This window comes from Dipodomys merriami, unplaced genomic scaffold, assembly GCF_024711535.1.
Source record: "Dipodomys merriami isolate MVZ:Mamm:240054 unplaced genomic scaffold, mDipMer1.0.p SCAF_14, whole genome shotgun sequence".
NCBI lineage: Eukaryota > Metazoa > Chordata > Mammalia > Rodentia > Heteromyidae > Dipodomys > Dipodomys merriami.
In genome coordinates, this window is record NW_027202715.1 from 35,005,785 (window position 1) to 35,149,963 (window position 144,179).

Here is a 144,179-nt window from a genome sequence, read left to right on the forward strand (position 1 = left end):
GGGACAGAGCCCAGATTCAGAGTTCAGTCCCCACGACTGACAAAAAAATTCAAATTATATACCAATTGTTAATAAAGTAATAAATAGTGCCCAATGCACCCTCATAAACTACTCTTCCTCTTCAGAGACAGCTACAATTTTGAATTTGATGCATTTTTCTATTTTTATGCATTTGCTTCTTTTTTCCTCTGCTCTTCTTTCTACACCTCCTCTTCTAGTTCTTCTTCCTCTTCCTCCCTCTCCTCTTCCCTTTATTCTTCCTCCTCCCTCCTCCCACTCCTTTTTCTCTTCCTCCTCCTCTTCCTCCTCTCTTCAAATAACAAAAAAGCAGAAGTGGAGTTGTGGCTCAAGGGGCAGAGTGCCAGCTTTGAGTAAAATAGCTAAGGGACAGTGCTGAGCCCTTGAGTTCAAGTCCCAGTACCAGTGCATGTGTGTGTGTGTGTGTGTGTGTGTGTGTGTGCGCGCGCGCGCGTGCACGCGCACGCACACTCACGCACGTGCACGCATGCATGTGCACACACACACATATCGCCAAATCTATTCCTGGAATGCTTATTCATCTTGGTTGCATTTCCACAAAATGTGGATAGCTTGGTTTTAAGTCCCATCAAAGTAAGGACAATGTGTATTTTGCTAACCTCTAGAACTCTAATCCTGGCAAATAATGGGCACCATTTTTCCTAACAATACTGGTGGGGTGACCCCACTGTCTTGGGTTTCCCTGACATAGCACATTCAGTGACAGTCCAGGACAGTCCTGAACAAACTAAGGCAATAAAATTCAAATAAAGCGGAAAATCTTAGTGTTGATAGCTCACCAAAGAAGTTAGTGCTTTTAAGATTGAAAAAAAAGAAAAGTGAGCCCAGCATGGTGGTGTATGCCTATAATTCCAATACTTGGGAAGCTGAGGCATGAAGAACTTGAGTTTGAGGCCAATAAATAAATAAATAAAATTTTACTGCTCTTGTTTTGATTCATTAAGTAAATCAGACTCAAATGATGGGATGGAGTAGAGAAACAGTATCTCTCTGTAATAAAACTTGTACCTGGGAATCTATGCTACCTTAGAATCTAAGATAACATTAAAAACACCAAGATTACATAAGCCTTAAATATAAGATTCTTCCTACAGTCTTCCTAGCACAGTCTGACATCATTCCAAACTGAGAAGCCATAAAAGAATTTTCCTTTATTAAACTGCAAGTAGCTGTAATATCTTCTCTCCCAAAAGCAACCTAAAAAAATTTAAAAGGCCCTATATGCCAGAAATACTAGTAAAAGAATACTCCTTTGATGAAACAACTTCTTCTGATGAGAAATACAATTAATTTGCATTAAATTCAGTGCTTGACATTAATTTTTCTAAAATACCCTGAAAAGCAGCACAGATTTGTTTCAAAATAATATTCAGTACATTCAAAGTGCAGGGAAGGAGAACAAGAGCCACAGATTATCTGATAAATACATAAATATCTGCTACAGTGTGGATGTATATGTTCCTCCAAACCCCACTGTTGGAACTGAAACTCCAAGAGGTGGCATCAGGTTTGCAAATGGAATGACTATTCATGAGACCTAAGCTTCTTTATGTGGTGATGAAAACATTCTAAAAATGACTGTGCTATTTGTTATACAACTCTTTAAAAATCATTGAATTGTACATTTTAAATAAGCAACTTATGTGACATGTGAAGGATAGCTTAATAAAGTTCATAGGGAAGAAAAAGCACAGCTAATGATTGTATGTACAAATGGCCTCAATTCTTCAGCCATCTGCACCCCTGACCTTTGCCAGGTAGCTTCCCATTGTCTCTCACTAAGGAGGTGGAGTCATTTTCCACCCACTGCATCTGGGGTGAACTTTTGCCTTTTTTTTTTTCAATAGGAAGTAGGGAAGTGATCTGGTGCCTGGGACCCAAGCCTAGTAGACTCAAGAATTTTGCATGTTTCCACTTGACCTTTGTTCCTCTGCCATTGCCATAAGAAGCCTGATTAGCATGACAGAGCATGAGAAATATGTGGCACGGGGAAGGTTCTCTTCATCCAGTCAGAGATTAACAGGTCATCCTAGTTCCACCAATAACCAGTTCTCAGACGTGAATGAACCCAGTTTTGACCAGAAAAAATGACCATTCAAACCCATCCCTGTCAATCTTTAGACGAAAGAATTATATATTTGTTGTCTAAGTCTCTATGTTTTGAGGTTATTTGCAGTATTGATCCACACACCCAGACCGTTTTACTTTCATTATTTGGGGTATGTTTTTGCTCAGATTAGCTGGGACTATATTTTCATTTGTGCGTACACGTGTATGTGTGCACATGCACACATGTATTCATGCTTGCACATATAATAAACATAGATAGAATAAGATAACACAGCATTCAATTGTATGTAGGTACTGGAAGGAAAAGATGAGAGAATAAAACATTGAAGGTTAGAGTCTCTTAGCCAAAAAGATTAAGAGTTATATATACACATATTCAATTGTGTGTGCATATATACATAAAATCCTGATTAAAAAATAATAAAAAGTAGTGGCTGGACATGGTGAGTTATATCTATAATCCCAGCTACTCATTTTGAGGAGCTTAGAATAATTATGGTTTGAGGACAGCCTGGGAAAAAAGTTACCAAGAGTCCATCTCAACTAACAGCTGGGTATGATGGCATGTACCTACCATACAAGCTATATGAAAAGCATAAATAGAAAGATCATGGTTCAGGCTAATCTTGGGAAAAAAAAAAAAAACATGAGACACTATTCCCAAAATAAGTAAAGCAAGAATGTCCAGGGCCATGGCTCAAGTGACAAGAGTACCCAGCGATCGAGTATGAGGCTCCGGCTTCAATCCTTAAAACCCCCAAAGGAGGAAGAGGAAGAGGAGGAGGAGGAACAACTACTACTACTACTACTACTAATGGGTTGCAAGTTTAACCAGTTCAATGTTATTTTTTAAATACAGCATATATTATTTGGTATCTAGAAGCAATTGCACTGAAAATTTTACTTTTTTGCAATTTGAAAATTCAATCAAGTAATATGTCCATAGTAATCTTGGAAAAAAATATGTGATCTCAATCTATTCCTAAGAAAGTGTTAGAAAAATCATCTTCATAGGATGAACGTTAGGAATAACGTAAAGTACTGAAAACATTCTTGTAAGAAGGGCAATGCAAGTGTTAGCTGTTACTACGAAGGTGATCTTCTTATAGGACTACCAGCTTCTGAAAATAGTGATGAATTCTAATAAAAATAACTTGCCAGGAGCCTCAAAAATGTCAAGATTTTGAAAGAAAGACTGGAGCAGGTAAAACATGGTAGTTAAATGAGATGTAGAATTAAATGAGATATAGAATCTTTGTGTTTTAGAAAAGACATTAGTAGAAGTTCTAGGACTTTTTGAATAAATTCTGTTGAGTACTTGATAGTAACAAGAATTAAGTCGATGTTAATTTTCTGGTTCCAAGAACTGTCTTTAGTCAACCTTAGGCAAAGCAAGGTCAAGTGTTATACAAATACTTTGTGTACTATTTTTAAACTCTGAAATTAGTTCAAAATAGTTTAAATAAGCTAAGTGTGATGTGATTGTATTTATAATTTTTAAGAGAAAAATTTGAAAACTTTTAAGAGCATTTATTTTCCAAAAATAATTTGTTGGCAAGCCAGACACTATTTTGATTTAGGAGCAATAGTCTGCAAGAGAGAAAAATCCTTACTCTTATAGGCTCTCTTAAAAGGTAGACAGAAAATATTCACAATATCATCTGGTACTAAGAAGTATTGGCAAATAAAACTGGATAAGAATGTAAAAGCAGACTGGGTGGACTACTCTACATTAGCGGATTCACAAAACATCTTTCAGGAAGTGTTATTTGAATGAAACTAGAACAATGCAAGGAGTCAACATTATAAAGAGAATAGACAATTTAGGCAAGGAAAATCAAAGCAAAGGCTCTGGGGCAGAAGCAAGCATGAAGTGTGCCAAAGGGAAAAAAAGCCAGCCTAGTAGAGTGTGGAATATTACCTGGTCAGACTGGAGCATCAGGCAGAATAGGTCAGCACAAAAAGTTTATGTTTTGTGTACAAAGGAAAGCAGTTGAATGGCTTTAAGAGGGATAGATGGGAAATAAGGCTCAAAAATGTTACTTCATGTTTGGTGAGAAATGACATGAAGAATTACAATGGTGACAGGTGGTCTGTGAGGTATATACCTACAGGAGGGATGGTGTTTGATTAGGGTGGCCAATAAAGATAGAAAGCAGAGAATGAGTCTGGATACTGTTTGCTGGAGAAGCAATTGAATTCTATGGATGGACTGAATGTGGGAGCTGAGGGAAAGAAAAGGAATCAGAGTAATTCTATGTTTTCTTGTCCAACATGGGTGGATTTTGGCTCTCTTTTCCAGGTAACAGTGAAAAAGAAATCATTATCTTGGGGGACAATAAAGAATTCTATTCCAAATATATTAAATTTGAGACTTTTAGAATTTTGTTTCTTCTTGTTTTTTCCAATGATTATATAATATTCAGGTTATTTTTTAGAATTGTACATTTTAAAAATGTATACCAAAAGGTACCTGAATTACTCAAATAAAAACTAGTAGCATACCTTACCTGCAAAAGTTACTGAGATGAAATATATATATATATATATATATATATATATATATATATATATATGACAAATGGTTATATCCTAAATACAAGTAGTGGTAGAATACACAAGGAAGGAGTAGTATTGATCCTGAGCATGGACAACTATGAACAATGTGCCCTCCTTATAGAGCCTTAGCAATGAATGGCCATACATAAAATACTGAAAAATTGCTCACACATAGGGAGAGTAATATAAGCATTATTACCGAGGTGATCTTCATATCCTGAGTCTTTTTTGTGTGTGATAGTCCCGGGGCTTGAACTTGGGGCCTGAGTGCTGTTCCTGAGCTTTTTTCCCTCAGGCTAGTGTTCTACCACTTGAGTCACACTTCCACTTCTGTCTTTTTGGTGGTTAATTGGAGTGATGGTCTTTCCTGTCTGGGATGGCTTCAGACTGAAATTCTTAAGAGCTCAGCTTCCTGAGTAGCTAGGATTATAGGAGTGAGCCACCAACACCTAGCTCCCAATAGTCTTTTTTCCCCTAAGCCACAATGGGTCACTGTGGTAGTTTGTTATTTTTTCCATGTGTTATAAGTAAAATTAACTGGCTTGTTTTAGGTAATAAGAAAAAAACATTTGGAGCCTGTCTGTTGCTATTGGAATCCCATCATTCTTGGCATCAGAGGGCAACCTGACATCTCCGCATTAGCAATTTTCTCTATTTGGACTTTTGGTTATTATTATTATTATTATTATTATTATTAAAAAGTAGGAATGAATAACATTTAGTAATCTGCCTTTGGGGCACCTTTTTTTCTGAGATAAGGAGGAACCAATGTCCTGATTTAGTCCATTCTCTTCAGACAGAAACAGTTCTGATAAACAGAAGACCAGCTTATTTTATTGCTGTATATATTTTTTTTTTGGTCTGGCTAATAGTTGATCTTTATGGACTAAAAATAGAGATGGAAGGTTTCTCATAAAGCTGAAGGTACTAAAAGTGAGACTAGCCAGATAGCTTCTTTGCTCACAGGGTAACAAATAGAAAAACTACCTAAGGCTAAATTTGAAAAACAAATGTAACCCCCAAATTCAGATTTTTATGTTGGAGGAGGTCTCATTGCAAGTTGTCAGAACTGACTAATGCGAATTGGATGAGAAATAGTGGCATAAGAATAACATCTGTTTTACCCACAATTAACTGTTTAAATTGTTCTAAACCATGTATACGACATATACAATATGTGATGATATTCTTTAATTGGAAAGCCAAAACGTTTGTGACCCCATTCTTCCATATTTGTCTAATATTCTTCATTGATAACCAAGGTTTCATACTGTGCACAGTTTGAGAGCTGTTTAGCAGAGGTTCTAAACTATTTTTTTTTAATCCACCCTGGTTCATTTGGCTTCCATGACACTCCAAGATCTATCTCTGATGCCCAAGGTAGCGCTCCTCCTTCCAGTGGGCACCTCGCTTCTCAGCCACGAATTGAATAAATTGCCAATGGCTGGCGTAAAGCTTGAGTGTGTCAAAAATGTCTACCCACTTCGCCTCCTTGGCGTCATCGCCAGCCTTGAGGGGAAGATGGCACGTTATTTCACCTGTTTCATCGTGGTAGTTCACCGCCTCCGTCTCCATCCACGCGTTGTCCGTGTTCCGAGGATCATCCACGTAGCCTTTATAGATTACAAACTGTTCCTGGCTGAAGAGTCTGTGTAACTGTTTCTCCAGCATCTGCCTCTCCGCCTTCGACTTGCGTAGAGAGTTCGTGGCTTCGACGCCGAATTCTCTCCTCAGGGTGACGCTGGTGCTCTCTCCTGGATCCATCATCCCCCCCGGAATTGCCCATTTCCCACAGTCCTTCCTTTTAATGGCCACGAACTGCAGAATATTTTTCCTCGACACAGGATGGGTCACTGTGTTTCCCATGCTATCCCTTTTCCACCTGGTGACAATGGGCTCAACGGCATGGTTGGGACCCCAGCGCCCCAAAATCCCTCGGCCAGACATCCCTGTCCTGCCTACGGGATTTTTCGGTCTACCATTTCTAACCTCATAAAAGCCTTCCTGGCTCCTTCTCTCCACATTGCCATCCCTTTCGTTAAATCTCGGACAGAAGTTTCTTTCGCCCAGCTGTGGATCTGCCCACTGGGGCCTGGCCAAGACCAAGCTGGCCGTGTACTCCACCGGGTTGTACTCTCTCCACTCAACCAGCCAGCTCACTTTCTCGTTGGGGACATGGCATCGCACCACCTTAGAGCCAGGGTACGGAGACATCCGGGCATTCCTGTGCGAGTTCTCAGCAGCAATATTTGGCCCCCACATGATGATGTTTAGAGGAAACCCATGTGAGGAAAACAAGGTCCCGCTGGCCTGGGCGCTGGGGCGGCTGCTGGGCCTGACTGCCGCGGAGGCCAAGGTCACAGAGAGAGATACCGTTGCCAAAGTCCTTCCCAGGCAGCATCCAGCCAACCACGACCCAGCAACTCACAGGGATTTTGGTCATTCTTGGCTGGGGGACTGGGGCATAGCCTCCACTATAGATCCAAGAGCCCCCGGCGGGGAGGCGGTCACATTTATCTCATAAATGCCCTTTGATAGCCTAAAAGACTGACTGGCGCTCATAACCGACTTGCTCGCTGGGCGCTGGAGACGCGCACGTGAGGTCACAGACGTCGCATGGCAACCAGGGGGGCAGGGAGACCCCCAGCTCCGCTTGACCCCCCATCCACTGCGGCTATGTGACTTTTTTGTTTTAGTTTGCTTGTTGCATTTTTGTTTTATATTGAAAGATCTTAAGGGCTGAAAGGGTTCCCAAAGGTCAAGAGTCTGTCCAACTAGTGCCAACAAAACTAGCAAAGACAACAACAGTGCTTTCTAAAGCATTTGCTATTTACAGGTAAATTCGGTTGCCAGGGCCAGGGCCAGGACCATTGTCTGTTTGGATGAATGAAGAATGGACAAGATTACTTATTTAGGATGCTCAAAAGCCAGTGAGGGGTGATTTGCAAGAGGAAGGAGCTTGAACTCACCTGGCACATCGATGAAAATTCCATGTGTTTGATGGAGGTAGGTTCAAAACTTGCATGGTTTGGACTCTTTTAAATGAGCATTGGTAAAAGTGCACCAGGTTCGAGGCCAAACTATTGAAGGTTGGACCCAGAGGCCTTTGTTCTTACAGGATGCTGGTTGAGGAGGGAGAAAAACAGAACCAACACTGAAATAGCAGTGCTAGGTAATCGTTAAAGGTTAAACATAGGTTCTGGTACCAGCTCCAATCCTGCCACTACTACCCCATTACCCCTTCATGTGGAACCTTCTTGGGCACAATTACTTAAATTCTAAAGTTTCCTTGTATGGAACATGGGAATATTAATAATGCCTGCCACATAGAGTTGTAGTGAGAGCGGCATAGGATATTACATGTAAAGCTGTTAACACAATATATTGTCCCCAGTGCACACTCAACAACAGTTAGTTTGTATTGCTATAATTAAGTTTTTTTTTTACTCTATACCTTGAAAACTTTATGATTAGGTCAGCTGAAATGATTATGGGAATTCAGCAGCTCACATATGAAGTCAGATGTAACCAATGATTTTTCTGTCTGAACAAATTCAGGCTAAGAAGGAACAGCACCTAAGTCTTGAAAGGATATGAAAGGGAAACATATTTAGCAATTACACTAGTGTGTGTAAGGGGGGGGGGATTCTGCCCTAGGAAAAGGTATTTTATCATTTGAAAAGACAAGTTTAGAGTTATTGAGTATGTACTTTACCTAATTGAAACCCAAATTATATTGAGCATTTCTCAAAGTTAGTTCCATGTTATACCAATCCTAATTCTATTAGAAAGGTGACCAACTAATAGCTGATTTTATGGTCAAATATGTTTAGAGAAGTCTTTATATTTTATCACCTTTCTCCCTTAGAAATTTAGAATTCGCATTATTGTTGAAAAAATCCTGAACGTTCTTATTTTTTTAAAAAATAAAGCAACAAGAAAATCACCACTTAATTTTCTTTCATCCAGTATTTTCCAAACTACCTAGCTAAAATATGCTTCATTTATACAATAACTGCTTAAATTTTAGGAATACACTTCCTCAAGTTTAGAAAGGTTTAAAAATATGTCTATGTGCTCAGGAGGGGATCTGCAACCATTCAGAGTTATCACCATTGTCATTACCAGAAAAGACAGCTGTTGAATACCCACCCATGCCCTCATAAAGAACTCTACACTTGATGTGTCAGGGTTCTAGAAGACTTGAAACTCTGAAACAGCACTGTGATTATAGAGAACAAAATAATAGGAAAAGATTGAGAGCAGAATAGTATGAGGCCCCAATCATCATTTACCATCATTGTCATAAACATTGTTGAGAATTTACTGTGCACCAGGCACTGTTCATAGTACCACTGGAACAGAACAACGGTCATTAAAGAATATAGTCACATCTCTATAATGGATATCTCATTGTGCTTGAATTTTTTCAGTCATGGAATTCTTACTCCTCTTTGCCTCCTACAAATGTACTAGGAATAGTACTAGTATGAAAACTTATAGAAGACACTTCGTAAATTCCTCACATGAATATTTCCAAGCATCCCGATCTAACTCAAGAAACAAATGAAACAGAAGTGTTGGGTATGGTTCTAGCTTCCTCTTACCAAAGATTAGCTGTCAGAAATTTGCTTCTGACATTTGGCTTCTCTGGATCATGGATCCTCACTATAAAAGGAATCTGTTGGCCTCTGTTATCTACAAACGTCCTTCCGGCATTAACATTTTATGATTCTAGGATCTATAAAAATCTCATTATTAAGAAGGTCAAGGTCAATTTCTGCCATGAATCACAAAGACCAGATGTTCAAACATAAATAACCAGATGCTTGGGGAGAAATACACACACATACTTGAGGAAAACAGGAGCAGAGAAGGCATGCGTGTCATATACAATACAGAAATAAAGTGGGCTAAGGAAGAACTCATGGAACTCTTGAAAAAGGGAATTCAAAACCAGGAAATGGGTATTTTGTTTTATTTTTTCTCATCATCAAAGGACAGAAGACAGTTAAACCAGAGGATTTTTGATGATTGTGGTGCAAAACATGCCTAAGGGAAGGAAATAGAACACTGTAGTAAAGACCAAAGAACTATTTGCTGGGAAGCCACTGGAGAGATTTCCTTTCCTAAATTTGTCTTTTGAGGTTGAAAAGTCTGTGGTTAAAAAAACAAACATCCAAAACAAGGCCTGCCTGCCAGGGCAGAAAAGTTCATAAGACTCTTATCTCCAAGTAACCAGCAAAAAGTCAGAAGTAGAGGTATGGCTTGAGGAGGTATGGCATCAGCCTTGAATGTAGAAGCCAAGCAAGAGTGAGAGGCCCTGAGTTCAAGCCCCAGTACTGATACACACACACACACACACACACACACACACACACACACACACACATGTCAGTATAATAATACCAATACAGTATATAATTTTGAGCACTTCACATTAATTATATCATTTAATTAAACTATTTTGAGGTAGACACATGTACATTACTATCACCAGTTCATACTGAGGACATTCTAGTTCATGAAAAATGTGCCCAAGGTCACACAGCCAGCTACAACTATATATTTCAGAACTGAAAAGGCTTGACAATCATAAACTCATATTTTATTGATAGTCTAAAAGTATGTTAGATTTGATTTTTATATAGCAAAATGGCACTGTTTTATTATAACTATAAAAAGTTGAGTTGCGTTAAGATGGTTCTGCTAAGTTCATTTTATATGGTGGGGGTTGGAGACAGTGAAACCATTAACAACCTATTGTAGCAACAGAGTTGTAAAGAGAAACTGCTCTGAATTATGATCTAGTTCAGATTTAAAAGACAAGTAAGGGAGGAAAAACTGAACTGTAAGTGAAAGTCTAAAGAGAAGGAAGAATAAAAGATTATCAATTTTAACCCAAAATGATCCCAACAGAATGGAGATGACAGGCAGAAATTGAGAAGTCAGAGAGTTGGGAATGGGGCTCCACTTTTAGGTATGTTTTTGAGACAAATGAGATAAGTAGATGGAACATTGAATAAGTTACTTCAGAACTCTACCCCTAACATTTCTTAGCTAATGCCACTGTTTCCTCATTCACAAATCAAAAAGATAATCTAGAATTAATCCTAAGGATTAATTTGGAAGGTAGAGTTTTAGAGATTAAGGGATTGGATTATAAATTTGGCTTTGAGGTAGAAGAAGAAAAATGGGACAATCGTTGTGTTTTTAAAAGAAGTTTAGTAAAATTGTGCCTTTTATAGGAATGGCCTGGGCAAGATAATTAATACAGCTATATGTAGAAGCAAGGCTGTCTAAAAATTAGCCTAAGAAATCTAAAGCAAAATGTATAATGATGACAGTCAAATAGACTTTGTTGGAGCAGAAAGCTTGGGATTATGTGGTGCAAAGGTGAAGATTTAGGAAAGTGTAATAACTGCTCAAACAAACAAAAAGTCTTCCTGACCTCTTAAATGCTGTTTCGATTTGTACCACTAAAGCAAACTTCTTTGATTGTGCTTTTTTATTGTAAATTGCATTTATTCTACATTCAGCTGTTGTCATGATCTCTGGTGAATAAACATAGGATGAAAACTATCTATGGTCATTCAATTGAGGAGATAAAAGATTTGAATGGGCAGGAACAAGGGATGCCTTCCAATTCACAGCATTGCTCAAGTCAGTCATTTTGACACCTGGGAACCTGTCTTAGATACGGGTTTTTGAGATCAAAGTTCCATTTAGGTTCATTGTCTTAAGATGCTTATAGTACAGAAAGAATAGGCTGTGTGAAGATCATGGAATTGGGGGAGTTTGAATGGTGATTCAACTGGCAGAGCACCAGAAAACAAGGGCAGAGGGAAAAACGTTGTTGTCTTCCACCACAATTTTGTGGATGGATTAGGCACCCTAAATTTAAGAAGGCTTTTTCTTGGTACCCTTTTGAGTCCACCAAGGATCTACTGAAAATTTAGGTTGAACCTGGGCTGAGTAACAATGGATAATTCAGATCCTCTTACATCAATGATATTTGGCCCTCTGAAATTCAAATTAGCAAAATTGTACTATATTAGAATTTTTAAGCTGGATGGTTGACAATGAAATACATGTCTATGGCTATTTTTTCATGTTCCCTGCCTCCCTCTGGAACTTCATAGTATGCCATGGCTGCTGAGACTGGTGAGGGAAAACAGCTGGTAGGAGTAGACATCAGGAAATGTAAAGGCATTCGAAGATAGTAGAGAACTTTAAAGAGCAAAGTAGAGGAGCACCATATTTTCACAAATGGTAAAATGATGTGGGGGGGGATGCATCAGGGTGGGCATAGGTATATATTATTATTCATTTCTGTTGATTGAGTACTGACTATATACTAGGCACTGTGCTTTTATATTGAATAATGAACTGAATGTCTGTGAAACTTCAATTTCACCTTTAGGAATCCTAATCCCCAATGTGAGGGTATAGGAGGGTGGGACCTTTAGTAGGTGATTATGTCTAAAGAATGGAGCCCTTGTAAATGGGATTAGTGCTCTTCTACTTGCCCTCTTTCTGCCTTGTGAATGGATAGGAGAAACTGGTAGGCTGTATGCCAGTAAGTAAGAACGATCTCACCAGAACTCTGGTAAGAGAGAAGACAAAAAGGAAATGTAAAGAAGTCATGAAGAAGAAAAAAAGAATAGAAGGAGAAAAGGCGCCAGGGGAAAAGACAAAGGAAGTTCCGGTTCAGGAAGAAAAGGCTGTATTGCAGAACGTGACTTTGAGTAGTCCCAGAAGCAACCAAGTGCTACACCCAAGACCAGGATGCCAGCCACTTGATACTATGCATTCAAATGATTTCTCCTTTCTCTGGTCTAACTCTTATTGCTTCTCTTGCTTCCTGGGACGAGATAGCCCTGGAGGGTGGAAGGAAGGAGGCAGCCAAGAACCTCTCCCCCAGCCACTAATTCAAAAGGAGTCTCCAGGAAAAGCTATGCTTCCTTCATCTTTTCAGCTCCCCACTGGACAAGCCTTTTTGGATTCTGGCAGCTTCCTCTCTTTGTCCCTCCAGCCCCTGGGGGAGGAGATGATTCCAGCAGTTGCTAATCTCAAGATTGCCTCACTCTGACCTGCACTTCCAGTTCTTTCAACACATTTGTAACTAATTGGTGGCATTAAATAATCACTGTTGGATTATCTGCTAAAGAAAACTTTACTTTCACTTGGATTCACCTCCCTAGGTCAAAGACACTTTCCCAGTGGGGGAACAGGCAGACATTTATACATAGAAACAAATTCAGCCATCTCATGAGTTAAGGGCCCATAAGAAATTGTGTTTGATCAAACAAATCCACACTAGCTACTAGGACTTGGAAGATCTTATCCTAGATAATATCTGTAAAATAACTGAATTCATATCTATTCCTTCATGATTTACTGTATTCACTTTGATCATTTTGAGCCACAAGGAACATGGCGAATTTTATTCCTCTAAGCCAGGGCTAAGTGCCCATTATGAGGCACATAGTAAGGTGTGGCAGGGGGTAGAAAGAAAAGGAAAAGTGGAGGGGATGGCCTGCTTTTCGGAAATGCTTCCTTTGGGCAAGATGAGGTTTATGGTCTATATCAATCAGGACAGACACCTAACAGAGATTCTTGTATTCCGCCAGTCCCAGCAGAGCTTCAGACTCTGAGAGACAAAACAGTATTGTTCTGAAGCAGCTTTCCTTTTTCCCATCTGTGGCTTAAGCTAGGTTAAAACCCAAGCCCCTCTTCTTAACAGATCTTCAGGTTAGTGAAGCACATAGTAGTCACATCACTGACGCCCAAATCAGATTGATGGCAGCAACACGGGGGGGGGGGGGTAATAGAGGGAGGGGGGAGATTCTACTCCGGAGTCCTGAAGAAATGGTGGAAGATGGTATAGGAGCTGAGTCTAGTGAGAGTTTCAGGTGCAGGGAGGGCTGTGTTCTGAGTTTTCTAGCAAAGAACAGAGCTGGGCTCCAACTGGAAGAGTGTGAAAAGCCACAGACTTGTGAGGGAAGTGTTGTTTGTAGACAGGAGCTTTGAGGTGACTGTTAGGCAGTTGGCAGAAGGATGAAAAGCAAGCGAAGGCCCAGCTGGTGGGGGGGGAGGGGTGGTCTCTGAAACTTAAGGCATTGGAGCTTGAGGCCATGGAGACTCAGGGGAGGAGATTCAGCATCAGAGTGGCAAAAGTTGGAAGTGGAGTTACGACACTAGTTGTAAAACACTAGCCTTGAGCGAAAAAGCTGAGAGGCAGCTCCCAGACCTCGAGTTCAAGCCCCAGTACGGGACAAAAATAAAACAGTGGTCAGGTCACTTCTGGGAAGGCAACTTTGAGTGCTGTGAAGACCGATTAGAAGCAGAGAAGCATGAGGTAGGGAAGGATTGGCAAACTCTCCATGGCAGGGTATATAGAAAGCCTCGACTTCACCAAAGGAGAATATTCATCTTTGAACTGCTTTTTCTTTTTAACCTATTGATGGTCAAGCTGTGTGTGTGTGTGTGTGTTGGGCGGGAAATGGCTTTTGCAGTTCGATAGTGGGAAGCCTGAGAAGTTTCGAGTTTCTCCTTGCCAAGGTCGGACCACTACAGGTGGGCGAGTGCGAACCCAGCGCGAATGCTTGGCTCCGTGCCGGGCCCCGGACGGGGCGCCGCGCTCGTCCCCTCCAGGCCTAGCTTATCACCAGGGGCCCGTGCCCGGCAGGCGCTCCCGGGAGCGGCGCGGCGGCGGCTCGAGGAGGCCTGGCCGACGGCGGCGGCGAGAGGCTGTGCCCCAGTTTGTGTCCAATCAGGGAGTGCGGGCTGTGCCCCGAGCCGGGCAGCAATGCGTAAACAAACCCACGGCAACTCCTCCGCCCACTTGGCGCGCTCGCCCCGCGCCCGTCGCCGCCGCCACCGCCGCCGCCGCTGCCGCCACCACCACCATCACCGCCGGCTCCGCTCTCCTCGCGCCCGCCCGCCCGCTCGCCGGGGCCGGCCCTGCCCTGCACCCCGCTCCGCTCGCACCCCGCCGCCCCGCCCCGCCCCCGGCGGCACGGCCTCCCTCACCTACCGCCCCACGCGCGCGCGCTCACGCACCACGCGCCCCGCGCGGCCCGCCCGGATCGTGGCCTCTCGAGAGCTAGGTAAGGGCGATGCGCGCGGGGACCAAGGCGGCGGCTCGGCCCCGCGAGGCCGGAGGAAGTTTCTGGCATGACTGTTTGCCGCTGGCCTGTGGGTGGAAGGGAGCCGGGGAGGCCCCGGACGCCCGGCGAGCCTGGCGGGCTGGAGGGGGGCCGCGCCGCGCTGGAGGCTTGGAGGGGGGTCCCAAGTTGCCGGACCTGACATTGGCGCGGGCCGGCGGCGCGCGGAGATCGGGGACTAGAGGCGCTGGCAGGGCCGGGCGCTGTGGCGGGCGAGGGGAGGGCCCCGGAGGAACTTTCTCCTCCCTAGAGGGGCGCCTCCCAGCTCGGGCCGCGGCCCCGGCACGGGAGCGGTGGATCCCGGGGCTGGAGGGAGACGGTGCACTGTGTTTGAAGGAGCTGACGCAGTTTGTGACGCTCGCGGCTTCCTGGTGGGGACCGGCCACAGCCAGCGCCTCGGCGGGTGGAAGGGACGAGTCGAGAAGGCGCTCGGGCCCTTCCCCCTCTCGGGAGCCGCGCGTCCCGGAGCCTAGTTCGTTTTTGGAGGGGTGGCCGGGTTGGGGGGGGGGGTCTCGCAGGCTTGGGGCGTGAGCATCGGTTCTTGGCCGGCAGATCGGCTCTGGCAGCGCGCGTCGCTTCCGTTTTGATTAGCTCGGGTTATTATATAAGATGTCAACGGAGAGGAAAGGGGAGAGCGGGAGGCGCGTCGGCGAGGGCGCGTTGGCCTTCCGTGAGCGGCAGGGAGCCCGCAGGAGGCAGGCGGGGCGGCGGGGGGGGGGGACCCACCTGTGCGCCCCGGCGGGCCCCGCCGGCGAGCGTGCCCCGGGTGGGGTGGGGTGGAGTGGGGTAGGGGCCGCCGCGAACCTCGCCACCCCCCCTTTACCCCCAACCGCCCCAACCCTGAGAACACTCCAGCGGCGGCCAAATCCTGCCGTTTCCCCTCTGCCATCTCGCTTGGGTCTATAGGTTTCTGACTCCAGGCGATTGTACTTTGAAACATTTGTTTAATATTAAGGAAGCAGCCAGCGGCCGTTCGTAGTACACCCGGAACGTGTGGCGGGTGAGCTCCAGGGCGGTGAATGAATCATCATCGCCCCGCGGACGGAGCTCGGGTGATTCATGCGGGGTTACACACACCCGCGCCTACCCGCCCTGTGCCTCCGACCCCGGCTGAGCGGCCCTTCGCCTGCAGTGATGACGCCTGGAGGGGTGGGGAAGAGTTCCTGGCAAAAGGGCCCTGGGAGTTGGTCTCCCCTTCTTCATACTGTAACTTTGACTGGGTCAGGTTCTCCACCTTAGCCCCCCTTCCCCCGTTTGTTGGGTTGGTTGTTTTGTTTTAGAAGGGCTACAGAATTCCACCTGGCTGGGTTAATGAGTTGGTGGAAGGAGCGCTGATTGGCTGCAAGGCTGGGTCCAGTCTCATTCAGAATTTGGATGGAGTCTAGTGAGGGAGGTGTCAGACTTTTGAAGGAATCTTTCTGGTGAACGTGTCTACTTAAATGGCAGGGAAGTAATTAACAAAGTGTGAAAATCACGTGGATATTAAAAAAATAAGTGGCTCCTTAAATAGACAAAAGTCTTAAAAGACTAGGTTTAGGGTTTTGCTGTTTTTTAAAAAATTGTTTAAAGCACAGATTCTAAAGGGAATCTAGATTTCCATTCATGAATGCTCAATTCTTTCCTCCCAGTGATCTTTTTTTATTGTTATTGTAAAAGCTGATGTACAGAGCGTTTGCAGTTACATAAGTCAGGTAATGAGAACATTTCTTTTGGGGCAATGTCACTCTTTCCCTCGCTCTCTTCCAGTTTTTCCTACCGTACCCACCCACAAGTTGCCTGTGATGGTTCTTCAACATGAACTTGACTCATTCCCATCTCACCCCACAGTTGCAGGATTAAGGGTAAAGTTTTCTCATCACTTAGGGCTAACCTCAAATGGCATCGACCCACAGAGGCCCTTGTGATCACTTTACCTCCTGACTTTTCCTATCTGAAGCCAATCCACAGTCCTACTTTATTTTCTTCATAGCATTCCATCACAGTTTAATATTATCTCTTCCTATTAGAAAGTAGGGTTGGGGCTGCCCCATCTGCTCAATGCTATAAAACCTACCTTCTGGAATAGTGTTTGGCATTTTCTAGGCACTCTACTTGTTAAGTAGTGAATGAATAACTTTTTCCTGTTGGATAGGACTGTCTTTGACAGTTGAAATGTCATGCCTTTTGTGGGCAAGTTACCAAGGTAGTACAGTTCTAATTTTCTTTTGGTTGATTTCTTTTCTCTTCTGTGCTATTATGTTTTAGCACAAAGTGGGTTCAAGTAACCTATGCTAGTATAAAGAAGCCTAAGGCACTTAGAGTCTGGTCAAAATACAGTTCATTGCTGTGTCAGAGGATTTTTTTTTAAATCTGCTAGTTTAAAAAAAGGTAAAATATTGAAGTAAAATCAGCAAAGTGAAATTCTTCAAATTAATATGAGATATTGATATTTCTATGATTCTTCAACCTACCACATCTAGACCAACTTCAGATTTAACTGTAATATGGAAAACTCCATAGTAGGTAGCACTTAATATGAAATATTAATTCAAATGAATATGAGATTTCTATAGAGGCTATTACTCTTAATTGTTAATGCTGTTAACCACAGAACAGTAGATAAAATTATTTAAATACTGTATTTTAAATTTCTATTGTTATCTTGAAACAAGTCTTGCTACATAGCCCAGTCTGGCTGGAAGCTCACTGTACAGCTCAGGTTTGCCTGTAACTCCTCAACTACTAAATGCTGCGATTACAGGCATACACTGCCACACTTGGAAAATATTTCAAACATCTTAAACTACAAAGAATTAAAGTTATAAGGTAGTAACAATGGAAGAAGGACTTGAATGTAGTGTTAGACACCCTTTTAGAAGCTCAACTTTGATACTTTGATCATTATAAATTGTAAATTTTATAGGCATATTGATCAGCTTCAATCTTATGGTAATACTTACAGATCTCAATACTGACAAAGTTATTGCTAAAGAAGAGCAGGCATTCTCCAGCTCCCGCCCCCTCTGGTCTTGCTAACACACCTGGGACTTCAGCTCCAGGCTCCACCTTCTCCTTCAGCTGACTCTCAACCACTTGAGCTGTCTTCACTTCAGCTTTTAGCTGTCTAATTGGATATAAGAGTGTTGGGTTTAGCTGGGAAGGTGGCTCAGTGGTAGAGTGCTTGCCTTGCATGCATGAAGCCCTGGGTTCAATTCCTCAGCACCATCCTGAGTTCAAGCCCCAAGACTAGCAAAAAAAAAAAAAAGAGTGTTGGGTTTGTCTACCCAGGCTGGCTCTGAATGGTGATTCTCAGATCTCAGCTTACTGAGTAGCTAGGATTATAGGCATGAGCCACTGACTACTGGCTCCAGTTTTGGTGTTTTGTTTGTTTGTTTTTTGTTTTCTGTAATCATAGTTGGAGTCACTCAAGTGAGCTCAGAGAGGAATTCATAATACTTTTCTTTTTCCCATTCCCTTTTCTGAGGAAACTGAGGCTCAGTGAAATTGTTCAAGATTGAGGCTTGGCAGTAGAACTAAGAAGTTTGACTTCCACTCTGGAATTTATCTTTTTGGAAGCTCTAAATTAGCCAGAACACTCAGAGGTGGGAAGAAATAGATTCTGTCATTAGTGAATGAACTCTCAAAGAGTAAAATCCTATCTAGTTTGTACCTCACATGTCCCTTGGACATCTAGAAACTCAAGAAACAGTTGTTGAATTCAAGGCTTTTCTGTTTAACTAGAAATAAGTGTTTAACCAGAAATTTGAAATTAGCAATACAGTAAGATTTGCATTAATACCTAAAAAGAAATTACTCAGATACAAAATAAATATAAAAAAATTTAAAAAAGAAATTATTTAGGTATAAATGCAATAAAATACACATAAGATCTATTAGGTGAAAACTGTAAAATGGATGAAAAATCAAAGTGAAAATAAAAGGAAAGGGATTTCATGGCTAGGAACACTCAATATTGTCACAACGTCCCAACTTGATTTATAAAGTTAATGCAATGTCAGAGAGACTTCCAGAGAGCTATTTTGTAGAAATTTACTAATTTAAAATTTTATACAGTACTGTCACAGACTTAGGGTAGCTAACACTTAGTTGTTGTTGTTGTTTTGAGATGGGATCTAGCCCAGACTTCCATGGAACTTACTATATAGCCCAAGTGGCCTTCATGATCCTCCACCCCCTCTATGACTCCTAAGTAGTGAATTGCAGGTGTGAGCCACTTTAGCTGGCAAACACATTATTGAAGAACAAAGTTAGAAGACTGATATTACCTAATTTTACAACTTACTATAAAGGTAAACTCATCAAAGCAATGTTGTATTGGCAAAGGATTAAGCAGATAGATCAATGGAATACAATAGAAATCCTAAAACTCTAGAGATCCCATCCAAAGATAGTCAACTGATCTTTGACAAAGGAACAAAGGCATGTGTTGGAGAAAAGAGTCTTTTCAGCAAAAGGTGTGAGAACAACTACATATTGTGTGAAAAAAAATTCTAGATACAAACCTTATACTACTCCCCCAAAACTAACTTAAAATAAACCAGGCATCTGAATGTAAAACTATAAAAATTCCTAGGACACAGCACAAGAGAATATATAGACAACTTAGAGTTTCATGATGACTTTTTAAATAGAACAACTGAGGCATGATTCAATCTTTGCTTGGCTTATTATTTTTTTTAAATATTCCCTGCAAAAGATATGAGCCACAACCTGGGAGACAGTGTCCACAAAAGATACAAATATTTGTAAAATATAGGAATATTTTACAGTTTTACAACAAATACTTTAGAATCTCACAACTCAGTTAAAAACAACTTGGTTAAAAACTGGGTCAAACACCTGAACAGATACTTCACCAAAGACGACATACATGTGGCAAAGAAACATCAGAAAACAATACAATCAAAGCAATGGTCATATACTGCTACTGTAATATCCAAAATCTAGAACACAGATAGTACCGAGTGCTGGGGAAGATACAGAGCAACAGGAACTCTTCATTAATTACTGGTAGGAATGTCAAATGGCACAGACATTTTGAAAGACAGTTGAGTGGTTTCTTACAAGAGGAAACAAACTTTCTTACAAAAATAAGCATATTTATATCATGCAATTCAACAAGTGCATTCGTTGGTATTTTCCCAAAGGAGTTAGAAACATCTTCACAATAAAACTTGAGTGGTGGTATTTATGACAGCTTTATTCCTCACTACCAAAACTTAGAAGCAACTAAGATATCCTCAGAATCAGTGAACTGTGGTGTATGTAGACAGTGGAATGTTATTCAATGCTAAAGTGTAATTGAACGGAGAATGGACTTGGAGAACAGGGAGGGGATGTGGGATTAGAATGTGTAATGGCTGATACTGCTGCAAGAATGAAAGGAAAGGAGAAATAGAAATGTTGGGGAGGAAGCATTCTGAGAGTAATGATAAAGGACATGAGGAAATTTCAGAGTGTTTACAATTCTGGAAGGCTTAGTTCTGAGTGCTGATGAAAATACAAGGTGTAGTTGAATTTGAGGATGGGGAAGTGACCCAAGCCATTGGAGGCTTACGGTCATTGGTCTTTAGGAACCATGATGCCAATGTATTAAAATGATTATGTACCAATGTCAGCATCTGGTTTCTTTTTAAAATTGTGGCATATACATACTAAAAGCTTTCTGAGCATTTAATCCATGGAACTGGAATGGTAAAAGATAGTGAAAAGATAAGGAAATTAAGTTCTTCATTTAAAAGATGAGGAAGCTGTAAAGTTTTTTCAACATTTTGTAGAAATGTGTGAGATGCACAAGTTCACCGACAGGTGTGGTAGCACTGGCACTGTCCAGAACTGGGATCCTGGACCCCAGCTGATAAGGCTGACTAGGGCAGGAGAAGTAAAGTATGTATGCAGTGAACAAAACCTTGAAAAGCTTCCTTGACAGGTAACTTCCCCACATCAGTGTATGTGACACAAAAGTCAGCTGAGGAGAGTCAGTGTGCTCTGACTTGTAACTAAAAGACATCAATATTGAGGAGGACCCATAAAAAACACCAACTAAAAACCAGATAAGAATCAGTGGATAAACAAAGTAGACGTACTAATGAAAGTTAGATCGGAAAACACAGGTTGATATAATGCCCCAAATGATCTTATACATTTCGCCTCTTCACCCTACTCCAAAGTTTAGAAGTTTGAAATACGTTGATATTGTCTTTCCTGCCTCATGTTTAACTACTTGAACTATGGCCCCAGCCTTTGGTTTAGGCTTTTTAAATGAATAATAGCAACTTTTCTCCTTTGTCCATATCAGACCACATTATAGTTCTGGCTGAGCAAGGTTTAGGTAGTATGTCTCTGGGCTATAGAAATTTGTCTCATCTATTTCTCTTTTTAAACTTTTTCTTGTAAAGTTCTTTTATTGTAAAGTATTAAGCACACATTATTCACAATACTTCTGAAATATATCTACCTGTGTATTGTAAAAAACAAAAACAAAAAAACCACCGTCCAGCTCAAGAACTAGACCAGTTTATTTTTTCCCCATGAGGAATAATTTCTCCTGTTAGATACTTGGTTTTATTTATTTTTTTCAAGTTAGTCATGAGTAAGCAGGAAGCAGTTCTTAAGTTTTGGCAGGCCCAGAATGTGTGTTCCTTTCAACTGGAATTATCAAAGGTACAATGTTAGTCTTTGCAGTCATTCTTAAAATTTGTTCTCATAGCTGGGAATTTAGTGTTTAGGTCTGGGTTTTCATCCTTAAAACTTGAAATCTTCAGGCCAAGTATTTTCAGTTTGTGTCCTTTGGATGAAAGTGAAAAGGTTCTGATCCTGTGGATGTGAGAAAAGTCCTCATGCTTGATCATTTTATTTTAACAGTTCTTATCTTCTCTCCTCTACCAGGCTTCAGAAGCAAAGTAGCCAACAATCCAGGACTTTGTGCAGTAGATACAGGTCTTTTTGGAAATACCTGAGCTTTCAGCTCAAGGCACCGTAGAGTATATAGGAAGAAAGATAGGAAGAAGTGTGCATGTTAAACCCTGTTTCCTTTAGTTTTAATCTGGCGTGATAAATTCTACCATGTATTATGAATAAAGTATTAGAGATAAAATGTTTTTATTTTATTTTAGTAAAGGATTCTCTTCAGTAATATTTCTATGATTAAAAAAGAAAAGGCTGCTGGGGTAAGGGAACAATCAATCAGTCCTGGAGCCTGGTCTGTGGCGGTACATTGGCGGGGGGGGGGGAGGGGGGGCAGCTGCAGTAACCACAGTGGCCACAGTAGCCACAGAAGCCACAGTAGCCGTGAGGCTGACAAGAAACTGCTAAAGTTCCCGTGGAAGCAATGTAGAATTGGATATGAACATAATGAACAAAGAGGAGAAAAACATATGTGGCTATTAAGGCCCTAATGCCATGTGTGTCAAATTGATATCATCTGATAGTCATGAATGTATTGTAAAAAGAGTGACCAAGGGGCTAGGACGTAGCTCAGTAGCAAAGCGCTTGCCTAGCAAGTGCAGCATCCTGGGTTTGATCCCAGTGCCAAAAAAGAAAAGACAAAAAAAAAAAAAAAACGAATTAAAAAACCAGGGGCTGGGAAGGTGGCTCAGTGGTAGAGCGCTTGCCTTGCATGCCTGAGGCCCTGGGTTCGATTCCTCAGCACCACATAAGCAAAAAGAAAAAAGCCGGAAGTGGCGCTGTGGCTCAAGAATACTAACCTTGAGCTGAAAAGCTGAGGGACAGCACCCAGGCCCAGAGTTCAGGCCCCACGACCAGACCTCCCCCCCAAAAAAACAAACGAACCAAACAACAATAATAATAAAGCCCTGGCTGGGCGTCAGTGGCTCACACCTGTAATCCTAGCTACTCAAGAGGCTGAGATCTGAGGATTACAGTTCGAGATCTGAGGATTACAGTTCAAAGCCAGCCTGGGCAGGAAAGTCTGTGAGACCCTTTTCTCCAATAAACCACTAGAAAACCAGAAGTGGCGCTGTGGCTTAAATGGTAGAGCATTGGCCTTGAGCTGAAGAGCTGAGGAACAGCACCCAAGCCCAGAGTTGAAGCCCCATGACTGACAAAAAAAAATGAGGCCCTAGGTTTGATTCCTCAGCACCACATAAGCAGAAAAGGCTTGAAGTGGTGCTGTGGTTCAAGTGTTAGAGCACTTACCTTGAGCCTATAATCCCAGCTACTCTGGAGGCTAAAATCTAAAGTTTGTACAGTTCAAAGCCAGCAGGAGCAGCAAAGTCTGTGAGACTGCTATTAACCAGTGGAAAGCCAGGAGTAGAGCTGTGGCTGAAGTGGTAGAATATTAACCATCAGCAAAAGAGCTAAGGGACAGTGCCCAGAGTTGTACCTACTACTGGCACAAAATAAAAATGAGGGAAAAAAGTATGCATGGTATTTTGCGTGTAAGGTTTGTTACACTATCAGGTTCACCAAGATTTCCCAATTCCCAATTGTACCTGAAATAGCACTGGAACATCTGATGATTATTAAGTAAAATAAATTGTTTCTACATTTTAAAATACAGGAACATTTAAACTTCCTACTGTTAAGTGAAATAAATGACAATAAGTAAGGAAATTACATTCCTTACATCAGATGTAAGCAAATAAGGTAAGTGGGCACAATCAGATATGTCTACAGATCCCAAAAGCAATGAATGCTAAAGGGCTTAGAAAGATTCGTGTTTTTTTTTTGTTTTTTGTTTTTGTAGTAGTTTCTATGGTTATGAGATTTGGTTAATGGGGCTTCAGATTCAGTTTGGTAGATTGAGGGCTTAGGGATGTGGCTCAGCAGTAAAGAATCTACCTAGCCTAGCATATGTATAGCCCTGGGTTTGATTTCACAGTGCAAAAAATAATTGTTTTGGTAGCTTAAGCCAGTATCTCCTGAAACACTGTGGGTCAGTTTTGCATCAGGATGACAGATACCTATAATAAACAACTTGAAAACTTATTTTGGCTTTCTACTTCAGAGGTTTTAGTTCAGGGTCACTTAACGCCTGTTACTTTTGGGCCCGTGGCAAGGCAGAACATTGTGGCAAGATGTGTTGGCAAGATGTGTGTGGCTGAGAAAAAAAGCCCCTAGCCTTATGGTGTTAAGGAAGCAGACAGAAAAGAGGGGCATATATCCCATTATACCATTGAAGGACACTCAATTGATGACTTAATTACCTTCTGCTGGCTCCATATCCTAAAGTTTCTACCACCTCCCAATAATGCCACAGATGGCAGCCAAGCATGTGAGACTTTTGGGGGACACTCTAGACCGACAGTATAACACATGCCATGTAATAATGGTGAACATGAGAAGAGGAAACAGCTAAGTGAACAATGTCAGCAATGTTTTAGAGGATGAAAACCAACTAGGGAAAACTGCCTTATAGTGGTCTTTAATTGGGTCTAGGGTGAAAACTGGGAAGAATTAGAGAGTTTATCCCTCAGAATCCCCCAGAAAGGCTCCACATTAGAGGCTTTGAGCAGAGAATAAGCTTCAAAATGAAGGACAGGTTGAAAGTCTGAAAAAGAAACTAGAACTTCACTCCTAAGTAGCCAGATTAAATCCTTTCCAGAGACTAGAATTTTTTTCCCTCTGGAGAAATTGAAATAAATGACAGGTTCTGGCTTTGGAAATGCCCGAGAAAATAGAAAAGTGTGAAATGATCGAATGAAAGGAAAGGAATTTAGTGAAATTCTGCATACAAAAGAGTGGAGCCCTGTATTCTTCACCACTGTTTCAAGGATAGCCAGGAAAATATAACAGGCAGGACATCAAAGGCCTATTCTGTGGGTAAGATGAGCAGCCTTAAAGGAAAGACCTATGGATACTGACATTGGATGTGCTATCATGGGGGGTAAAAGACTAACTGCTATTCCTTCCTAAATTGAAACCATTAGTCAACAAACCAACCTCCATACTTCTCTCTTCCCTCATGAAGTTGAAAGTTGAAACAGAATTTGTGTCTTGTTTGTAAAATAGAAATAAATAGCAAATGGTTAGGAAACATGAAGGAAGCCTTCAACAAGAAAGACAGAGTAAAAAGAAGAAGAAGAGAGAAAAGAAATTGTGGAGAAAGCAAAAGTGCAAAAAGGGGAAAATGATAAAACAGCCAACATGCCTACAACTAATATGTAAATAGATGCGAAAATATTCCTTCTATAAAATAGTAACAGAGACCACAATATCATAATAAGGGAATACAAAACAGATCATAGCAATTAAAATTAAAAAGGTAGCTTATACCTTTCATAGGAGCAGAATCAGGAAGGTCGTGAGTTCAGTGCCAGCCCAGGCAAAGTTAGTAAAATCCTACCTCAGATAAGTAAATAGTTTCTTGTAATGTCTGGAGCCATACCTCAAATGGTAGAATTCTTGCCTAGCAAAGTGGAGGCCCTGGGCTCAATCCCCAGTACTGTTAAATATAAAATGAAAAAGGGAGGAAGGGAGGAAAATAATTCATTGTACAGGCTAGGAAATAAAGTAAAAATAAGAAACAAAAGAGATGGAAAATAGGACAAAAAATAGAACTAAAGGATTAACAGGTTTATTATCATAATAGTAAAAATTCCAAAGACTGCAGAGGAAAGGGGGAGAAATTATCAAAGAAACAATACTCGAAAATTTCCAAGAACTCTGACATTAATTTGAGGATTAGTCACAAAAGACAAGCAATGTAGAAAGCTTGTCCTATAAAATTTCATATGCTAAGGAAAACGTAAATGTGCTAAATCTTACAGAAAAGGTGGGTCACATGCAAAAAGATTGGAAAGTAGAATGTTATTAAATTTCTAAGCAACATTGGAATTCTAAGATTAATGGATTCATTCCTTCAGAATACAGAGGGCATTTTTTAAAATCTTTAATATTGAACTATTGTGTGGGAGAAGGAACAAAGACATTATAAAGGCATGAAAGATCTAAAACTTTATTCTCTATGCATCATTTCACATGAAGCTATTGTATGCCATTAAAAAAAAAATCACAACGTGGGCATAAACCAACAAAGAACAGTACATGGAATTCCAGAAACAGGTAGTCAGACCCAGGAAAAATGAAACAAAATTCTAGAATAACAATAAATAGAAACTTGTGTAATAGTCCCAGAGAGAAGTCAGTCCAGATAAGAATAGGAGGCAGGATGACTTCAGGAAGGGTAACTTAAAAGAAGTTTCCAAGTATAAAAAAATAGAAGAGATAATTCCATACCTTTAACAAATAGTCTCTTCCTGGCAAGCTCAAGGCCCTGACTTCAACCCCTCATACAGCCAGCCCCCAAAAAGAAAAAAAAAATACTTCCTCAAAGGGATTTTCTAGTCCATTTGAGATGAATTATGAATTCATAAAAACCTGGCAAATGGGGAAAAGAAATTGCCCAAGAAAAGAAACAGAATGCAAGTTTCTCAGCAGCTGATATATACATAGGTCATAACCACATTAGTGTGCCAGTTAGCTTGTAAAAAAATCTATGCTGTTGTAATAAACAGTTCCCTTCCTCCAACCCCCAGGTTGTGACTTAAGAAAGTAATGTATTTTTTTTTATCTCGTGTCAGTTCATAGTAAAGGACTCACATATGTTAGGATGTCTGTTCTACATAGCTATTCAGGAGCTAAGATTTCTTCATCTTACTTCCCTGCTATCCTTACTTAAGTCATTGACTTAAATGCCTATACTTAAAACCTGGTCAGTAAGCTCATAAGAACAGAAAAGAAAAAATGGGGTAAAGATTTGAGATCTAAGCTTGGAAATAACATATATCACTTTCCTGCATTCAGATGGCAAACATGTAATCACGTGATCACACCTAGGGGAAGTATTCAGAACATTTAACAACTGGTAGCCCAGCCATTGACAAGTCAGAACACAGGTCTTCTGCCCTGGGAAGCAAGTCCTGAAGGCTCTTGCAGTATCAGATGTTAACCATTTCTTTTCTGGATTATATGGATTGGTAAATTGGAAGATCTAGAAGAGGAATTGGGAAAGGCTTACTGTAAGTTACTTATCAGCTGCTTTGGAAATATTTTAATAACAATTGGTATATTACTACCAAAAACTTCACAGTAAATATTGACCCTGGCTTATACCTGATTGCAATGGAGACTGGAAAAAAATTAATATGATTATTTTAGATTAATAAGCTGGTTTATAATGATACATTTATAAACATATTAATTTCTAAAATTAACTCAGAACATATTTATGGATATAAAATTAAATGTCAGAGAAATAGTTAAAATGTTTCTGTGTTATTTGTTTTTGAAGTGAGTGGAGAGTGAGGCACAAGGTGTTACTATTTAAAAAATTTAAGCCTAGTAGTACACTTCGGATTTTTTAATAATTTTGATCTGTTATTTAGGTAAAAATAAAATTAGGGAGAGAAAATAGTTCAGTGTAATAAATGAGCCAGAGAAGATTTACATGTCTCAGATCCTCAGAACTATGCATATTAAAAGAAACCTTATAGCTTTGAAGTTAGAATTCTCCCTCCCAACTGTGATTCCAGCACTCATTCTGTCTCAGAATCTTTGGAGGAGCTTTTTGCAACTTCAAATTACTGCCTTGTCCCAAAGCTCTGACTTACTTGGCTTTGGTAGGTCCCAAGGAATCAGTCATTTTAAAAAGTTCCTAGATGCTCCTGATACAGTACAGGCTAGCTCTTCTGGCTAAGTAGTATTTAAACATCTTTGTTTCTGCTTCCTAAATATCTTTTGCATTCTTCCCACCTTGTCCTTACTGTTTCTGTATCTAGTCAGATCTTCTCCACCCTCAGGTGTGAACTGATGCGTCTTTCAGGTCAGGAGAATAGGAGGAAAGAAGGGAGAAGTCATTTAAATGACCATGAAATAATGTTAATGCTTGTCAGAGAGCTAGTTTTTCTTTTTGTTTTGCAGAAACCACTTAAATTTGATGACCTTATCATGAATTTCCTATGGGGTAATTTTAAAGCTCAAGTTCAAGTGAATTTGAACTTAATAACATTTTGTTTTATTGCTGCCTCTTCAGGCACATCATCTGTACCATCAGATTCCCCTCCAGTTATTCTGTCTCTCTTTGGTTTTCCTCCTGACTTTCCCAGTTAGTAGTATTCACCTCTAGCAGCATTTGCAGTTTTTAACTAAGATCACCAGCAGTTTTTATAGCTCATTAGTTTCTCTGTTAAAGAATTCTTAGACAAGTGGATAGCAAGCAAGAGATGGGAAAATATAAGAACTATAGTGGATCCTTGGTATCTATAGGTATATATTTCTAAGGGGACTGCAATGGAGGAAAATCTACAAATACCCAGGAAGTATATGTTTGGTTCTATACCAAAATGTCTTATTTTTCCCTTAATACAGCCAACTTCTGCTAAAGATATACTTCCTATCAAAATAATCTAAAATTTTCATTTTATCATTTAAGTTTAGGCATATTAAGTTTTACCATTCTTTGAGGGAGGCTTATTTTCACAAAATCAAGGGCAAGGAACACCCAGCTAATCACACAGCAATCTAAACATGACTAAATGCACATGGGCATTTAAATTTTTGGTTTTGAACTGGGCACCAGTGACTCACGCCTGTAATCCTAGCTACTGACGGAGGCTGAGATCTGAGGATCGAGGGCCAAAGCCAGTCCTAGCAAGAAAGTCCGTAACTCTCTTTTTCTCCAATTAACCACCAGAAAACCAGAAGTAGTGGTGTGGCTCAAGTGGTAGAGTGCTAACCTTGAGCTGCAGGCCCCAGAGTTCAAGACCCACGACCAAAAAAAAATTTTTTTTGTTTTTTGTTTTGGAAACCTCTTGATTTTTTAAAGATTACTATTGCTATTGTTTTTACCACACTTGGTCAAAATCATGTGAGTTAAATCTATGAGTAAGGAGGGGGCTTACTGTATATTTCCCTAGATTATTGGACTTCGAACCTCAGAGATTTTATATACAAGAAAGAAGGAAAGTTGGTTGCATAAATGAGATAAATACTTCAGGTATCAGAGGAAACCTTCTTTAAATAAAAAAATTGAACTAGACTTTTTTCAAAACAAGTTTCAGATAAAATGTCCTTACTAACTTTCCAAAGTTCTATTCTCTGCTTCTGTAGAGTCATCTGCCCTCAGGAATCAGATATTTAAGTGATCTGCTCAAAGTCAGTTCACCTTGAGCCAGGACCTTGCTTCACGTAGTGCTAAGACTGGACTCTAGCATTCTGGCTGGTTTTTGGAGGCTTGCTATATATATATATATATATATATATATATATATATACATATTAGCAATTTTATTTATTGTGATAAGTGATTACATAAATTTCACAAATTTCAAAGTATTGTGAGATAGTGATACTTAAATCACAAACACATTCTAAACTTCATGAGGCAAATTGTCTTTATCATGGTCTATAAAGTTTATGAGTTCTATAAGCTTTGACAGTTATTTCTTCCACATTGGGTGAGGTGATATGTACATTTCTTTTCTTTTGCTTAGTGTCAGCTTTTCCCTCTTTCCTACTCATTCCCTCCTTCCCATTGCTGTCATTGAGTTGCTTAGTTCGCTTTTATCAATGACCAGTGCAGCTGATGGGTCCTGCTGTTGTATGTTTTCCCGTTTCTGTGTCCTCCTCCTAGTTTCCCTTTGATGTGCACATATAACATATATACCATATATGTGGTCAGCAGCATGGGGTCATTTAGTAATGATTAGACCAGATGAGTGGAGGTCCTTTGTTTCTCGAGTCTTGTTTACTTTGTCATGTATATTTATAAATGTATATATTTATATACATTTAAACAACTGAGCCCAGGGTGTGATCTGTTTTTGAGACAGTCTGGACTCAAACTTGGATTTTCGCTCCCTCAGCCCCCCAAGTATGGACTATTGGTATGTGCTACCATGTTCAGCATAGAGTATGAATGATCTTTACAGTGAGAGATTGGTCTATCTCATTAAGTCTTAGAGTTTGCTCAGTTGATTTAAGACCTTAGTGCTTCACACACATGATGATGCACATAGCATTACTTTGCAGGTTCTGATTCAGTTGTTCTCAAAAAGAGCTGCCATGTTCCTAGGGGCCACTGCTAGCCTGCAGACTACACTTAGAGAAACAAAGTCTGACTAATAGTTGGTTCTCAATGGTTGCATGTTAGAATCATTTGAGAGCTTAAAAAAATACTGGTGTATGAAATCAATATATAATGATGGTGATTTAATTGTTCTAGGGTAGGGCTAAGTAATAATGTGTATATAGACAGATATGATTGACACGTTGATATATCAGATTTGATCTTAGCTTGCAAATAAGGTTAAGAACCATGGCTACAAGCCAGGCACACTTTCATTGTGACTCATAGGTAAACATCTTCATGTGTTGATTTTGTAGCAATCTAGGAAGCACTTTTCTGATGTTAGTATACCTGTTTAGTAGATATAGCCCATGGAGAAAGGGTTTCTTTTTATTTCTAGATTCCCAGAGATGAGATACAGGTGACTATCAGGAGAACACAGGAAGAAAAAGTATCTTTTCATAAAGAATTTAGGTATCATCCGATAGAGGAAGTGATGACTGAATGAGAATTTGATCGCTTTTTATTCTTCTGGTTTTTTTTTTTTTTTTTTTTTTGGTCGGTAGTGGGACTTGAACTCTGGGCCTGGGCGCTGTCCCTCAGCTCTTCAGCTCAAGGCGAGCGCTCTACCACTTGAGCTACAGCGCCACTTCCGGTTTTCTTGTGGTTTATTGGAGATAGGAGTCTCACGGTCTTTCCTGCCTGGGCTGGCTTTGAACCGCGATCCTCAGATCTCAGCCTCCTGAGTAGCTAGGATTACAGGCGTGAGCCACCAGCGCCCGGCTTCTGGCTTTTTTTTTGAATGAGAGATCAATGTGGATTCTTTCTGGATTATCAAGAAGTTCTATACATTTATTCTTTAATATTCTGTATATAATTATATAGAAAGATATTACAAAGTTTCTGTGTAGCTTTTCCTTTGCCAATAATCTAGAAAAATTTAGTGTCTTTAAAAAATAACTTGAATAACTTAGCATTAATCTTATGATTAATTATTTGATCTGCTCAGAAAACATAGGTCTGACCAAATGTTATTTTAATATTATTACAAAGGTGATTTTAGAAGCAGAGAAAAATGTTTCATATGTGTTAGAATTACATTAACAACTTCTTAGAGACAATAAACTATGAAGTCAGAAGATTGAGTAAATTCTCCCCTCTATCTTCCCACTATTGTCTTAAAATAGGCCTTTGATTTTATTTCCTTAAGATCATTTTGTCTACTTCATAGCCACTGATTTGAATCAGAGGCTCATTATTTGTTATTTATGTTAATTTCCACAGGGACCCTTCCTACCACCATCTTGCCCCTTAGAATTCTTGTGTCAGGTCCTATCTTGTGAAAATAAGTCTATGGCCTCTCCATGCCCTCCTTTTCAGAAAGAAAAGTCCAAATTACAGAGTGTCATTTAGAGCCTTTGGCCCTGGCCTTACTCCTTCTCTATCCTCATCACTGGTCATGTGTTGAGTAGCACTTTGTTCATTTCTGAGCTGAAACTGAGGATTGGGCAAATGATATTGGAGAGTTGAAAGAGAAAGATGATGAGACATGGAAGAACAGGGTAGGAGTGGAGGAAGGGTAGATGACTCCACAGAAGTACTGGGCATTCAGTCTCTGAGTTGAGTGATCACAGGTTTACAGTTTGAGCAGCTGACCTGTGACTGCAGAGGGACAGGTATGAGGGAGGTGGAACCTTGTATTCTTCCATCACTTCACTAGGACATCCTACGTGTCATATATGCTGGGACCTCCACCTGAAGTACTTTATCGATAATCTTCTTTACCTTTTAAGACCCCACATGGCACTGTTTTCTTCTCATTTTTCTCTTATAGTATTTGGTCTTCTCCCTCCACTGTCTCCACTGTTCCAATAAACAGTTACAATTAGTGCACTTACTGTTCTGCAGCAAGTATCTCTCCTAGATTGTATACTCAGTCAGGTTAAGGATATGATCTTTTGAAATCTCAATTTATATTAGGAAGCCTGATACATAGTAAATACATTCGAGAAATATGGAGTACAGGAATAAGCAATTTATCAGTGTATTGTTGTGAATCTGCACTTGCTGGGTTGGAGCGTTCAAAATGAATTCTGTGTAGTAATAAATAACAAAAAAATTAGGTTGTTTCCATTTTTATACTGATATACTCTTAACCAAATGTCAAGTTAATAATAAGATTGTTTCAGCTATGCACGTATATGTATGTATACAGATACATAGACATGTATCTGTACATATATTATATATCCATCCATGCATGTATATGAATATATATATATATATATATATATATATATATATATATAGTTACCCATCTACATAAAAAATGGAATGGAGCTGGGAACTGATGGCTCAGGCCTGTAATCCTAGCTACTCACTGCTCAGGGAACTGAGATCTGAGGATCACGGTTCAAAGGTATGGCCCAAATGGTAGAGCACTAGCCTTGAATAAAAAAGCTTAGGGGACAGGCCCTGAGTTCAAGCCCTAGGACCAGAAAAAAAAAGGAAGGTAAAATGATCAAAGACTCTTCATAATCCTTAATTATTTATAGTAACAAACTTCATAGAGGCATGCAGAATGCATATGATTTATAATCTCTCAGATGGGCCTACCTGACTAGGAGGCCACAGATGAAAGCCTGAAGAAACACACAGACCAGTAGAGAATACATTCTCAAGTTGCGTTGAATGTACACCTTAACTATAAAAGTGTCATTTGAAAGCTTTCCTTCCGTCATATGGAAGCACATGGAAATTTTAACTGATGAAACATGTCATATAGTTTAAAAAATGTGATAGCCTATTCAGGCTACTATAACCAAATGTCATAACTGGAGAGACTATATGCAACAGAAATTTATTTCTCATACTTCTGGAGACTGACAAGGCCAAGACTGTGGCATGGTCAAATTGGTCTGATAAGCACTTTCTGGTTTCTGGAATTCACAAGAAGGAACTAGTTGCCTCTTCTGGTTCTCTTCCATAAAAGGAACCAAAGGCTTCTTCTCCTGATAACATCATGTTGAAAGTGAAGATTCTACTGTATGAGGCAGGGCACAGTGGTTCATACTTGTTATTTGGGAGGCAGAGGTCAGTATGATTGTAGTTTGGGCCAGACTGGGCAAAAAGACAAATTGCATCTCAGCAAATAATCCTAGTGTGATGATTCATTACTCATAATTCCAGCTACACAGGATGCCATAGATAGGAGCATTGCAGTCCAAGGCCAGCCTTAAACAAAAATATGAGAACTTATCCAAAGAATAACTGAAGCAAAACAAAACAAAACAAAAATACAAGGTATGGCTCATATAGTAAGTAGATTGTCTGCCTACCAAGCATAAAGCCCGAGTTCACACCCCAGCTGTAAAAATAAATTTAAAAAATAATTTTACATTATTCTTTAGGAATGAGGAGACGTGTGACTTGTGTCCTGGTTGTGATGTTTTACTAAAGGTTTGTGATGTCAGACTGTCTGCCCCACATCTCTAAGCTTTCCATTCCCTGTGTATAAAATGTGAGATTTGTTCTAAATTACTACCAAGGTCATTCTGAATCATCTCTGATTCTAGAAAGTTATGAGACATAGCCTGTAACCATGGTGAGGGAAGTTGATTGGTAGCCCTAAAAATAGACTTATTTTGTCCTTCTGTGTAACAGTGATGCTTTCTCATTGAGAAAGCCACTGTGTGTATATTGCCTTAATAAACCAATTTTGTGATTTTTTTTGAGATACCAGCTGCTCACAAGTGAATAGAAGACTGTCTTAAGAAATACCTAACACATGTTTTAAATGTGAATCTGAATTATTGTGCTGTTTTTCATTCCTGTTGTAGGTATTTCAAAAAAAAAAACCCAGAAGGTGGTGATTTGGTAAATTTAGAAAGTATTTCACTTCAGGTCCTGCTGTCTTTTGTGTTTGTGTGAGAGCCTCATTCAAAATAACTTATTTATCTTCTCTTAAAATATGCTTCCCTTTATTTTTGCCTTTCTGCTGGCAACAAATCCGTATCTGCAAATACAGGTTTTTGTCAAGATCCTTGTGTCGGTAGTTATTGTTTTCCATCCAGACACCCTCACATTTTACCCATTAAGCCTTTTGATTTCATGATGTATTGTGTCATAAACTTGTCTATTGTGCAGCTATGTCCTAAACAACCCTCTGAAGTCACTCTGAGGATACAAGATGTATGGCATTGCTGTTTGGTGATTGTTCCCTACCCAGAATGTTCCATCTGAAGTGAAACATCTTGCTGTAGTTGAGACAAGCCTTGCGGCTGGTAAGCAATGTTTCCCGGTGTGTGAGCATTTGCACTAGATCCAGCCCTTTGAAGTAGAGAATCATCTCATTAAACAAACATTTAATGCCTACAGAAGTAGCAGAAATACAGTTTTCACTCTCTTTATTGTGCAATAATTGATAGCTAGAATGTCACATCACTGGGAGGTTAGATAGTTGCTTACTGTCGCCGAGCTTCAGTTTTCTCCATAAATTTGGATTTTCTTTCTAAAATAGTTTTATTTATGGATTTTATTTCTAAAATAAAATTTTGGCTCCAGAATACACTCATATTTCTTCTTTCCTCCATCTCTCTATTGCTTATTTCCTTTTTTGTCTCTTCTTTCTCTCCCTTTTTCTCCCTCCTCTCCCCTTTAATTCCTTTCTTTCTCTAGCCTTAAATCTGTTGATATCAATCAGTGTGTCTTAAGCTTAAATTTATAATTAGTCTAATTTCTTATGGTACTTCCTTAAATTAATATGTGTAGAATAGTGTGTGTGATGTTTGTTGTATTTGTGAGAGAGAAAAAAAAGGAAGAGACAGACAGACAGACAGACAGACACAGAGAGAGGTCAAAGATGATTTACAGCGTCAGGCCTGATAACTGAAAGGATGAGTTGCTAATCAGCTAAGATACAGAAGGCTACAAATGGAGATACCTGTGGTGGAAGAGTTAGAGGTCAGTTTGGAAATATTGTGTATAAGATGTGTTTTATGGTAGATATCACCTGTAGATGCAGAATGTAGTAGGCAGGCCTGGCACTAGTGGCTCATGCCTGTAATCCTAGGTACTCAGGAGTCTGAGATCTGAGAATCATCATTCCAAGCCAATCTGGGCTTGAGACTCTTATCTCTAATTAACCACTTAAAAACTGGAAGTGGCACTATAACTCAAGTAGTAGGGTGCTAGCCTTGAGCATAGAGAGGCTTAAGGACAATGCCCAGGTTCAAGTCCCACAGCTGAAAGAAAAAAAAGGATGTAGTTGGCAGAAGAGTGGCCTCCAAAGATGTCCGCATCCTAGTCCCCATAACCTATCAGCTTAGCTGGCCCGAGGGACTTGACAAATGAGGTGATGTTAACCTTGAGGTGGCAAAAATTTCCCCAATTACCTGAATGACCTTAGTCTATTTGCATGAATCCCTACAACTAGAGTATCTTTCCTATGGTGGTCTGAGCAGACTGTGACCATGGAAAGAATGGCCAGAGAGATGTAACATTGTGATTTTGAAGATGGAAGAAGGATTTCATGGGCCAAGGAATGTGGATAGGCATGGCAAGGACATGATTTTTCTCCTAAAGCCTCAAGAATAGGATACAGTCCTCCCAGGAGCACCTTGATTTTTAGCCCAAGGAAATTTATATCTAACTTACAGAACTATAAGATAATAAATTTGTGTTATCTTAAGCCACTGAGTCTGTGGTAATTTGTTACAGCAGACTTGGGAGGGGGGAATATAGAGAGCAAACAATGGTATAAAATAGTCTGGAGGTAAGGAGAGAGAGTTCTGGAATTTGAAAACATTGAGGCAGCATTTAAATGCAGGGACTAAATGAGATCACCAGTAGCATGAGTAGAAATAAGAGCCAGAAGAGAACCAGGGATGGGGCCCTTGGCACCCAACATCAAGAGGCCAGGTGGAAAGAAGGAAACATTAAAGCATTTGGAACATTATAAATCAAAGGATGGAAGGAAATGAAGAGGGGGAGAAATTGATTCTGGTGGCACATAAAGCTTATCAAGGGAGAGAGGGTGGTTGCATGTGAAGATATCATGAAAAGTAAGATGATGCTAAGGAAAATAATTTGCTGCTATCAGAAAAGCAAAGTCCTTTATTTTTAAGACAGAATTAGGATATGTGTGTAAGCTAATGGGAATTATCCACTAGAGAGCATAAGTTGATAAAAGACAAAGTAGAGATTTTCTTGGGAAATATCTTTGGAGATGTGTGGAGCATGAGTAGGGTCATCTGACAGGAGAGTACATAGTTTATTATGACAGCCATTGAGAGAGCTGAGAGGATAATGTGGGTAGGTGGAGTGGAAGGAGATGGGGATGAATCACTGGAAGACAAGCTACAGCCTCTCTCCTAAAGAGACACAATCTGTTCTGGAAGTGGAAATTTCCAGGTACTTTATACCCGATCCAGGAAATAGAAACACATATTTTATTTTTTTAATGATACTAAGGGTTGAATTCATCATATTCGAAGAACTCTTCAGCTTTCACTCAAGGACCCCTCCCCCCTTCCCCAGTCCTTTTGCTTTTAGTTTGTTTCAGATAGTATGTCATGTTAAATTTTCCTGGGACATTTTTGCCAGGATTACAGGTGTGCACCACCATTCCTGGCTTCACTTCTTCTTTTAAATAAGAGAAATTAGGTATGTTTCTTTTATAAGTTGGAGTATCAATGATCTGATTGTCTGATTCTGAGTGACAAGTCATCCTATAATTTAGTAACTTACAAAATGATCATTTGTTATCTCCTACAGTTTGAGTTGAGAATTTGGCATCCTCTGGATTGTGTGGCCATTCTTGATTAAGCATCCACAGTGTAGGCTCAGAGCTGGGAGCTGGGATCATCTGAAGATTGGTGCTAATCTGAGACATCCAGGTTTCTGGCCATGGCCCTCTCCATGAGTATTACTTCACAAGGATGGCTGCAGCAGTATAAAGCTGTAGACAATGAGAGCTCCACGGGCAGTGTCTTTATGACAGTGAGTGCTGAGGTTCACGGAGGGCTCATCATATATAGGCATCATGCAAAGGCAGTGTGGATAGTCTAGTCTTTAACCTCTGGAAGGTGTGATTTGTAAGATAGCCTGTTTTTACAATGAACTAATGGAGATTCAGGGAGATTAAAGACTGCATAAGTTCACAAGGGCTTCTGAATTTACTAATGAAAGGACTAATGTGTATCAGGTGATAGAGAACATGGCACACAGAGAAGTAGAACCATAGTTCTCTACTGCTCCTCTGCCATGCATACTGGGGCAGCTTACACCCACACCCACACCCCCCCCACACACACACAGCTTCCTTTCCCCTCACTCCAGTATCAACATATTCAGTTTGTTTAATTATATTTCAATGATGTCTTTCCTACTTCTTTTTTTGGGGAGGGCAGTCGTGGGACCTGAATTCTGGGCGTGGGCGCTATCCCTCAGCTCTTCAGCTCAGGCTAGCGCTCTACCACTTGAGCCACAGTGCCACTTCCAGCTTTTTTCTTTTTGCTTATGTGGTGCTGAGGAATCAAACCCACGGCCTCATGCATGCAAGGCAAGTGCTCTACCACTGAGCCACCTTCCCAGCCCCTCCTTCTTCTTTTTTGAGCTGAAAGCATAAATAATTTTAGTTCTGCTTTCAGTGTGTGGATTAATCTGGAAACTGTTAGGAAAAGCCACCTAAGCTGACTTTTAAGACTTTTGAGATAATAAACTACTGGTTTTTTAGAAACTTTGATATAAAAGGACCCATGTAGCTGGGTGCTGGTGTCTCTTGCCTAGTCCTAGCTACTCAGGAGGCTGAGATCTGAGGATCATGGTTCAAAGCCAGCCCAGGCAGGAAAGTCCATGAAATTATTATCTCCAGTAAATTACTTAGCAAAAGCTGGAAGTGGTGCTGTGGCGCAAGTGGTAGAACGCTAGCTTTGAGCACAAAGAGGCTAAGGGACAACACCCTGGTCTTGAGTTCAAGCCCCAGGACTGGCAATACATAAATAAACAAAATGCCATATTTATTTTTACTGGTGAATCCAATTTTTTTTGTAGCCAGATGTAGAAACATTATTCTCTTTGCCTAGATTCATAATTCCATTTAGGAAAGAGTTCTAGGTACTTCTGCATATTAACAATGGATTCATTCAATAAATGTTTATTCACTAAGTTTTAGACACTGAGGGAATGACTCTATGTCAGTGAACATATAGACAGAAACTATCTGCTCTCACGGAGCTTACACCCTCAGGGGTCAATAGTAAATAAACAGCATATATAACTTAACATATAAATACTGTGGGAAGATATCTATCCTGAGGATGGGAAACAGGAATGTTAGATCATGTCATTCTACTCAGTCATGTTCCCATGGCTTCTCCTCTACTACTAGTGGAAACCTTGAAGGTCCTATATAATCTAGTCCCTCTCTCATCCTCAGCCACACCTCCTCCTAGCTGGAAAAACCTTGGGCATCAGCCTTTTTCCTGCTCATGGTATTCCCCTTTCTCCTTACATATTCTTCAGATCTCTGAAAGACTGGCTTCTGATCCCTCCTTGCAGAGCCCTATAACCCTTTTTGGTCTTTCTCAGATGCATCTTCTCTCTAGTGCCTCTTCTGATGAGCTTATCTTAAATTTCAGTCACCCTACTTACCTTACTCTCAGCACCCCTATTCTCAGGGAAGTGACAGCTTAGCCGAAGAGTAACTGGAAGCTCTGTTGGGAAGAACTTTGGGCAGAGCAGAATATTACTAGCTTCTCACCAGGAAGCAGGGCGGTGTGCTGCCTCTGGCTTTCATTTGCTGGGAAAGTTCTCTATAAAGGTTCTGCCCAGTGGAAATGCCATGGGAATCTCCCTGACTTCTGCATTAGCATTGATTCAACCTTGAGCTTACTTTGTGGGAATTCCCAGCATGGTATTTGTTTGTCCTTGTCATACTGCAGGCTTGCTTGTGTGGATTGGATGTAGTTTCTTGGTATAGTAGACCCTCTTTCAGATGGCTGAGTCTGCTCCATGATTTTGGGTTGGGTATTGTTTAGGCTGTTCAGTCTGCTTCTCTCCTTTAGGAAGGCCACTCTTGTTTTCTTCCTAAGATGTTTCTCTCTTTCCTCATCTTCTGTAGTTACCTCATCTGTCTTCTCAGCTTTCAGTTTCACTGGCTGTGCTGACCTTTTATGTATTTTTTTGTTTTGTTCAGAAACAGAAACTGCATCTCATACATAATTGGCTGGTATCTGCCTCATTCCCCCCCCCCTTTTTTTTGGCTGGTCGTGGGGCCTGAACTCTGGGTGCTGTCCCTCAGCTCTTCAGCTCAAGGCTAGTGCTCTACCACTTGAACCACAGTGCCACTTCCAGCTTTTTCTGCTTATGTGGTGCTGAGGAATCGAACCCAGGGCCTCTGGCATGCAAGGCAAGCACTCTACCACTGAGCTACCTTCCAAGGCCCCTCAGTCCCATTTTATTGGATCCTTAACTTCTTTTTCTGGCTATCACTTCTTGGTCTTGCAACATCAAAAGAAAGCCCCTGCTTCCACAGGTAAAGTTCCACAGTATGTTGACTTTGCAGCATTAATAAACGAAATGTAAAATATGCTTGTCATAGGTTGGGTTTCCTGGGGAAACGATTCTGAGATAATATTCTATGTGCAAGAAGGATGTCAGGGAAACCTAGGGGGGCACAAGAGAAGTTGAGCGGTGGGGTCAGCCCCATGAGAAGCTCTGGAGCCTGAGCAGTCCTTTAGAATTGTCTTAACATTAGCTGAGATAGTCAGGTCTTTATTCCCCAGCCTTTCAGTCATTGCATGCTGACTGCCTTGAAAAAATGACCTCAGGCAAAGAGGATTTCTGTAGCTGACATTATTACTGCAGAGGCCAGAGTTATCCTAGCAAGGACAAGAAAGTATTGCTGGAGGTATGTCTAGGCAATGCCTTCAGCATCTTATGTGTATGTAGTTGTTAATTCAGCACTTATTCCAAGAATTAATGTGGAAGAACCTTGGAGAGTTTGGGATTTTATTGAAAGGAGGGATGGAGAGAGGAAAGGAAAAGGAAGAGTACTACATTTCTATGCACTATTACTGGAGGTTTTGTGAATAGAGCTCAGTCTTTCAGGAACTCCAGCCACATTGCTACACACTTTAGGGATGTCCTACCCAACTAGGACCTCATCTCATCCTCTGCTCATTTACATGTTCACCTCACTCTGCTCCCAGAGTTCAGGTAAAAATCACAAGTGGCTAAGAAAGCTGCCTCTCAGCATTGAGAGGTGAGCCATTGAAGGAACACAGAGAGGGGAATGCCAGCATCTGCTTCAAGGGACTGCCCCAAATTAAACCTGGGTATCCTGAGTTTACTGGCTTAGGGTTTTCTGGCCAAGGTTCTTTATATCAGTTATTGAACCTCACCCTATTCTTAGCCCCAAACATTTCTACTTAGAGTAGAGGTCAGACAGAGTAGAAGAGGTGGTCCTTTTGTGGAAAGGGCCATGCATACATATATACCTGGAAGAACAAGAGATTTAGTGGGCATTGGCCACAGCAAGCTCAGATGATGCCACTAAGAGCTATACACCACGTATGTCAATGTGGAGGCGCTGCTGTAAAGGGTTGGTACGGAAGAAAAAGTGTTTCTTGTGTCTGTTTTTCTTCTCCATTGAGTCTTGCTAGGCACCTATGGCTCATGCCTGTAATACTAGCCACTGGGGAGGCTGAGATTAGGAGGATCATAGCTTGAGGTTAACCAAGTAAGATTCCTCAACCAGTAGCTGGACATAGTAGCCGGCACCTGTCATCCCATTTCCATAGGAGCTAAGACTAAGAGGATCACAATTCCAGTCCAGCCTAGGCGGAAAAGGTTACAAGATTTTTCTCAACAGAGCCAATGTAAAATAAGATGAGATGTAGCTTAGCAGTAGAGCACCTGGCTAGCAATTGGGAAAATTTAAATTCGAACCCCAGTAATACCAATTAAAAATTATTAACTTACATTAGTTTCATAGGGGTAAAGGTTTCACTGTTACATCTCTGCATATGTTCACACTGTATTCCCATCAGCCTTTCTCCCTCTATCATGTTAAAAAAAATTTTAAGAGATTGAATTTTGAAGCTGAGAATAGTGGAACATATCTAGAATCCCAGCTACTGGAGAAGTAGAAAGAGGAGATAAAGTGGGTTGCAATCTGAGGCTAACCTGGGCAAAAAAATGACAGACCTTACCTGAAAATGTTTTTAAAACACAAAGGGCTAGGGGTATAGCTCAAGTGATTAAGAACCAAACTAGCAAGGACAAGACCCTAAGTTCAAACCCCAGTTTTGCCAAACATAAGAGATTGTGTCTAGAATAGATTCTTGGTGGAAATTGAAACAAGATTGGCATCGGCTGACTAGTTTTTCATCCTATTTCCACCACCTACTGATCATTGAACAGTGGGCAAATTAAAACTTGTGTTTCTCCTCCATGGAATGGGTAGGTAGTAAAACCTAATTCAGCAGAGTTTCAGAACACTTTCTGAAGTCATTGATGTAAAAACATTTAATCCAGAGCTTCCATGTAGGAGTTTGATACACAGTTATCGTGGGGATTATTGTTGACAGAGGAGAATGGAGGTGGTTAGACAAGGAAATGAGCAGGAGATTCATGAAGAAAAAGAAATGCTTGAAGAGCAGCTTCTCAGAGACTGAGAAGTGATGGGGAAGGCATATACAGTTGTAAAGGGCTGCCCACCCAGATCAAATTCTCATGGGAGCCTGACTCCCATCAAGCAGACATGTATGGGGAATCCCAATATGTAAAATGTACAGCTAGACCTACTGATTGAAAGTGAGGTGGGCAGCCACGTTCCTTTCCTCTCCTTTAACCACCTACAGTCTCAGAGAACTCTGAGAAACCCCAGATTGCAAGAACCAAAACAATTTCTATAGAAGGATGTTTTTAAAAGACTACTGTAACACCTCATTTGTTCTGAATTGAGTTAGCTTTCCAGAAGACAGTTGTTTTGTGGTTGGTTTTTTTTTTTTTTAAAGAAAATTCATCTCGGCTAAAATGTTGCTTAAGTATAAATTTTTGTTTAAGTTTACTTTTTTGCCTTCTTAACAAGGCTGAGTGAAAACTTTTAATCTATTCTTGTTGATTTTTTATTATACTACTGAGCATTTAGTTATGGTTATATGCTTTAATGTGGTGTTTTCTAACCCGAGAGGTTCTGGAGAATTAGAATGGTCGATACTCACTGTACTTAAGGACTTGTTAGGTATAACATGGGGCACTTTCTAGATATAGGAGCCAGGCCATTCATGCTGTATCCTTGCATCTTACTAGCATCATGACATTGGGCAAGAGTACTTACCCTCTCTGTTTCAACTTCTGTTCTGTATATTGAGAATAGTCATATTTTTTTTAAAGTAATGACATATAGTCATTACTTAGAATAATACCTGCATATAAAAATGGTAAATATATTGATGATGGTGTAATTAATGGTGGTGGCAGTTAATGGTAATGTATCTGTTTGTTATAGGTTAGTTTTTCTGTCTTCCTTAATATAATGATTAAACTTGTGAGCTGTGAAGCAAAACAATCTGGATTTAATACCCACTACCATGTATCTGACTCCTTGGAATTCTTTGAAAAGTTCCTTTTTTGTTACTTTCAGTTGATAGAGGTTATTAACTTATTGATTCTAAATATGATGTGTTTCCATGGGCTTCTTAATGTTGAGACAAAGCATGGAGAGATTAGCCATGTCTGCTATATCATGTAATACTTAATATCAAACTGTGATTCAAAACCTCTAGATGCGTATATGTTGAAGGAATTATGTCATTCTTTGCTGAAAGGTTGACATGATTAGTGTTCATACAAGCAGATTATTTTCAAAGGGAGAAAAACAGTAAGGAAATCTGTTGGTGGAAATGACTAAACACAGATTAGGCAGCAGATTTTCTGGTGCAGGAGAATAGAGACCAACCATGTTTTAAAAAAGTAGGCAAGAAAGCAAACAACAACAAAAATCCAAAACCCAGTGATTTCACAGAATTGTGGGGAAGAGAGGATGGATATTCAGCCTACAAGCTAGCACTAAAGCAAGCATTTTAAGGGTAATTTATAGCCTACTATGAGAGTTTTGTGTAGCCTGGGTTTTGTTGCATATTTAAATGTTTAGGAAATTTATCTGTCCCTGGGAATGAGGCACAAGGATGATTGTTATCTTGGAACCTTTTTAGACAGGACTAGCCAACGATCACATAATTCTTTAGGGCAGTATGCCTTTGTATAACTCACTATTGTCTGTTCACTGAGACCTACTTCTGTAATTTGTAGGTATGAAATTTGGAAATGATTCATCTGTGATGGAGAAGATACTCCCCAAAAGTTATAGTTTTATTGCCTGATAGGACACTAACTGATTTTATAGCTAAATTAGCAATATAATTTCACTATTTTGGCTTTCATCGATAGTATGCTTGTCATTGCTGTGCACCACTGAACCAAATGAGTCATCTTTCTAGATTCTTCATTAATTAACCAAATAAAATTTTAACATATATTTGTGTAAAAGTCATTTTTTTATTTTGTAAAACTATTGCTTACTTATTGTTTCCTACTTTCTCTAACATGCTTTGTCTGCATTGTTTGATTTTGAAATTGAAATAAGTCTTATTAATGTAGGCATTCTGTAAACATCAGTATAGGTAGCTAAAAGTTTTAACCTGATTATTTTAGGTTGCTTAGTTTTTGAGAACATAATGATTTCAGTAAGATACACATTTCTGAAAGAGTGTTATGTCAGTGTTAGCTAGTGTAACTCTTTTGTTTGGTTCTCATAATGTGCTTGTACAATTATGTGGCGGTTACTTTTGTGCTAGTCAACTGGATTGAATTTGAAGGTACTTAGTGGATTAGTAAAGCATACCTGTGATTGTGTCTATGGGGGCATTTCCAGAGATTATTAACTAAGGGGGAAGACCCACCCAGAATGTGTATGTACCATCCAATAGACTATGAGCCAAGATAGAAAAAAAGAAAGCCAACAGGAATCAGCATTTTTCTGCTTCCTGGCCACCATGTTAACCACTTTCCAAAATGAGTCCTTTCTCCTTTAAGTTGCTTATGTGAAATATTTCATCACAGCAACTGCCCAAAAGTCTTAATAGCAAAAATTAGTACAGAGCAGTGGAGGCACTGTTGTGAGTAGACCTGACCATGTGGTTGATAAGCCTTAGGAACTGATTTTCATTTCAGGTGACATGTGGAAAAGTTAGGGAAGCAGGCTAGAAAGCCCTTGATGCTGTAAGTAGAGCTTATTGGGCAATTCCTGTAGATGACATTGCCTGCAGGAATTCAGAGACTAAGTGCTTGGCTCATGAGGTTTCACTTGGGAACAAGGACTTTATTAGGAACTGGACTAACAGTCTTTCATGTTACATTCTGACAAAGAGTTTGCCTATGTTTTGACTGTGTCTTCAAACTTTGAGGGATGCTGAATTCAAAAGCAATGGAAGAATTAACTTGGCAGAGAAAACTTGAAGACCACATAGTATTCAGGCTGTGGTATTTGATATTTCTAACTGCTTTAAGCCAGGTTTATAATGAAATTCAGGAGCAAAAAGAATTTTTTTTAAGTAAAAATCAGAGTAGAATGACTTGCAAAACGTGCAGTTTAGCCAGAAAAGTAGCAAGGTGGAAATTGTGGGTGTGGAGTTGTTAAAAAGCTTAACACCTTAAAAAGAAGCTGAGAACCATGCTTTAGGACCCAGAAAAGAAATCTTGAGAGCATCTTGGGAATTGGCCAGACTCTTCCTATCCGGGGCTCCAGAATATAACATTGTAAACTCTTCTGAAAGGCCTTCCTGGATGTGGTGCTGTGGCTCAAGTGGTAGAGGGTTAGCCTTGAGCTGAAGAGCTGAGGGACAGAGCCCAGGCCCAGAGTTCAAGCCCCACGACTGACAAAAAAAAATAAAAAATAAAAAAAGGCCTTCCTTTGAGAAGAAGGAGTTGCTGAGAGATTCTGCTTCCTTACAGCCATCTTAAGGAACTATTTTCTGGGTTTAATTGCTCAGGTGCTCACAGGCCACTGCAGCCATGATCCAAGTGGGCCTGGATTCCACTTGAGCTGGTGTCAGAATTTGGTGTCATTCATTTGGTGCTGGTTTTGCTGATAGGCAGAATTTAGGAGTTAAAGGGCCATGGAGGGTTCCACCAAGAGTTCAAAGGAAGACGTGGGATGCCACACAATGTGTAGCAAGGTCAAATTCTTTGCAAAGAGCCTCCAAGAAGGCAATGTATAAAAAACAGAGAGTGAAGCCTAAGATGCAGTGAGACCCCAGCATGTTGGGAGATGGCAGGAATGTGAAATACCTGCTTAGGGGAAAAACACAGTCAATGAGTAAAGCCATTGAGCCTCTTGGGAGCTGTAAACAGCAAGATCATTGGGGCAGTGCTTCCCTGGATAGTTGGAGCTCACATCATGTCACCACCACAGTGTGCCCTTGGATGCTGGATATAGAATTACAGGATTTAACATTTGGGTTTCAGTTGTGCTTTGATTTGATCCTCCCTTGCTGTTCTCCCATCTCTTCTTTTGGAATGGAATGTTTACTCCCTGTCATTGTATCTTATGTTACTTTCTTGTTTTATTTTATAAAAACTCACAGCTAAGAGTTTGCTGTGAGTCCCAAAAAAAACTGTGGACTGAGACTAAACAGTGTTGGAACTACTAGGACTATCTTGAGTCTTGGCAAGGGGGCCAACACATTTTGCATTTGGAAATGGACGTAACTCTTTGTGGGGAGTGTTGCTGAAATGTTACAGTTTAAGAACTCATGTTATATTGTCAAATTGATAAAGAGTGGGCTTCTGGTTAATTTTTATTTCCAGCTTGTAAAGAAGCTGAGTATATGGGCTCAAACCAATAATTCTAGATACCTTCAAAAGCAGAGAACAGGGGTTCATAGTTCGAGGCTAGCCCAGGCATGAACATTCACAAGACTCCTTCTTAAACAATTGCTGAGCTCTGTGTTCCTCACACTGTTAGCTTAGATACAGGGGAAATACACTGTCTGGATACAGTGTCATGCTCCTGTCATCCCCAGTGACATAGAGAAGCACAAGTAGGAGGATCACAGCCAAGCCAGCTTGAACACAAAAGCAAGACTCTATCTGGAAAATAACCAGTACAAAAAGGTACTGGAAGTCATATCCCAAGTGGTAGAGTGCCTGCTTAGCAAATATGATGCCCTGAGCTCAATCCCCAGGATTTTTACAAAAATGAAAAGAAAGAGAAAAAATATAAAAGGAAACATGAGATTAGTAAAATGCACTTCCAGGATATATATATACATATACGTATACATATATGTATATATATTTGGGTATATATATGTGTGTGTAAATACACACACACACACACACAAAAACATTTCTAGGGACTGTTAGATCATGCAGTCTCTGATCTGTTGGGTTAGTACCTTGATAGATTATTTTTGGAAGGTAGTGAAAGGTAAAAGTGGGGCATAGCTAGAGGAGGTAGATTTTTCAGGGGTGTGTCCTTGGGACTACACTTTTCTCTGGCACCTTCCTATATGTAACTTTATCTGCTTCCTGTCTGCCATTATATGAACAGCTCTACTACCTACTACCTGCCAGGTTGGATAGGAAAAAAAAGTGTGTATGAGGAAGGCACCTATCATCCAAGGTGACTGGGGGACATTGGAATGGAATGTCTCTATGGAGTAAACTTGGCTGCATTTCCCCTGGGTGGTCCTCTCGTTATGGAACTGCTTATCTGTCTGGAGAAATGATGTTGAATAGATAGAAAAGATAGACCCACTGATCAGCTTGTATGAGTAAACGGTGAAGTCTCAATAATGGCCCAGGAATGGCTTCATGATCTTGCATTCCATCCCTTATGTTCATCCCCTTATTTTGTCCACTGTAGCCCATAACATTCTGCTTCAGTGCCTTTACACATGCTTTGCATTTGTTGGTATACTTTTGTATTAGTTACCTACCTGTACAGTTGAGTCCCTTGCTTCATTCAGGCCTTTGCTAAATGTCACCAGACTAGAGTCTTTCTCTAACCTCCTTGTTTTAAATACCATTGCCCTGAAGTTTCTCTGAGTTTTTTTCCCCCTTGATAGCTGTTGTTACTATCTGACTTACTTATTTTGATTACTGCATGGTTCCTTCTGTTAGAATGTAAGTTCAAAGAGAATAATGACTCTGTCTTGTTCCCTGCCTTATTTCAGGGCTAGAACATGGCCTATCATGCTGTAAAAGAACTTAGGTGGTTTATTTTCAAAAAAAAAAAGAGAGAAAGCTTTTAGGGGGAAAAAAAGGTTTCTTTTTTCCTAAAATCATCTTTATATTAGAGATATCTCAAGACCACTTTAGTGAAAGGTGGAGTTGCTGAGAAGATACTTCTACAGTTCAGTTATAGGATGAGGAACATTTGTTATTGTGTTGCTTTTCCATCTCTGACTTTCTTATATCTAATTTTACATTTGACAGATTCAAAGCCCATGGAAAAGTTGTGGAAGTGTTTTAATGAACAACCATAAATCCCTTAGAGTTGCCACATTGTCTTTAATTCTTTGTATGTGTACACATTATTCTAATTTTCACTGAACCATTTAAGAATAAGTTCTAGATAGGATACTTCTAAATACTTGAATATGTATCACCCAAGGGGATACAATTGACACATTCAGGAAATGTAATATTGATAGAGTAGTATTATCTGATGTGCAGATCTGTCTCAATGATATCTACCTTTTATACCAGTAATAGTAATAGTAATAGTACAATGAAGTCCCCATCAGGGAAACAGTCCAGGATCACACATTATATTTAGTTGTCATGTTTCTTTAATATTAATTTTCTCAGTCTTTCATTGATGTTAATACTTCTGAAAAATATAGATCATTTGTTTTCTAAAATGACTCTCAATATAAGCTTGTTTTATATTCTCCATGATTAGAGAATCAGAATAGAGAATCTGGGAAGAAATGTCACACAGATGACGTTGTGTCTTCATAAGTATACCACCCAGCAAGTACATGATGTCAGAAGTGCCATCACTACTGTGGTTAATGTTGAGCACTCAATCTGGATGGTGTTCATTAGATTTCCCTGTAAAACTATCTTTTTTTCTCATTATAACTCATAAATTTGTAACATAAAATTTACTTATATAAGTTATAGTTTCTCTGTGAAGAATACTGTAAAACTATGTAAATATCCTATTCCCAAGAACTTTTTAACCGCATAGTTTTAGGATCCCTGGAAATTGTTGCCTGAATCAATTAAATAATATCCTTGTGAAATGATGTATTATATAACTCATTCCTTATACAAGTTGGCATTCTGTTGAAAAGAAGAGGCTTTTCTTTCCCATTTGTTTGTTTGCTTGATTGACTACTTGCTTGTAAATATTGACTGAGTGACCATGTAATTGTAACCCCTCTGTACAGTATTTTCACAATAAAAAATAAAAATTAAAAAAATATTAAAAAAATTGACTGAGGATTATTTTCTTTAAGTGTATCATATAATCAGTTGCTATCATTCATTGTAATGCTCATATTATCATACAATTGGCCTATGTAACTTCATTGATCCCTAAGATTTCTCTCCAAACTAGGGAGACAAATCCTTGGTGCAGAGAGGAGTAGCATTTTTAGCCTATTCAGAGTGTTTCTCAGATTTTAATTGCATATGAAGATCCTTGGGCCCCAGATTCTTCATTCCTGTCAAGTTCCCTCATAACGATGATAGTCCATGGACTGCAGTTGAAAGTATCAAAGCCATTTCATTCTGGAGGCTGGCCTTAAAGAGTTAAAAAAAACATTTTTGCTTTTTGTATTCCTATAAGAATTACCTCATTAGCAAGGTAGAAAATGACCTTTTGTAAATTCATGAGCTCTGGTTGCACAGGGGAGGGAAGAGATACCTTGCCTGCTTGATTCCCAGAAAGTAGGATTACTAGGATCACTGTGATCACCACATTTATGCTTGACTTTGCATTTGTCTTAAAATGTTGACTTTTCAGAGAGGTGGCTTCAGTTTTTGGTATCTGGGATTGTGAAAATAGTGACATTTTCAGTAATGGATGTGAATCTACCACTCTTCTTCATTAGTTATTATTATTTATTGATATTAAACTCTCCTCAAATTTGGGAATGAGAACATGGTTCATGTGATAAAAGCAATTGCCTAGTCATTTTGAGGCCTTTAGTTCAAACCCCAGTACTTCCAAAGGATCGGGAAGACCAAGGCGGAGAAGAGAGAAGGGGGAGTAGTAGGGGAGGTTGTTCTTTTTGTTCTGAGAATATGAGATAACTGCCACTGGCAGATTTCAGTATCTCTTGGTTGAATAATTTCTCTTTAAAACTCATTTTAGACAGATTATTGTCAATACTGTAGTCATTTGTAATTTGTAAACATTACATTAATAAAAATTCCAAATATACATGGTATTTTTTAATTGCTCAATAACCTTGTTTAGCTTATTTTCTTGACATAATTTTATTTGCCCATCTGTTATTGGACATATATTTTCTCCTTGGTTCATTCTGTTAAGAATTGACGGTGTTGGGGCTGGGAAGGTGGCTCAGTGGTAGAGTATGCTTGCCTTGCATGCCTGAGGCCCTGGGTTCGATTCCTCAGCACCACATAAGAAAAAAGAAAAAAGCCGGAAGTGGCACTGTGGCTCAAGTGGTAGAGTGCTAGCCTTGAGCTGAAGAGCTGAGGGACAGTGCCCAGGCCCAGAGTTGAGGCCCCACAACCAGATCCCCCCCCAAAAAAAAATTGATGGTGTTTTTTTCTTATAGAAGAAGAAAACTTTACAACTGAGGGACTCCCCTAGAAAAGGTCTTAAAGGATACTTTAGAAATCAGAGGAAAGCTGCTGATATAAAATAATGACTACGTAGTTTATTAGTCACAAGTAGGAATTGGGGAAATGAATGAATGTGGAAGGCATTTATGTCAATTCAATTAACAGAATCTGAAAGATTTCCAAAATGAGTGCTTTCACTTTTTCTTTCCCTCCTTTAATCTCTACCATTCGTTCTTTGCTTTTCTGGCATTTAAATAAGATAGCTGATCATAACATCAGATTTCTGTAAAGCTTCATCAAGTTCTGATATAAATGACTCATAATTTCTTAGGTCTCAGTGCTCTCTCTTAGCTTCCCATTCTTTGCATCCCTGGAGAGCTAGGCTAGATTTGTTTCCCTTATTGAAAGAACCTACCTGCTGCTATAGCCCTTGTCTGTACGAGAGAGGACTACAGCTTTGGTGATTTGTCCCATGATCACATTACAATACTTAGAAAGTTCATTCGATAATAAAACAGTAGTTAGAATTTCATTCTCCCTCCCTCAATAACATATTTCTAATAGAATGGTGTTTAATATAGCCACACTAGGAAAATACCTCCTCTCAAACCTACCTAAAATCTAATAAGCTACTTTAGTAGATATCTTTAAGTCCTCTTTGTTGGATGATGTCACCTGAAGGTTTCTAGTCTCCAGCTGTATAACTGGCTTAAACTTGTAAGAGATCATTGTCCCAGGGGCCCAGTTGTTGCTGTAGAAGCACGGACCACAGAACTTCTGGTCTACACAGGCCACCATCACAGTATTCTAGGGTTTGTCCATGGCTGAGTGCCCAGCCCTGTGGAGAGAAGAAAGGCTGTTCAGTGCCTCTAGTGCTAGACACCTGGTACCAATTAGATCACACCTGCTTTCTGCTGTTTGGTTTCTCCCTCTCTTCTATGAGCTACCCTTTAAAAAATCATTGAAACCTAAAAATATTTCATAGTCTAGCTCACATTTCCATATATCTCTTTATAATCTATGAAAAGGACATGGATTCTTTAGCTAATGGGAAACAAGAGGAAAAGTTTTACCTATTCATTCATTAAAATGTAGAATATCTTATTCTTTCTGACACTGAAGAATTCTCAGAAGACCTGCTTCCAAAAACCTAGGACTGTCAACATCCTTCACAGTGCCCAAAACAGTGTTTAACATGTGTTAGGGAATGGGAATTCTTTATTGAATACATGATCCAAAACAAGAAAGGATGGCAACTGAGTACATTGTGTTTTCACATCTCATTTATCAGCTATTTAAATAAATGCCCAAGTACTCCAGCATGACCTCAACTTAACTTCATTACACCTTTAAAGACTGTATTTCCAAATAAAATCACATTCACCCGTACCAGATTTTAGAACTTCAGCATTTCTTTTAGGAGCACACAGTTCAACTCATAACAGGCATTTAGAATGGATTTATGCAGTACTTAATGGGAGATACTTAACATTTAATGTGGCACATTAAAATGATGACATTACTAAACAAAATATAAAAAACATGAATTGTTTACATGGTTGTCAAGTATGGATATTATAAATGTCAACTTTTAAAAACAATTCTACTAGTTGGTTTTGTTAATGGCTAATTTATTGTTGGATGCTTTTAACATGAGATGTCTTAGTTGACATAAAGACTTCATTTAGGCTGGAGGGGTGTATTAAATGATAGAACACTTGTAGCGAGTGTGAGGCTGAGTTCCAATCCCAGTACCACCATAAAAAAAAAAAGACTTCATGCAAGAACTTATGCTTGTGCTTATAAGTTTAGTTTATGACTACAGAAAGTCATTTCTAGTAGAAATCAGTGTTCAACTTAAAACCTCTGACTTCATGGGTTAAAAAGGATTAAAGAATATTTAAGAAAATACTGTGACCTACCAACTTATAATAAGCAAATTTTGCAGTAAACTTCCTGGCAGTACTTGTGATAAGCACCATCCTTTTAACATTTTTAGAAAGTGAAGTATCATTGTAAGTTCACATCAGCATCAACAGTCCTTAAAACTTATGAGAGTACATGTATTTACTTTTTTTAATTCCTTTGGCAGTTCTTTTAATATTTAATATTTAAATGATCTGATGCCAAAGTCTCCTCTTTTACCATTCAACAAACATATAGGTAATAAATGAACCTCAGTCTTGGTGACTTAGCACAGCTAAGTGCCTTGAAATCCTTTCCCCTATTCACAGATTCTTTTTGATTTGCATATTATAGCCACCTTAATAAAAAAAAAAAAAAGAAAGAAAAAAAAAAAAGAGAATGAGCTAGGCTTCAATGGCTCTGGCCTGTAATCCTAGCTACTCAGGAGGCTGAGATCTGAGGCTCAGCAAGCCAATGCAGGAAAGTCAGTGACTCTCTTACCTCCAATTGAGCACCAAAAGAAAAAACAAAACAAAACTGGAAGTAGAGCTGTGGCTCAAGTGGTAGAGCACTAGACTTGAGGGGGAAAACAAAACAAAACTCAAGGACAGCGCTCAGCCCAGAGTTCAAGCCCCAAGACACAGACACACACAGACACACACAGACACACACACACACACACACACACACACACACAGACACACACACAGACACACACACACAGACACACACACACACAGACACAGACAGACACACAGACACACACACACACAGACACACACACACACACACACACAGACACACACACACACACACACACACACACACACACACACACACACCGAAAGGGAGAATATTGCAAGTATCTATCTACATTTTAAATTTTTTTGTTTAACATCATTGAAATAAAAGCATACCTCCTTTGCCTTAAGCTAATCAAACCAGAGCTGGTTGCCACAGCTGCAGTGTTCTTATTTTCAAATGTGCCCTCTCTTGTTGCAGCTGCTGTGTTTCAAAGGTGATGGGATGGTGGGCTCTCACCACCCTGTTCTTCAGGGCCTCCTCTCGGCCCAGGATCCAGGCTGCTGAAGCTGGCCATGGTGAGGCTGGAGTTCACAGATAACACACACTCCAGCATGACTTCCTGAGGTCAGGCCAGCTTACAGCACTCTCCGTAAGTATGCCAGCAGATAGCTAGCTGACTGCTTGAAGCCTGCTTTCTCTTAGGTCAATACCTGGGAATTCTAGACAGAATGGGAAATTACATTCTCTTTAAATATCACCAGGAATTTTTAGTGTTTGGAAGCCACAAGTGTGTGGCCGTGCCTGCTCTTCGACAAAAGTTTTTCCTTTTCTCTCTCATAAAAGACTTCCACCATTGTGACATAGGAGAAAGGTTGAATTACTGCAAACTTTTATAAAACAGAATTAAAGAATATTTTCTAGCCAAGTGTCATAGTACATGCCTATAGCTAGCACTTTGGGTTACACTGAGCAAGGAAGATCATGAATTTGATACCAAACCTGAGCTACATAGTGAACCCCTGTCTCAAAAACACAAAATGTTTCTAAGTCCCTGGAGTGTTTGATGATGATGATGATGATATAATTTGATAGTTAAGCTATGGAACTTCTTAGAAACTCTTTCAATGAAGTTTTATTGGACTATGGCTATATCCATTAATGTGCATATTCTTTTAGGTAGTTTTATCCCTCCTTGATCAGAGTTAAGTAGTTGCCATAGAAACTATTTGACACTCAAATCATAAAATATTTACTGTATTTTTTTTTCAGATAAAATTTGCCAGCACCTGCTCTGGGTAGTACTTTTCTTCTTTTTTTTGTGTGTGGGGGGGTCCGGTCGTGGGGCCTGAATTCTGGGCCTGGGTCCTGTCCCTCAGCTCTTCAGCTCAAGGCTAGCGCTCCACCACTTGAGCCACAGCGCCACTTCCGGCTTTTTTCTTTTTGCTTATGTGGTGCTGAGGAATTAACCCCAGGGCCTCAGGCATGCAAGGTAAGCGCTCTACCACTGAGCCACCTTCCCAGCTCCTGGGTAGTACTTCTTGATTACACAATAATCTGTTTGAGTATGTGAAAGGACCCTTAGGGATTTTGTATCCCAAATCTAAAGCAATTTTATATTTCAAGTCACTTCATAAAGTGACTTGCCAAGGCGTCTACTATTGGCTAGAGATTTTCTTTTATCTATTTTTAAAAGGAGAAATTTTTAATGCATAGTGAAATATAGTCATAGAATAATAATTTTTCAGTTCAGAGTATTTGCTTCCAATATTTATGTATAGAGAAGGCAAATTGTAACCCAGAAAGTAACTTTGTAGAATCAGAGTTAAAAATGGTGGCTGGTAATTTTGTCTAATAAGCTGCCCTTGAGTTGCATCAAAACACACACTTCTTGGAGAAGTAGAGGAGGGAAGAGATAGTAGGAAAAAAACAAAGGAGGGGTAACAATATTTGACAAGAAATGTACTCATTACCTTATTCATGCAAGGTACATACAGCATCATTATAATAAAATAAAATTTAAAAACACACACACATCTCTGGTTCCTGGCACACATCATTGTCTCCTAGTGCTAGGCAGGGTTGTTAACACATATTGCTCTTTACATTGCTCTTTTTGTACTCCATACTAATCATTCTTTTTCTGTTTACATAAACTTTTTCCAGACAGAGTAGATATAATTGATTATGGCTAGGTTTACTAAGTATACCATGTTTCTGCCACTCCTGCCTACCTAAACTAAACCCAAGTCATTCCATTGGAGTTTTGAATGTTTGTAAAACTCTTTGAGTTCTGTGAACAACTATTCTCTAATTTCACCTTGACATCACTAACTTAATCCATTGCTTTCATATTTCACTCATTTGCCTCATAGAAAACAACCTTATTTTCAAATTCCTATAGGGTAAAAAAGAGATACCTTGAAGCAGAGTTAGATAATTAGCTTTTGTCTAAGGCATAAAGCAAACAAGTAGTTGTATGAAGGTATTTGATGTAATTATTTGTTTATCATGAGGCCTTAAGTTATGTCCTAATGTTTCATTGTCATTTTTGTCTAAATACTATGGAACAGTATAGATAAGAGATTCTTAACGTTAATTCAGCAAGCATCTGTTGCTCTAATATGCAGTGAATATTAGTTAGGTTATCTCATTTAATCATCATTAAACATGTTGATGTGATATGTACTTTTACTATAGCCATGTTGAGAAACCCAAGGTAGAGTTTGGTTGCTTGCACCAGAACATGAAGCCAGTAGGGATTATGTCCATATTTGAATATGAGCAGCCTTGAGTAGAAAGACAGACATCATATATTTACGTGTTCACTCGCTCCTTCATCCATTCAACAAAAATTGAACCAGAATCTGTTATGTTTTAGATTCAATTCTAGTAGTTAACAGTGAGGACCAAAGTTGTCCCTTGTGTACTTTATGCTGTTAATGCTTTTCTGTACATCCATCTTATATTTTCTTCTGTTATCTAACTTAAGATGCTTTAATGATAGTACTTTTATCGCTTTCTCATCCATCAGGTGTCAGATATTTTATAATTGGAAGGATCTTTTCCAGTCAGCTGAGATAACCCCTTTCCAACAGAAGTAAGCTTGAATACAGATGCAGTTTCTTTCCACTTGAAGTGTGGAGGGCCAGTTATCACAGCTTCTGAGACTTGTGTAAAGCTTATTACCCTCAAGGTCAAGAATTAGTATTTCTAGTTAATGTCTCCTGGCTTTCATTGAAGCCAGTTTTCTCTTCGGTTTGCCACAAACCTGGGAAAAAGTCAGATTACCTCTTTAAATAGTTGAAGATAGAATGAGTTCAGTAGTTTACCTTTTTATTTTCAATTTTTTTCTTTTGTGAGGAGGCTCAAATTAGAATTGAGAATAGAAGGGAAAAGGTCTTATCCTCTCCTAGTGCTCTGTCAGCTTCCTCCCTTTATTTCTCCACCTGTCAGCCAGCAAGGAATTACCGTAATTACACTACTACAGTGTCAACTCATAACTAAAACCTTATGTCCTTCCTTGTTCTTTCTTCCTAAGGACTAAGGAAGATGCAATTCCTGGTAGATCTGGGAACAGATAACTCAACTGAAGGCTCATTAATTATGATCCAGCATGGAGAACTTATATTTTAATGAAAAAAATTCTGTTACCCCCTCATTAAAGGGGATTTAATAGTCATTATATACTACTTCAATTTCACTACTCCTACTTAATTTTTTAATATAAGAACTAGTTTTCTTTGGATTTAGCAAAATATCTAGGTTTCCCCCTTTATTTTGAAATTTGGGGTATGCTAAATATGGACATCAGAGGAAAAAGAATTTCTGACCATTGCATTTTTAGTTTGTATTGATTTCATTACTTTAGTTCCAAGTATTCATTCCACAAACATTCTTTGACTATATTGCATCATCCAAACATTTGTTGAACCTTTGTAATAGCATTGCTAGGTACTACTATTCAATGTCTGGTATTTTCAAAATTACTACTATACTTTAACATTTCTTACAGTGCTTCATAGCTTACAATTTGAAAGACATTTCTTGTATTAGGAGTAGAAATGCCAGCTACCAAGGAGTTGGAAACAGAATGATCATGTTTTGAGGCCCTTTTTATTCAATCCTCAATCTCAAATTTAAAAAAGAAAATTCTCACCTGTTATCTCACTACATGATTATTATAACATGTAAGTATATAGAAAAGGGGCTGGGAAGGTGGCTCAGTGGTAGAGCACTTGCCTTGCATGCATGAGGCCCTGGGTTTGATTCTCCAGCACCACATAAGCAAAAAGGAAAAAAGCCGGAAGTGGCGCTGTGGCTCAAGTGGTAGAGCGCTAGCCTTGAGCTGAAGAGCTGAGGGACAGCGCCCAGGCCCAGAGTTCAGGCCCACGACCAGACCCCCCCTCCCCCCAAAAAAAAGTATATAGAAAAAATTTCCCTGTAGACTCCTGGTTAAGATGACAATATAATGTCCATTTTTATTGGAGAAAAACAAATCTGAGGGAGATGTAATTATTTGCCCTGCCAAAACCAGTTTTTTTTTTAAATATGTTTTTTATTATAAAAAATGCTGTACAGAGGAGTTACAGTTACATGAGCAAGGTAATGAGTATATTTCCTATCAAGCATTGTTACCTCCTCCTATGTTTTTCCCCTATCCTTCTGGCTCTAGACCTGATACCTTTTCTTCTGAAACTCAACTATCTATAAAATCAGGACATTTTCTCCAATTTTTTTCCTCTGGTATTTAGTTTTTTATGTCTTTAAAGTTTCACAATGGCTCCTAACTTAGAGTGATTTACATTCAGATTTGATGGATTCTTCTTGGTTTTTGCCTTGAAGCCATTTGCTTAATGTATGATCCTTGAGAATTTAATCTGACCCTCCAAAACAAGTTATAGTTTTGTAAATATGTTTTGAAATATCATAGTCTTATAATTGAAATATATCCAGCTCTCCCTTATACTTTGTGCCTGTTGGAATTCCATTCTTTTGTTATTCTAGTATGGTGGGAATTGGCTCCAGCTAGCCAGTAGCATGATAGTAAAGAAAACCTGGTTAGTTTCTTCTGCTATTTAAAGGAGAAATAAGTTGTTTCTTCTTTTTAGCATAATACGTTGTATAAAGCACTTAGAAATATTTATCTAGTTCCATCTTACTCAGACTAACCTGTCCCTATACTTAATCTCTTTTTCTGTCTTCATTGGTAGTATATTGACTTAATGTCTCCCTCATTCTGGCTTTCTAGTTTGGAGATTGTGTCTTGTAGTCTTTGTAACTGGCAGGGAAGGTACATAGGCCTAATTTCTTTTTTTTTGTTTGCTGCCTATAATGCTTCTTTCAATTGGAGTTCTAGCCACTTAACCATGCTCTATTTAATAGTTTATTAATAAAGTTGGCATATTTCTCTAAAATTGTTTCTTGTGGATAAGTCTCTACTCCCTGGAGTGATTTTAATTAATAGTCCTAGAGGACCGGAGATTATACTTTTACATATCTTTTGTAAAGATGCTTCCAAAAAGAAATACAAGAAAGAATATTCCGGATCTGTCTTGTGCAGTTATTCAGTAAATATTTATTCATACGTTTACCGTTTGCTGTCAGCTTCACTAGGGGTGCATAGTCAGATGGTAGATCCACTGGGTTTACATTCTAGAAGGAAGTTCAGACTATTAAATCAGAGACTCTTAAGATACAGATGCTCTAGAGAACAAGAACTTGTTATGTACGTATGTGGTTTGTAGCTAAAGAGAATGCTCCTTAGCAAGTTTGACGTATCTAAGGAGCTGACCTTTGAGTCAGCTGATACCAGAGAATAATAAAGGTTGACTAGATTTAGCCTGAATAGGGAAGTATGAGAGTATTTGACCTGGATATCCATTTGAAAGAAGACACTTCTATCTCTCTAGAGGGTAGTGAGGTGTTTTTTGGATTGTTGTTGTTGTTGTTTTAATAACTAGATTGTGGAGTTCAAATAAGTAGCTATATAGAATTGACAGGATCTGTAATGGCCTTATTAAGTTTTTGGGCTTTATCTTAAGAACAATAGTTTTCCTTTAAAAATCAGACAAACAAACTAATAAACAGCATAATCAACCAGGAAACCAAACCTGGAAAACAGCATGGTCCAAATTATAGTTGGAAAGAGTCCTCGTATTGTGCTATGGGGGATGGTTTGGCAGAAAAGAGACTACTTAACAGTCCAGTGAGTAATGAAGAGTAGAGATGATAGTGATCTGAACACTCAAGAAACATGTAGAAGAGGAAGTCCTTGAATTACCAGATTGTAGGAGATGGGTACAGTCAGAGAAATAGAGATACAGATCGAAGGTAATGGAACCTTCAGTTCTCTACTCCCTCCTCAATCCCACCATCTTTGAGCTCAGGCAGGCACTGATTTTGAGTTATAATATATATGCTTATAAAGAAATGATAAGAAATGTACTCATTACCTTGCCCATGTACTTGTAGCCCCTCTGTACGGTATTTTCACAATAAAAAATAAATAAAAACACAAGTATAGTAGGACACATATGTTAAATTCAACTATTTTTCTGTTATCTTTGTAAGGAGACTTTTCCATTATGGAGGATAGTTTATCTGATAAAGCTCTTCCATGTGAGGGATTTATGCCTGTCTTCCTAGCTACTCAGGATATGATGATTCAAAGCCAGCCTAGACAGAAAAATCCGTGGGACCATCTTCAAGATAAGCAGCAAAATCTTAGGCTGGCAGTGAGATCAACTGATAAAGTCACAGCCAAGCAAGGTAATCAAGGCTCTGGGTTCAAACCCAGCTACTGGCAAAAAAGAAAAGATACTCCATTTTAAAGGATTAATCGGCATATTTTGGTATATAAAATTATTTATCATACAAAACCGTCTTATTCAACATTTCTTGGAAATATAAACACACCCTATTTTACAAGTAAGTTATACCATTAAAGCCAATTAATCGATGATACATTTATTAAGGAAGGAAAGTGAACTTTTCAATATAAGAATTACCCATCAAGGGCTGGGAAGGTGGCTCAGTGGTAGAGTACCTGCCTTGCATGCTCAAGGCCCTGGGTTCGATTCCTCAGCACCACATTAAAAAAAAAAAAAGAATTACCCATCAATTGTCCAGCCTTGACTGAAATAAAAAATCTAGACTAAAACATAAAATAATGAAAGCATTGGCTAGATATGCAGATAACTCTGAATAGTTCCCATTAAGAACTATTTCTAGTTCCTTGGAAGAGTATCTGGGCTAACAATCAAATGAAAGGGAAATCACTAGTGACTATCACATCTAAGTACCATCCAGTCATCCCCTACCTTCATCTATTCTCTCCCTTTTCTCCCCTTCTCAGTTTGTTTTTGTTTAAAAGCTACCCTGTTTTGTTTCATTTTACTAGACCTCTCTTAAATGTGCACACTTGAGTTATCATGACAGGTGTAAATTAAACTGAACTGAAATGTTTGCTTTGATGTTGGTTCTGCCAAATTCAGCTCTGATTAGGAATTTGCTATTCACAGAGTCTTGGTTTCTGCATCTGTAAATGCAAAGGCTAAGACAGGTAATTGCTAATGGGACTCCAGCTATGTTTCTTTCACCCTGCCTTTTCCTTTTACCTGGTCTTCTACATCTAGTTATTCAAGATTTTGCTTGCTTCAAAGTGCCACTATACTTGAGGTATGTTTTCAGAGCCACCCTTCATATTGAGACTTCTGAGGTTTATTTCTTGCCCTAATTAGCAGAAACAAGGGATAGAGGAGCAACCTCCATAAAGGGAGGAAGATTGGGGGAGGGGAGAAGAGAGGAAGAGGGAGAGAGAAGGAGTAGCTGAAAGTTCCATGCCTGAATACTTAAGACAGAGACATAACTCAGGGAAGTTGTCCTGTATTTCCTCCCTCTTGCTTTTGTTATTTTCTTTTTTAAAATGTTTTTTAATTTTTATTTATTGTAAAGATGCTGTACAGAGAGGTTACAGTTATATCAGTAAGGTAATGAATACATTTCTCGTCGAGCATTTTTTTCTTAATTGAACAAATGTTTGAGGTTTTTATGAATTATCTTTTATGTGTACGCACATGCATTTTTATTTTTGAAGTAGAAGAAGTAAAGTGGTGGCTGAAGAGGAAATGTCACAGAACATTTCATGACAAACTACACTGCCTGTAGTCAACAACACAAAGGACATGTACATACACATGTATGTCTGTACATACATGCGTACATACGTACATATGTATATACACACAGTTCATTTCGGCAACAACACCTTCATCTTCAGTCTCAGGTACTGCTCTATAGCATATTTATGCTCCTTCTCTCCATAAAAACTTATGTCCTAATATCTGCTCTCCTGTCATTCCTACACCTACCATTGATTACCAATAACATTCATTCCCTCTTCAATTTCATGAACTGTTATTCTTTAAAAATGCAGTTCAAATGGGTTCAGACACTAAATAGAAACATACTGAGTCATTTTATTTTGTATGTGTTGCAGTGTATAAAATAAGATCTCCATTGCATGTTTTAAGTACACCAGAAATTGGCTCTCGTCACATGTAAAATAACTCTTAATGTCTTTTCATGTAGATAGTGAAAAAACATGATATCTCCTTCTACTATAAAAGTTATTTAACTTGTTTCCTTTTACTTATCGTGATTGCTGTCTTATGGAAGTTAATCCCAGCTTGAAAATTAACATATATAATAATATTGCAAAATGGTTCTTAAAGGGGCTATAAAATATGATCATTTAAAGCTGTTTTAGAAAATGTGATGTTAAATTGATATGTTTTACTATGTCTACTTTACATAAGCTTAATTATAAAATGGATAGTTTTTAAAACTTTTGATCTACTTTTGGTACCTTTTAATTTTGTAATATATCCCTGGATACCACTGCAGATGCAGCCACCATGAATGCAATGGTAGTTAGTTTTGTTAACTTACCACTAGACTTATCTTCACAATCTGTCACTAGCAAGAAGGTGACTTCTATCAGTATGAGGAAAAGCAAATACTTTGTATTAACTGAATTCTATAGCCACCCTTAGCAACTTTTTTTTTGAATGCTCCTTTTGTGTTTCATTAGCAAAGACTACATTGATTACTAGATTGCGATCTTCTAAGAAGTAAAAACCAGGTCTAATTTGTTATTTTGCAAAGTCATGGTAGTAGTAGAAATTTGTTTGTAGAACATAGTAGTCTAGGATTAAATGTGAACTCCTTGATGCAGGTCTTTAAATTGAGTCTTTTTGCAGTGTGTGGTCCCTTGTCAAACTCACAGTCCACTAGAAAGAGTACGTTGGTGTTGCTTTGTTTTGAGCCTCTCCCCATCAACCCTATCCCCACAATATTCCTATTTAATTTTAGTTGGCAATGATCTTGATCACCGGACCCACCCTACAGCAACAAGTTAGCTAGTGGTTTGGGGGTGTTTTGTTTTTAATTCAGTATAATTCAAGGGATATTTGCTGCTGGGTGGGGACTGATTGGAGAAAGATGCAGAAGAAAAGTTTATAGGGTGACTCAGTCTCCACACTGACCATTGCCTGGAAAAACATACCGGTTATTGTGATGAAAAAAATGAGGAGGAGGAGGAGACTTGGATAAGAACTGAGATAAAATTTGACCAAACGTACAAGTCTCAGAGAAGTAGCAACTGGGTGGCCAGGGCACCTGCGAGAAGCTGGGGGGGCGGGGCGAGGCGGGGCGGGGCGCGGCCTGCGGGCGGGGCCTGTGGGTGTGGCCTGCGCTGGGCGGGGCCTCCCTTCCTCAGGGCTGGCCGTTTTGAAGGGGGTGGAGTTGCCCTTGGAGGCGGCACCGGCCCTGGGCCCCGAGGCCCGGCGCGCCCTATCGGGCCGAGCCCAGTGGCCCTGCGGAGCGGAGCTGAGCGGCGTGCTCCCGCCGGCCGGGGGAGGGCGGACGAGGGCGGACGGGGCTCGGGGACCGGCCAGGCCGCGGCGGGCGCTGTTTCTCTTTCACTTTCCTTCCTTGGGCGGCCGGAGCGCTGGCGGGCTAGGAGCGGCGGTTGTAGCCGCTGGGTAGGTACCGGGAGGGCCGGGGAGGGTCCGGGACTCGGGGGCCCGAGCTCCCCGCCCAAATGTGCTCCGTGGGCGGGAGCCGCACCTCCGCACCTGCTGGGGGCCCCACCCGCCCGGAGTTAGACCCAGCGCGCTTCGGAGACGGGCCCTGGGGGCTTCGGCCAAGGGAGAGGGGCGGCCGGCTCCCGCCGGGCCCGAGCTGGGATTCCCGGGGCCGCGGGCCGGGCACCTGCGGAGCCGGCGAGCGGGAGGATCGATCGGTGCACCCAGAAAAGTTCCCTCGCCGGCTGGGTGACCCCGTCGCGCTCTGCCCCGGAGTCTGAGCACAGCCTGGGCGGACCCTGCCTCTTCCTCTTCCCGGGGACTTGCTCCTACTCGGGAGCTTCCTGGCAAGCCCTCAGGACAGTCAGGGGAGTCGGGAGCCCTAGCAAGTTGCTTCCCTGAAGGTCAGGCAGAACCCAGGGCCCCGACCTCCCGGTTCCTTCTCCTCAGCACGGTAGAGGTTTACCCGCAGAGCCGATCACAGTGAGCGTGTGCTGATGGAATGACGCCTTTTACTTTTCCGGTTACTTTAAACTCGCTCAAGAGTTCATCGCTCCAACGGAGAGGAGTAGTGTCTGTTTGTAGAGTGAACTTGGGGAGATCAGCGATTTCTTTCATGCTGTTTTCTGACAGGAAACCTCCTTTGTAAGAAACTCTAGAAACGTGTGTACATGTATATGTGTATGTGTATGTATATACATAGGTGTGTGTCCTGTGTTAAAAGTTGTGAGAAAATGATGACATTTATCCAGTGTTATTGTGTGCTAGCCTTGTGTGTATATTCTCAGTTAATCCTCACCACTGTAGGAGCTGGCTTTTTCATTTTGCAGTTTTAAAAGACGGGGGGAAAAAGATACAGAAGAGGATAACACTGCCTAGATTATATATCTACTAAATATGACCAGTTTCTATTGAGCATTTTTCATTCTAATAGTGGAGATTAAGAATGGATATAACTATAAATCAAAATGAAAAAAAACGTAATACAGTGCAAAGCTATAGAAGGAGGAACAGGGTATAGAGGATAGCATTGGAGGAGGGTTCTGAGGATGGGTATGTTGCTGCCATAGGAGAGGAGGGGCTTCCTGAGTATGAGAGCTAATGATAAGAGGACAGCGATTCCCCCAATTTCCTTCCAGAAAGATGTGTTAAGGTCATTCTCTGTGTAGAGTCGTTAACTTATGTGACAGCTGACAAACTTAAAAAGGTTTTCTGTTTGTAAGGAGGAGACACTGACACTCTTTGAAAACAAACCTGGGTTGTAAGTGGTGAGGTAATATGCATGTAATAGAAAAAAAATCTTGATTTAACTATTAACTATTAGAGTACAGAACAGAAATAGGGACGTTTAGATAGGAAGGAAAGTTTTCAATTTTTTTAACTTTTGTTGGAAGGAATTCCTAATAGAGCAATCAAGGAGATTGATCTCTTTACTAATAATGCATTTTTAACTATTTTTAACATTATTAGTAAAGAGATCAAACTGAAATTGATAGCTCTGGCCTATCTTTAGTGTGGAACCGATTGTTAAGGCTCCAGGATTGGATGAATTTGTCATTATTCTGAGTTAATTATACAGTAAAATATATGTTTTATTCACCCAATTTTGGCCATACATAATGAAGAATTTGACACTTTTTCTCTCATTTTTTTTTTTAAAAAAAAGGTTTGTGGAACAGATATGGAAGAGCAGAACCAGCCAAAGAAGTGATGATCCTTGATCTCATGATAAATCTGGATGTTAGTTCTCATGCCTCAAGACATCCTATTGGGAACACGACATCGTCTCCTGGGACCAGACTTTCATCCACTTAATACCTACCACTCTTTGCCTGAACTATTAAAGCCAGTTAACCTCGAATGGCTACCCAAAGGAAACACTTGGTGAAAGATTTCAATCCTTACATTACCTGCTATATCTGCAAAGGGTATCTTATCAAGCCAACCACAGTGACAGAATGCCTCCACACCTGTAAGTACTCTGTTTAGTACTCTTGTATGCCACCTACTCAGCAAAAATTGTACCTCCATTTATTTCTTTAAATTGTCATGTCTCATTTTTTATCTAGATTTTAACTGAAACAGAGTATTCTGCCAGGTGCCAGTGGCTCACACCTGTAATCCTAGCTACTTAGGAAGGAAAGTCTGTGGGACTTTTTAATCTCCAACTAACCACCAAAAATCCAGTGTTCAAACTGTGACTCAAGTGGTAGAGTGCCAGCCTTGAGTGTAAAAGCTAAGGGATAAGCACCCAGGCCCTGAGTTCTGGCCCCAGTAGTGGCACACACAAAAATACAAAGAATATTTTAAGAAGAATCAACCTTATCTTCGAATTAATTTTTAGAGCATTTTTCATTGGAACAGCAATAGCATGAAACTTCACTATTACTCAAAGCTTAATACATAGTTGATTTAAAAAAATCAAATTGTAAAATTAAAAAAAACTCTTTAAAAGCAAGTTACTGGTATAACTTTTGTAAAAAGTGAGCTATTTATGGTTTCTTATTTTAACTTTTCATACTGAAGGAATTAATGGGCTCAGAGGCTTTGTTACAAAGGATGTGTATACTTTCTTTACCTCACTGATAACTCCCAAACAGCATCAGCTTCTGACATCTTCTGGAAACTTGTTAGAATGAAGATTATCAGTTCCACCCTAGACTTACTGAATGTGATACTCCAGTGGGCTCAGGAGTCTGTCTTTTAAAGGAGCCTGCCAGGATTCTGAAGAATGCTCATATCTAAGCAACACCTAACAAATTTCATTCTTACCTGCCACATTGGAAATGGAGGAGACATTTTTCTAGCCTCTATGTCAGAATTACACAGACTTTTTACGTTTCCCACCTTTATATTATTTCAATGAAAGTAATTCCAGTAGGCTGAAGTTTATTGACTGCTACGTGCAACAATGTAGAATCTTTATTTGCTTGACTTCATTTTAGTTAGATAATAAATCTTTTAAGTAATTTACAGTGGATATAGGAGATAGGTATAAAAATCATCTTCATTTTATGTGTATGGAAACTTAAGAGTTTGAGTAACTCTGTTCTCATCTCCTATCTAACAAATGATAACAAGTTACCACCAAAACCCATGATCATTCTAATACAACATGGAGTTTTTATTTGTTTTGTAAATTTTTCAGTTACTCTCCCTAAGCAGAAGTGATGTACTATGTGCCAGTAGTTTAAACTAGGGTACAAAGTAGAATGGAAAGTGGTTAGAGTGGACACATTTATGTTACATATGCTTTACCACAATCTTTTAAAAAACAATAGAATTGCATGGAATGCTGTTTAAACATACATGTGCTTAGGATCCTACCTGGAAACATGCTAGGTGTTATGGGAAAGTCTGGGCATACATATTTCAGAAGAGCTATCCCAGTAATGATATATATATATATATATATATATATATATATATATATATATATATATATATATATATATGGGGAAATACTGTGAAACATTTTGAATGATTACTGTCTCATTGCCTTGTGTTATTATTTAAAGTGAATGGTTAATCAACATCATTCAGCACACATTTATTGATTACCTACTGTGTGTTGGGTGCTGTTCTAGATACCTTTGAGGTAGGAATCTACTTGCCAGGCCTAAAGAACAGTAAGTTAGTTAGAAGGCTGTCATTATAGCTCAGATAGAAGAGTATAGGGTTGTCAACCAAGATAATAAAACGTGAGATGGAGGTGATGAAGAGTGATTATACTATAGATATTTGTGGGAGAGAACCAATGTGAAAGGATGGAGACTTAAGCCTAGTCTTCTGTATTACCCATCATGCCAACCATGGTACCTGGACATGATCCACATTCTTTTCTGTTTTACTGCTTTAAAATTTGTGCATTATCCTGATACTTGGATCTGTATCAAAAACTTCCAACTCTGGAAGATGATATGAAAGTACAGTTTCTGTGTAGTAAAAATGTTATATATGTTCTTCTGAAGGAAAATAATTGAAATCCCAAAGTAAGTGTCACCTCTTTAAAGGAAGAAACAAAAGATACTAGCTGTATATACAGTCTATTTATAAGAAAAGATAATTTTTATGTTCTCAATAGCAATTTAAAGCTTAAAGAAGTAAATGACAATTTATCACAAGTTATTCTGGCCTGAAAATCTATCTTTTAATAACCATAATCCTGTTTACCATTTACTGAGAGAGAGTGAACGTGGCAGAACTCTGATTAAAATAAAATGCTAAATCAAAAATGTGGCCCTTATCATCAGCAGAGAATCCACAGTAATGCTGGGTTTAAGTATTTAGCCCAACTCTCAGGTTCTTGGATTTCTATGTACTTTGTGTTTTTATTTATATTGAGGCTATAGGAAAAATATTCACTTACAAAGTACAACCTTTTTTGTATTGATAACATAAATGATATAAAGCAGCATTCCTTTACTGTCTTGTTGGTTCTTTAACGTGGGGTGATATTCTGGATTTTTTTCTTGTTTTATCACATACAGTGCAGGACAGATACAGTGCTACTATGATGTGGAATGGGTATAAAATCAAAATGGTCGAGAAAGGCAGGGATTAAGAAATGATACAGTTGTACTCAATAGTGTTTCTAAATCTTTTTTTAAAAATTATTTTGTTTGGGCTGGGAAAGTGGCTCAGTGGTAGATTGCTTGCCTTGCATGCATGAGGCCCTGGGTGTGATTTCGCAGCACCACATAAGCAGAAAAAAAGCCAGAAGTGGTGCTGTGGCTCAAGTGGTAGAGCACTAGCCTTAAACTGAAGAGCTGAGGGACAGAGCCCAGGCCCAGAGTTCAGACCCCACAACCGACAAAAAAAAAAAAAAATTAGTTTGTCTACCATGGGACTTGAAATCAGGGCCTCTGAGCAGTGCCTGAGCTTTTGCACTCTAGTGCTCTACCACTTTGAGGCACAGTGTCACTTCTGGTTTTCTGGTGATTAATTGGAGATAACAGTCTCCTGGACCTTCCTGCCTGGCTGGTTTCAAACCTCTGTCCAAAGATCTCAGCCTCCTGAGTAGCTAGGATTGTAGGCATGAGCCACTGGTGCCTGGCTATTTCTAGATCTTGATTTAGCTTTATAAAAAGAATATTAAAATAATTATACCAAGACAGTCTTACAGAACCACAGATAAAGAATGAAGTAAGAATGAGTGAGCATATGTGTGTGTGTGTGTGTGTGTGTGTGTGTGTATAAATATGGATCTTGTTCCTACTATTCAAGTGAGTAACATGTAAGTGAAGCTGGTTGTTAATGAGAAAATGTAGACATGGAATCTGACCTGAATTATCTGATTAAGTGAAGAAAGACTAAGAGGGCTAAGAGATATATAAACGTGAATGCTGATAAATGTAATGAACATAGTAAAACAGTGATATAATAGTAGTTGAGTGTTAGAATATTTAACTTGAGTGGAATGCAAAAGAATGTTTCTGAAATTCTAAAGCAACAGACACCTCTCCTCTAGTCAGACATACTGCCACTATCTCATTCTTCAATATAGAAATTCTAGAGCTAACACTGCCTGACTGACCTAAGACTGTAGGACAAAAGGCCACAGAATGAGCAGGATGACTGCCTAAAGCATTCTAGTTATGTGAGAGAAAGGGAAAGGGGCAAACCAAGCTCATCAATAGGAAAGAGGAGGCACAAATAGTGTAGCATCTATATTCTAGGCTTCTGGAAAGGAGATACAAAAAAAAAAAAAAAAGGAGTCATTAAGCCACACTTGAACTCGACTAAGATGTCACTTACTAGTAACCACATCCAAGCCAAGGCATTTAATAAAGTTTTAAAATTAAAATACACATTTTATCTATAAATAATTACTTAGTGTTTGATTAATTAAATCCATATTAACCATGGTGAAATAATTTTAATCTAAAGAAAAGATGTTCACGATAATTATCTTTGGAATAGTTACATGTCAAGTACTTTTTTAGTCAACGAAAGTTGAATGGTAAATAATGTAAACTTGGAACTTACACTCTATCAAGAATATTTCTTATAGGGCTGGGAAGGTGGCTCAGTGGTAGAGCGCTTGCCTTGCATGCATGAGGCCCTGAGTTCGATTCCTCAGCACCACTATATAAGCAAAAAGAAAAAAGCCGGAAGTGGTGCTGTAGCTCAAGTGGTAGAGCGCTAGCCTTGAGCTGAAGAGCTGAGGGACAGCGCCCAGGCTCAGAGTTCAGCCCCACGACTGGACCCAAAAAACAAAAACAAAGAATATTTCTTATAAACCACAAGAAATTTTAATATATATTTTATTTGGAAGTATCTTTTTCTTCTTCATGTGAACTTTTCTACTCTGATACTATTCTGATATCTCCTAAATCTTTATTTCTGGCTTAGACTTTCCTTATTGGCTTCAGAATCCTACTGGATATCCAGTTGGATGTCTTGAACACACCTGCAACTCAACATATTTACAAATAAATGAATGGGATGCAAACACTCAGTTGTCCAAGCAAGAAATTTGCTCCATGGAAAATCATGACTTTTCTTTACCTTCATTAACAAAACCTTGATAAAGTCCTGTCTTGTCTCTCTCTTTGGTATTTCTCACATCTGCTCCTCCAGTTCTATCTCCATTACTATTTCCGGACCAATTTACTTTTCCCTGAGCCACAACAGCACATTTTTAACGTGTATCAGAGTGGCAGTAATTAAAAACAGTTTATAGTGTTTATTACTGTCACTTTTCAGATAACCCAGAACTTTCCTAAAGGTACTCTGTTGCCCTTAATATAAAGCTACTTCACTGTGATTGTTTTCTGCCTATCCTTTCCTTCCCTACCATTTAATACATGCATCTGAAAACACTTGTTCAACTGTTTACTCTGCTTGGCCTGAGTTTCTTTTCGTGTAGGCCCTGCTAGCAGTTACACAGCCTTTAAAACTCATCCCCTTCAAGATGTGCTACAGGTTTGTTTCCCACATAAATTTGTTTGCTATCTGGTATGGAGTACTCAATAAAAACATTCATGAATAAATGAATAGCTAATTAATTATTTTATTGTGTGTTTTTCAAATATTCAAACAGTGGTAGGTAATGTGAAATGTATGTAGACAATGTTGGGTAAGAACTATGAATTTAGAAAGTCTGCCTCGTAGAATCTACTTAGGTCTCTGTGTGTCTTAGAATGGGAGAGGATAGACTCTAGGGACTAGAAGCTAGGCTTGTGGTCCTAGATTTAGAGATGCCTTTTCTATTGTACTAGGTCTTGAGAAATTTTCTGAAGCTAATGTAGAGTGTGTAGGATAGTAATTGTATAGGTTGACTTAAAATGAAAGATTTCATGTAAACTAAGGACAAAGTAGATTTGTTTTGTAGCTTAGATGTGATGAATGCAATATATTAGATCTTTAACTTTGTAAATAGGGCACATTAGGAATAAGATAATTCTTTTCTTTAAAAAAAAATGTGTTGGAAGTGGCACCGTGGCTCAAGTGGTAAACCACTCACCTTGAGCTGAAGAGCTAAGGGACAGCACCCAAGACTAGAGTTCAAGCCCCACAACCAACAAAAAAGAAAAAAACAAACAAAAACTATTTACAGACATGAATTCTGTGGTTCAAGAAAGGAAAGCTTTCTTCCTTCAGTCCTTTCAGACATTATAACAGTTATCTCTTAACTAAAAAATGAATTTAAAACATTGTTTTATTTTTTAACATACAAAAAAGAAGGGTTAATTATTAAATATAATTGATTTTAAAATTGGTGATTTTGTGTAGTTGTATGTAGAAATAATCATACAATGGCAAAATTTTAAGAACTACCATTTATTTTATTTGAACAGATACTAATACTGTAACTAACTTCATCAAGGTACAGAGAACTTATGACTGATATTTAGTGTTTAAAAGTCTTAGGCTGCTCAAGTTGCAGTGGCCAGATTAGTAGCATCCATCAGCAACAGCATCGCCTGGGAACCTGGGAACTTATTGAAGTACAAATTCTTGGGCTTCATCGTAGACCTATTGAATCAGAATCTGGGGAGAAGGACAGATATCTGGATTAACAAGCCTTCCAGATTCTGTGATAGACTAAAATTCAAGAACACTCTTCTGGACTGACATAATTTTTGTGTCTCTTCAACTAACAGTTTATGCTTTTTGACTTGACTCCTTTTAGCATTCCCACTCTAGTAGTAGCCATATCTTCTTGGTGCTTTCTCCCAAACTTCCACAGTCCAAACACTTTTCACTACCTCCATCTCACATTTTATTACCTTGGTTGAGGACCCTGTATTATTCCATCTGACCTATAGCAATACCCTTCTACTGACTTGTTGTTCTTAACAAGCCTGCCAGCCTCCAAGATTGTGTCTAGAACAGAGTACCCAACACACAGTAGGTAATCAATAAATGTACTTAATTACTAACTCTTGTTATGAATACTAAAGGGAGCCATAAATATTTACTGAGCACTTCCTCTTTCAGGTCCTGTTCTAGGCACTGGAGACCTGGTCTTGCCAAATAATTGAAGGTGATAAATGCTGTAGGAAGAGGGAAAATCAAGCTGGGCAAAGGGAATTGGAGAGTCAGTGAGGTGCTACAATTTTTAGGAAGCCTAAAAATTCTCTGTGAGTGACATTTGAACAAAGACTTAAGGAGTTAGCCTATCAGACATCTGAGGGAAGAGTGTTTGGGGAACAGGGAATACTAAGGTTGAAGACGAAGGCAGGAATATGTCTGATGTGTTCAGAAATGGTAAGGAGGTCCATATGTCAGTACAGAAGTGAGTAAAGGAAAGGGCAGAGAAGTGTTAGTATTGAGGATGGGTATGAGCCATGAAACAGTGCACAGGCCTTACAGAAACATTTTAGGATTTTGACTTAAATGCTGAGAGAAATGAAGCCTCATCTCAAGTACAGTTTTGAGTAGAGGAATGGCGTGGTCTTACTTATGTTTAAAAAGAACCACACAGACTACTCTTGAAAATAGCCCTGTTAGGAGTCCATCACAGTAAATATGGCTGCACCAAGGTGGTGGTGGTGGTTGTGGTGGTAAAATTGTCATTTCCTGAAAGTAGAGTTATATTTTCTAGTGAGTTGTTTGTGGATCATGAAAAGGTGATAAAGGAGTCAAGTTAAGATTCTGGCCTGAGAAACCATAAATATATCTTCATATGCTATTGGAAAGTCTGAGTGTAGAAGACCCATGTCAGGCCCTTCCTTTGCTCTGGTTAGAGCAGTTTCAGTGAAATAGCAGGAATGAATGTCTGGATAGATGAAGGAGGTAAATTTTTAATTCCCTAATTTTCACCATGTTGATAGGATTATATAAGTATTTAGCTTTCTTTTGTGGCAGAGGTGATAATACTAGGAATTGAACCCAGAGCTTCACAAATGAAAGACAGATATTCTACACTGAGCTAACTAGAACCCTTCATTTAACCTTAATAAAGGATTAAAAAAATGGAAGAAAGGATTTTCAGTGAGGAAGTATAGGTGACTCTTCCAAGGAATTTTACTACAAAGGAAAAGAAAGTAATGGAGTAACTGATGCTTTGGAAGTGAAGTCCACAATGTGTTTTTCTTACACTAAGGATATTATGTTTGCATGCTAAAAAGAATCTTCAGTAGGTGCTTAGGTAGGTCATGGTAAGGAAGTATAGTGGGCAAGGCAGAGATTGCCTTGAGATAGGTATAAAAATTCTGAAAACTTTCATAGACAAGAAGCACAAAGTGTAGATGCTGGCAGGTAAATAGGTGTGTTGGTGCAAGTTCTCTTTGATTCAGTATTGTTTCTTTTTTCCTTTTTTCAGTAAAATAGCGAGTGAGGTCTTCAGTGGAGAGTGAGGATGGAGGAGGATTTGATGGGGGTTGGAGGAGAGAGGAGAAGTACTGGCAAGGAGAATAATGGACTTGGGGGCATTGAGTATGACTGCCTTGCAGATGAAAATCCCACTTCATGAGGTTCATGATCATGAATTTAAGGTGAGAGACCACCATGGTTGCATGTTTTTCTTCTACAATGTCCAGCTTTAATCTTTGGAAGCAGAATTTGGATTTAGCCAAGATTCTAGTATATTTAAGCTAGGAAGACCAAAGAAGAACATTTTACTCCAGCTTTTCAATATTACAATGAAATGTGTTAGAGTGGCAACTAACAAAGGAAAGACATTAGCCCACCATCCTAGAGGTTTAAAGTTCAAGATGGAGTGGTCCCATGGGTTTGGCCTTTAGTGATGCCTGCAGACAATTCCATACCACAGCTGAAACATATGTAGGATCAGAAAGACATATCTCAAATCACATAGGCAGGGAGGGATGGGTCCTGTGGAACAAACTTCTTAGGTAAAACTTTTAAGAGATCAAGATCAATCACCCATCTCTTCCCTTCCCCCCAACCACTCGTCCTAACCCAAGTACTTTTGTTGGTCATAGGGTTAGAACTAAGGGCCTAGGCACTGTCCCTGAGTTCTTTTTGCTCAAGGCTAGGTACTCTACCACTTTGAGCCACAGCTCCACTTCTGGTTTTCTGGTGATTAATTGGAGATAGGAGTCTTTACGAACTTTTCTGCCTGGGCTGGCTTTGAACCACAATTCTCAGAACTCAGGCTCCTGATTAGCTAGGATTACAGGCATGAGCCATTGGTGCCCCAATATATTTTTTAAGGAAAAAGATTGGTGTATTCACTTTTGCATGGGACAAGAATATCACTATGAGCAAAATAAAATATGTGACAAAATTGCACACAACTTTGCATTTTGTATCTCCAAGTTCCCACCACCTCCTACATTAACACACTAGGGGCCTTTAAAAGACCTGTTGGCCTGCCCAGTATGATCTCCCCAGACCATACTTAAATCCCAGATTCTGTCTTACTCAGTCCATTTCACAGCCTATTTGTCCAAGCGAAAATAAAAATTATTATTCAGCATTCTACTCAATAAAAAATGATGCTGCTTTCTATTGTAACATATGTTAACAACATAAGACAAGATTTTCACTAATAGAGAATACAGTCATAGAAGCAAATTACAGTTATTCTAGAATTTTAAAAATAAATATTAGTTTCATATTTAGGAATATATTTATAATATATGAAAAACAAGAAGCTAGTGCCTTTTCTTTTTTCTTTTTTTGTCAGTCATGGGGCTTCAACTCTGGACCTGGGAGCTGCCCCTCAGCTCTTCAGCTCAAGGCTAGCACTCTACCACTTGAGCCACAGTGCCACTTCCGGTTTTCTGGTGGTTTATTGGAGATAAGAGTCTCATGGCCTTTTCTGCCTTGTCTGGCTTTGAACAGTGATTCTCAGATCTCAGCCTCCTAAGTAGCTAGGATTACAGGCGTGAGCCACCCATGCCCAGCTTACCTCTTCTTTTTGCACATGATTACAGCTTACTTATAAAACTTACTAGGTAAAGCTTTCAAAACAGAAATGATATAGAATGATTATGTAGAATGAATGTTGTCAAGAGTGGTATTTCAAGATTAGGGATATAACTCCATGGTGGAAGGCTTGCCGAGCATGTGCAAGACCCTGAGTTTGGTCTCCAGAATAGCAAAAAATAAAAATACAAACATAAATGAAGAAACAGATCTATCTGGCAAAAAATTAATGAATGAAGAAACAGATCTATCTGGCAAAAAATTAATGAGACCCAGTCTCAATGTCAGCCAGTAAAGCAGGCATGGCCTATGATTTGAACTATGCAGAAATCCTTAAGTAGAACAATTACTGTCTGGATGTTAGCTCTGGGCAAAAGCATGAGGACTTACCTGAAAAATAGAGCAAGAAGAAGCTGAGGATGTGGCTCAAGTGATTGTACCTACCTAGCAAGCAAGAGACCCTGAGTTCAAACCCCAGTACTGCAAAACAAAAAGTCATGCATAGTGATTTAAAAAGGAGGAAAAAACCCCAAACAAACCATGCTTCCAAGTTGACAGATAAAACCAACTCAACTAGATGACTTTAACAAAGGAAGTCATGCTTAGCCACTTAGTAGGCAGCATTACTAAAGGATGCCGGTGCAAAGGACATGTGAAAGACTGCTATTGTTTTATTTTCAGCATTATCAGAATTATCAAAAAGAGAACTCTGTGTAGATTATTTTGAGCTTTCACAGTTGAGATGCTCTGTTTCTGTAACACATAAGAAGTGAGGGTGGGCCCATACATCCAAGATGGCAACAACAGATGGTCTTGCACCTGTTGCCAAGAGGCCCCCAAGAACTTGACAGTACTGAAGTAGGATAATGCTTTGATCATGCACCTACCAAATCCATATATAATAGTGCATCAGAACAGGTATATTCACTGATCAGAAAGAGACAATAAGCTAATTTTTAGACTGGTGGGACAATATTGGAGTTAGATTGAAGATGAAGGGAGGAATTCCTAATGGAGAAGTACTGGTCACTTTGGATAGAAATCCACCAATTCCATTTCAACTAAGGAAAAGAAGTGTCTATACACAAAGATAGGCAGTCCCACTGAGGTGAAACAAAACATTATACTTGAGTTACAAGTCTATCATTGATATAGAAATTGCTGCAGAGAATTAATAGAATTAATACCAACAATGATAACATTTCAAGTTCCATTAACAAGATTATCTACTATTTTTTCAGATAGGTGTATCGAACTAATCATAGAACTATGCCATTCAGGACTTTATGTTGATTTTTCTTATGCTGATTTTATGCTCAACTAGCAATCTAATTTATAATAATAGCTGATGCTTTCTGAGTGCTTAGAAGATATCAGACAAATTATCACATGCCTTATCTCACTTAATTTCCATAAGAACCTTGTAAGGTAGATACCTTTGTTATCTCCCTTATACATAGAACATAGAATGAGTAATATGCCTAATGGCAAAGTTTGGTTCAGATACAGGCAGATTATCTGGAATAGCCATGTTGTACTACTGTAGCTTCTCATGCAAATATGCTATATAGGTACATTGGTCACATCTTTTTCTTATATCTTATCCTGTGACACTGATTTCCTGGTGGTAATAATTAAGTGACTTCTGATTATGTTTTAGCAGAGATCCCAATCCTGTAATGGAGCAATCTAACAAGTGCTAGCCACAAAGATAGTTTCTGACCAACTCCTGGCCTCCTCCTGGCCTATGTTTCCCAGTTATCTTTCTGCCACATCAGTAAAAGGACTTTGCTGAGTTAGAGTCCTGGTGCTAATCTTCCAGATATTGTGATTTAATTGATGTAGAGAGAACCTGCAAAGCTGTTCTTTACAAACTCACTGGTGATTGTGATGCCTGTTTTCTGAATTGGAGAAAAAACTGCTTTAGATGACACAGTGGTCATTTCTCTTACTAATTTGAATAATGACCATGATCAGATCTAAGAAGTAAGGAATTCACTTAGTAAACCTCATTTAGTTTGTGATGAGCAAAAGATAAAAATCAGCTAAAGATAGTCTTGCACTGGAGGTGTAGCTCAGAGCATTTGTCTTCCCTGGTTGAGGCCTTGGGCCTCAGTCTCTAGCATCACAATCAATATGTGGAATTTTTTTTGGGGGGGGGGGTCCGGTCGTGGGGCCTGAACTCTGGGCCTAGGCGCTGTCCCTCAGCTCTTCAGCTCAAGGCTAGCGCTCTACCACTTGAGCCACAGCGCCACTTCCGGGTTTTTTCTTTTTGCTTATGTGGTGCTGAGGAATTGAACCCAGGACCTCAGGCATGCAAGGCAAGTGTTCTACCACTGAGCCACCTTCCCAGCCCCAATATGTGAAATCTTGATACAAGGGCCTTAATGTTTTTCATTCTAAGGTATGTTGCAAAGTGATTTAGATTTTAAGCCTGGATTCCATCTCTGCTTGATAGCCTGGTGGCCGTGCACAGCCTTCTCAAATCCAGTACACTTGAGTTTGTGTTCTTCTTTTACTAAAGAGGGCCAGTAACAGACCATAGTATAAAGCTCCCAGCCCAGAGGCTCATGTTTGGTTAGTCTGACATAAATGTTAGCACTGGTTATATAAGTGGTTTCACAACTGTGGCTGTGGTTGGAGAGCCTAACTCTATTTCTGAACCAGGTGTTTCATGTGGCTGTGGTATTTTATCTCTAGAGGGACTGATGAGAATGGAGACTCTAGTCTGTTTCCATACATAGTCTAACCATACACTAGGAATTTTTAACATCATTCAGAGACCAGTTGAGTTAACCAGTATAGCAGTTGAACATTTAGAGATGTGTTATTAATGTTTTTTAGATTGCTGTACCACAAGGACAGATTTCAGATTATAAACTAAGACTTAAACTGTGTTCAAGGTCAGTTTTCTATTGATGAAAAAGGTTTTGGTTTTTTTTTAAATTAGCACATATTAGTTGTCAGGGGAGTTAATTGTGACATTTTCATGCATACATATAATACATTTTAACAAAACTAATTCCTCCATCTCTCTCCTTCATCCTGTCTCCCAGCTTCTTAAAACAGTTTGAATAGGTTTAATTGTTCTGTTTTCAAAAATGGTTATAAATTTAGTTCCACCATTTTCACACCTCTACTTCCAGCTTCTTGCTAGTTTATTGTAGATAAAAGCCTCGGATTTGTCTGCCTGGGCTGGGCCTTGATCCTCAAATCTCAATCTCCTGCATAACTAGGATTGCAGATATGAGCCACCAGTGCCTGGTCTAGGATTTAGTGGGAGGCCAGCCTAGGCCAAGGTAGCAAGAAGACTCTGTCTCAAAAACAAAATTCCAGAAGGGAACTAGGGACATAACTCAAGTTGCAGAGCACTTTCCTAGCTTATGCAAGACTTTGCATATTTGTAGTTCAATCATCAATGCTACAGAAAAAAAAATTAAGAAGTAGTACAAGCTAGTTTTTGACCTTTTGAAAAAGACTTTTAAAAATTCTTTTTTTCTTTTTCTTTTTTTTCCCCTTCCCTTCCCTTTCCCATCCTCCCCCTGTCCCCCACCAGACCTCCCCCCCCCACCAAAGTTGTAAAGTTCATTTTCAACACAATGACTTGTACATCTTATTGTTACAATGGGTCCACCTATATCCCTATTTAAATGATTTGTTTTTTCCTTTCCTCTCCACAAATTATACTGACATCAAATACAGTGAAAGCAGGGATTGTACTGTGGGGGAGGGACATACAAAGCAACAAAGAAATTATCTTATAAATGTGTTAGAAACAGTCGCATGAAAGAAAAAAACATTTGGATACATATCTTAGGATTCATTTCCCTAACATCAACTTATCTGACCTTTTCTGCTTGACTCAGACATATACTAGTTATTGCAAATAAGGGAAACCATGGGACCTATGTTTCTTTGGGCCTGGCTTACTTCACTTAATATAATTTTTTCCGAGTCTTTCCATTTCCTAACAAATGGGGCAATGTCATTCTTTCTGATGGAGGCATAGAATTCCATTGTGTATATATACCACATTTTCTTGATCCATTCATCTACTGAGGGGCATCTGGGTTGGTTCCATATCTTAGCTATGGTAAATAATGCTGCAATAAACATAGTCAGTGCTGGTAGCTTTAGTATGGTCTTGTTTGTGATCATTTGGGTAAATGCCCAAAAGTGGGATTGCTGGGTCATAGGGAAGCTCTAATTCTTATCAGGGCTGGGAAGGTGGCTAAGTGGTAGAGCGCTTGCCTTGCATGAATGAGGCCCTGGGTTCGATTCCTCAGCACCACATAAGCAAAAAGAAAATACCCGGAAATGACGCTGTGGCTCAAGTGATAGATCGCTAGCCTTGAGCTGAAGAACTGAGGGACAGCGCCCAGGCGCAGGGTTCAGGCCCAATGACTGGACCTAAAAAAAAAATAAATTCTTATCAGAAACCTTGTATTTAAGACTGTACTGTCATTCTCCAGAACAGGCAGGTAACCAGACATACAGAAAGCTTTTCTTTTTCATATTCAAAAGTGAAATGCTATACTGTATATCAGATGTTGCTGTGATTTTTATAGTACTATGGTTCGAACTTAGGACTTCATACTTGGTAAACAGGCACTACCATTTGAGTCATACCATCATTCTTACCCTGCCTCTTTTTAAACATATATTTTTAGTTAGGGTCTCTTGTTCCTGCCGGGAGCTGGTCAAGTCCCCTTCTTGTGCTTTCCAAATAACTGGGACTTCAGGCTTGTACTGCTACATGTGGCTTGTTGGATGGGATGGGAAGGGATGGGAGGGTCTCACTAACCTTATGTGCAGGCTGGTTTCAAACTGTAATACTTCTAATATCTTCTGCCCAGGTGTCTGGGATTACAGGAATGAGGCATGACACTTGATCTAGAATATAGATTAGCATTATCTGTCATTTTTCTAGGTGGTGGTGCTTCTTTGGCCTGTAATAATTACTAAAGCTTTATTCTTAAAACTATATTATCTTTGGATGCTTAAGCCTTACATCTGTTTCACCAGGCAACCTCAATTAGACCTTTGCTCCTAAAAAGATTGGATCCTACACTTAGTGCTTTAGCTGACCCTACATGAGGATTTGCTGGGGACGTGACATGTACCTTTTTGTTTGGTCAAGGCTGGTAGACAACTAGAGGTTGCTGAATGCAGTGAGTTTAGTAAAGCTTTTGAACCAGAAGGCTCAGAGCACCTGTCAGGATCAGGCTTTGTCAAGCCCCTTCTCTCTGTCCTTTTTTGCCTCTCTTCCAAGCTTTCCAAATTTCAGAAACTTATCTAGTGTCTCCAGAAAAAATAATAAATACCAGCAAGTTTCTAAAGGAAGTAGCTTCTTCGTTCTCTACTTCAGCTTGCCTTAAAAGGCAACTCCTCAAAAAATGTATTTTGACTTTTACAAAGACATTTAGATGACCAGGGATATAACCCAGGGTGCTTGAGAACCCAGGATGAGTGCTTGCCTAGCATGTGATGGGCAAGGTCTTGGTTATATCCCCAGCACTCAGCAGGAAATGGGCATTTACGAATCCTCTTGGGGTTAAAAGATTAAGGAGGCAGGAGTGATAGGCATTTGATAACACTAGGGTAATTTCACATTTATGCTTTTAAACAGATTTTTTGAGGTGCTATTGTTTACCACAATTTTGGGAGAATAAATAGCAAAGTGGGGGTCTCATCCTAAATAGCTATATTGAAGTGCACTCATCCAACAAAACACCTGCCTACATCACCATATTAGGGAGGCCTACCCTGGCCACTCTGTCTAGTAGCTGCTAGACCCCAGGACTTTGTCTCTAACTTTGTGGAATTCGGATAGCATAAAAATGTCATTTATCATTAACTAAAATTATCTGCTTGCCCTCCTAGATAGACCGTAAGTTCTACAATGAAGTGCACCTGTGCATTCCTAGCTCTTAGTATAATGCCTGACATGCAATAAATCTTATGGAACCATTGCATCCATAAGTAGAAGAAATGATAAGATGTTATTTTCTATATCTATACAATGATTCTAAAATTTCATACCTGGTAATTTTAGATTTCTTGGCCATTGTTGCTCTGGTCAATATATGAGATGCATTTGACTTTTCAGAGCTACTCTTGGTGGTATGGGTAGGGATCCTACCTAGTATTTGCTCTTGACCAGTTTAGATAAACTTTCACTTGTTTTAAATAGTATGGGCTTGAGTTGAGGAAGAGGAGTAATGTGGAATGCAGTGATAGAAAGAGATGAGTAGCCAATCTATACACAGAGAAAATGAGGGTTTATACACAGTAATAAAAGGAAGAGGTAACAGGATAGGAATTTGGGTTGAAATTATAGTTAAGTGCTGTGTGTATGTAAAATGGAGCAAAACAGTTGGCATAATAGATAATAGGTAAAAGATGAAAGAGATTTGTAACGAGAGAGATTAGTGTTACTTCGAGAAAATGTGGGGTTGTGTGGGTTTATGGCACCAGATTCACCAATCATATTTCCATTATCTGTGTTTGTGAGCTTTGTTGAAAATGTTACTTTCAGCTTCTCAGTCACTCTTCCAGTCTACCTCTTGTACTTTTGTACCAACCAGATAACCATTACCTTGTGGAATTATGCATTTTTGTGCAATTATGTTACCTGTGAGTACAAAAGGGCCAGGAGGAATTCCACTGTCACTCCCACTTTATCCCAGAAGCATCCTGCTCACTCCTGAAAGTCTCCCAAACATACTGAAAATTCTCTTCCCCCTCCTTTCCCCACCCACACTGGGGACTGAACCCAGTGCCTTACTCCCAGAGGAGAGGTAAGTGCTTCTCAGTGAGGCTGAGCTACACCTCCAGCCCTTCCAAGTTTTATTAAGAACCATTTATGTTGTGTTCAAATAAATCCTCAGCAAAAAGTAAAGGTAACTCAACGAAGTTTATTTTTTTCTGTCCTACTTCTTTAAATGAGAAAACACCTTTTGTGTAAATGTTCCAGCTTCTCAAAAGGAGTGTGAGTAGTGATATTTAGTTTGTGAAGATATTTAATAAAGTAAAATGGTATATGATTTTTGTATTATAGCAATAGGCTTTCATTTCAGTTGGTTTCATTTGAACATAATTTTAAGGTTATATCAAATCTGATTAAGAAATAGTATTCTGGAGAGGGAGAGGGAGGGAGTGCCAGGGGAAGGGGGGAGATATGGGAAGGGATGGAAAGGGGAAGCAAAGGAGGAGGCAGCAATGTTTGATGAGAAATATACTCATTATCTTGCCCATGTAATTGTAACCCCTCTGTATGGTATTTTCACACACAAAAAAAATTAAAGCAAAAAAAAACCCCAAAGAAATAATATTCTACCTAGAGTCGATAATTTTTAAGACTATTTCTGGTTACAGTTAAGGGTTAAGCATCAATGATAGTTCAGTGATACATTTTACCTATTATCTTATTTCTTTTTAGTCTGTAAGACTTGCATTGTCCAGCACTTTGAAGATAGCAATGATTGTCCAAGGTGTGGCAACCAAGTTCATGAAACAAATCCATTAGAAATGTTGAGGTAAGGAAATGTATAGTTTGTCTAATTAGACTAATTTTTGTTGTGTATCATACTATTTTTGATATTTTAACTCAAATGTTTTAGATATTATGAATTTCACGGAATTTTATTTCATTTTTAAGTATTTTATTAAAAGTTAAAAATAAGACTATTACATATTTGGAATATACATTTGCAAGGTAAACCAACTTTTTTTTTTTTTTTTTTTTTGGGTCCGGTCATGGGGCCTGAACTCTGGGCCTGGGCGCTGTCCCTCAGCTCTTCAGCTCAAGGCTAGCGCTCTACCACTTGAGCCACAGCGCCACTTCCAGCTTTTTTCTTTTTGCTTATGTGGTGCTGAGGAATCGAACCCAGGGCCTCAGGCATGCAAGGCAAGCGCTCTACCACTGAGCCACCTTCCCAGCCCCTAAACCAACTTTTTATGGGGGCTTTCTATATGAATTTAGTTCAGTTATTCACAGATGCATATGCTATAGTGCTTTCTTACTTCATGCTTTGTTCATTGAGGAGAAAAAGTTCATCAACCACGAGTGAAAATGGAGATGGGTAGGAGAAAGAAGTGTGCTATCCAGGGGAGCATGAGGATAAACGCATAGGGAACTTTGGTGAGATTCCTGGAGGCTTCACAGGCATGTTGGAGCTGTGAATCTGAATCTGAAGGGATATGATGATTTTCTCTTCCAGACACAGTGCAAGTGCAAATTTGTCTAAAGGCAGATAACCTAAAGTTATAACTATAGCTATGAAATGATTTTGAACAAGAGGTGGATTTAACCAGGAGTTATAGTTGTATGAAGTAATTTTGAGCAAGAGAGGGGAGAATCAATAGTGTATGTAATTGAGGAGGAAAGACTGTGAGTTCAAGGTTAGCCTGATGTACATACTAAAATCCTTTCCAAAAAAGAGAAGAAAAAAAAAATGTGTGAGGAAGAGATTTTATTGACTGACCATGAATCAGACCATGAAACTGGCTTAAGAGGACCCAAAAGACGTAAGAACATGGGGTTGGAGATGTGGCTCTGATGTTATGAGCAAGAGAGTCAGGTACTGACTTTGAGTCCCAGTCTTAGGACCCTGCCTTCCAAACAAAAAGACAAAAGAACATTAAGGAAAGAACTGAAACTAATTGATTCCTGATGCTTATATGTAGTGAAAAAAGAGAGAGAGAGAGAGAGAGATTATTTGGAAGGCAAAGGTGTTTGAGATTAAGTCTATAGACAGTGAAAAGGAAAGTTACTATGCATGTATATACGCACAGACACACAAATATACACAAAGCTGACTGCAGGGACTTCTTCCCCCCCAGCCCCCCCCCACATGCTAGGAATTGAATCCAGCCAAGCATGCACTCTAGCACTGAGTACACCCCCACCTGTGTAGTTATTTATAATGGTAATCGTTTGAACAGTGTTAGTAAACAAAAATAAAACTAGGTTAGGTAAATATAGATGAACAACAAAACTATATTGGGAAGGTGGGATTAGGAAAATGTGTTAGGAGGAAAGGGATAGCAGGATGATGGATGAAAACTAAACCTTTATCCTTCCTAAAAGGAAGTCAGAGAAATCTATAATTCTTTGTTGTTTTTTTTTTTTGGGGGGGGGTCCGGTCGTAGGGTCTGAACTCTGGGCCTGGGGTGCTGTCCCTCAGCTCTTCAGCTTAAGGCTAGCGCTCTACCACTTGAGCCACAATGCTACATCTGGCTTTTTTCTGCTTATGTGGTGCTGAGGAATCGAACCCAGGGCCTCATGCATGCGAGGCAAGCACTCTACCACTGAGCCAACTTCCCAGCCCATCAGAGAAATCTAAACAGCAGTAAAAATAATGTCTTTTTAAACCAGAAGCCAGTGGCTCATGCATGTAATACTAGCTACTCAGAAGGCTGAGATCTGAGGATGGCAGTTTGAAGCCAGCCTAGGCAAAAAAGTCCTTGAGCCTTCTATCTGCAGTTAACCACCGGAAAACCAAGGTGGTGCTGTGGCTCAAAGTGATAGAATGCTCGCCTTGAGCAAAAAAGCTCAAGGACAGTACTCAGGACCTGAGTTCAATCCCACAACTGACTAATAATAATAATAATAATAATAATAATAATAATAATAATAATAATAATAATAATGGTTCAGTCCCACAACTGACAAAAAATTATAATGATAATAATAATGTATTTTTAAAAATAGAAATATAAAAGTAAACACTAGAAGAAAGATGTTGGATTTAACAATTACCTCGAGGACTATAGGAGTCAAGAAACAGAGAGGATGGGCCTGAAACATTAGGTTGTAAAAAAAGTTTGAATTTAAAATTTTATATATCTATTTGATTTTAAATGATTTAAAAAGAGAGAGGGAACTTAAGATCATTCATTTTGAGCCTGTCTGGAAGAGGTGTATCATGTAAAACTTTAATTTAAAAAAAGTAAGGTATGAGGAATGTTGAGTATTTTGTTGGCATGCGGATGAACTATTCTTCACAAGCGAACAAGAGGAGGTAATTGACTATTCTCACTATTGGAAATATAGAGCTGAAGCTTAGCTGAGAGACATGATATACAGACAGAAAAGGTTCACTGCCCCCATGTTACTTTCAAGTCACAAAAGTAGATGAGGTCTTCAAGGAAGATGGACCATTGAACATTTCAGAGTACAGAATACAGAGTTCAGCAAATGAGTTGGGTGTGGTATGAGACATTGGTAAGGACAATTGTGGTCCAAGGCTAGCCTCGTAAAAGAACTTAAAGCAAAAAGAGCCAGAGTGTGACTCAATGGTAGTATACTTGCTTAGCAAATGCAAGATGCTGAGTTCACACCCCAGAGCCATAAATAAGTAAATAAATAATATTATTCAGTATTAAGAGTTCAGGAGGATAAAAGAAGTAAAATACAGAGGATATGACAGAAACAATATAGAATACGTTTCAGATTTTTTTCTCTTATAGGAGAAAAGATACCAGTTAAACAAGAAAAATGGCTTTTTTAGATGTGGAAAAGTGCATGTTTGACATCAGAGAGAAGTGATGCTCTTGAGCAGGAAAACATGAAGTTAGAGGCACATGTTGTGGGGACAAGAGAATGGGCCAGAGAAATGAAGCCATGGAAAGAAAGGGTGCCACCACAGGAAAACATCAATATAAATGCTTAAATTTTGTATCTAGGAAGGCAGAATGGCAGATGGTCTAAATTGTTCAAAAAGAGGAATAGAGATCAAAGTTGTGGTAGAGATTTTGAAGAGGTACATCATCTGTTATGCTGCATAGCATAACCCATAAATTAATGCTTGAGAAAAAAGCACTCATTCTCCCTCATCAGTCCCTGGCTTAGCACTTGGTTCTGGGCTCAGCTTGTCTCACTCCTGCAACTGCAGTTGGCTCCACCGTCCATTATCCAGGAGGCTGCTTTGCTGCTCTTAGCTGGATTCAGCCATGTGTTAGGAATGAGTCATCTAAGAATGGGACTGAGCCTCAGCAGGGCAATGTGGCTCTCCTTTCATCCTCTCATCCTCAGGGTTTGTTCTGCTGTTTAACAGATTCTGGGGGCAAGAGAGCAAGCAAAAGCCTGGCGTGCCTCTTGAGACTCAGGGTTAGAACTAAGCACAAAGTCATCTACATGGCATTCTTTGATCTACAAATTGCATGCATCTCAGTCCATAGTTTCAGGGTTGGGGTTTCTCAGCATTCTGCACTTCACCTCTAATCAGAACATCAAAGGCATGTTCACTTAGAGGTAGGAAGTGAGACCAGGTTTTCATCATTCTAGGCTAGAAATAGATATGCTGCGTATACTGAAGGGTTTGGTGTTGTAGGTGTGCAAAATCATGTGTGTTCTCTACTTCATAGTAAGTACACAGTAGAAATCTCAAACTGTTTGCGTGTTACATTTTTGTATCTTCATTGTTAGTATTTCTCTCTTCCCCCACCCCTGAAGGTTGGATAATACCTTGGAGGAAATTATATTTAAACTAGTACCTGGACTACGAGAACGTAAGTTACTCTTTAGATTCTAAATTTCTGTGCCATAAGAAATAAGTATTTCTAATTAAAAAACATTCCCTGCTTGTTGCTATGGATTTTATATTCTTTTTTTGTTTAATTAGAAGAACTTGAGCGTGAATCTGAGTTTTGGAAGAAAAATAAACCTCAAGAAAATGGACAAGGTAATTTTCTATGTCTGTGTCTGACAGAAATTCAGGCTTTTGGTTGCTGTCTTCAAAGTCATAGTTACACCCGAATAGAACTCATGTACCCCTTTAGATTTGATCTAAATTCATGTAAATTTGAAGACATTACAGTTGAGAGTAATTGTAAAGAGGGAATTGAACTTTAGAATGAGAAAAGAAAGATAAAGAGAAAACTGAATAGGTAATTATAACTGAATAGGTATATATAGGCAGTAATATCTGAAGAGAAAAAGTAATCTCACATTAAGAAGTCTTAGCTTGCAACTAAAGAGAGTTCTTGTTTATTTTATAAGTTCATTTTATTAGGAGACAGAAGTGACATGTGTCTGAAATCTAGATCAGGGGATTTTGCTATGCTCTGATACTCAGAATGAAGTTTCTCATAGATAAAGCTTAGATGACATCAACTTACCTGTTCAAGACATTTTTAAAAATAGTTTTATGTGCTTATTGGTATTTTGCTATCACCTATGTCAAATTCCTCCTCTGGGTGCCAGGTAATTTTTAATAATTTAGCCAACATAAATGACCAGGAAAGGAATTTATGTACATTATCCACACAAAGGGGTATCTGAAATTGTATCTTTTTTATTTTCACTTTTTAAAAATTATTTTCACTCAAAATGTCCAAAGTCTAATGAGATCTTTAAGTACATGTATGTGTCCTTACAGACTCATACCACCCTTGGTTTTCTTGTAAGATCACAGAATTGCCAAGTAAAATAAAGATGGATAAGAAAATGCTGTAAAATGGATATTGTGGCTTTATGAGTTAGATTTAACTAGACTGTTTCCTAAGTGGAGAGGGAAGATTGAGAATAGTTTTGATGACTAAAATAAGGCAGCCCTCTAGCTGCCTTATTTGCCCATTGTGTTACTATGTATTAAAAATAGCATGAATTTTATTCATGGGCAAAGAAGCTACAATGACTTAACTGGAAGGCTTGTTTTAATTAAGGGTACATTACAATTAGACAGCAGTGCTGTAGTAAAATGTAGAAAATAGAAAGTTAATTAAATGTTTCAGATTTTAATATAACATAGTCAAGAGTCCAGAAACACAGGAATTGTCCTCAAAAATTATATGTAGGTTTAGTCTATGAGTTGTTTTTGTGTGTTGTTGTTTTGTATCATAGATTGACTTATGAAAGACTGTAACCAGGTTTGTGTATTTTATCTTCCTTTTCTCATTGCTTCCCCCTTCTAAAAGACTTTTTGTATTTTTGTCTTTAGTTTAAGTAGAGAATTTGGATCTTTTTTGGGAGCTGGGAGCTGGGGATTTGGGTAAAGGCTGCTTGTTTGTGAGTTCTCTGGGAATATGGAGAGGAAAGGGGAGAGCATATAGAAAAAAGAGCCTGCCTCCCCTCTCTGAGGGTTTTCACTGGAGGGAGGGTCTCTGCAGTGTCATACTCGCCTAGCTCTAATCAGTCTCATTTTTTCACCAACTGATTTTATGCATATTTAATAATTTGAAATTTTAAAATATAGACAGAATATTTTATAATTTAAACAATTAGTACTTGATTTGAAATTTGAAAACAAAAATTACTGGCTGCCTTCTAAGTAATCAGTAATCTGTAATTGCAATAATTTTTGTGACCAAAATATAGTTAATCCAGGATCATTCCTTTGGATGTCCCAATGAGCCTAGAAATCTTAAGCTGTGTTGTTTTTGATGGATGTTTTTCAGAAATATTTCCATTGCTGAGTTAAAGTAGTAGTTAAAAATACTAAACTACTCAGTTATTCTTAAAACTATTAGGAAGTGTTCTCAAAGTTTTTAATATTTTGATAAGTAATGTATTTTGCTTAACTTTAAACTTCGAGTTGTGTCTTCATTTTGTTTAAATTGTAAAGATGATACTTCAAAACTCGACAAACCAAAAGCAGATGAGGAAGGTGATGAAAATCAGGATGATAAAGACTACCATAGAAGTGACCCACAGATTGCTATCTGTCTAGATTGTTTACGAAATAATGGACAATCAGGGGACAATGTAGTAAAGGTGAGTATTTTTTAATATACCAGTTTACTAGTAAACTCTTGTTAATTTATTGAAGAATTTTCTAATTCTTTAAAAAAAAAAAAAACTTAGGGGGAAGAGGGAGGCTGGGAAGGGATATGAAGGGTAAACAAAGGAGGAGGCTGCAATGCTTGGTAAGAAATGTACGCATTATCCTGCCCATGTAATTGTAACTCCTCTGTACAGTATGTTCACAAATAAAATTAAATTAAATTAAAAAAAAAAAACTTATTAACAAATCTAATAGAATGTCATTCTTGGCATTTGTTTGGTTTCCTCCTGCCTCAACTCCAAACCATCCTTGTCCAATCCTACCATCTAGTGGCTAATGTGGAATATCACAGCTGTAGTTCTTTAATACTCTTGCTGTAAGTTTACATGCATTGTTTCTTCCTTTTCTCAGCTCATATAATGTCATGTCAGGCAATGATTAACCTAACCCTTTTATTCATTATCTTTAAATATTGTCTCTCATTGTTTTACTTTTGTTTTCAATTCAGTAAACATGGCTAATATATTTATGAATAATATAATTAATTGATTTAGAAGTAGAATTGTGCAAAGTATTGTGAATTTTCAGATTCCTTAAAGGTTCTCTATTAGTTTTTATAGTATTTCCATTTCTGATCTTGTTACCTTCTGTCTGATTATTGAACCATTTTTTCTATGAATTGTATTCTTTTTTATTATTATTGTAATGGTGATGTACAGGGGGGTTACAGTTATGTAAGTCAGAGAACAAGTATATTTCTTTTTGAACAGTGTCACCTCTTCCCTCATTTTCTCATAATTTTACCCCCAGACCCCTCTTCCTCACAAGTTGTAAATTTCATTTTCAGTGTAGTGTCTAGTATCACTGTTACACTTGTCACACCATTTCTGTAGTCCCCTTACCCTCCCCCAAACAGATAAACATATACAAGACAAAATTACAGAAATAAAAAAGTGCCAAACAAGAAAAAAAAGCAAAATAACACAAAACCTCATTTCCATTTCTTGTAGTTCATTTTGATAAATACCATTTTATATGATCATACGCCCAAAGCTATTGAAACTTTGTGATCCTTTTCTAAGAATATCCTCTTTGGTCTCACTGTGTGAATGTCTAGAGTCTTGTATAGCTTATCATGTCCACTTATAATTTTTGTCTTTTATCATCCAGTGTGTTTACTTGCAGATTTATAGGCACATTTTAGTTACTACAAATAAGGGAAACCATGCTCCCTATATTTTTGGGGGGTCTAGTTTACTTCAGGTAATATAATTTTTCCAAGTCTTTTCATTTCTTATAAATGGGGAAATATTTGTTCTAATAGAAGCATAGAATTCATGTGTGTGTGTGTGTGTGTGTGTGTGTGTGTGTGTGTGTGTGTGTGTGTGTGTGTGTGTGTGTGTGCGTGTGCGTGTTACATTTTCTTGAACCATCTATGCACTGAGGGGCATCTGGGTTCCCTATCTTGACTATGGTAAACAATGCTGCAATTAACATGGTTGTATTGGTGGCTTTATTATGGCCTGGTTTGTGGTCATTTGAGTAAATGCCCAGAAGTGGAATTGTTGAGTCATGGGGAAGCTCTATGTTTAATCTTTTTCTATGGTTAGTCTTTTCTGAGACCTCATACTGCTTTCCACAGTAGTTGAACAAGTTTACATTCCCACCAGCAGTGTACTAGTGTTCCCTTTTGGCCACATCCCCACCAGCACCTTTTCTTAAAGGCTCTTTAAAATACACTACTCCCACCTACTGATTTTCTTTGGTGTTTACTACTTTAATAGTGGTTTTCTACCTATTAGGAAATGAAAACAAAATACTTTTTCATCAGATTAAGTCCTTTCAATATCTTCCAACAAAGAATATATGTGAGCATGGTAATTCACTGAATGTTTATCCCTTATGTAAATATCAAACTATAATGATGTAGTTTGAAAAAAAAAGTAAAAAGCCATGATTCAAAGACCCCCTTACAGCCGGGCGCTGGTGGCTCATGCCTGTAATTCTAAGATCTGAGGCTCACAGTTCAAAGCCATCCTCGGTAGGAAAGTAACTGAGACTCTTATTTCCAATAAACCACCAGAAAACCAGAAGTGGCACTGTGGCACAAGTGGTGGGGGGCTGGTCTTGAGCTGAAAAGCTGAGGAATAGCACCCAGGCCTAGAGTTCAGGCCCCACAACTGACCAAACAAAACAAAACAAAAACAAAGACCCTTTACACATGCCAGCAAAAAAATAATAATACAGTAAGATAATTTATGTGTTTAAGGGTGTTGGTTGGACAAGACATGTAATAAAGTCTTGTACCCAACTTTAAAGAACTGAACATTACCAACTCATCTGTTTTGTTTTGGTATGCTATCTCTCCCTTTTCATAAATGTTTCACTCAGATTTTGTGTTAACTGTTTGTCCCTGCCATTCACCTTTGTGTCATCCTCTAATACACGGACTGTTATGGAATAAAAGCTAAATCAATAAAAAGGCTGAAGATCTTTTAATAAATAAACATGAAGTTTACTTCTCTGTATGATTTCTAGTACAAAAGTTAAGTACTGAATTAATTGATTTCTTTCTTTATTTTTGAAATGTCTTACTATGTAACTCAGGTTGCCTTCATACTTGCAGTCTTCTTACCTCAGCCTCCTATATGCTGGGATAAACAGGCAAACGCTCTCAGGCTGAGCTTTATAAGCTGCTGGAGCAGGAAGAAAATAGATAGGAAAGCCTAGGATAGTTAGGATATGTGACAGATAAGAGAGAAAAATGGATTTGTACATTCAGGCCATTGTTTTCATGCAGTCTTGCATGTTTCCTTCACATTTGAAATGGTAGAGTGTATCTTTGCTCTAGATGTAATATTTTATGGGGGCATGAACTTGCTAGGAAGGCACTCTACTTGAAGCCACCCTCCAGCCCGATTTGCTTTGCTATTTTTTGTGATAAAATGTTATGAACCATTTTACTCTGGCTGGAACCACAATCCTCCTGAGTTTAATCTCCCATGTAGCTGGAATTGCAGGTGCAGACTACTCTGCCCAGCTATTGGTTGAGAGGGGAACTCATGACCTTTTGCCTGGACTAACCTTGTACTATGATCCTTTGATCTTTTTTTTTTTCTTCTTTCTTTTTTTTTTATTGTGAAAATACCGTACAGAGGGGTTACAATTACATGGGAAAGATAATGAGTACATTTCTTATAAAACATTGTAGCCTCCTCCTTCGTTTCCCCTTCCCATCCCTTCCTTTCCCCCCACCCCCATCCCTCCTCTCACCCCCTTTTCTCCCCCCAACCTGCGTGCCAAAGTTGTAAAGTTCATTTTCAACATAACATCTTGTACATCTCATTGTTGCAATGGGTCTACCTCTATCCCTATTTAAACAATTTGTTTCCTCCCTTCCCTCCAAACATTATACCAACATCAAATACAGTGAAAACAGGGGATATACCATGGGGGAGGGACATACAAAGCAACAAAGAAATATCTTATAAATATGTTAGAAACAATAGCAAGCAAGAAAAAAAAAAAACGTTTGAATCCTTATGTTGGTGTTCATTTCGCTTAACATCAACTTATCTGACCATTTCTGCTTGTCTGAGACATATACTAGTTATTACAAGTAAGGGAGACCATAGGACCTATGTTTCTTTGGGCATGGCTTACTTCATATGGAACAATAAAAGACCCTGAATAGCAAAAACTGATCCTTTGATCTTTACCTCCTGAGTAGCTAGGATTAGGACCAGGCCCAGCTTTTTAGGTGTGTGTGCGTGCGTGCGTGCGTGCGTGTGTGCGTGCGTGTGTGTGTGTGTGTGTGTGTGCGCGTGCGTGCGTGCGTGTGTGCACAGTCTCCTGAGTAGCTAGGTATTACAAGTGCAAGCAAGTGTCCAGCTAGAAGTAATTTTTAACCTGTTTTCTTTTAATTCACCATTTGAATTGTGATGAAGTATCTGGATTTGTTTCTGTTAGTTTTTGTGAAGCAATACAATTTCCTAGGAAGTAAACGTTAACTTGTTCTACTTTTGACTTCCTATTAAGAACAGTAAGATGTTCCAGAGGTTAGGTTAGTTTGCTAAATTTAAAGATTCTGTTGGAGTTTTTGTTTTATTTCAGATTGTTGAATGTAATTTTGTTTCACATTTTGGTACAACAACATCAACAACATGTGAAATAAGAGAAAATATCAGTATCTTGCATTTTGTCTCATTTTGTCTCATTCTGGATTAACTCTTGTATTTTAGTACAGCAATGTCCAAACTTGAAGAGTAAATTAGTACCTCTCTTCTCAATTGACACATCAGGACACACAGAACTTTGTTTTCTTATAGAGAAGGAAGTGCTGCTTCAGCCCAGTCCAGGAGCCTTATTTTCTTCTACATAAAGTCCACACTGCATAATTTTTGGTTGCTGAGGCTTGTTACAGACTAACTAGCCCCTCTCTATTGGACCCTTAGGGCTCCTCTGAGTTCTGCTTCAAATCATTTCTCTTGCCAGATTATTCAATAGTTACAGCATCATGTTTTAGAAAATGTCCATTACAGAGGTGACAATTTGTAACAACGTTTATGCATTTGTCCGCTTTCTTTAGTTATTCCTAACTCATATATGTTCTATAACAGTGTCTTAGAGAAAGGCACATTTTCGAGATTTTTCTAAGGTACATGATGGTACATCTTGAAAAATGTCATTGATTTTTCCAGTAATTAGGGACATTTTCACTTATAAGTACTAAAAAGCTGTAAGTTCATGCTTACATTATGAAAATACTTGAACTGATAGTGAAAATAATACCTAAGGTTTAATTAAAACTAAGTTCTTTTATTTTTATTGTAATTAGGGTCTAATGAAGAAATTTATTCGATGTTCTACACGTGTAACTGTGGGAACTATTAAAAAATTTCTAAGTTTAAAACTAAAACTTCCAAGTTCTTATGAGGTAAGTTAAATAATATCTACATACATGGTCATTTTGATAATTATGATCTGAAGTAAAATTGTAACAACAAGTAAAAACTGAGGATATAGTCAGTGTTTGTAAACTGATTATTTTCACGTTAAAATTGTAATTTTAAGGTGATAATTATATAATACGAACTTCTTAATATAGCCTATGAAAGTCAGGATGCTAATGCACTTGGTGTTTTAAAATTAAAGGAAATATTTGAAGAACTTAATAGTATTCCTAAAACAAATATCCTAGTTAGATTCTCTTCATTTTAATGCCAACATACTTTAGAGTATATCACTTTTTATCAGACTTTTTATATCAATTACTAATTTTGTAACTTAATCTTATTAGCATGTGAAAGTTTTTATTAGCATGTGAAAGGTTTTATTGTGATATATCTCCATATACATAAAATTATTACCATTGGGGAGGGAGGTCATGGGCTTGAACTCAGGGCTGGGGCACTGTCTCTGAGCTTTTTCTCAAGGCTGCAGCTGTACCACTTTGAGCCACAGCTCCACTTCAGGTTTTTGAGTGGCTAATTGGAGTCTCATGGACTTTTCTGTCCAGACTGGCTTCAAATCATGATCCTCAGCTCAGCCTCCTGAATAGCTAGGATTACAGGCATGAGCCATTATCACCTGGCTAATTATTACCAATTCTGTATAGAATTCTTCAAAATGTAAAACAATTTTTATAAAAAATTGTTTCATAGGTGTTCATATTCAGTTCCATGTGTGCAAAAAGTTTGTTAGGCATTGGCAGAGAAGAAGCCTATGTGTAAGGAAACATCTCTATTTTGAACTTAACATTTCTCTCAGATAACTAATTAGTCTGGGTTAAAATTTTTGTTATGATTTGTGCCTACAAATTTAAAAAGATTCCAGAGACATCACAGATTTTTACATTAGAAAAATGTGAAAAATAACAGCTTAGTGTAAGTAAAAAAGTAAGAACCCTTGCTTCTTTGCTTGTGAATTTATAGATAAGAAAAAGAAAAAGAAGTTATTCACTGCTTTTAAGAGTTATTAAAACAATATCTGAGAAGTGTTTTGAAGTTCATATGTAGCATAAACCATCAGAAGATCAATAATTTCATATATCTGATACAATTAGGATGCTATTCATTTTAGAATTAAAGTTCAAAACTGTAATTCTGTCAGCCAGATCCATAATAACTTAAAACATTTTTTTTCCTTCTCCACACTTCAAATGAAATTTTGCCAGTTACTTTTAATAACTGGAGTACTGCAATATTGTTTTATTTATGGGAATTTATGATAAACATTTGCTAAATATGCTTTGTCAAATTAGTGAACTGTAAACAAAGTGCCTATAACTTTCTTAAAGATTTGTTTGGTGCTCAAACTGAGAGCCAATTGGCATTTTATAAATACAACGTTTTTGAGGTTCTATACAAGGTGAGAAGAGGGTCCTGTAAGTATTGTGTAAGCAAGCTAGGGAGACCACTTAGTCTAGAATATACAGACCTGTACATTTTGCTAAATGTCTGCTAGTAACTACTGAACGTTTTTATGTGTCTGTCTCAAAGGCTGCATAAACTACCATATCCTTACTCATTATCCTCTCTGGACTCAAACTAATGAGAACAATTCCATCTTGGGAAGTCAAAAAAATTCTAGCAAATAAATTCAGAAGCCAAAAGAACTATGAGGAACTGTGAGCTTACTATAGTCTACTAATTAAGTAAGGGGCAGTCCCAGCCATAATTCATGGCTAAAATTTGAAGGCTATCCTAAGATGTGAACTTTGATACTGCACTTATAAGTTAGGTAGATGAACTTTAAGTGTGTATGGGAAAATAATGCTTCATGTTACTTAAACCTAAATTGTTAATCTGGGAAAAAGAAACATATTCCCAATATTACTTACAATAATGAATAATACTAATGTCGTACTAGGATTTTTAAAATTTTTAAAAATGCATGATACCAGTAAATTCAAAATTACTTATGTTAATATAACTATTCTTTTTAAAGTTGGATGTGCTGTGCAATGGTGAAATTATGGGAAAGGATCATACTATGGAATTCATCTATATGACAAGATGGCGATTGAGAGGAGAAAATGTAAATTGCCTTTTTACTTATATTATTTGAATAGAATTATATATGTGCCACTTATGTATGCTAATTATATATGTATATATGTATATGTGAACAACTATTACAAACAAAGTAAAAATAACATAAAGCGAACATACGAAGAAGAAACTGCTTCCCTGGTTTCTCCCAGTACCCTGAAAATTGGTCCAAGTACAATTGGTCCAGTAAGTATGGTTTTGTTGTGTGAAGATAAATTTGAAGTATATCAGAATATGTTCAGGATTCTGCTAACATCAAGACAGAGAAGATGACACATCTCTTTAATGCCCTATAACTAATAAAAACTTAAAAGACTATGGAATGGCAGGTGTGGCGGGGGGAGGGGAGCAGGGACACTTAAGTTCTACTCTGGTTAATACCACTAATGGTTTGTAGGAGAATTCTTATTTGGGGCTGTGACATTGAACACAGATGAGATAGAGTCAGGATCATCTTTTTTTCAGGTACCTCTTTTACATCGAAAAGTATAAAATGTAAAATTAGGCTGAAGGGTAAGTGAATTTACAGGAGTTTCTGATGCAGATTTGGTTTATTCCCTTAAGTCCTAGCAATGTGGAAGAAATTATTCAAAGGAGAAAAGCTATTTTAAAAGAGAATTTTTTGTACTTTAAACTATATCTATAATCAGGATAATACTAAGTTTGTTTACACTTGACTTAGGTACATGAGATGTTAGAGAAATTTGAGGCACAGGTATTATATGATTTACATATGCAGGAGTAAGGAATACTGTAGGAATGTTGCTAAAATTTTTTCCTCGTGATCTGAGTGTATGAATAAATCTTACTGATGATTGGTTAGAAAGTCAAACTAGAGAACTTTCAAGTTTACTTTATTAGATCTTAGGATTCTGTTGTTCTTATGGTACAATGGATCATAGCTTAAACTCTGAATTTTATTTTTGACTTATATTTCGTATCTTCATTGTTACATATCCATACATTTTATACTCTAATTTGATGATCCTGTTCAGTAAACTTTTTTAGTACATCTTGGAAATGTACATTGAAATATCACACAAAATTAAGAAATATTACCTCCCTTAACAATAGATAGTATAGAATATAGATAAAATGAGGGCTCCCATGTTCAGCAGTTCAAAAACGTACTTATATTGAATGTAAACATTTGTAGGACTATTACAAAATAAACCACAAAACTTTTATGCTACTCTGGTAAAATATTTGATTACTTTTCATAAGAAATGTCCTGATATATGTAATAATAATAATAAGGCACCTAACAGTTCAGTTTTTTTTCTCCCTGTTTGAGTCTCCTATAAAGACTTCCTTGTGAGGCTGAATGCTTTATCCCCTAGCAAGACCAGGAACGAAGTTGTGTTCTAGTATATGTTCTAAAGATCTCATCAAATCACTTTTTAGGGTTTTGTTTTGTTTTGCTTTTATATAATTGTCAGCTGGCTGCTCGTGGCTCATGCCTGTAATTCTAGCTACTCAAGAGACAGATCTGAGGATTGCAGTTCAAAACTAGCCAGAAAAATCTGGAAGCGGAGCTGTTGCTCCAGTAGTAGAGTATTAGCCTTGATCAAAGAGAAGCTCAGGGACAGCACCCAGGCCCTGAGTTCAAGCTTCAGGACCAACAAAAAAAATATGTGTGTATGTAATTATATATATATATTTATATGTATATTAAATATTCATAGATATTTGTCTTTGTATTTGGTAAATACGTCTTATTTTATTTTTACTAAGGGTTGTATATGTATTACTCTCATTTAATATTTACAATCAAAATATTTCAGGTACAAATTGCAGAGAGTAAACTTGGTGTCCTTGGGAGAATTGATATTTTAATATTACACATCTGATTAACATTGTAGTGAGTGTAATTTTAGCTTTCTTTGATAGCATTTCACTATACTTTGCTGGAAATCACTATGAATAGGTCTGCCTAAATTTCAAGAGATAAAAATAGTCATCTCTGTGACCTCTGCCAGGACTCACCTGTCCTCCTCAAGATCTCTGCTGAAAAATTGCCCACACTGTGTTATTTTACTGTCAAAGCAATGAAACACTAATTTATAGAATTTTTCTATCAATAGAATATCAGCTAACTCATCTGTTACTGTGATTGCTTTTCCGATCACACATTTATGAATAATTTCAATTCTGTTTCTTGGGGGAAGATACTTTATTAGTTCAAAAACTAGCTCAGTAATTATAAGATCATTTATAAATCTTATGCTTTTTCATCCAAGTAGAAACTGTACTAAGAAAAATTACCACCTCTTACACTGAATCTGTTTTGGGATGTCAGCTTCCACTCCTCATTGGTCCAGTCTTCCAAGTCCCAAAAGTGTTGAGATTGCTTGCTCCAGGCTGGGGCATGGCTCAAGTGACATAGCACCTGCCTAACAAACCCAAGATCCTGAGTACTACCAGAGGTGGGAGAGGGGAGACCAAGAGAGGAGAGGAAGAGGGATGGAAGGAGAAGAGAGGGTCCAAATACTATAATCACAATCTTAACACTCTGGTCCCAGCCACCCTGAAGTCTCCTTTTGGGTCCATCCTTCCTTACCAGCTCTCCATTCTCTGTTCTGCAGTCAGAAGACATGTTACTACTCTGCCCCAATTTCAGTAGAGTTCACTATCACTTAGCTAAAAGCTGAAGTCCTGCCAGCTAGAAGGCTGAAACCTGGAGTATCAGCCTGGGCAGAAAGTCTTGAAGATTCCATCTCTCCAATTAACTAGTAAAATGCTGTACTAGCGGAATGGCTCAATTGGTAGAGTACCAGCTGTGAGCAAAAAGTGGAGTGAAAGCATAAGGCCTGGTATCATACATATAACATTGCACAGATAGTCTGTTTTCCCTCTCTCCATCTCCCCCCCCCTCTCTTGCCATGGCCTCCTCCTTTCTCCCTCCCTCCCTCTCTCTCCTCTTTTTTCTCCTCTTTCCTCTTTCTCCCCTCTCTCTCCCACTCTCTCCCTTTCTTCCCTCTTTCTCCCTCTCTTTCCCCTCTCTTTCTTCTCTCTCCCCTCCTTCCCTCTCTTTTCTCCTCTCTCTCTTCTCTTCTCCTCTCCCTTGGCTTATGTTCTCCAGCCACAGTGGTCTTTGGGCTTTCTCAAGTATGCCTTGCTTGCACTGCCTTCTCTGAGTTATTCACCCAGCCAGCTTGCTGTGCCCCTTCACTTAAGTAATTGTGCTTCTGTGTCAACTTCTCAAGAAGGTCTCTGATGTCCCTATTCCTACCAGCATCCTTAATTCCTTTCCATGCCTCTTTGTTTCCCAGTGTGTTGTTCTATATGACACATTATGCCTCTGAGTTATATGTTTATTATCTGTCCCCCAACTAAAATTTTCACTTGTTCACTCATGAATCTCTAGCAGCTAGAGCCTGCCCAGAATAAATGTGCACTATATTTCAAAAGTAGATTTAAGCCAGGCTCTCTTGTAATCCTAGCTACTCAGGAGGTTGAGATCTGAGGGTTGTGTTTCAAAGCCAGCCCAGGCAAGAAAGTCCATGAGACTCTTATCTCCAATTACCCATCAGAAATCCAGAAGTGGTGCTGTGGCCCAAAGTAGTAGGGTGCTAGTCTTGAGCAGAAGAGCTCAGGGGCAGCACCCAGGCCTGGTGTTCAAATCCCACAATCGACAAAAAAAAAAAAAAGTAGATTTAGTGGAAATTTTCTGTTTGAAAGTAATACATAATTACACAAAACATAGCCTAAAGACAATTTCCTTCATTTGAATCTCAGTTTTTTCATTACTTCCGTTAATCTTCTTTTGAATTCTGGCTCAGGTTCTAGTAAGTACAGATTATTATGATGCATGAGACTGACAGAGGCTTTAATGGACAAATGCAGCAGTAGTAGTAAAGCAATCTTATTTCTTAGGTACATAACTACTAGCGTACTTGTGTGATCCCATCTTTTCCCACCCCTGCCATCTGTTGCCAACAAGTAACTAGAATGTCTACCTGTAGGCATTGCTGACTAATTCTGCCTGGGCTTTGGTTGGCTAGTTTCCTAAATTTATGACCATGTCTATTACTTTGTTTTTCCTCTAGTACTTTTTATCTTAAACATTTTAACTCACCTGAGATTGATTTCTTTTCACATATATTCATAGCAATAACTCTTAATTTGTCCTAGTGACTTTTTAATCAGAAATACAATTTATTGAATTGTTTTCCATACTTTACCTCAAGGTTTTGAGATGTCACCATTATCTATAAATGTCATATATACGTATATGTGTATACACATATATACACATATATATATGTCTCTGGACATTTTATTTTTTTATTTTGAGCAGGGATTACTCTGAACTAGCATTATATATTATATAGCATTTATGAAAATTGTCCATTTTAGGGGGAAGAAGTTTGCATAAAGTGCAAATTAACATGTCTTATGAAGGAAATATTTGTGCCTTTTCAGTTGAGTCATCATGTGTATTATCAGTGTCTATTAGTATTAGTGCCTATTCAGAAAAAACTCACTATAATTATTAACTGGATATTTTCACTCATTCTCCTAGATTCATCTTTGGCTGTTTGAGTTTGATTGGTTTATTGTTATTACTGTTCTTCATTTGTGGCTTTTTTTTTTTTTTTTTTTTGGCACAAGGTCTCACTATGCTTCGCAGGCTAGCCCTTGAACTCAACAATCCTTACACCCAAGCCTCCCTGGATGAATCAACACGTCTACTTTCAGATGTGTTTTTTAATGGGATTGTGATTGTGTTGCAGTGTATGTCTACATTGCTTTGGCTTGGAATTGACATCTTTGCAGTTTTTCGTATTATTCAGTTCTGTGCACTGTCTCTTCTCCTGTTCTACACTGTCTTCAGCTATGACTGAGTAAACCTGCAGTTTTCTCTCCTCATTGTTTTGGGTACCACCACTACCCTATGGGTCTTTTGCCTCAGACAAGGCTGTTCCATGTTTAGATCTTTCCTTTTCCTATTTGAGAATCCCCCAGGGAATTAGTTTTGCTCCCACTTCTCCAGTAGTGAAGCATCTGTCCTGTACCATCTAGCTTCTGTGTCACTGTTTTCTTTTATCCTAGGGTAGTTCCACTGTGGGTTTAGCAGCTTTTCTATAGACTCCCTGTCCTATCTGGACTTGAGACTCTATCATGATACAACTCTGAAAAATCTTTTCTTTAGGAGTCAAAACAGGGAGATATTTTTAGTTCATAACTATTGCCATTTCAATATTCTTAAGCTCGAGGTTGTTATTGACTTATTGCTTATTAGTAGGAGAGAGAAAAAATAACTACTTTAATATAGCATTTCTCACCACAGGCTGGGGGTTCAAGCCTATAATCCTGGCTACTCAGGAGGCTGAGATCTGAGGATCGAGGTTGGAAGCCACATAAGGCAGGAAAATGTGTGAAATGCTCATCTCCAGTTAACCACCAGAAAATTAGAAGTGGATTTGTGGCTGAAAGTGATAAAGTACTAGCCTCGAGCAAAAAAGCTTAGGGACAGCGCCAGGCCCTAAATTCAAGCCCATGACCAAACCAAAAAAAAAAAGTATTTCTCAAACTTTAATGCAAATATAAGTCATTTGAGAATTCTAGTAAAGTAAAATTCTGACTCAGTAGGTATGGATAAGCCCATCAGTCTGCATTTCTAGCAAATTCCCCAGGATCGTTGGGCCATTCTTTGAATAACAGAGTTTTAGGAAGCATGGTGGGTCACTACTGACTTCCTCTGACTTGTGCAGCTACATAATTAGAGTGTGGGATTACAAAATAAATCAGATCCCACTTTGGTACGGATTCTTGATAAGGGAGATTAGCAGAAAATAAAGAAAGGTTGGGAAGGAAGGAAGGAAAGAAGGACTGTCTCTTTCCTCCTTAACTCTGTATTCCTATTGCATGTTTTTTGCAACTTTATAGTTGGGCAAACTGATGGGCCAGAGATGGGGGGGACTCTTCCAAGAGAGTGGAAAAGGTCACCAAAGGATCGCTGTTGGGCATGCCTTACAGCATGTGGATGAGCACTGGACACAAAAATCAAGGACTAACATCTAGACAAAAAAATTGTTGAAGTATTTTCGAGAAAAGGAAAATGTTGTATACTATTTCAGCATATATCTTTTAAACTCTAGTAACTTAGAAATTTCCTGGTTAATTTACAGCTCACTTTTTTAATGCATTTAATTTTTCATTGTTATTTTTTCCAATTTGAAGATCATGAAAATGTTTAAAAATATAAATGTAACATTTTGTAGTCCATTATAATTAAATCAACACAAGTGCAGTGTATTTAAAAAATCAGAATTAGGGTTAATTCTTTAAATGTGAGGTAGTTTAATTATTAAAAGGCAGTGAATTTGCAAATGAAACTTCCTAGTATGTTTAACATAGTAGTTTTAACTCACTGACTTACTTAGAAAATGTTTATGGAATGGCTACCATGTGCTAGTTCTGGGCCTTAACCAATAAAATTACATGAATATGGAATCAATTCCAGGAACTTATAATGTAATTCTATTATAATTAATATGGAGACTAAGAATTGAATCTAAGCACTATCCCTTATAGGATGAGTGAACTTGATGCTCACCCATAGCTCTGATCTTGAACAGTACTCTTTCATGGGTCATTTGGGGAAACCTAGGAGAGACTGATATCAAGAAGGGATAGGGGAAAGAAGGGTCCCCATGTACTAATAGGTGAGGATTTCCCAAGAAGTGATATTTGACAAAGAAATGGAAAGAGCAAGCCACTCTTTTGGTATTTGCAGAGCACTAAATAAACCCATAGATAGATGCTAAAATTAGTTCAACCCATCTATTTTTTAAAAAAAAAAAAAAACAAATAAGCCCTGCCATTTTCTCAAAGTGTTATTTAAAATTAATCATGTTAACTCTTATGTTTGACATTGAACTATTTTAAATAATCAGTTTTAAATATGTGTCCAGTTGTGGATGCCTCTTATCTGATGAGTTCGTCTCCTCCGCAGTTTCGGTGTCTGAACTGCTCAGCTTCGCAAGTCTGCTCTCAGGATGGCCCTTTGTATCAGGTAAGAGGCACTCACGACGGTACATATGCCCGTCCCCATGCCTGCAGTGATTGCTCTCTCCCCAAACTCGAGCTCCTCAGGCATGTCACTTGGTAAAACTAATGTCAGTTTTATTTATTTTTCAAAATTTAAATACTCTTAAGTTTCCCATTATTTTAATTCTCCTGAATTGACTCGTTAATTGTACTGAACTAAAAAAATGAAATTATATGTGATAAATCCATTACTTACGCGTCAGGAACTTATACTAATTACTAAGTTCAGTCCCAGAGAAATCTCTGAGCCATATTGGATTAGGTTATCTTCTTTGTGTAAATACTTTTCAAATGAGTCATTCCTCTGTCAGAGTCAGATGAAATGCTAGATTAGTTAGCTCTAAGTAGCAGCAGGAGATATATTATAAGCCCTAAGTGACTTGTGCCTCTTAAAAATAAAATGACAATGAGCTATTTAGTGATATACCAGGAAAATCTGAATATGTGTCTAAGGAAAGTTTTATCTAATAAAAATGCATTATTATTTGGAAAGATGAGGCTAACTACAGTATAGTAAGGATTATTGTTTGGTACAGAGATGATCTGTACACAACCTAATCTCTGCAGGCTATACACATACAGTTTAAATCATTTGATGAATAACTAGACAGTCACCAAGTTTCTCAGTAAGCTTCTTTTTGAATGGTCTGGTTTTATTTGTTTTGCATGGTCCCTGAATGATGTTATAAATACACAAATGACTCTTGGCAGAAAATAAGATTCCTACCCCGGCTATCCCTTGTTCCTCTTATTCCAGAAATTAAAATAGTCCTTGTCCTATTTTCTTGTAGCCAATAAGAAATTGTGAAACAGTTTAACTAGTAAACTTCAGTGTTGTGATTTGGAGATTGGGGGAAAAAAATTAATCTGTTTTAGAATTAAAAGAGTACTTCAATTAATCAAAAAATTACCATTTTATCTAAAATTTCTTTCAATATTTTGGTCATTTGAGAATGTCTCGTTAAAATGACAGCCTTTTGGTATATAATATTTAAGTCTTAGTTTCTTTGAAATGGAGTAAGCTAATATAAGAACTACAAAAGCCAAGAAAAAAATCATTTAGGAAAGTGTATTATCCTTCTTGCATTACACAGATAAGGGCAAAGGGTAAGCAGTAATTTAGTAGAGCTAGTGACATTCATAAAATTTGAAGCAAATACATACTTCAACTGTAAGCTTCATGCCTGGTTTGTGGATGGTGAATCATACTGACAAACCCATGCATAGGTGGGTAGTGGAATAAAAATGTTCTTAAACTCTGATCCTAAATTTTAAAGAACTAGATTTAAAGAACTTACCCTGATTTCCTTTTTTTGTTTTCAACAATTTTTATGGATAATAGTCTTGTAAGAAAATTGACTTAGCATTCTTCCAAATTTATTTCACAAAGACAACTTAAGTATGATAGCAAAGACTAAGGGATTCTCAATTAGAAAACTAGTGCTAAATTGCATTATGGATGTAAATGCAAGATGGTTAATAATTCGCTAACATACTAAAAGAATAACAAGGCTTGGAGGTATTGCTCGGATAGAGAGCACCAGCCAGTAAGCAAAAGCAAACATCAGATAGCAAGTTCAAGTCCTATTATCAGACAACAAGTAATGATAATAACAAACCAAGACCTAGTACAATTTTTATCAGAAATGCTAGAACAGCTTGATTTTGTGCAAAGATAGTGGTAGTTCGGTAGACAGGCAGACACAGGCCCATGTTTTATTTACACACAGTGAAAACCAACAGTAGATATTGAAAAGGCACTTGATAAAACTCAATGTTAAGTACTGATTTTTCTCTATCAGCTTCTTATTTTGAAGTTTTTTGGATCAACAACAAATGATTGAAACAGTTATTTCAAGAAATATTTTTAACTGGATTATTTAACATTTCACTACATTTTCTCTTCCTCTTGCCATTTCCTTCTTTTATTATGTTCTTTATATGCATCTGGATTGGGGATTTTTTTGTGGAACAATTTAAAAATAAATCACATATCAGGAAAACTGACCAGTAGTTATTTTAGCATGTATTTCCTAAGAACAAAGGCCTACTTGTGTGTATGCAAAATTCTACTTTACACATAAGAAATTTAAAGAGTATATTGAAAAGGATAGCAATGTTAGTTCTCCTCACGATTAAATTATGAAGTTAAATGTAAATCCAAACACACTTTTACCAGATTCTTGTTTGACCTGAAAAAAGTCATTCTAAAGATCATCAGGAAAGACATTTTTAAAGTGATTGATAAGTAGACACAAGCACCACCAGATACTAAACTGTGTTATTATAGTTAGAAATCAGGTTCTAACTTACATGTAGATATATGAGGATAAAGAATAGCTCAGTAGATATACGAGGATAAAGAATAGTCCAGTGATACCTCTAATAGGAATACCTCTTATGTACATATGAATCTGTAAAGATAGTATTTCACATTAATGGAGAAAAAAATTCATTTAACAAGTACTGGTCCACCTTTGAAGTCCAAGGATATAGAAGTAAAAATGAGTACAAGTCTTTTATCTTGTGGAACTTACACTCTGGCTGTAGCAGACAAGAATCAGGCAAGTAAATTTTAATGTTGGAAGAAAATATAAAATAGACAAATAGTTTGTAAGGTAACCAAAGGAAGCCTCCCTCTTGGATATGTGGTGTGTTTTGGTCACAAGGAAGTGAGAGATGTAGCCATGTTAATAGGTGGTGTAGGGCACTTAAGAAAGCAACTCTGTAGAGGCACTCACCTGTAGGTTTTTCTGATTGTTGGAGAATGGGAAGGAGGCCAGGAATGGAAGACAACATTAAAAAAAAAAAAAATTCTGAGCTTGTTTTCATGAATTGTACCAAAACTGTGGCAACCAGTGCCTCATTTAAGTATAAGTTTCTGTTGGTTTAAAGTAGTATATATTAAAAGTGAAATCATAACAGCAAGAAAATATAGTTGAGGAACTGATTTTGTAGTGGGCATGGTCTTTCACTTTTAGTTTAATGTAAAAGAAAAGACTGAATTACTGGTTCATATTGATAGGCACCAAGTAAGAATCTCATAAGTAGATATTTACAGTGTATGTTAGATTGATGTTGTTAATACATGAGGAATTTGTATAAATCTATAAGACAAGCCTAACTTTGCACGGAAAAATGAACAGCACATGACCAAGTAAGTTAACCCTCCCCCCCATTAAAAGTGGAATTCAACTGGCTAATAAGCATATATAAATGATGAATGTCTTTAGAAATCAAAAATGAAAAAGAAATAAAATACCATTTTCTCTATTGAGTTGCCAAATTAAGAGGAGTGTGATAATAGTACTTATTATTGACAAGGCACTAGAGTAGCAGGCACTCATACAAAAAAAAAAAATCTTGAAGACCAGTGCAGCAGTGTTTATTTAAAAGCCTTTATAAATGTGTCTGTTGCTTGAACTAGTAGTTCCTCTTGATCTTTGGACCAAAATCAATTTATGAAAAATAGAATAAATTCAAATAGACTGCAAAAAGAGATAGTCAACTTATGGTTCGTTTAACAGTGTAATATGCAACCATTAAAAACCTTTTATGTGAACTTTAAAACATAATATATGTATGTAACCTATTAACATTCTATTGCTTAAAAATTGGCATTATCTATTATAAATAATTTACCTGCAAAAAATAATACATTAAATGGTATAGAAATACATGTGTAGAATTTCAAGTGGACTACTTATTTGCCAAGGACTATGGTTGTTAGCATGATTCCAGTTTTTTTTTTTAATTTGTTTAAATAAAAGGGCTAGAAGGACCTGGATGTCAGGGTACGTGCCTATGGTTCAACTGTTCTGAAGGTGGTTAGGGGCCTGCCTGGACAAAGTTAGTATGAAACTCTAAAGAACAAACTAGAAGCAAAAGTCTACCACTAAAGATACCTGTAATATTTCCTAAAATTGTTATATGTGAAAATCTCTATACTTGGTTTTTATTACACAATGAGATTTTTTTAGGACTAAGAAACTCTATGAAATGTAGGTCCATTCAGTACAATCACTTAACACAGAGATAATAATATGCGTATTCCACCATAGTAAATGTTGTTCATTTACTTCAGAAAGCAACTAAAAAGCGAATAGAACTTGAAGTATATCTTAAGAGGTTTTAGTATTCTGCCACATTTCAGTAAAATTAAACCTAACCCATAGAACAAACACAGATTGTTTCTTGGAAGAAGAAAAAAAATCAAATTATCTTACTCAAAAAAACTGAGAAAATTCCAGCCAATGACAGCAAGTCATTTGACTTCCTTCTTCTTTCATGTGTAATGGGAGGTAGATATTTCCACGTATATGATTTATATTTTCTAACACAAGTTATACCTGTGGGTTGGAGAGAGCTGGAATGGTTATTGGTGAAGTTATATTAAGTTATAGCTGCTAGTGGTCTGAGATTAATGAGCTTCAGAAACACCCAGAGAGTATTATAAAATGCACAATTTTTTGTATGTACCTTTCTTCCACATAATCTGATTCCGCAGGAGCAGAATGAAATTAATAAAATTAAAACCAGAATAATTTAAGATAATGGAGACCATGAGAGAAAGACTTTTTTTTCTGTACCCCTTAGAAAGCTAGTAGTGGCACCTTCCTTCAGTTGGCAGAGCTCAACCTGGGATGTGATTATTCCTACCCTCCAGTCCTGTCCTGAGCTGAAACATTGAGTTGTAAATTCAGTATGCAAATTCAAGATTTTAGAATCTCAGTGTGACCCTTTTAACTACATGAAAGAATTGGAAATTCACCCTATTAAATTTTTGTGTTCACCTACACTAAGATAAAGATGTATGTCAGGGGCTATCTGAGTCCATTTTTACTTGTTTGTTTTGCTGGTCCGGGAGCCTAAATTCGGGGCCTGGTCATTTTCCCTGAGCTTTTGTACTCAAGGCTAGTGCTCTACCACTTGAGCCATAGCTCTACTCCTGGTTTTTTGGTAGCTAATTGAAGATGAGTCTCACGGACTTTTCTGCCTGGGCTGGCTTTGAACCACTGTCTTCAGCCTCCTGAGTAGTTAGGATTACAGGCATGGGCCACTGGTGCCTGCCTGAGCCCATTTTTAATGAGCCAGATTTTTATAAGGTCATTTCATGTATTTGACCTACTCTTTGACAACATCCTTGGCCTGAATGATTTTGCCATAATCCTTAAACACTTCACAACTACAACACTTCATAGTCTTTTCTCTCAACTATTTCTGCACAGGTCTACCCAAGCCCCTAATTTCTTCTTGTCATCAAACTTTATTAGGTAATTTGGAACTCAGAAAAAGGCCTCTACAAACTTGACATATGTAGATTCATGACAGTTCCACATATGAACATAAAGATGATGTTGGGCCGGCACCAGTGGTTCACACCTATAATCCAAGCTCCTTAGGAGATTTAGATCAGGAGGATCACAAGTTTGAAGCCAACCCAAACAGAAAAGTCCATTGATACTTTATGTCCAAAATAACTAGGAAAAAAGCTGGGCTGGAGACCTGGCTCAAGTGTCAGAGCACCAACCAACACTAAGCTTGAGCTCAGAACCAGGGAAGGAGCGGATGATCTTGGTGCTTGTCCATGGCTCTAGCAGTTTTGTGAATTCCAAGTGCTAGGAGAGAGCGAGCATGGATTGGTCTTCAGCCCCTCTCATAAAGCAGTGTTTGTACTTATTTTACCTCCAGAAGTAATGCCTTGCTCTGTTACGGTGGTGGATCACTATGCAGTGAGCAAAGCCAATCTTGAACACACTGGAGCTTTCAAGCAACTCAGTGACATCAGGGGAACAGATCAGCCTTTTTTTGGGGGGGAAGGGGGTCCGGTCGTGGGTCCTGAACTCTGGGCCTGGGCGCTGTCCCTCAGCTCTTCAGCTCAAGGCTAGCTCTCTACCACTTGAGCCACAGCACCACTTCCAGCTTTTTTTTTTCTTTTTTGCTTATGTGGTGCTGAGGAATCGAATCTAGGGCCTCATGCGTGCAAGGCAAGTGCTCTATCACTGAGCCACCTTCCCAGCCCTTAGCCTCTTTCTTAATACCAGAAAAGCTCCTTGAAACTGATTTTAAAACGGGAGCCTGCAGCTTTAAGCAAAGGAAAATGATTGCTTCTCCAGACCCTTTCTGACTGATACTTGGTTTGCATAGGAAAGGGAAAACAAAGGTCAAAATAAATGCACAGGTGGCATGACGTAGACCTTCTAGGAAATTCTTTCCTCTTAGGTTCTTTATAGTAGCCATGTGCATGGTACCTTTTAATTATACTGGGTAATAGATCTCAATATTTAATGGCATCAACTGTCTACTGAAAGGAGGCAAGGACCTAAACATTTCATGTAACAGTTACTTGTATTCTAATTCTTTAAAAGACCATTGAAATGAATTTTAATGCTAAAAAGAATTGTAAGCACGGTAGCTTGTGCAGACTCCAGTTTCACAGATTCAAAAATGGGTCTCTTATGAATGTGTCAGTAGTTCTCACCAGCCCAGGAGAATCCAGCAAGCCATGTCCTTGTTAAACCTGAAAGGAGTGCACATAGCTTGTGGTCCTTCCCAGGCCCTGCCTCTCTCTAAGGAATACCTTGGTCACATACTCAGTGTATGAAGTCTGTAGGCATTTGAACTTTGATCTCTATTGTATATTAGTGAAAACTTGACTGATTCAAGAAAAGTAATGGCAATCAGAAGAAATAATGTTAAAAGTGATACCTTTACATTTTAAATGATACCTTACTATCGAAATCACTACCAGTACCTGGGAATATTATAAATTAGAACCTCAAACTCTAAAAAGAATATTTAAAAGATATTACCTTTTGTATGTAAATTGTATTGCTTTTATGTTAACATAGTCTGTTCACTATTTTTATTTTATAGTCATACCCTATGGTATTGCAATATCGACCAAGAATTGATTTCGGTTAGACCAAGGGGCCTAGATTTGACTGAAATGAATCCTGCACTATTTGTTTACTCGTCGACAGATTGCACAGTGAAAAAACGGTGTGTGGACTGGAGGGACACAATCAGATTTTTGGCATGCAAATAAGGCCATTGTCTATCTCTGTAAGTTGTCAGTTGCATTCATGTTTCTATTAAATGCAAACCAAGTGCCATTCTGCTACTGAACCATCTGTGTAAGGTATTTGTGTTGTCTCACAGTGTGCCAGTCATGACTGAAATCAGGCAGATGTGCAGCCATGATTCAGCCTTCTGAATATTTTGCTTTGCCCGTTCCAAGATTGTTCTAATGTTTAATTACACTAGTAAAATGGCTCAGTCTTTGTGGTGTTGCAATTTTCACATACTTAACTATTTTATTAATTCTTGTTTAAATAGAGTACTGTACAGGAACCTACTAATTATACCTGGAAATTATTTTGTATGGGAATACATTAAGAAAAGTGGTTTCTAAGCCACTACCCTATTCTTAGAAGCTTTTCATGTAAAAAAGTAGTTTATTCTTGAGTGTACAAGTCCTTTTGTGAAGAATCCAAATTATTCCTGAGATCACATCATTATTGTACACATTCTAAGCTTCTCTGTGTGTAGTCTACCAATTGCACAAGGAAGGCCCGTTAGCCCTCCAGGTAGAAAATGGGGTGTGACTTCTTATACACTTGAAGATAGATTCACAACCATTTGAATTGTTGGCAGCTGATTACATTGTAGGTAAGGTTAATCTTTCATAATGCCTTATGACAAGTGGGTGCGTCGCCATGCACCTCACTGTAAGCCTGTTTTATAGGTGTGTCGTTACACTGTTGCTGTCATTTAATGAATACCTTGTTTTTAAGTTGGCCTTAGATGTGTGTCCTTGTGGCATCCAGAGGGTGATATATGAGGGTTTTCAAATATTAGGATTTTTAGAGCAGATAACATTAGCTATTTTGTGGATTTCAAAAGTCTCAACGCAGTTGTAGATTAAACTTGTTACCTATCACATTTCCAAACCAGATGCATAAAATAGAATAAATGCAGCACAGTAGATGAATATGCTAGCCAAAATTAATAGTTTGGTGGTACTTTATTTTAGATACTGTAGTAATCAGGGGAAAGTGGGATTGTTGTTTTATATGTGGCTTCATTAAATGTCAGAGCTATGATAATGTCCTTGATTTTGCTAAGTCTTTCATTCATTTTGAAATTAGTCTGCAAGCCAAAGTATGGTTATTTTCAATTACATGAAAAACTTCATTATAAACCTCTTAAAATGTGTAGTTTTTTTCAAAGACCTCTTTGAAAATTGCTCTATCAATTTTTTGAAACAAGTTAACCTCTGAAACTTAGAAAAGAGTCTTGGAAATGAGAAATGAAAACTGTTTGCTTTAGAAATCTGACATGAGCGCAGTGACACTGCATACATGGCTATAGGCTATGTTCTAGAATAAAATGTATTACAGAGTAATGCCTTCTGATATCAAGATGCTTCATAGAAATAAAACATTGTAAAACATACACATGCAGCTCAATTTTGATGTATTTTGTAATATAAAAGGCTGAAAGTTTGGAAATATCTTTTCTGAATTGAACAATTCAGAAAAATTTGAAGTTTTCTGTTCTGACGTCTGTGAAGGTTATGGCAGTACTTCTGAAACTCACTTTGTTAAACTGTGTGTTCTTGAAAGGGTTCACAAACAAAATTTAAAAGGCAAATTTTAACTCTTTAAAACTGAATCCTTTGCTTTAAAATTTTATTTTGCTGTGAAACCTAGTTCCTAGATATTCCTAAGAATTTTAAGTTATTATCATTTGTCACTATCATATAAAATTGTGTTTTACATATGGAAGTTAATTTTAATTGACTGAACTCAAAACGAGCTAAGTACATTCTGAAAACCGAGAGTAAGTTTTAGGTACCTGGCTCCCTTGCCAATACCTTGCCAAAGGCTGTGGACATAAATGAGTTTTGCATCTGAGATCATTTGAAATTTAGCCTGTTTGCCCAATCACATGTAACTCCACTATTTTCCAAGGGAATATATAGGAAAGAATTCTGGAATTAAGAAGAGTTTATATAATTTCCTTCATTTAATGTTAATAACATGTTATTGAAGTGCAATGGAATATGTGCCAAAATACATTAAAAGCTGACAAAGGTATCAGTCATCATTTGGGAAAAGGTACACAATTTGTGATTGTTATAAACAATGTGGTATTGCTACCAGAAGCATAGACTCTTTGTCCTGACCTCTTATGTCAACTATGAGTTTCTCAGAATGGGACTGCTTGTCTGTATTCATACACTAAATTCCCAATTAGTTATCCCTTACATCAGGTTATAGAATTTATAAGAAGCTAGTTTAGAAGAAATGTAAAGATGCCTTTTATGGTTAGCTTTTTAAATATAAAATGCTTAAAAAATTCTTTTTATAAGTAACCTATAATTATCTAAAGCTGTAAAATCAGAAATAAGCCTAAATTAAGCTATTCTTTCATCTGTTGTTTCTTAAGAAATAAACTAAAAGAACTTTGCTTTCATAAAAGATTTTATTCGTTTTAAAAATCAAATATCAAAAGGTGAAGAACATCACCTTGACAGTAAAAAATTTAAAAATAAATAAATAAAAAGGTGAAGAAATCTTGGATATAAGAATGCCTACAGTTTTTACATATCACCTTAAACTGAAGTAATCACACTAATTAATAGGGAAATCATAACAAGGCCCTTTCTCTAATTTAACAAGACACTTCTTAAGCGGCAAGAGGAAATTAAAGATTTACTGATGAGGTAATGTTAGTATGGGATTTGGGTAATTTGGGTATTGTCTCTGAACTATTATTAAATATTATTTCTTTACTCATTGAACATCTGTCCCACAGTAATGTGCCACATTTTATCAGTGTAATGAGTTTGATCAACTATATTATACACTCAAATTTTACCTAAATTTAAACTGATTCTTTGAGAACAATGTATGTTGTATAATATTGTGAAAGTGTTTAGCTTTATTGGATAATTTAAAAGAAGTGCCTCATTGCAAAGTGCATTTCTGTTGTAGACTTACTACACAAATTTTGAGTTATCTGCACCTATCTCTTATGAATAGTTTCATATCTAAATAAGCACTTGCAAGTTAGAGTGATCTTTTTAAAAGATTTTCATAAGAATATAGATAATCACCAAAGACATTTTACTGTAAATTAATAACCATGTTGGAAAGACAGTTTTAACAGTTTAGTTGTTGTGAATTTTTAGATGACAACTTAATGTTAGTATAGTTAGGCAATAACCTTAATTATTTGCTAAAATATCACCAAAGAAAGACTTTGAAGTGAATCTTCTTGGTGAGGTTTTCCTTGCAGTACCCAGAACACACTTCTTCTCAAAAATGTTCACTGTTTCTGCACTATCTAATAATTCTTAGGAATTCCTCAAATAGAGAGAGAGAGAGACATAACAAATAAATGAAACAAGTAAATGAAAAATTGGAGAAATACATATTTTTAAACAAAATTGAAATTGAGATTTTAATTTTTTTGGGGGGGGGGTCCGGTCGTGGGGCCTGAACTCTGGGCCTGGGCGCTGTCCCTCAGCTCTTCAGCTCAAGGCTAGCGCTCTACCACTTGAGCCACAGCGCCACTTCCGGCTTTTTTCTTTTTGCTTATGTGGTGCTGAGGAATCGAACCCAGGGCCTCAGGCACGCAAGGCAAGTGCTCTACCACTGAGCCACCTTCCCAGCCCCGAGATTTTAATTTTTAAGAAGTGTTTTTATTGTGTGGAGGCAGTACAAAATAAATTTTAATTGTTTAGCTCCTGGGCTTTTAATAACATGCAACATTTTATTGCAGAGAGACTTTGATGAAAGTGCTGACATGCTTCTTCCTTGTGTAGAACATAGTACATTTTACTGGATTTACATAAGTGCTTTTTCTATATTCCAAAGCAAAATTGTCATAAGGATTTTTGTTCTTCAGAAACAACTCTGACTTGTTTCTTTTTAGTGACTTTATTGTTATTAGAATTATTTAGCCATATAGCAAAAAAACATTTGACAAAATGGATCACAAAACAAGATCAGGAGAGATGTCCTGTTACACCAGCCCTCTGTGGGAGTCCATGCTGTAGGGTTTAACCATCCCTAGGATTAAACCTTTGTCACAAAGTCTTCTCTGACAGGTCACTGGGTAAGCCTCCTCATGCAGGAGAGCAATGGCTGCACACTGTATTGCATGCCCGGGTCAAGCAAGTGCTCTGTCACTGGCTACATCCTCAACCCATTATTCTGGTCTGTCATAAGGAGTTTTCTAGGAAACTAAACTTCGTTAGCAATGAGATGCTGGCTGGTGGTAGGAATTTGAAAACTGAGTGAGTTTTGCCAAAACTTATATAGATTTGAAACACAAAATATCTAAACTACTGTTACCATTATTTTAAGATACATATCACTAAAGTTTGGAGAGCAATAAGTAACGTAGCATGTCTCTTAGATCTGGTTCATGGGACAGTTGAAAAATATTTAATACACTAAAGGCTCAGAAGCCCTTTCAAAGCACAAACAAGCAGGCATTGCTGGGTTGACTTGATATCCTAGTTCAGTATCTTCATGGAAAACATGAATTTGAAAGGTCATAAAAATGTATTTAGTACAGAATTTTCTTACTTGTGGTTTTTTAAAGCAAAGTTAATTTCTGATAATTCCGAAGTGACTCTCCTCCTTTAAAACAGTCCTCACAAATTGTTTATTTGCTGTCCTTGTTTTGTTCAAATAGAATTAAAATGCTTGAGTATTTCCTCTTCAGGAAATTAGACATTTAACTTTAAAATAATTACTTTAAATATTCATGTAGTTGTATCTATTTACTCAGTTTCTATGATTTTCTGCCCCCTTTTTCTATGATTTAAAACTGAAGAGACTGATTTTTTCAGAAATATCTCTGAAATTAATTTAAAAAATGAAAAAAATACTCTCTGAAAATTATCTTTAAATCTAAAATGAAGTGAAACAGATATATGTGAAAAACTGGGTCTAGTTTTCTTTGATCTTACAGAGTTTTGTAGAATAGGAAACTAATCCAGAGTAACATAGAGTTAGTAACCAATTAATTTATATAATTAACTTTTCATCAGTCTACTGGAGCAGGAGTTCTGTACATTTAAATGTGATAGTATCAGCTTAACATTGTTTGGGGGCAGTTTTCTTTCTCGGTGTCTTTTTAGAATAGGGGTGGGAGTCTAAGTGTCCTTAATGAAGCTGTGGTCCAGGACAAAGAGCTTTTGGAGAAAGTACCAGTGTTTTGCTGCTTTCCTGCATCTGACAACACAACATACCAGTGATCATTCTTACTTAGAGTAGCCCTCATAATAAAGCTATCATAGCATATATTGTAAAGTTACGTTGCTAGTTTTACTTTGAAATATAAAATATTTTAAGCTTTTTGTCAAAAGTGGTAACATCTTAATACAAATAAAAACCTTTTTGTGGTTGTAAAACTTAGCTTATAAATCATTCAAATTGAAGTGAAAGAATTCCCAGGTCATTGTTAATGACTTAGTCTATTAAGAATATATGTATTTTTGTAAAGGAAAGCACTTGTAGATATTTAATCAGTACAAAATATATGTCTGTTTTGCAGAAATAAAATGCTGCTTAGAGATTCTCTTTACATATTTTTTATTTTTGTGCTCAGATGTATTTTCTGTTGATCTATGGAATGTTGTGTACAAAGCTGTATGATTGTATTGTTGGGCTAGATACATTTTTTTTAAATCTGGGCTTAGCCATGTATATTTGACCATGTTAAAAATAGTATCTTTGTTATTAAAAAATTGATTGCATAATTTGTTGTTTGTCATTTATTTAATATTAATTGCCTGACATTGTTATGGTAGTTTACAATATCTCCTTGAAGTAGTATTCCCTTAGCAAGTTTTATTGAGCATTTCATATATAGAGTCTTGTGCTATTTGGTTTTAAGATGACAGACTGTCTTTCAAAGAACATCTTAGGCAAATGTACACACACACACACACACACACACACACACACACACACACACAGAGTTGAAGGATTTCTGATTGTATTAATCAAAGTAAACAAAGACCAAAGAAAGATCAGGGTGAATTGAAAGACATGTTTCAGCCTTTTAGAGGACTTGGCTTTGTTTATTACACACTGAGCACCTACTGGCTAAAGCAGGACCTGTAAGGCCTAAGTCTGGAAAGTTGTAATGAGTCGTATTTCTATCCTGTTACTTATAAGTGAACCCTGAAGGTGAGCCTTCAGTGCAATGTGATCCAGCAGGATTACCTTCCTACCATCTTTTACCTGCACTTTTTTCCCCAAGCTTGCTGTAGAATGAGTTTGAGGAACCTTGTATCAAAGTGCTTCCAGATAATAACATACATTCTTCTCCTCACTTGTCATCAGCCAGAACAGAACATGGTTTACTGTGCAAAAGACTGGAGGACCTAGTGAAGCCAGGTCCCAAGCAGGAAAACATGAGTCACACTTGAAAAATGCTTTTGTCAACCCAGCCTTATCCCTGATTGCCTCACTAGTCTAAAATGATTTGGAAGATGGTTTTGCACACCGGCTTGGCCTGAAGATCTCAACAATGCATATAGCTAGGGAATTTGCAGTTAGAATTTTTTGGAAGCTATGTAAAACCTTACTGAGCAGTCAGATCCCTGCCATGGAGTTGAAGATGTCAGGATGACTACCATAAAAGTCAGATGGAGACTCCTGTCTAAAAAGGAGAAATGAGAAGCAACACAACCCTAGTTCTTTCAAACTGTGCTCTCATAACTATATATCCTACAAATGCCTGCCCTCCCTGCAAACCCCTGTTTATCAAGCCCTTTTCCTTTGTCATTCTCCTTACAAATCCTGCTGTCTTACAAAGTCCTCCTCTAAAGCCTTACTCCTTCCTGCAAATCCTCTGCTTCTCCCAAAGTATAGCTCTTCAATAGCCTGCACCTACTATGAAGACCTCCTTTCACCTAGCCCCACTGAGCAACAACATGGCCTAGCAGCTCCTACAAAGCCCTCTATTTATTACCTCTCAAAGCCACAGTCCTTTCAAAGCCCCATTCCATCTAACTAAACCCCACTATTCCTTCAAAACCCTGCTGTAAACCTTAGGAAACTCTCCTAAAAGTCACCCCTCCTACAGATCCCTACCCACCTTCAAAGCCCCCTGAGCTTTGCAGGGCCCTGCTTTTCCTTCTAGGAACCTTCCACCTTGCTCTTCCTACAAAAGCCATTTCTCCAAACAAAACATTGTCCCTCCTACAAGGGCTAGCCCCTCCTACAAACAGCCAGGTTCTCCAGAGCCTGCACTTCCTGCAAAACCCTGCTACTTCCACAAGGGCTGTCCTACAAAACACGTTCTCATGTTCACAAAGCCCATACGCCCTGGTTGCCCACCCCACTTCCCAGCAACTCTCCATGGGAAACCTCACTCTACCTGAAAAGAGAGTCAAAGGGGGAAAGGGAACATTAGAGTGGTAGGGTAGGTTGGGGGTTAGTAGGTTTAGAATTAGATTTAGAGGTAAGGATGGTGTTTAGAGGTCGGTAGGAATGGGATTAATGGGGTAAGTAGGGTTAGTATTGGGTTGATTTAAGATTGAGATTAGGGGTAGGGGCAGAGTTAAGTGTTAGATGTAGTTGGGGTTGTATGTGTGCCTCTGGGTGCTTTCCTATAAGAAAGTGTGTGTGTGTGTGTGTGTGTGTGTGTGTGTGTGTGTGTGTGTGTGTGTGTGTGTGTGTGTGTAATATACTAGAGAATAAACGGAACATGCAAGGCTAGGGTTTGCAGTTGTAGCTGCAAAAGTGAGTTACACAGTTCCCAAACCTGGCCTCAAGAGGGCACCATCAGACTGCAGTAGGGTAGATAAGCGGAAGCAGATCCACTCTGGGGCTAAGGAATAAACGTAAGGCAAAGCCGCGTGGGTGGGGCACACAAGAATGAAACGATTACAACTCCGCGATTCTTTGCCAAGCCCTGCAGGGACAAGCGCTTGTACCTCACAAGATGGAAGTTCTTTGATTCCTCCTTTCCCTTGACTGCTCCCCTTTATCAAGAGCAGAAAAGCATCATCTCAGACTCTGTCTGAGGATCTGCACCCTCCGGAGAAAGAACTCTGTCTGAAAGGCTCCTAAGGGTCAGGAATGGTGAGGCCAGGCCTCCCTAGAACTGTGTGTTACCTTTGTCACCCAGCCGCTTTTTACAGGTACCGAGTGCCCCTGGGTCACGAGCTTCAATGAATAGGAGCTGATTGCTGATTGCCATCCCATGCCAATTGATGTACATTTGTTCCATGGGAAATGTTCTGCGAAAAGAACTGTTTCTAAAAAAGAGAGCTTTGAGTGGGCACAGGGAACATTAAGGCGAGATTCCAAAACCATTAGGAGGTCAGCCTTTCTTCGTCTCAACCGTGAGCCATAGAAGAAGGTGTTCTGGTAATCTAGGAACCCCCTTGGGAAAGCTTAAACATTCCCCTTGTCTCCCCATGGATAGGAATTTAAAGAAAGAAAACAACAACAAGAGCTAGCAGCAGAGCCCAGGGCTAGTTCTGGCCTTTCTCCTGGCATGATCTCTTGGCAAACTGTATGACATATGGACCTCACCTGTAAGGTGGCAGAACTGTGCTGGATGGAGTCAAGACTGCTTTTCAATATAAAGGACAAATCAAGCAAGCGCTCTAGTATCATACTGTCACCTCACACCTTTCCTAAAATACCCTCTCAGACTCAGTGCTCAGTTAACATTCCGTTGGGAAAATGGCCAAGTGGGCCATCCCTGGATCTGCTGGTAGTTTTAGGGTTTTGTTCATTCGTGTTCGGAAATACAGATTGCCATAGTTGTTGCACTAGTTCCCACTAACAATGGGCTCATTTCCCCTTCCAGTGTTGTGTGCTCACCAGCTTTTGGTGCTGTTGGATTCTTGATGACAGCACTAACTGGGGTGAGATAAAAATCTCAATGTTGCTATTTCCATTTCCTTTATGGACAGGGCTGTTCAGCATTTCTTCATGTATGTGTCGAGCATGTGTACTTCTTTGGAGATTTATATGCTCAGTTCATTTTGCTGTTTTTTATTTCTGTTGTTGATTTTTGGGTTGGTTAGTTTGTTGAGCTCCCTATATACTCTGGTCATTAAATCCTTTTCAGATGTCCAGCTGGAAACGATTTTCTTCCATTCTGTAGGTTGTCTCTTCAGTCTACTGACTCTTTCCTTTGCTGTATAGAAGCTCTTTAATTCAAGGCAATTCCGTTTGTCAATCCTTACTCTTATTTACTGAGTACTAGGGTTTTATTCAGGAAGTTACTGCTTATGCCAGTACGTGTTTTATGACTTCTTGCAGTAGTTTCAGTTTCAGGTCTTATATCCTTGAACTGCTTTTAACTGATACTAGCACAGGGTGAGAGATAGGAATCTAGTTTTACTCTTCTGCATGTAAATGTTGTTTTCCCAGAAGCATTTATTAAAGAGGATGTCTTTCCTCCCTCCCACAAAAGTGTGTTTTGTGTGTCTTTGTAAAAAGAAAAAAAAATCAATTGGCTGAAGTTGTGTACATTTATTTCTGGGTCTTCTGTTCCTGTGTGTGTGTGTGTGTGTGTGTGTGTGTGTGTGTGTGTGTGTGTGTGTGTGTGTGTATTTTAGTGCCAACAACATGCTTGTTTTATCACTCTTTTCTCTGTAGTATAATTGAAGTCCAGTATTGATATGTGTTTCCATATTAATTTTAAGATTGAACTGTCTGTTTCTATAAAGAATGACATTGGGATTTTATTGAGGATTATACAGAATCTGTAGATTTCTTTCAGCATTGGAACTATGGGAGGTCTTTCTGTCTTCTAGTAACTTATCCAATTTTCTTTGTAAAAGGTTTTATAGTTTTCATTGTAGAGATCATTCACCTCCTTGGCTAAGTTTATTCTGAGGTATTTTTTGAGGCTAGTGTAAGTAAAGTTGATCTTCAGATTTCTCTTTCAGCCTGTTGTTGGTATACAGAAAAGGTACTGGGGTTTTATATATTTATTTTTTATCCTGATAGATTGCTGAAGGTGTTTATCAGATCTAGAAATTGTTGTAGGGTAGAATCTTTTAAGTATGGGATCAAATCATCTGCAAATAGTGGTAATCAGTCAAGATAAGCTGATCACTCTGTCATTTGAGCTGTCTACCAATGGAGACTAGAATGAAAGTGAAAATATAGAAAATGACATTCCATACACATGAAATACAGAAGCAAGCAGATATAGGTGTGCTTATATATGACAAAAGAGACTTCAAGCCAAAATTAATCAGAAGAGGCAAGGAAGATTATTACCTTTTGGTAAAAGGAACTGCATCGAAAAGACATAATAATTATAAGTGCATTTTTATACCAAATAGTAGTGAACCTAATTTCTTAAAATAAGCACTATTGAGCATAAAGATTCAGATACTTTACAACGAAATAATAGTAGGTGATTTTAGTACTCCACTCTCACCAATAGAAAGGTCATCCAGATCACCCTAAATTCAGTAACTCTTAAACAACACTATAGATCAAATTGACTTAAGAATATTCCACCCAAAGCAGCAGAATATTATTCTCAGCAGCCAATAAACAGAAATACAGCAAAACTGAAATAACTTCCTGTATTTTTCATAGTACCATAGAATGAAAATATATATGTATATATGCCACATAGTAATTCACAAAGGATTATTATCCAGCAACAAAAACAAAATTATGTCATTTTCAGTATAATGGATGGAACTGGAGATCATCATGTTAAGGGAAATAAGTCAATCTCAGAAAGAAAAGTATTGTATTTTTTTCTTTTGTGTAGCATCTAGGATGGGGAAAATGATGTAGAAAGAGAACTATTAGGAAAGAAGAAGGAAATCAAGGGGAAGGTATATAAGAGAAGGGGGAATGAATATGATCAAAGTATATTATTAGTATATATGAAGATGTTACAGTATTAACCTGTTATTTTGTATGATTCACATATGATAATAAAAATAAAGAATCAGAGCTGAGTGCCAGTGGCTCACACCTGTAATCCTAGCTACTCAGGAAGCTGAGATCCGAGGATCACAGTTCAAAGCCAGACCAGGCAGGAAACTCCGTGAGACCCTTATCTCCAATAAACTACTTTAAAAAGCCAAAGTGGTACTAGGGCTAACATGGTAGAGTGCTTGCCTTGAGCAAAAAAAGTTCAGGGACAGCACCCAGGCTCAGAGTTCAAGCCCCAAGACTAGCAAAAAAAAAAAAAAGTAAACCAGAATATTTCTAGTCAACTACCAGTTAGTCTATCTCTATCTCAAAGTAGCCAGTTTCCTCACTTCTGATATGATAGATCACTTTCTCCTGTATTTTGAACTTTAAGAAACTATACAGGAAATTTGTTCTCTTTTGTGTCTTATCAGTAATAATCCACATATCTGGCTTTACATGTTGTTGTAGTTCATACTCAGCTATCTCCAGCTTTGAATTTTAAGTGTTATTTTTGCCTATATGAAGTAGGCTAGAAATCTCTACTGGGGACCTTGGAGCAGTGGAGATTTGTTCTCCAGGTAGCATATTTTCATGATGATAAAATAATTGAAACAAAATTTCTAGAATGTTTCAGTTGATAGAAATTAGTCTTAAAAGTTGGAAGTTTTATCAAGAATATTTGTTAGTCAGCTCAAATGAGGTTATAGGATCCTTCCTCTTTTTGAAAGTGGGAAAGCAACTAATGACCTGCCTTCTGGTTCAAAACTGAGCTTCTAAAAGAAGTTCATGACATGGCTTTTCTTAAAAGTGATCCTAATTGGACTGCTAATTGTTTATTTCAGCAAATAGTATCCCATGGCTCTGAAGACAAAGAACCCCTTGCTGCAATTTCTATCATAATTTCTGGAGGACAAACTATTGTTCTAATTTTTGCCAAACAAATAAACAGCAATTTATCCACAGGGTTGTTTTCGTCAGATCTTTCTTCACCAACCCTGCGAAATACATTCTGCATATAATTTTCATTCATGCCTGTCGTTTTTCTTCTTTATTCTACAAAAGATTTGGAATGTAAGTGACAACAAATCCTATTTCAACTGGCTTAACCAACCTTTAGCACAGGAAGTGGGAAGCTGGTTGAACATTGCCAAAGACCTGAATTCTTTCTGTACTACACTGTTTTCAGGACAGCATTTTAGAGATCCAAGTAGAATGAGGCTATTTTAAGAGTCATGTTCAGACATAACTTCCATCAGCAAAAAAGACTTTTATTCATTCTCCTCTCCTTCTAATATCCAACAGGAAACACTTGATCTAAACACCACACAGATAGGCAGATTTTTTTGGTGGGGGGGTCCAGTCGTGGGGCCTGAACTCTGGGCCTGGGCGCTGTCCCTCAGCTCTTCAGCTCAAGGCTAGCGCTCTACCACTTGAGCCACAGCGCCACGTCTGGCTTTTTTCTTTTTGCTTATGTGGTGCTGAGGAATCAAACCCAGGGCCTCATGCATGCAAGGCAAGTGCTCTACCACTGAGCCACCTTCCCAGTCCCACAGATATTTTGAGATATGTATTACAAGAGTTTCATAGGGAGAAACCAGGAGAAGCCAGAGCCCAATCAGATGTTTTCTCTTTTATAAATGAGTGAACTCCATTCTTTCCAGACCTACTCAATCTTTTAAAAAATGTCATAGGATTTACAAGGAAGGAACTGCTCTTTTTTTCACAAGTAAACAGATCTTTTTGAAAATGGCTTGAATACACATTTTTAAGACAACATGCGTGAACAAAGTGAATTGTGAACAAGCACACAATGTTAAAATATACTTCTGAAAATAGATTAGATAGATTTATTACAAAAGGAGAGATCATACTAGTTAGCTCAGAATAACACAGAGTGTAACAGGGAATATAACACTGGGAATTTATGCAGTGAGATTTTTAACTTTCATAAAACATGACATGAAGTTCTGTTCATCAAACTTTGTGTTAAGGGAAAAATTACCTTCGGCATTCTAGTAACAGCTTGTTGACTTCCCTCAAGACTCATAGGAGAAATATTTATTAATAAGTGTACACTATTAATCCTTCTGATCTCTGCACCATTGTTCAAAGTTACAATTCTGTCCTGACTACATACAACTAGTTTTGGTGGTCCAAACACTAATACCATCATCCCAGACCTTGTGGTTCTGCTGTGTAATTCTTACACCATCTGGTGTGTGAGTTTGACCTTCTTTGACACTATGTAAGGCCTATCAGCTTCTCTTTCAGCAGTGAATACTATGAAATTAAGTTGAAAGTTAATTATAATTTTCTTTTTTACGAGTTTGGTCTATAAGGTTGACACAATATGTCATCTTTCATGTTTAGCATGTTTCTGAAATGTAGAAGGCACTCAGTAACTACTCTGGGCATAGATGAATAAATGAAAAGAGAAATGCCTACTAAGTTGCTCAGCCTTCCCTTTGAATATTTCACGAGTTTCATCTGATTTTCTGTAGTTTACTAATAAGGCAAACAGAAACCAGACATGAAGACTTTTTTTCTGTACATTTGAAACAGTTCATTAGACTGAATCCTGCTTTTCTTGTCAAATAATGTCTATTAATATCCATTCCCTCCCAGGAGAGCTCTAGACAGATCACAGAAAGCTAAAAGTTGCATAATATATATCTCTCTCTCTACATTTTTTCTTCATGCCAAATACCTGATTCTAATCATGTGTATGTATGTGTGTGTGTGTGTGTGTGTATGTGAGAGAGAGAGAGAGAGAGAGAGAGAGAGAGAGAGAAAGAGAGAGAGAGAGAGAGATATTCAGCCTAAAATACTAAAAATATCAGCCCCCAAATGATACCTTAACTTCTCTCATCCTCCAGGTCTCAGAAATAACTTCCACCTTCCAATTCCTATAACAATTTTTTTGTCAGTTGTAGGGCCTGAACTCTGGGCCTGAGTGCTGTCCCTCAGCTCTTCAGGTCGAGGCTAGTGCTCTACCACTTGAGCCACAGCGCCACTTCCAGCTTTTTCTGCTTATGTGGTGCTGAGGAATCGAACCCAGGGCCTCGTGCATGCAAGGCAAGCACTCTATCATTGAGCTACCTTCCCAGCCCCTATAACATCGTCCTTACTCCAGCATAGTCATTAATATTGCAAGTTGCATGCACATATACATAGAGTTACTCAAAACACATGGCTCTCTTGTATTGTGAGTTTCCTGAGGGCAGGCACTATGCACACACACATAATGTATATATTAAAATCAATATATCTTAACTGTTTATTCATAGATTTACAAATACTGTTTTTAATATATCTGAACCACACATATATAACATATGATATATATATATATATGTGTGTGTGTGTATATATATATATATATATATATATATATATATATATATATATATATGTCTTCAGTACTGGCCAGAAAACAGTCATGGAATATTACCTAGAAAACATGTTCTAGGGAAAAGGTAGTCTAATCCCCTATGCACACAGTCATTTGGGAGAATGTTCCTAGCAAGTAAAATTTCCTTGACATGCTTTCCATCATGATATGTAAACTCTGTCCTTTCTCCCTGCATCTGGTTATAGCCAATGGAATGCAGAGGTAGCCATGTGACACAGGGCTGAAGCTAAGCACCCATGCCACTTCACCCTGGGCTTCTCCAGAAGCTCATTCTACATACCTGCTAATGACTCAGGGTGAGCACCCCAGTGACCTTGGTACTGCTGTGTTGCAGATGTGTGTATGAGTCTCTGACCAACAGCCAGGGTCAACTACTAGCCATGTGTGTGAGCAACCTCAAATATTCAGCCCTAGCCAACATCCAACTGCACCCTCATGACCAAGAGTGAACGTTGCCAAAGCTGTTTCTAAATCTGACTCCATTATTTTAAACCATTTTTAGGGAGACTCAGTACACAGTAATAATAACTGTGGCAATTGCCTCTGCAAATTACTACTATAGAACCGTCCCTGAATTTTTCTTCTCTATTCCTGAATGGGACAGCTGAGACCCTCTGTTAATTTTCAAAGTATACACAATGACACACAAATAGCTTATAAATATAGACAACATCAGAGCCTTCAAATGTAGAATCTATCACAATGTAAAATTAAATCATACTGGCCTCCAGAATAGAGATTGTCTCTCTGTGCTTAATTAAGGCAAGAAAAACAAGACCTGTCTAAAATGAGAATTGTGAGAAAAAAAATATTACACTTGTACAGAATAATGATTTTTTTTAGTTGCTGCAAAAAGATAGGTTTACTAGAAAGGCTCAGAAATTGTTCTCAGAAAAGAAATAAATGGAAGAAACATTCACAGAGACATCTTGTGGGATGTAATGCTGACTTTACCCCTGCAACATCCCCATGACTAATTTCTGATCATTTAGTCTAAAGTTACTAATATTCTCTATAGCCAAGGCAACAGTAGGAAACCTTTCCATATGGCCAAATTGTTCCACAGTCAGAAGGGTTTATAGAATTCGTAAATTAGACCTTTCACTAACAGGAAAGGAAAAAATTGCACATGTGAGCATTTGTTCTTTAGCTTGTTCCTCTTCTCATCCACAATGTGTCACATCCACATACGGCTGTCCTCCAGCTGGAAGTTGAGCTGTGTGCTTGCTTGTAGATCCTGCCCTTCCCCATGTGAACCTCAGCACTCCCTGCATTTGGCAATTGGTCTGTCCTAAGAAGCAATTGAAAGAGAACTGAACTGTCATCACAGATCATTTTTCTCTGGCAGCCCAGGGCATCCTGAGACCCAAAGCACACAGCGATGCCATTCTCAGGAATGATTCCTCAGTGAGCTGCTGCCTGTGGCTGTCGCTGAGCTGAAAGCTGTACCTCTATTATTGGCAGCCCCTTACTTGAGCAATCATGTTGCAAAGATCTCTTAGAAATCCAGATAAACCAGGGCTTGCAAGCTGTGCTCCAAAAAGCTACAGCAACACCATGCGGGTTTGCCTCATAGAACAAAACGAGTGGAACTCTGAGCCCCAACCCACACAACAGCCAGCACATCTCACCTTATTTTTTCCTGGCTTTCATATTTTCTTTAAAATATCTCCTTTGTGGGGAAAAAAATACTGACCCTAAAAATAATGGTTTGGAAATCACTACAGAGTAAAAAGAAAATGAAGTTTGGAATCAGCAAGCTTTGGGCCTAAATCCCAGCTGTGCTCCTTACTGATAGTTGATAAATATCTCCTCTCAATTCTCCTATAAAATGGGAATCCCAATACCAAACACAGGCACAATGAGGATAAGGTGATCACACCTTAAATCAATTGGGAAACAATTGATGACTATTGGGACTTTAAAAATTCAGTGATAATATGCTCTTTTTCCCTGCCCAAGTTCAATGGAGATTCAGAAACATCAGACACAATAAAAGAGGAGCAAGTTATTTGGAGAATGAGGTTTATCTCTCTGTCCACAGAGGATTTAGTAATATATTCCATAATGAAAGATTCACAGTCTATCATACTGAAAAGGCCAGGTCTGGAAGGTGCCATTTGACCACATGGTGGATTGTAGGGTCTGGCATTTTGTCTTCATGCTGGGGGAAGAACACCCCCCCCACCCCCACCCCATCACCTGCCTCCCAGGTGATGGGTGTGCCCAGATCCCTGGAGACAGGGGTGGACATTTGGCTGATAGGTTACTGAATCTGTCAGTCCAGTGCCTGGGACTGGGAATTTCCTGTGGATCTGCCCCCTGTGCTAAACCCATTTAGGCCTGGACCAGCCCAGCCACCAGGACACCATACCATGTGTGTATATGTGCTTATGTCCTGTGTTTGTCTCCTGGCTCGTCTCCAGTCATCATGGCATCCCAATTCAGCTGTCCATTGGAGCTGAATTGGCTTGTTGGTATTGTTTTTGTTATTTCTTTCCTTTTTAGCCTGTTTCCTAGCTGTGTTATATGTATTTGTGTGCTGCAAGCCTATGTGACAACTGGCAGTCTGCAGCCTGTTAACTGTACATTAAAGACTCCAATATTCTAAATTTTAAATGTGGCTTCTGGGATGATTCACCTTACAACAATACATTGAACTGAATATTTGCAGGCCTTCTGCAAGGAGGAAGGCTGTCTTGTTCAATTTTCAACATGGAAGAGCCCTGTGTAGAAAGGCAGATCCCAGTAAGTAGAAGGAAGATGGTACATTACGTATGTTCCATTACCCATACTCACTAGCAGGTAAGTTATTCATGTAAATTTACAAGTCGCTCAGAGCCAGCATGTAAATTTATACATGTTCACTGCACCATTCTAAATCCTACAGTGTATTACATATTTGTGTGTGTGTATGTGTGTGTGTGGGGGTGTGTGGGTGTGTGTGCGCACGCGCGCGCACGCGCATGTTCCAGCCAGTCCTAGGGCTTGAACTCAAATCCTAGAACACTGTCTCTGAGCTTTTTTTGTTCAAGGTAGCACTCTACCATTAGAGCTACAGCCCCATTTCTGGCTTTTTGGTGGTTAATTGGAGATGAGAGCCTCACAAACTTTCCTGCCCAAGATGACCTCAAACTATTATCCTCAGATCTCAGGACTACATGCATGAGCCACCAGTGTCTAGCTTTATTACACATTTTTATTTGCCTTTTAGCAATATATCCTGGAATTTCCATATGTTACAGCCAATTAATAGTCACAGTCCATTTGTTTCTCAAAATTTTGTAATATAGCAAATAAAAGACAGAGCGTTACCAGGAAAGTATCCAAAGAAAAATTTCACCATAGTAGTCTTGGCCATTTTTCCCTCAATAAAGAATTTTTGAGAAGACAGATACATGTGAAATGACAATAGGTTAATCTCATTATAGTAAAAGGTGGATAACATGGCCCAATTCCTTAGAAACAATATATAAGAACTATGTGCTATCACTGATTTCCTCATCTGGGATGGTTGTCCCAGTCCTTAGACTTGACAACAAGCCATGTGGCATAAATTCAGTCATAAGGTGTATTAACCTTTGAGGCAGTTTGGCAGGAGTGCTTATTAGTTATTACTAGTAATACTAGGTGATTCATGTAACTTTTGTGGTCATATGCATTCTTCTCCCTGACTGAGATTAATATTTCTATCCACTCCCAGGCTGTATCTTACCTAGAATGTATACAGTTAGAGAGGGTTTTTACAATAACTCCCCCAGCCTCTTGTTACATGAAAGCTAATTTCGGAGAGTACCAACAGCTCACACTGATGTCACAGTGCATAATGTACAAATACCTGTGGCGATGAAAACTTCAACTCAGTAGGAAGGCAGGCACTTACTCATATCTCTCTGAACCCATTCAGTTAAACTAATATTAACCCTAGTCTCAAGTTCCAAAATACTTGGAAAAGGGACAAAGGATATTTAGTTTATTTGGTTCTGATTTTCTTTCACCACCTCTTCTTAGGTTTTTGCTGGAAAAGCTTTTCCATACTTGGTTAGAAGAAATGGAGGGGGAAATGGTATCATCTGTGGGATACCAGTGATAGGAAACAAATGTAAATTGCTTGACAAATTGCAAGGTCTTAAGAGAAATGTAAGTATTTCTGAGGGCAAAGATTTGCAGTATTTGGAGGGTGGTTCTTTGTAATTGTGGAATATATAAGGATACTGGGTCTAACTGGTGCCATCTTGGTAACATGGTGGATGATGGTAAAGTCCTACTCCGAGATGATGAGTGCTTGACTTCCTAGAGGCAGGGGTTGGGACTTGGACAATAGGTTACTGGACTTGCCAGACCTAAATCATGATCTTCTGAGATTCTTTGAACTCTCAAGCTCCCTGTGACCCTGTCCCTTGCCCATGACCTTATTTAGGCCCCAACCAACTCAGCTGCCACTTTACGCTATGTTTCGTGTCTCCTGCCTCTCCGCAGGTCACCATGGCGTACCTCTTCAGCTCTCCATTAGAGTTGATCTGGTTTGTTGACATTGTTTTTTGGCTCTTTATTTACTCTCCTATCCTCGTGGCTCAGTTTTCTAACAGTATTGAGTGCATTCAAGGCTGCAAGTTTTTTGGCAACATATATCTGCAAGCTTTCTAATAGACTCTGCATTCCACTTCTCAAAATGTGGCTTCTCTGTATCTTGTGATTGAATTCCCATCTAACAATATCTTTGAACATTTTTTTGCTTCCAAAAACTAGCCAAATGCAGTGAAAATAACATGGACAATTTTTATTTAATGGAGTATGCTAAATGCTTCATTTTAATTATCTTTTCATGTTTAATCTACCTCAATGAAATCAGTACTGTTATAATTTTCATTTTATACAGAAAGAAAAAGATTAAGTAATTCACTATGAAATAATACTGTGTCTAATTGGCACCATCTTGGCCACATGGTGGATGACAGGGAATTAGGTTGAATTGCTGCCATCTTGTCTCCATGGTAGAGGCAAGGAAGTTCCACCCCAAGGTGATGGGCATGCCAGAATTCATACAGGCAGGAGCTGGGACTTGGACAATAGGTTACTGGATCTGCCAGTCTTGGGTCATGAACTCTCAAGCTCCCTGTGACCCTGCCTCCTGACCAGGACCCTATTTAGGCCCATACTAGCTCAGGCACCATGATGCCAGGCCTCATGTCTCATGTCTTGTGTCTCCTGGCTGTCCTCCAGTCACCATGGTGTCCTACTTTAGCTCCCCATTGGAGCTGATCTGGTTTGTTGACATTTTCTGCTCTTTGTTTCCTCTCCCGCTCTCATGGCTCAGTTTTCTAACAATGTTAAGTGTATCAAGAGGCTGCAGGTCTTTGTGACAAGATTCCACCTGCAGTGGCCAACTTTCTAATCAAGACTCCCGATTCAACCTCTCAAAATGTGGCTTCTCTGTTTCTTGCAAATGAGTTCCCATACAACAACTACAAGACACAGAGCTGGCAATTACTACAGATGTGCTTACATTTCAGCATCTGGACTCCTGATGGGTGAGACTATATAGAAAGTATTTTTGCTCTTGAAAGGATTGGAACAAATACAACTTCTGTATAGAAAAAACATTCTTGGTTTAGCTAGGGATGATGAACTTAACAAACAACATAAGTCTTTAGAAAAATCTCTATTACTGAAGCAAAGGCTCCTCTGATTCTAGAATAAACCTCTTTAGAAAAGATATCCAGGCAAGGAACTCTGAAAGAAATTTGTTCCTGCCTAGAAAGCATATAATGAATTGTGAACAACAGCAAAGAAGTATCTGCATTGCTGTGCTGAAAATGTTCTATCCCTTGGGTTCTTCTTCCATTCCGATTTCAAAAGAAGTTGTATTAGAGTAGAAATTGGGTAGAACTTTGGGTTCAATTTAAAATGCAGAATACCCAGATAGTGTGTCAATAATTCAATTTCTGATCATCATTATTCTACTAGGTGTGAATAATCTAAGAATAGAAGAACAGAATGAAATGTGGGGTACATGAATAAAATAAAACAAAATAAAAAATCCTCTTGAACAGTTCAGGACAAAAATCTCTTGATGCATTTTTTAATTAAAAATGTTTATCTTGAGAAAAAAAGAGATGACATGAGATGTTGTGTTGTGAAAGACTTGTTGGAATCATTACATTTCATGATGCTGATTTTCTGATTAATTTTGCAAAGCAACAATACTTTAAAAAATAAAACGAAAAGACTTAGAACTATTACTGTCCAAGAGTACAACTAGATTGCAGCCTTTAGTGCCTTTTTAAATAAGCAATAAGTGTTGGGAAATTGCTTGCATCAGAAACAGTCTGTGTGTAATATTGGGAAAAGAAGAGAGATTGGCACTAGAAAAATGTAGGAACATTTTATGGTCAGCCCAAATGCATGGTTATGCCTTATTTCTCATTAGAATAAAAACAATTCCAGAGCTAAAAGGAACATGGGAATAATTCTCTATTGAACTAGTTAGAATCCAGATTGGATGGTCCAAGGACAACCTGTGGAGCTAATTCTGTACATTACAAATCAATGCGAGGCATTATTATTACTCAAAATTCATTGAACTAAGACAGCCTGTGGTGCTTCTCTCTTGCAAATCTTAATACTTGGGAGGTGGAGATGGGAGGAATTTTACTGGAGGTCAGCCCAAGCAAAAAGTTAGTGAGACATTCACTTAAAAACAAACCAAGCATGGAGGTACATGCCTATAAGCCCAGCTCCTTGGGAGGCAAAGGTAGGAGATGGCAGTCCAAAGTTGTCTGGGTAAAAGGCGTAAGTCCTATCTGACAAATAAAGTAAACAAAGGCTAGGAATGTGGCATAGGTGGTAGAATGCTTGCCTACCAAGCATGAGGTCCTGAGCTCACCATAGAATTATTCAAAACAAATTGCCATTTGGCAGTTAACATATGATTCAGAAAATAATAGATTAAAGGATTCCTGGAGTCTGAGAAGGAAATCTGACCTCTAAAAGAATTTATGAATTCCGAGAAAGCTGTGCTAATAATTCAATATTTATTTGTGAGATTTTGAGTTGCACATTAATGATGTCTGTGCTTTCTTGAATGTATTGTGTATTTCAATTTAAAATTTTTAAGGAATACATACTTGTAGTAGTGTTTATGTAAGCATTATGCCCACCTTTGGTCCTCAGCTCCACCCAGACCTGAGCTCCTCCCTGCCCTGGAGTTCCTGCCTTATAGCTGGCCCTTCCCTCTCTCCTCCCAGACCCACCTGAACTCCCATCTACCTCACTTCCTATCCCCCAGACCTTGCTGCTAGCCAGATAGTGGAGGCTTCCATGTGCTCTCTCTCTGGGGCAAATATGGCTCCTCTAATAAACCTTGTAATAATCTTTCTCCTGTGCCTGCCTGCTTCCGCAGGCAGAGGACATCCTGGGATGGATGTGATGGATCTTTTCAGTTAACCACTTAAAAATTCTAAAGCCGGGTGCCAGTGGCTCAAGCTTGTAATCCTAGTTACACAGGAGGCTGAGATCTGAGGAATGTGGTTCAAATCCAGCCTGGGCAGGAAAGTCCATGAGACTCATCTCCAATTAACCACCAGAAAACTAGAAGTGGCACTGTGGCTCAAGTGGTAGAGCACTTGCCATGAGCTGAAGAGCTCAGGGGTAGCACCAAGGCCTAGAGTTCAAGCCCCACAACTGACAAAAAAAATCTAAAATAAAAATAAAGAGTTTCCTGGTTAAGTATGACTGTCTCTGCCTCTCTATCTCTGTTTCGATAGATAGATAGATAGATAGATAGATAGATAGATAGATAGATAGATAGATAGATAGATAGATAGATAGATAGATGATAGATAGACCTCAAAATATAGATCACATATGTATATATACAGAGTCAGAACTATTTATCTTGAGTTGATATATCTCCTTTTCTAGCACAGAATAAAGATGGTGATTGTGCTGTGTCTCTTAAGTACAGATCTGAGAATAGCAAAATTTGAGAATCAAAGGCAAAGAGGAGATGAACCTCTAGAACTTTGGAGAATGTGGCTTTCCAAGCAAAGGGATCTCCCAAGAAAAATACCCAGGCTGTGGTGCTTTTGGGGGTGTGAGCAGATATTGAGACTGTTAGGAAAATAGAGGAGAACCAAATAGGAATGGAAAAGGAATAGACTAGACTCAATATCAACAGGTTAGGACTAGTTACTGCTGGCAAAGGGCACAGAACTTCCTGCGGGTTTGGGCAAGTTACTGAATTTGGGGGTGGGCTTATATAGGACTTAATAAAGAAGCAGAAAATTAATAGGCCATGAACTCTTGGGGGCCAAGGGCAGTGTCCTTGGCCAGGCCCAGAGTGGAAAGCTCCACCTAGGGAGCCAAGGTCAGAATGACCTTCCTGCAGACAAGCACAAGAGCATACTTGTTGCTTTGCTTGACCTGGGGGAATAAGGCAGGAGTCAATCCTTCATATTCCATCTTTAGGTAGATAAAAAGATTGGGCAACAGTTTGGTAAATAAACTTCTTTTCCTGCCTGAGTACCATGTGGTGCTTGCTTTCCTCAGCTGCTGATTTAATTTACCTAACAGGAAACACATCTACCTTTAGGAAAATGTGTAATCATTGGCTCTCTTCTTCCACCATGGCTTCAGCTGAGAATTGAGAGATTCTAGGAGAACATTCCAGAAGACTACAACATGGAAGGGGAGACTTTGCTGTTATTTCCAGAGCTAGAATTTATAGACAGAGTGGCAAGATATAGTAAAAAATGATGAACTGAACAGCAATTACAAAAACAGAATATCTTGTTGAATCTGAATTACAGGAAAATAACAAGAAATTATAGTATAAACACTTCATTACATATGGCATATTTATGGTAAAATATTATTTTCCTTTACTGAACTTTAACTTTAACTGGACATCCTGTATTTTACCTGAAAATCTTATGTGTGGAATGTGTGGGTCTACAGGTGCTTTTCCAGGAATAAGAGTTTTCTCCTCTCAAGCTGTATAGAAAAATAAATAATATACATAGGTTCTAGAGCCTGTCTGACATTTGCCATGTTTTTATTCATTTATTTTTAAGATTATTTGTTGTATTTAAATTATATATGTTGCAGGTTAAGAAAAAAAAACTGGTGGTACTATTGTAAGGTAAATCATTCCAGAAGTCACATCTTAAAATATAGAATATTGGGGTCTTTATTATACAGTTAACAGGCTGCAGGCTGCCAGTTGTTACAAAGGCCTATAGCACATAAATACACATAACACAGCTAGGAAACATGCTAAAGAGGAAAAAACAAGAACAATACCAACAAGCCAATTCAGCTCCAATGGAGAGCTGAATTGGGACTCCATGATGACTGGAGATGAGCCAGGAGACAGGACACAAGACGCAATCACAGAGACACACGTGGCATAGAGTCCAGCAGCTAGGCTGGTCTGGGGCCTAAATAGGTCCACGCAGGGGGCAGGTCCTAAGAAAATTCCCAGTCCCAGGCACTGGACTGACAGATTCAGTAACCTATCAGCCAAGTTCCTGCCCCTGCCTCCAGGGGTCCAGGCATGCCCATCACCTGAGAGGCAGGTGATGGGGGGCAAGGGGGTGTTCTTCCCCCAGCATGAAGGCAAGATGCCAGACCCTACCATCCACCATGTGGCCAATATGGTGCCGGCCAGACCTGGCCTCCTTACTTCAGTACTAGGGCTTGCACTCAGGGCCTCACACTTGCTCTCATTGTTTGGCTCATGCTGTACCACTTGAGCCATACCACCAGCTAATAGTATTTTTTTCAACCTCACTTCAACAAATAGATTTATTGCAGATAGATATGTGCGCTCAGGAGTAAGACATGCTGAAAATGCTTCTAGCCATCGAGGACAGGGGCATAGCTTCCTAGGTGCAGATGCAAGCACAAGCCGAGTCAGACTGAAGAACCAGGTTAAAGGAGAAGTGTGTAGGCCTGTAGACATTTGGTGCTGCCTAAGCTAGAACTTGATGTTTCAGAAGTGAAGCAGACCTTAGATCCTGTGCGCAGGTGCAGATAGCTGGCAAGCCTGAGCGTAGGGGCCCAAGTACCTCTTTTCTTTTGTTGACATCTTTGCTCTTTTCCAGTAGCATTGGGTCCATATTGCTGCTGGCTCAGGGCTCCAAGATTTGGCTCAGGCTCTCTCAGCACAAGCCCCATATCCTTCCTAGGACCTAGGGAGGTGAGGCCCTAGGTATGAGGTCCAGAGCATTGTCAGGGGTTCCTTCAAGGTCCTAAGCTGCAAACCTGGCTGCTGATCACTGTCCTGTTTGGGACTGGCTAGGCCTGGCTTGCTGTAAAAGCAGAGAAGAAGCGGAGAGGGGGGCAGCCGCTACAGCAGACAGAGGCCCTATGCCAGGCTGCTATGGGCCAGAGTGACTTCAGCCTGCTGGATCATAGAGGCAAACCTCAATGCAAGGCTGACTTCCAAGGCCACTGGGTGCTCATGTACTTTAGCTTCACTCCCTGCCCTGACATCTGCCTGGATGAACTGGAGAAGCTCGAGCAGGTGGTGCAGCAGCTGAAGGCTGTATCAGCAGGATGGTGTATCAGCAGGAATGGCGTATCAGCAGGAATTGTGGAGTAAGAATTTCCAAAAACATGTTCCTCCATGTAAGCAACAAAAGTACTAGCAAAAGTTGTAAAAAAAAAAAAAAAAACAAAGCAAACAACAACCAAAATACCCAATGTGTTCCTAACTCTGGAACTTGATGAAAGTCACAATCCAAGCAATTTTTATTCAAGGCTGAATTTTTCAACCATTTATTCAATGGTTGAGTTTCATTTATAACAGCAAGATTTGTGGTGCTTTAGTTGTTTCCCATGCCCCTGGAAGTCTTGGAGGAAGGTCCAGCAAACAGTGAAAACCAGCATCTTGGCAACCAGTGGAAGCAGTAGAATGGGTTTGGGGTGCCCTCAACACATCTATCTCAGACAATTGTCATCATTTGGTAAGTCTAGAAAGGACAATCCGAGGGTATGTCTTCATTTGACATGACTCAGAGCTCTTTCATTTTGCAGACTTTGCCCTGGAAGTATATGTTGAAAACAATCAGATCAACGGCAATGACTTAAAACCACAGTGCCTAAGACAGCAGTAGTGGTTGGGGCTGACAAGAAGCTTATCCAAAATTTTTAATCTCATTATAAAATGAGGAATGAGATATCCATAAGGAGCTATGCAAAGGTCTTACAAACCCCTGATGTCTGAAAGTCCATACATGGGTGTGAAGTGGCACACACACTCAGAGTTGTGTTTATGGCCAAGATAGATCTGAGAAGGCCTCACCCCACCCTTTAACACTAATAGATCTTAAAGTCCTGCATAAGCAAGAAGTGAAGACTATGGCTGAACACTAGTAGATATGGATTTTATGGAATATGAATTGTCTCTCAAAGGAAAAAAAAGAAAAAAGAAAGGGATACTCTAAAAATATTAAAGGTGGAAAATTAACTTTCCCTGATCACTACTCTTTCTACCATTCAGTGGCAACAATCATTAGTTATTTTTTTTAAAGTGTGAATATCTTATCTAGTAGTTCTATTGCATGTGTCATGCCTGTGTCAACTCTGTGTGTGCATGTTGTCTGAAAGGTTAGCCCACAAATCCAAGCCAGCTTGAATTTGCTGTGGGAAAACAAGTAGATAAACAAGTCAGCCTTTGAGAAGGGATGATACAGGAGAGAAGGAGCAAGACTGGATACATGGAAATTAAGACTTCAAATCTTGACCACAGGCAAGGTGGGTTTTGAAGGCAGAGGGCCGAGTCTTCTGACATGGAGCAAAGAACAGAGAAGTATGGGAAATGAGGACAGTCACCAGGATCATGTGATGTGTGAGATAAGATGCTAGGCTGTGAGAGAGTTGAGGAAATTGTATGTGTTGGGGAGGGAAACAAAGAGTTTTTATCTCAGTGCTGTGGGCATGCAGGAAGACCTCAGCAGAGTCTTAGGGAGGGTTCGGGCTTCAGTGGAATACTGAGATTTTTCTGGAGGTTTGATAACTTTTACACCTTCATTTCCCAAACCTCAAGCAGGGTTGGGGAGCAAACATTCAAGGTTATAGATGGGCATTGAGGCCCTTTCCTGTTTAATTAACTACTATAATCCTACAGTGAAGAAATTAGGTCATTCTTATTTTTTGAAAAGCCATTTCAGTGTTGCTTTGCGCGTAACAAATACTGAATTGATGATCTCCTATCTACCCTTTAAAAAATTGGGCTCTGGTGAGAAGCCCAGAAAGCTGCTTTCTCCTGGCTTCTAGCCTAAGGTTTCCTTTATATATTTCACAACTTATTTACTAACTTCACACTCTGTGTGAGAAGTTAGGCGAAAGAATGAATCAGATATTGTTGTGCTCTCGGGGAGCTTAGTGCTATGATTTAAATTAAAAAGTAATAGCTTGTCCTGGTGGCTCTGATCCCGATTGTAAGAAAACAGGGAAGACACATTTTGAGAGGTCGAATCGGGAGTTGGAAAGCTGGCAAATGCAAGTAGGCTCCTCTCCCAAAGACCTGCCCCTCAAATACATTTAACACTTAGAAAACTGATCCATGACAGCAGGAGAGGAAAGAAAGAGCAGAAAAACAATACCAACAAACCAGATCAACTCCAATGGGGAATTGAAGTGCGATGCCATGGTAACTGGAGGAGAGCCAGGAGACAGGAGACATAAGATACAAGACATGGGGTAAAAGGGCCTGAGCTGGTCTGGGGCCTACATAGGGTCCTGATTAGGTGGGCAGGGTCACAGGGAGCATGAGAGTCCATGACCCAAGACTGGCAGGTCCAGTAACCTATTGTCAAAGTCCCAGCCCCTGCCTCTAGGAATTCAGGCACACCAATCACCTGGGAGGTGGGACTTGACCTTCCGCCACTGTTAAACCCAATTCCCTTTCATCTACCACGTGGCCAATATGGTTAGACCTAGTGTCCTTATTTCCAGTCATGTTTGTAATCCCAGGACTCTGGAGTCCTCCTCTTACCCGCAGTTTCCCAGCTACTTTTTTCTTTCAGGATTCAGCTTGTTACCACTTTGAGTAACTCCCTTTCTCTTTTATTGTTTCCTTTTTCTTAGATCTGAGCCATTTGCTTTCTGTCTTCTGGCATGCCTCCAAGAAAGTCCACAATTGCACACATTTATTTTGCAAAGAATGTAGCCTTTTCTATTTCTCTCTGTCTGACTCTTTCTTTTCTCCTTTCTTTCAGATCAGGCTTACTCCCAAAAAGTCTGTCAATATATTTCCCTAAACAAAACATCTAATTTGAACAAATTATCTCACTACATATGAAAGTTGTTGCTGTTCTTTTTGTTTTGTTTTGTTTTTCAGCAGTGATGACTTTTGACCTTAACTGTGAAGTTCTTTGTGTAATAAATATCACTGGCTTTGATCTATCTTTAACCCGTGGATGCTATGGTTTGGATGTCTTCTTCTTCTTCAAAAAAAAGGTCACTCAATAGTGTTTGGAGGTAGGGACTAATAAGAGGTGATTAGGTAAGGTAAGTAGAGTAAATGAATTAATGAAATCATCACTGAAGTAGATGCATTATCATGGGGGTGGTGGGTTCATTATAAAAGGGAATTTGTGCTTGCTTTGGCAGCACACAGAGTAAAATTGGAATGATACAGGGAAGATTGCATCACTCCTGTACAGGGAGGACTCACAAATTTGTGAAGTATTCCATATTTAAAAGCAATTAAAATGTTAAAATTTTTATTGTAAAAAAGGGAATTTGACCCCTTTTTCTTTCTCCTTCTCCCTTGCCCTCCCACCTTCTATGAATAGACCCTCCTCAATTGCCAGACCTATACTTAATCTTGGCAGAGCCTTCAGTACTGCGAGAAATAACTTTATTTTCTTTATAAATTACCCACATTTGGGTACCTGATGAACTAAGATGCTGGTCCAGCATTGGAGTGAGATATAGGAATGAGTTAAGGATTCTTCCATATACACTGTTTGAAAGTAAATTTAAATGATCAAAAGTATAAATGTAAAAATGGGTGAACCAAAACAGCTACATCTCACCAAAAGGTCACATGTACTGTTGTACAGTGAAAAAACAAGAGAAGCCAATTTTGAGAGGGCAAATCTTGGAGTCTTTATTAAAAGGCAGGCGACTGCATGGTGGACTCCTGGCCCAAAGACTGCAGCCAACAAATACACTTAACACTGTTAGAAAACTGAGTCATAAAGGCCAGAGAGGATAGAAAGAACAAAATCAATACCAGCAAACCACTTCAGCTCCAATGGAGAGCTAAAGTGGGATGCCATGGTGACGGGAGAAGAGACAGGAGACAGGAGACAGGACATGAACTTGGAGACACATGGCATGGCGTAATGGCACCTGAACTGGTCTGGGCCTAAATAGGGTCAGGGCAGGGGGCAGGGTCACAGGAAACTGGAGTCTCAGGCACTGGACAGGTTTGGTAACTTTCACAGGTTTAGTTACCTATCAACCAAGTCCTGGCCCATCTCCTGTGATCTGGGCATGCCTGGAAGCTGAGGGCTTCACCTCCTCCCCACCCCATGAAAACAAGATGCCAGACCCTACTATCCACTATGTGGCCAATATGGCCCTGGCCAGACCCAATCTCTCTACTTCAGTATAATCATATTAATATTCCTGTATTGCAAAATCAGGAAAAGGAAGCTCCAAGCATTCGATTTATTTTTCCAAGTTCATGAGCCTAGTAAGTGGTTGGGCTAGGCCTTCAACCCACATTCCTGATTCAAATTACCATTTTCTTTTAGTGATACCACAAAGCCTGCAGAGTTTCCCTTTCAATTTAATATGTTTCCTTTTAATCTAAAGGAAAAAATTGAAGGTTGTTGCAACTGCAAATACTTTACATTTCTTCCTAAGTGTCATGATTGAGTACAACTGGAGTTCAATTCGTTTTTACAATAGAAGTTCCCAGAGAGTAAACAGAAAAAGAATGGATGCATTCTTGAAGCAGAGCTTTGTTGTTTTTTCTGTATGAATCAGCATGCAAAATACCTAGCAATGTTGTGACTTTAATACTTATGGAAATCAGATTGGCCTCTTCCATGACAGATGAAATGGGCATCTTGATGGCCCTTATTATTTCTTGTAGCTTGAGTTCCAGCTATGTATTCAGCCAACAGTACCACCTTAGTAGGGCTGAAGAGGGGTCCTTCTAAGAGAATATCGCTAAAAGCTCTGATGCTAGACTCATCATTCTCCAATCATCATTTCTATTGTTCCCTGAAGACCCTGAGAAAAGGGACAAAGGAATATGGTCTTCTAGACTTTAGTTCAGTTGGGGATCAGAATGGAGCTGTGCCATTCATTTATGTATTCATCCAACAAACATTTGAACATGTTATATGCCCACTTGGTGCCAGGCTCTGGGAATATGCTAGCCAAAGATTCAATCCCAATCCTCATGGATCAAGTAGAGAAACCAACATAAAATGAATGCTATAATTACACAAACAACTCGTGTCGCTTTCCCCACAGCCTTCTCTTTTCATCTCCCACTAATTTTGCTGAAGAACACAGCAGCTTCCTTCTTTCCAATAAATAGAGTATTAACTTTACATCAAAAGCACGAATGAGCAGCACAGGTATTAAATAAGATGCAATAGGAAACTCCCATACAAAAATCTTAGAAAATCACTCTATACATCTTACAGAAAACTCCTGTCCAAAATCCCAGAGAAATGTCTCCCCTCTACAAAATATTCCAAATTCTCTTTGGATGTGTCTAATCTCCAACTTAGATTCTTTTGGGCTCTGGATGGTGTTCTGGACTTTGCAGACTGTTTCCTTCTTCCTACCCACCGCCCCTTCCCCAGCCAGGAAACTTTCTCTTCCTGTCATACACCTTTACACCACCCCCATCCTGGTGAGCAGTGTAGCTTTGCTTAGAGTCTCCCTCCAGCCTTGCTGGCTGGCAACATCACACTTCAGCAAAGACAGCTTTTCCAACAGCTGGAACCCATCATGAGTGTTTGGGACTAGAGGTATATATAATATTGGAAACTGATTTTGCTCTACTTAAATAGGTAGTAATTATAATTGTGGTCATTTCCTATGGGGAGAAATACAGGTGCTAAGACTGAATAGGAGTCCAGCCTGGTGAGACAGCCAAGAACAAGCAGCTGTGATACAGCTTGCCAGCAAGGTCAGGTCTCAGCCTCCTGACTCAGCCTGTGTCTAAACCGGAGCAGCCACAATGACTATCTGAATAATTCTCCGGGAAGAGTTTCTTCCTGAATGACTGGATTCACATGGGATGAGAAACTGTCTCTCTCCACTAGGAAACAGAATAAAACAACTGACTCACATTTCACACTTCTGTTTTTGCTAAGCATAGATGATAATGTCTCTGTTACTCAGCTATGAGCTAGAGCTTATTCTGCTTTTATGACTGACTGATTTGGCAAGGAAGTTTAGATTCAGGTATCAGGGAACCAAGAAAGTATAATTGTGGTCATTTTCTAGGGTGGGGGGAGTGGTACAGGTGCTGAAAGACTGAGCTGAGTTTTGGGTCCTAAACTCCGTGTCACATGCTAGTATGGGGGCCATTCCTCTATCTGGTGAACTGCTCCAACTCTTGCCAGAGCCTAAAGAGATCCTGTTGATTCACAAATTCTCCTCCACCAAAGTTCATCTTTTCCTGCATATCTTGTGAAGGAGGTACAAATCCCAGACACCCTGTAAACAGGTATAATAGCCTAAGTCCAAAAACTAGCCAGAGTCTTTGGGAACCCTCTGGGGAGGCTACTTACAGAAGTCAGAGCTTGAGAACGTACAGCAAAAACTAAGCTTAGGGTCAAACTTAGAACCAAAAGCAAGAATGGATTTCTGTCAGATATGGTGGTTCATACCTACAGTCTCAAAAGCATTGAGAGTTTGAGACCATCCCAGGCAGCCATGGAGGTTCTCAAAATGGGAGATAGGTTGTATCTCATGTTTAAGACCCTGCATTCAATCACCAGTACTTCACATATACACAAAAGTAAGAATAGTCTCCAGATCTAGATGGTCCACTAGAACGGTCCACTATCTGTGGGCTAGAGTGTGTGGGAAGCGGCAAAGACTCAAACCTGAACTTACATGCTATTTAATTGTTTATACTAATTAAGACAGTCAACAGGATCCTGCTTTTCATCTTTAGCATTATTTCATAAACATTTCTTCATGTCATCCATATTGGAAATATTACAGTTCACAACTTGTTCCTACAAAAAAAAATCTGCGATTTATAGGTTAACAACTTTGTTGTGCTCTGTGGTATATCCACAGATAACATAATATTCCAGTTAGGACATGCCATACTGAGGTGACAAATTTGCTTTAGCCGCACCATAACTACTAGCAGGGAAAAATTACATTCTCCTCACTCATATAACAGCTTACAAGATAGGACTCTGTTGTTTTAGAACCCAGTTTGCTAATTAAAAGGTGATCAATTTTTGCCCCCTTTCTTCATATTTGCAAGACTAAAAATTGACTGATTAAACCCCTTGTTGGCTAAGACTCCAGACTTAACTGTATTTATATAACGTAAGTCTCTTCATTTTTTTTTTTTTTATAGCACTGGGAACTAAACCTTGAAACAGTTAAGCAGGTTGGCTAGAATCAATCAATACCAAGATTCAAACCAATGCTTGTCCAGGTTTAAATCTAAGGATATAACTGTTCTGATGATGAATTTGATTGTCAACTTGGGTAGATAGAGAGACAGTTGGGATATTAGTAAAGAACACCTCCAGGTGTGCTATTGAGAGCACACCTCTATTGAGAGCAGAAACAGAAATGACTGGATCATGAGGGCTCTAACCTAACCAATGGTTTAATCCATTGATGGATTCAAATTTTGACTAGCCTGTTGGAAGACAGTGGAACTGTGAGGAGTAGAGCCTCGTTGGAGGAAGTGGCTGTTGGGAGCATGCCTTCCAATTGTCTGTCTTGGCCTTAACCCCTTCATTATTCTGCTTTCTGGTTGTCATGAGGTGAGCTGCTTTGCTCTGTTGTGCCCTCCTGCCATGCTGTTCCGCCTCCCGAAGGCCCAGAAACAGCTGGCCTGGACAGAAACCTCTGAAACTGTGAGCCTAAGTCTTTCCTTCCTTTAAAGGTGTTTTTGTTTTGTATTCTTTTCTTTTTCAGTATTTTCCACAGCAATGAAAGACTGGCACCACCATTTTGCTCTTTTCTAGAATGTCATATATCCTCACAAATCTGCTGTTGCTTGGGTTCATTGTGCATTGACAGTGCATCTTGGCTCTTCTCTCTTCCGTAGAATGCTATAATAAAGAAATCTATTTTTTTTCACTGAAAAACTCTTTACCAGTATAATTTTACTGTGATCACTCTTTGTTGACTCTTTTATTCCTGATTAGATCAAGCTGAATCCTGTACCAAGTAGAGGGTTCTGATTTAAAATTGATCATCTCAAGGAAATGGAAAGTTACCAATCAGTTTGGATGATTCTTTAGAAAAATCAGTTCTGCCTAGGCCTGACCCAATTTGAATCCTGAATGAGAAGAAATCACAGGTATGAGGAAGAAGGCTTCACTAGAACCTATTAGAAGTTCACATTAATTAACCAAGGCTCTCATTGATGTCAAAATGGGGAACACAGAAAGAAAGTCTTTGACAAAGAGGACATCTTTAGTGTTCTCTAGGACTCAAATAACTATTGCTGTGACACCAGCCCTGGGACCTGCAGAATGACAATATCTCAGTCAGTTGAAATTCTTGAAGAGAGTGATTTGTTTTATTATTTAAATTGTTAAGCTTTTGTATATACTCAACAGTTATTTCTCCCAAACTCCCCCCCCCAAAAAAAACACAAAATAAAACTAAAAACAACATTGTAGAAATTGGAAAATATTTTAACAGCATGAAAGTTCAATAAAGAAACTTTAAATATGTGAGCCAGATTTTGTAACTCAGTGCCTATCAATTATCTCTTTTATGTCCTGTGAATGATAGGTGGTTCTGAGTTGCAAGAACCAAGAAAACAGTGGCATGAAGACCATATCAAATAGATTTAAATATATCAGATAATGGAAGCCAGAAGATCAAAGATGGAAAGAGGTAAGGGTAGAATCAATACCATGGTTCATAAAGCTGGTTGAGAAGTGTTTCCCCTGCAAATCATTCATTACAAAGGATTCACTTCATAGGGCAAATATGCCTCTTCGAACTTCCTGAGGCTACCTCTTTCCTTGGCTCCCAGACCCTTCCTCACATCATTCCAACTGTTTCCATGATCAAATCTCTCTCTCACATATGACCCTCTTATCACCCTCTTATGAGGACATTTTTTTTATTACAGTGGACTGACCTCCACAGTCCAGGATTACTACCCCAAGGCAGGTTCTTAATTTAATCTCATCACTAACCTTAGGATTTTCTTTCATCATATGCCCAAGGGTTGTGACATGAACACCGCTGAGGTTTTCCTACCATTATTCTGTTCATTGTAGAGCAATTCTATCTTTCATATAAAGGAAAACACTTTTACTTCCCAAGTAAATATTAGACACAATTCAAAGACCTTTGATTGAAGATGCATCCTTAGGCCTAGAAAGTAAGGATGCCATCAGATATGGAAACTCAGCATGTCAAAAATACATTGTATTTTCTAGACTTTAAATTGGGGAATGTAGGAATGTATATAAGGGTATCTACTTTAATAGTCTTTTATTATTTATTCTTATTTTTATTTTTGTTGGTCATGGGACTTGCACTCTGGTGCATCCAGCAGCTCTTTAACTCAAGGCAAGCACTCTACCTCTTGAGCCACTGGGCCACTTCCAGTTTTCTGGTGATTAATCAGCCTCATGGGACTTCCCTGCCTGAGCTGGCTTTGCACCATAATCCTCAGATCTCAGACTCCTGAGTAGCTAGGATTATAGGCATGAGCCACCGGTGACCAGCTTTAATAGTCTTATGTAAACTCTTAGACCATTTATACTTCAGTGCATAATTTGTTTTCAAAAATGCATGGAATTACATATAATGATAGAATTTTCCATATTAATAAGTGTAATTTTTCTTGAGGTTGAATTGTCTTGAGAATTATTCTATTTAAATGTTTTTGAAAAAAGGTTACCCATCTTCTCATTAAGGTTAATTATACAAAACATAATCTTAGTTAACACACTTAGCAAATGATGTCTTTATAGTAGAGCAATAATTATTTTGTCAATCATATATAATGAACAAATAGAATTATCATCTTTAAAAATTATGCTATTGGGGCTGGGAAGGTGGCTCAGTGGGAAAGTGCTTGCTTTGCATGCATGAGGCCCTGGGTTCAATTCCTCAGTACCACATAAGCAGAAAAAGCCAGAAATGGTGTTGTGGCTCAAGTGGTAGAGTGCTAGCTTTGAGCTGAAGAGCTGAGGGACAGAGCCCAGGCCCAGAGATCAAGCCCCACAACTGACAAAAAAAAAATGCTAGGAAAGCTCAGTGGTTATTAGAGGGTTATTGGTTAGAGAATAGAATCGGTATAAGACATATTTGTACTTAATGCACGTACACACACATTTGCATAGTCAGAAAAACAGTAAGAGGATATTCACTTAAACAATAGCAAGAATTGGACTTTTATCTCTGTTTTTAGCAGAGGTCTATATAGAGAGAGATTATAAGTTTTCTTACCAGATTTAAAGTACATTTTGAGTAAACAATCTGTGTGGGATGTAAAAACAGGACTTTTCTTCTTGTTTCAGAACTGGCTAGAGGGTTAGGTAATAAACACTTGGTATTTATGGGTATCTAAAGCAATTAGAGCAAGCGCCTCAGCAGGGCAAGGCAGATAAAATATATAATTCCCTCTAATCTACACCAAGATATGCAGACCACTGTAGGAAACAAAGCTCAAGGAGAATTTTTGAAGTCTTGTAGAGAATGCTAAAACTTTCCGTCTTTCTTCTTGAGGGGAATCTCCCTAAAGAGAAATAAGTAAAGGGGGTAAGTAGAGATTATAGGTACAAAGAAGATGTAGGACCTCAAATTTTGTTTTCTCCTCCGCTTCCTTCTTATTTTGTAGAACTTCCCTGTATATGTGGACTTCCTATAGTGAATTGATCTTCAACATGGAGCTAGACTCAGAATACCTTGTTGTGGTCTCTACTCGAAGGCTTGGTTGCCAGTAAAGAAACCCCCAGAAGCAGAAGGCTAAAGGATGAACTCAAGCAGAGTTTGAACTCCTGTATATTTGCTTTTCTGAGGCTCCAAAGAAGTCACATGTAGATCTTATGGACTTGGCAGTCTTTTTAGTTCAATGATCACTCAGAAATGGTCACTGTATCCATTGGGTAGGCCTGGTGAAACATACTAATGACTTAAAAAGCAAAACTTTATTTTCTCTCAGATCCAGAAGCTGTTAAACCCAAAATCAAGGGTTCGTTACCTTGAGGCCTCTCTGCTTG

The 144,179-nt window shown here is 38.7% G+C and overlaps 1 protein-coding gene, 1 non-coding gene and 1 pseudogene across 6 annotated transcripts; 2 read left to right on the plus strand and 1 right to left on the minus strand.

The window, feature by feature from the left end:
- Nucleotides 1–5,853: 5,853 nt before the first annotated feature.
- LOC138826120 (ADP-ribose pyrophosphatase, mitochondrial pseudogene) lies at nt 5,854–7,252 on the minus strand (annotated as a pseudogene).
- Nucleotides 7,253–14,609: 7,357 nt separating this feature from the next.
- Pcgf5 (polycomb group ring finger 5) lies at nt 14,610–114,172 on the plus strand. Of its 5 annotated transcripts, XM_070021179.1 has the most exons (11): nt 14,610–14,780; nt 52,606–52,777; nt 63,880–64,185; nt 80,998–81,094; nt 85,015–85,070; nt 85,184–85,243; nt 87,125–87,273; nt 92,121–92,219; nt 94,232–94,321; nt 101,297–101,356; nt 108,268–114,172. In XM_070021179.1, exons 3-11 carry the CDS (start codon nt 64,074–64,076, stop codon nt 108,313–108,315), a joined length of 771 nt encoding a protein of 256 aa, XP_069877280.1. In that variant the 5' UTR covers nt 14,610–14,780; nt 52,606–52,777; nt 63,880–64,073; the 3' UTR covers nt 108,316–114,172. The 5 variants fall into 5 exon arrangements, with proteins under 5 accessions (XP_069877280.1, XP_069877281.1, XP_069877282.1 ...); XM_070021180.1 differs by lacking the exon at nt 52,606–52,777; XM_070021181.1 differs by lacking the exons at nt 14,610–14,780; nt 52,606–52,777 and adding an exon at nt 61,936–62,171 and having other exon boundaries at nt 85,187–85,243.
- A 22,174-nt stretch (nt 114,173–136,346) lies between these two features.
- On the plus strand, nt 136,347–136,452 carry LOC138826238 (U6 spliceosomal RNA). The gene has a single exon (XR_011371598.1). It is a non-coding gene; the product is annotated as a U6 spliceosomal RNA (small nuclear RNA).
- Nucleotides 136,453–144,179: the final 7,727 nt, after the last annotated feature.

What these genes read in the sequence shown, in the direction of transcription:
- Pcgf5 (XM_070021179.1), top strand. Translation starts at nt 64,074, where the DNA reads ATGGCTACCCAAAGGAAACACTTGGTGAAAGATTTCAATCCTTACATT. An exon ending in AGTACCTGGACTACGAGAAC is followed by an intron (nt 85,071 to 85,183) that starts GTAAGTTACTCT and finishes TTGTTTAATTAG; the next exon opens with AAGAACTTGAGCGTGAATCT. An exon ending in AGGATGGCCCTTTGTATCAG is followed by an intron (nt 101,357 to 108,267) that starts GTAAGAGGCACT and finishes TTTATTTTATAG; the next exon opens with TCATACCCTATGGTATTGCA.